This window comes from Halichoerus grypus, chromosome 2 (genome assembly GCF_964656455.1).
Source record: "Halichoerus grypus chromosome 2, mHalGry1.hap1.1, whole genome shotgun sequence".
Taxonomy (NCBI): Eukaryota; Metazoa; Chordata; class Mammalia; order Carnivora; family Phocidae; genus Halichoerus; species Halichoerus grypus.
Window position 1 is genome coordinate 133,755,286 of NC_135713.1, and position 144,179 is coordinate 133,899,464.

General features: G+C 39.8%; 1 protein-coding gene across 6 annotated transcripts; it reads left to right on the top strand.

The window, feature by feature from the left end:
- The first annotated feature begins 19,409 nt into the window (after positions 1–19,409).
- CEP120 (centrosomal protein 120) lies at positions 19,410–83,747 on the top strand. 6 transcript variants are annotated; one of them, XM_036071917.2, is made up of 21 exons: positions 19,410–19,578; positions 19,860–19,937; positions 23,464–23,620; positions 24,967–25,081; positions 27,449–27,590; positions 31,444–31,592; positions 35,897–36,094; positions 38,506–38,733; positions 39,987–40,203; positions 41,527–41,704; positions 44,304–44,453; positions 45,181–45,363; positions 47,582–47,678; positions 47,778–47,930; positions 48,457–48,546; positions 57,161–57,253; positions 58,552–58,713; positions 60,753–60,875; positions 66,899–66,997; positions 79,578–79,723; positions 82,284–83,747. In XM_036071917.2, the coding sequence occupies exons 2-21, from the start codon at positions 19,889–19,891 to the stop codon at positions 82,516–82,518; spliced, it is 2,964 nt and encodes a 987-aa protein (XP_035927810.1). In that variant the 5' UTR covers positions 19,410–19,578; positions 19,860–19,888; the 3' UTR covers positions 82,519–83,747. The 6 variants fall into 6 exon arrangements, with proteins under 6 accessions (XP_035927810.1, XP_035927808.1, XP_035927811.1 ...); XM_036071915.2 differs by having other exon boundaries at positions 19,410–19,937; XM_036071918.2 differs by having other exon boundaries at positions 19,410–19,937; positions 31,447–31,592.
- The last annotated feature ends 60,432 nt before the right edge of the window (positions 83,748–144,179 follow it).

Consider the following 144,179-nt stretch of genomic DNA (forward strand, 5'->3'; position numbering starts at 1 on the left):
ATAGGTGGGGATTTATCTCATAATTTTCTCGTATTCCCGCACAACATATAAAACAAGTATTTGTTAATAGATTGCTTTGCAAGGCTTTGGGCAAATGAGCTAAAAGCATCTACAGTTGTGTGACAGTTTGCTTATAATTATACCTTGAAGAATATATTATAAACTCCATCAAAGAATTCTGCAAGACAGAGTTGATTTCAAAAGAATTGAATAAAGCCACATTTAATAATTTTCAGAGAGTATAGTGAATCTCCTAAAAACAGGCCATTATGTATTTTGTATGTATCGTGTGTGTGTGTGTGTGTGTGTGCGCGCGCACGTCTGTCTGCTTTCCCTACCACGGTGGAAAAGCAATTTTGGTCTGAGACATGATAAATAATCAACAATATAAACACAGCATTTTGTAACACTTTGATTCCCAGGTAAGAACACATGATGAAGAACCTTTTATGTTTTCTGCAAAAACAACAATCAAAATGGCCAGTTGACCGTCAGCGATTTGTTCTTGCATGAAAGGCTGTCATTAGACATATCTCTAAAGCTAAACTGGAACTTCTAGTTTTGTTAGCCTCCCTTTATAAGTACAACCCTTTATATTCAGAGGACCCAAGAGTGTCTTATGTTCCTGAAATATACACCCACACGCCCACACTTGCTTCTAGATAACAGCCGATTACAAGACAGTTACTGCATGCATTTCTTTTTGTTACAGAATGTTTCGTTTAGACACTTATATAAATCAGTTATAATCTGAAGTTATTGTGATGATTTGCTTTAACATCATTATCCTTTATGGACATTTCATAATGGATAAAGATGTGGAATGCTCCATTAAATACAAAATAATCTTTAAAACATTGAAATACATTGTAAGCTATAATAGAATGTTTTCAACAAATACATGCAATAGTCTATATGTTGAATTATGCATTAACTATAAACAAAATATGTTGACTAGATTTGAACAGCAAAATTCTAAAATAAAAAAAATAGATTGATTCTTATAACTACTACAGTATAATATTGTGAGAATTTCCAAACATGTTTTGGTTGTCAGGATTTCAGGATTTTTAAAAAAGATTTTTATGATTTATTTGAGAAAGAGAGAGAGAAAGTGATCATGAGTAGGGAGGAAAGGCAGAGGAAGAGGGAGAAGCAGACTTCCCGCTGAGCAGGGAGCCAGATTTGGAGCTCCATCCCAGGTCCCGGAGGTCGTGACCTGAGACGAAGGCAGATGCTTAACCAACTGAGCCACCCAGGAGCCCCAGGAATTCAGGATTTTTTAAAATAAAAATCTACAGGGCACACATAAAAAAAAAAGTAGTGAAACCAATGAGTAGTATGATCTACTTTTGCCCAAACACTCCATTCTCTGTCAATTAAACAGATTCGGTTTTTATGTTATCTCACAATAATTATAATGATATTAATATTTATTAGGCATTTATGTGCCAGGTGCTGTGCTATACTGATTCCTTAAATTAGCACTGTGAAGTAAGTATTACCCCAGCCATTTTACAGATAAAAAACTGTGGCTTAAGAAGAGTCAGTAACTTGCCCAGAGTCACAGAGCGACTTGAATGACCTGGCTGAGATTTCCATCTTGCTTCGCAGTCTATGCCTTTGGCTCTTATCATTGCTTCAAAAAAGTACTAATTGAGCATAAACTATGTGTCATGCACCCTGCTAGATGCTGAAGATAAAGTAGTCAACTAAAAAATTCTCGATCTCAATGGGGATTAGCAGGAGGGACAAAAACAGAAAGTGAAAAAAACAAATGGCGAAAGTAATCCCCTCTGTATGAAGTGCTGTAGCCCAGGCATGTATACGTCCTGGGGAGGTGGCATTGCTGAGTCCGATGTTTCTCCCTAGTAACACCAGGTCATTGAATTCAGCATCTCATTGATATTCTACTATCCCGCACCCTTGCAGGTTGAAGTAACAGAATACAGAAAAATCTTTGATTTGTATTATTGGCCAGTCTATCATCTGGCTCGTCCCTTCCACCATAAAGGAAGCTAGAGGGAAACATGCCTGGAGGGAGGATCCACACCCCGTATCAGAGGCTCGCTCCCTGCCTCAGGAGTTAAGCTTCCCCTCAAAGTGGCCGGACTGGGTCTCTGATCCACCTGGTGGACACTCAGACTTTCAAAATTTGTACACCGGAACACATGGTTATCAGTTGATAGAGACAGTGCCTATCTCATTTATGGATTATTTTATGATTTTATGGTGGCCATATTTTGGAATAAGTTCCAATGACCTCTTGTGGCAAGGGCCACACCTCTGAGAACACCATTAGTCAGACTCATGGCTCCATTTTAACCTAAGACTGTTTCCTCCCTTCAAGTACACACCTCATGACATCAACAATATTCAGGATTGCTTTTTTTTTTTTTTAAGATTTTATTTATTTGAAAGAGAGTGCGCACATAAGCAGGGGGGAGGGGCAGAGGGAGAGGGAGAAGCAGACTCCCCGCTGAGCAGGGAGCCCCAAGTGGGGCTCGATCCCAGGACCCTGGCATCATGACCTGAGCTTAACCGACCGAGCCACCCAGGCGCCCCTATAGAATTGCTTTTAATCACTTGACTTGAACAGGTACCTTGTACATGCATTCCTGGATGGCCCCCAATACATAATTCGCATTAGTAGCCTTCAAAATACCCATTACCACCCGGAGAACCAAACCCAAATGGTCTCCACATGTGCTCTAGACATCACTACCTTCGTAATATTCCAGGAAACAAGCCACAGCGGTTGTACGAAGTCTCTTTTAAACTTCGTCCCACTTGGAAGACGCCTTAGCGCGCTAGGGCTACTGTAACAAACACAGACTAGGTGGCTTGAACAGCTGAAGTTTATTTTCTCATGATCCTGGAGGCTAGAAGTCCAAGATCAAGGTGTTGACATGGTTGGTTTCTTCTGAAGCCTCTTTCCTGGCTGGTAAGTGCCTATTGTCTCTCTGTGCGTCTGGCTCTGTGTGGGTCCTAATTCTGTCTTCTTGTAAGGACACCACTTACACTGGAGTAGGGCCCACTGTAATGACCTCATTTTAATTTAATTACGTCTTTATAAGCCCTATCTCCAAATACTGAAACACATTCTGAAATACTGAGGGTTAGGGCTTCCAACATATGAGTTTGGGGGTGGCTGGGGTGAGGGCAAATGACAGGGAATAACAGGAACATTTACAAGATATGAGAGCATTCCCTAGCCAATCTATCTTTCAGTTACAGAGTATATAGGATTTTATGGTGAGTCCTCAACTCCTAATACCTCCTAAGGTGGGCCTCCAGGTGGCATGGGGATATTCTCCCCACCCCTTTACAGAGGAGGGCGGCTTCCTCCAGCACAGTGTTTGCTAGAGAGGCGTCTACGCCACTGGACAGGAAGCTAGGTGGTATAAATAACGTTGAATCACGTAGTGAAAGTGACCGAATTCCCTTGCAGTTCTGAGGAAGTCATCTGGCAGTCTGAGTTTGTTGGTAATGTTTTTAACACTTGCTAATTCCTCCCTACCCATTGCTCCTCCCCGCCCTCCCCCCTTTTCCTAAACAAACAGAAATCAGGCCTCAAGCTCAAGAGCCTAACTGAATAGCCATCCCTAACTAAATACTATTTTTGTTACATGTTAGTTTTCATTGAATTCATGAGGTCACCCACCATTCCATTTGTGGCGATTCTGTTTTCCCGTTAAATTCATGATTTTTTTTTTTTTTTACATAACATGAAGTCTTTAAGTTAAAAGAAAAAAGTGACTCAGTTGAAAGAAAAATATTAATGATCGTGCTCGCGATAGGTGCAAATGGAAAGATCAGGAAGGCGGTTTACAAAGGATCGAAAGTCTTAATGCTCTCCCATGTAAGATGAGCCGAAATAGTGGTCTTCCGGTGTTTGAGTTGTCCACGAGGGGACACTCCCTTAGAGCAAAGGCACTTCTGGATCCAACTGAGCGACCACTGTCAGTATCGTGCTCAACGCTGGTTTCCAGGGTCCTGCTCCCCTCCCCAGAGTGATGGAGATAGTAGGGGCACAGCTGTCTTCCCCAGCTGTTCTCCTGAAAACTCCCATACCCAGGATCTAAACGAATAGCTACCTGCAGGGCAGGGGCTCTGCCTCTGGATCCTCTCCCTTTTGCTTCAGTTTCCAGCGTTGACATCAGCGAGGCCCTCGCCTTGGTAAAGGAGCAGCTCGTAACAGAAGCTGAGTGCAGACGCGTGTAGGCAAAGCAACATTTCTGACTTGGATCTGAAAACTTCCAGGAAATCCCAGCCTGTATTCGATTCATCGTTCTTTTCCAAGCTTGTTCTGTCTCTTTGCCACACTTTCGTTTTACAGTTTGTGGTTTTCGTTCCTTGCTTTCCTACCGGATTTCTGATTTAACACTAATTTTAGGACTCAGGTAGCTCAAAAAGGAGCTTGGTATATGTTGTGTTTGAGACCTGGCTTTGTAAACGGTTTTATCTGCAAGAGTAAGATATTTTCTTATTTGGTTAAATAGTCTTGTTTATATGATGGTTTTAGAAGAATTATTAATCCTTGGGGGAAATGTATTTTAAACAAAGAGAACAGTTTACAAAATAGCATTTCCGGTGAAGTACTACTTTTTAAAAAGCACTCTATGTATACACATATTATATATAACAATTAATTCATATGTAATTGGAAAACTATGCGATAATGTTATTAATGGTTCTTTAGGGGAAGAGATTCTAAGGGTTTTTAATCTTATTCTTTATACTTTTCTACATGTTCTCGATTTTCTACGTTTCATTTTTATTTTGTTTAAAATTATCAAAATATTATTAAATTTAAAACAGACCTCATGTGGGGAAATAAACAAACTGGTCTATTCAAATGTTTCCAGGATGAAGCTTCTAAGGGTGACTAGCCACTGCTGTCCAGGCCCTTTGAGAAATTTCTTTTGCCCTCTGCTGAGAAAGGGATGGAAATGCTATAGCTAGTCCTGAACCATTTTCTACCAAGAGACACGGTCTTCGGTGAGATACAGGGTCAACAAAACAAAACAAGTTTGGCTGACTTTCTTAGCACTAGGTTAGGTGAAATCTTTCTTTTTTCCTCAAAGAGATGAAAAAAACAGTCACAGCTTTTGTCACAGGATTTGTGAAAGCAAAAGACAAGTGAAAAGAGGCAGGCAGCAAGAAAGAATATCAATCACCAGATACATTATTTTATTTCTTTAGGGACCATTTCTTTCACACACACACACACACACACACACACACACCTATCATAAAGCTTTTTCCGTGGCAATGGTTCTCAATCTTTTGAACCCCTATCATCCAGCAGATCCAACATGGTTCCAAAGGGTAACTAATTTTCCATGAGGCAAGCAAGAGAGCCTCATACAGATGCAAATCAGAATGGGGAGTGATTTTACTTAGATAAAATTATTTCTAGTTGCTTCTGATACCCCCCCACTTTGAGAATTACTGCTCTATAGTATTTTGTTGACTTTTATTGAATATTTATTAGATCAACATCACCTATAAAAAAAAAAAAAAAGCTTTGCTATCTTCTGCTAAACATTGTTAGCATTCTCCCTTCACCCTTCCTCACTGTGCCCTAATTTTTTGTCATGTCTCCAAACCCATGTGCTTCAGCGAAAGGTGACTTCATCTCCAGCCTGGGAGCTAGGCCTGGTTGATTTAAAGGTAACCTCAGGCTGTGATCATGAAGACAGCATGGTACTGGCACAAAAACAGACACATAGATCAATGGAACAGAATAGAGAGCCCAGAAATGGACCCTCAACTCTATGGTCAACTAATCTTTGACAAAGCAGGAAAGAATGTCTAATGGAAAAAAGACAGTCTCTTCAACAAATGGTGTCGGGAAAATTGGACAGCCACGTGCAGAAGAATGAAACTGGACCATTTCCTTACACCACACACAAAAATAGACTCAAAATGGATGAAAGACCTAAATGTGAGACAGGAATCCATCAACGTCCTAAAGGAGAACACAGGCAGCAACCTCTGTGACCTCAGCCACAGCAACTTCCTCCTAGAAACATTGCCAAGGCAAGGGAAGCAAGGGCAAAAATGAACTATTGGGACTTCATCAAGATAAAAAGCGTTTGCACAGCAAAGGAAACAATCAACAAAACCAAAAGACAACTGACAGAATGGGAGAAGATATTTGCAAATGACATATCAGATAAAGGGCTAGTATCCAAAATCTATAAAGAACATATGAAACTCAACCCCCAAAGAACAAATGATCCAATCAAGAAATGGGCGGAAGACATGAACAGACATTTCTGCAAAGAAGACATCCAAATGGCCAACAGACACATGAAAAAGTGCTCAACATCGCTCGGCATCAGGGAAATCCAAATCCAAACCTCAATGAGATACCACCTCACACCAGTCAGAATGGGTAAAATTAACAAGTCAGGAAACGACAGATGTTGGCGAGGATGCGGAGAAAGGGGAACCCTCCTACACTGTTGGTGGGAATGCAAGCTGGTGCAGCCACTCTGGAAAACAGTATGGAGGCTCCTCAAAAGGTTGAAAATAGAGCTACCATATGATCCAGCAATTGCACTACTGGGTATTTACCCCAAAGATACAAATGTAGGGATCCGAAGGGGCACATGCACCCCAATGTTTATAGCAGCAACGTCCACAATAGCCGAACTGTGGAAAGAGCCAAGATGCCCTTCAACAGATGAATGGATAAAGATGTGGTATCTTCTTTATGAATGGATAAAGAAGATTGTGTGTGTGTGTGTATATATATATATATATATATATATATATATATATATATATATGGAATGGAATATTATGCAGCCATCAAAAAGAATGAAATCTTGCCATTTGCAACAACGTGGATGGAACTAGAGGGTATTATGCTAAGCGAAATAAGTCAATCGGAGAAAGACAAGTATCATATGATCTCACTGATATGAGGATCATAGGGGAAGGGAGGGGAAAACGAAACAAGATGAAACCAGAGAGGGAGACAAACCATAAGAGACTCTTAATCTCAGGAAACAAACTGAGGGTTCCTGGAGTGGAGGGGGGGGTGGGAGGGATGGGGTAGCTGGGTGATGGACATTGGGGAGGGTATGTGCTATGGTGAGCACTGTGAATTGTGTAAGACTGTTGAATCACAGACCTGTACCCCTGAAACAAATAATATGTTATATGTTAATTAAAAAAAATTAAAAAATAAAGGTAACCTCAAATCCTTGCAACAGTGACTGGTTTAGGAATAGGCCCTGGGCAAGTCAGCCGTGGCATTCCCCCAGCCATGAGATTGTTCAGGAATGAGCAATGGCCAAGGTGAGCCAATGGACTTCGGCTGGTTGGAAAGAAATTTCCTTTCTGTTAGGAGAAAGCCCCCAGAAGAGACAAGTTCTTTCCCTGAAAGGCGTTTTGTGGAGCCTTGAAGCACAGGACTGTTTCCCACCACGGGAAAATGAAACCATTCTAATTGCAGAACACAGATGAGAAACTCACAGGGACTACACCCACCCTGATACCCCTCCTGCTGCTAAAGGCCCAGTTGCAACCATTCCCTTAGTCTGTAACCAGTGTGGGTAAACCTTTCCATTCCTTGTCCCTGAAAGCATACTAATACTGATACAATGTACATAATATTGAAGAATTCCTCAAAATGTGGGTTCATGATTCTAGTGTGAACTGAGTTTCACTTTATAGATTGGAATGAATAGGCTGCTTTAGTCTCTAACTATCGATTTAAGTTAATCCCCTCAAATAGCATCTTAAATATTAATACTAAGAGTTTCCATTAAATACAGCATAATAATACGGTTGGTTATGAGATGAGGGCTTTTAGCAATCACAAAATGCCAATGATCGTGAAGCAAATCTCAATAATAGGATTTGTGCTTAAACTATGTTTTACCTATAATGTCCTTGAGATCTAATCTTAAAATATCGGTGCTGATAAGTGATTAAGATACATTTCTTTGTGAATAATTCATGTATCAGATCATCAAGTTGAAGAATTACATTGAAGAGAGATTTCAATAACCATTTATAGTATCACGAAAATAATCCTTGTTTTTTAAAGGGATGTCTTTCAGATAATTCATTCATTCCGTTAAGTTTATTGAAATATTTTGAAATAACAAAGCTATAAAAATAAAAGCAGGTCAACTTAAAAAAACTCACCTTTTTCCCTCTTTAGTGAAATCACTTCATATTTTGTTCCATAAATTGTGCGTCTAAGAAATCAGTACCTTTAAGTATGTGGGAAGGACAGGTGATAAACAAACAAAAAAACCAAAAACCCAAACCCAGATGCCAGGTAATCTACACGAGTCTTTGCTAGAAGAAATGTAACTGCATTGACAGTGTAAGTTTTTGAAGATTACTTAGGTGCCAAAATAGTTGTGGAAATGCTATGCTCCATTTCGATAGGGAATCTTCTGCCCTTCAAAGATGCTTATTTTGAGGTTTCCACTTTTTTTTTTTCCTCCATTAAACTGAGCAGTATCTATGTTGCAGACTACAGATGCATAGGCACTTTGGCATCCATCCTCCATTATTTACTTATATTTAATTTGCTAGATTCTTACATTCCCACACATCATAATAGCATGTGGCCACAGAGGAAATAAAGTATTCAGGCTGGCTGAATATTGACCATCTAGACTTAAATTGATTTCTATTTTGCTGACATGAAAAAGTAGGGAAAAGAAAAAGCAACGCTGAAAGAGAAAGCTCTTAAATTAAGGGGAAATGTATTAAATTAACTCTATTTTTTTTTGTTTGTGGGTGGAGGTTCATGTTGGAGACTTTAAAATGGAAAGCTGTATCTGATAGAGTCCAAACAGCGAACCTGAGCTTATTTGGGGGTTCTATTTCCAAAAATTGAAAACATTTTAATACAAAAAGACTTTCTTTTAGGGGTAGGGCCTGTAAAGAAAATATCCCAATGAGCGAAATTTTAACCAAAGTGAATAACATGTCTGGATAGGTTATTATCTTTGAATGGAGCCAATGTTGATCTGAGAGGACTGGGAGACAAAAATATGTAGAATAATTTTGTCTCACTCCCGGTATCAGATTGAAGTACGTTGCTTGTTTTAAACGGATTTGAAGTTAATGCATCCGAGGAACTGCTATGAAGTTCTACCTTTTCAAAATGATAACATGAGGCACCCATACTCATGAGAACCAGGCTGGGTTGGGAGAAAGCTAATTGATCTAGGCAGAAAAGCTTTAGGGAAAGGACAAGAAGAAAAGAAACCCCAGCATGTGTGTAAGATGAGCACTCCCTAGGCTCTCGTCTCAGAAGTGGTTAACTATTTCGATAGGATGATAATTGGGTCCATTGCAATGCATTTGTTATACCATTTAATGCTTTTTAAATGGAAGGAAAGTGGAATATCCGATCACTTTCCCTAAAACTTAAAAGCTCACTTTAATTAAAAAAAATCACCAGTGAATTTGACGGAACGTAGATGTAGGATAAATTTATTCAAGCCTTCTGATTAAGTTCAGTGGGAAATTTTCCAAGATAGACAGTGATGTGAATTTGGATATTTGAAATGTAAAGACACCCCTGGGACTTCTGATGGTGCCTATGGTTCTGTTGTGGTCCAATTACGAAATAGGAGAAAGTCCTTGAAAACTTTTGATGTCTACATTTAAAAAAATTGAAGCTTAAGAGTTTGACAAAGGTAGAAAGCTGCCCACCAGATCTAAAAAAATAGTACAACATTTTATTTCGAAGAAATGAATATTCCAAGAAAATGTTTAATATTCTTATATTTTTGCTTTGCAATAGAGGATATTAGTCAAATATATCACGTGAAGCCAGGTTTAAAGTCCATCTACTGGCTAAAACCCATCATGGTTTTGGCCACTTGTGCAACAAATATTTATTGAATGCCTATTGTGTTGCCATCGACTATTCTAGACCCTGGGGATAGAGAGTTGAACCAACAACGTCCCTGTCTCGTGGAACTTAATTAACAGATTATACTTTGTTGGCACTTGTGCTACGAACTTAATGAGTTGTTAATTTAAACAAGGATATGGGATGCAATGTACCAAAATAGTGTTACAATTCCCAATAAGAAAAAAATAATGAACAAGTAATACAACGTCTTTTTATCTTTATCCTGCTCAATAGATATCATTTTGGTGTGTTCATATTCCTTGATGGAGATAACAGAAACTGGTTTATTAGTAAACGTTGTCTGGATGGTGGACAAAGTTATAACATCCCATATCTCGGTATGATGCAAATGTTATCTTAGTAAGAATTATTAGAAATGGCTGACAAGGGGCGCCTGGGTGGCTCAGTCATTAAGTGTCTGCCTTCGGCTCAGGTCATGGTCCCAGGGTCCTGGGATCGAGCCCTGCATTGGGCTCCCTGCTCAGTGGGGGGGGGGGGGGGGTTGCGTCTACCTCTCCCCCTCCCCCTGCTTGTGTTCCCTCTCTCGCTATCTCTCTCTTTCTCTGTCAAAATATAAATAAAATATGTTTTAAAAAATGGCTGACGAATACATACTTGTGCAAACATACTTGGAAGATACTTCTCATTGTATTTCTGAGCACTGGCTGAAGTTCTGCAAAAGTCTAGATTTTTAAAATATTTTTCTTTGTCATGTACGTATCCTTCTCACTCCCTCATGAAGTAATCCTCTTTGTTTATCAGATTTCTGTGGCACTGCCAATGAGAATGCTAATGAAATAGACAAGTTTCACATTTTATTTCTCTTTTTTCCTTTTCTTTCCGTCAATTTTTCCCCTTTCTCTTCTTGACACTTGTACAATAATCATATTTTTCAAGGTTAACCTACTCACTCTCGTGCCTGATATCCCTGTAAAATCATCTGCTTATAATACATCTTAACCTTCAAGTTTTTCCCAAAGTATCACCATAAATCTTTCTTTTCTCCTCTAGTCCAATTAGTCACTTCTTCTCATTTTGTTAGCACCTTTCTGAAATCAAATAGACTGCGAAGTGTTTCCTAATGCATCAGAGAATGGCTGGCACAATCTGATCAGACAGTCTCGTAGCTACATTTCTTAATCTGCACCGAATTACATATCCACCTTTGTCCTCTATACACGTAAGTCTTGTATCTCTTACTATCCATCATTGGTGCAGATCCAATTCTAACATTGTTGTAAATTTGGCTTAATTTATTTAATGAGAATTTCTTGAGCCTCTGCTACAAATTTACTCAAGACGCTCTTCTAGGCACTACGAGTATAGTAATGCACAAAATAGACATGTTCTCTAATTTACTGGAATTTGCTATTCCTGATTTTTGGGAGATTACATATTTCTGGCTAATGTTAGGATAATCCAGTCAATGTTGACCTTGCAGATTTTTAGCTAAAAGTTAAAAAAAAAATCACTGCTTCTTACCTTGTAATCAACTCTTGTCTGGAACATTCATCATTTTATGATAAAAATTTGTAACAATTTATAGAGTACACTAACGTTCTGGTATCACAGTAGGGGACCTCACTGCTGAACATCCAACCATTTTCAACTGAAGTAATTAGAATATTCAAGTCAGGTTTCCTGAGAACTTCCTTCACCTTATTGAAATAACAACAACTTCAACGTGTGATTAGGGAAATAAATTTAATCTTCTCCAAACCCCTGGAGCACTATGTGGTATTAGGACATTCCTTCCCCTTAGATATTGTCTTTCTCCCTTTCGTTACCACGAATAGTAAAGCGAATCTGGTTCAAGAATGTCAGTGATGAGCTTTTCAGCAAGTCCACCAAATGACCCCTTAGCTGAAGAAGAGGCTTGACATTGATGGAGTTTGGGTGGGGAAAAGGCTGAAGGTGTAGTCCAAAACAAATTTCTTTGAAGTATTAAGTTTTTTCTTTTTAAGTCACGCAAAAATGTCTATTGTATCCATAAAGCTTCATGTTTTAATTTCTTACCATCGACTAACATTGTTGTTCTCCCGATAGGATATAGGAATTTCTATTCCAGTTTTCTGGCACAGCTCCATGGGCTCAGGTCATATGTTCACCCCAGTTTGAAATCACTGGGGTAGCTTCACACAAGCTGTCAGATGACCTGGCCTCTCATTATTATCCAATTGTTCCAGTTATTCAACTTCACATTTTCTCATGTGTTAAAAAGTAATGAAAGCCCTGCTTTTTTTCCCACAGTGTTACTGGGAAGATCGGAAGACTTGATAGGATATTATTATTATTTTTAATTATTTTTAATTTTTGTAATTTTTAAAAAGATTTTGTTTATTTATTTGAGAGAGAGAGAGAGAGAGAGCACAGGCAGGGGAAGGGATAGAGGGATGAAGCAGGCTTCCCCACTTAGCAAGGACTCCGGGATCATGACCTGAGCCAAAGGCAGACGCTTAACTGACTAAGCCACCCAGGAGCCCTAAAGATTTTTATTTATTTGAGAGAGAGAGAGTGCATGAGCTGGGGGGAGGGGCAGAGGGAGAGGGAGAAGCAGACTCCCTGCTGAGCAGGGAGCCCGATGTGGGACTCGATCCCAGGACTCTGGGATCATGACCTGAGCCGAAGGCAGATGCTTACCCAACTGAGCCACCCAGGCTCCCCTATTATTTTTTTATTTTTTTATTATTAAATAACTGGTTTGTTTAACATTCTACGCTTGGGTCTGGGTCAAGTACAGATGTAAAATGGTTCCATTTTTCTCTAGTTACTGCTTCTAACTGTGCTCCACTCAGTCTTCTCCCATCCCTTAATGACAGCTTGATCATAACTTTCTGATCACTTCCACCTATTAATATATCAGTTCAGTCCAATTTAACCCATTTTAAAAGGTCTCCTTGTATCTGTTGGAAATCTCGTCTCTTCCCATTTTCCCTGTTCAGAAAAGTTTCCACCTACAGGATTTGAATGGGGAAAGAAATGGGATCCACTTTTTCACCCTCTCTCCTCCCTTTCTTTTGAGACCCTTATTCTCCCAAAGAATTCGGATCCAAGATGGAGAACGGCTGTAAATATCCCTAACTTCGCAGATGCAGGTGTGGTCCTGTCTCCTCTGTTGCTCTTTCTCTGTTCAAGATCTGTCCCGTCTCTGATGCCCTGCGAGTAGCTCCCAGATAAATGCTGTTTCTCCTGGGACACACATGGAGTTACAGCTAGAGACAATGTTGGTGGGGTTGGCATGGGGAGCTTCCCAGTGCAATGTGTTGTGTTCTGAAAGACCTGCCCTCACTCAGTCATTTTTGATTCCTCCTCCTCAACTGCTTCTGGAACCAGATCAGTTCCCATCTTGGAGTTTACCCCATAGCTTCTCCAGGCTGCAGCCTCCTCACCTGGTGACCTGGCTTCTTGGACACCAGAATGGCTCAATGGATGTGACCTACCACAATATTCTTTTCATCCGTGGGAATCTCACACATTTTTGACACAACAAAATATGATGTAGGCTGCTAATCTCTCTCTCTCTCTCACACACACACACACATATACACACACAGCCTCTTTTTTTCTCTCTCTCTCCTTCCTATTTAGGTATCTAGAGTGAGCTGCTGATGAGCAAGCCCATCCACCTCTGTGAGAGATTCCTGTTGACTCACTCCTTTTTACTTGGCCTGGGCTGAGGAGGGGGAGCACTTTCCCCCTTTACAATGGAAGACCCTCAGGCTTATCACTAACCACTCCTCAGTCCATCAGATTTGAACACAGTGTTAGGTGGCCGCTCAGCTGATGGTCGTGCTGAACCATGTGGTCACCTCCTCAAAGCCCAGGACAGGCATCTGGGCCTTAATTGTCTTGGGCGCTCTTCAGAATGAAGGAGACAAGATACCTCTTTGTCATCCTTTGAATCACGGGGGAAAACTCCAAGGCAACAAAGTCCCCATCCAACATCCTGTTCCCTGTTACACTAGCTAGACTCTGCCTGGAAGTGGACACGTTTTTGCAAATGAAAAATTCTATGTTGGCAGCAAAAACACAGACAATAATTTAGGAAGGACAGTTTACTGATTTATGCAACTGCCAAGAGATATCGGCTTTGCTATCCCACTTGGGAAATGGGGTGACTAAGCGTGCTAGCTGCTGGCTGTGGGGGCTGCTTGTGTTATTGCTCAGGGATGTGGGTGAGAATTTGAGGGAGCCTTCTGTCTTCTCTGAATCCAGGCCATATGTTTAGAGCCTTTCTCTGAGTTCATTCGGTGGGGGACGGGGGCGGGGGATAATGGGTAATGATGGTCTGTTGTTGTCATTTCTGGGTGTTCATGGTGGCCATAACACAGACAGGCAGGAAATAGTTTTCTACCCTTCGGGTGTACTTGTTATGTCATCATGAACCAAAACCCCTGAGCCAGAGATACCTTACAGTGTGGAAGACTGTGTTCCCGTTTGGTGGGGTCAGACTTCTCTGGGCCAAAACCCCCAGAAGCCTGGGGAATGTCTCCTCCAGACAGCTGATAGGCGGACCCCAGCTCTTCCTCCACTATTGGCTTCCATGTTTCAAAAGGCAGCTTTTTAGAAGGGGAAAGAAATCGACACACATGAGACATTACATAATAGGTGAATCAAAGTCCCATAATGTCACAGAGTGTCTCTCAATGACACCGTGTCCCAGTGGCAGGGCTTTCATCCCAGCATGGCACATCTGTTGCATCCTTGAACCCCTAAAATTAAGTCCTCTCAGGGTGCCTGGGGGGCTCAGTCGGGTAAGGGTCCAAATCTCGACCTCAGCTCAGATCCTGATCTCAGGGTTGCGAGTTCAAGCCCCGTGTTGGGCTCCATGGTGGGCCTGGAGCTTACCTAAAAAAATCAATAAATAAAATGAAGTCCTCTCAAAAATCTGCTGCCTCTAGGAGGCAGTCGCTCTACTAATGACCTCGTCCTTCCAAAGGGAACCTGAGCAGTGCTTTCTGTCGGCCTACAGCCCTTACCCACAGCTGCACAAGTATCTCTAGCTCCGTCTGTTCTCTGTGGAGTAGGAAGTGTTCTCTCACCTCTGCTCTGTGCCTTGCCTCAGAGAGACAGCCACTGGGACATACACCACGATTCGGTGCCTCAAAGCCTGTCCCCGCCTAAAGGAACCCCAGGAAGCTTACTGCACAAAGAAGGGAGAGCAAGAAATGTTGCTTTTCTTCAGACTCTTACATTCGACAGCAAGCTTCTCCTGTCAGGCAGAAGTTCAGTCTCAGTCATCCCCGGGGTTCCCCACTGCACATGCAAAATGTCGTGCAAAGGTGTTTGGGTTCTTACATGAAGCCAATATTCGGGGAGGGCTTGTGAGGTTTTGCCCTTCCTGGTCACTCATAAGTTGTCCATCATCCAAGCCTCCGGGGTCTCTGGACTTCTAGTGAGTTTGCTGATTCTGTGTCAAATTAGGGGCATAAAAACTTGTGCCAAGGGTGATAAATGGGGGCCTATGGGCTCCCTGTCCTGGGGATCCCACAGGGCTAGTCCCTGCTTCTGCCCTTCCTGAAGGTTCTGACAAGGAGTGGAACGGGGTTCCGCAGCGCACTGTCCTTCAGTCCTCTCCTTCCCACTTGGAGATGATCTCTTCTCCTTTCTGGACTCCCGTCCTTTCTCTGCCCTTCAGGAATACCCATTAGAACCACCTTTCTGAATTTAGGCCAGAGGTAAATCCAGTGGGGTTGGAAGAAGCTTTGGTTGGGTCCTGTAGTGTTGTTGCTGTTGTTGTTTGCTTTTTAGCTGAAATTAATAACGAGCATTTATTTTTTTTTTAAGATTTTATTGATTGATTGATTGATTTGAGAGAGAGAGCAAGAGAACAAGCAATGGGAAGGGGCAGAGGGAGAAGCAGACTCCCCACTGAGCGGGAAGTCAGAGGACCCTGGGATCATGACCTGAACCAAAGGCAGCTGCTTCCCCAAAGGAGCCACCCAGGTGCCCCAGTAACCAGCATTTAAAAATCAAATGGGTGAGGCACCTGGGTGGCTCTGTCGGTTAAGTGTCTGACTCTTGATTTAGGCTCAGGTCATGATCTCAGGGTCGTGAGATTGAGGCCCGCGTTGGGATACGTACTGAAGCAACTCCCTCTGCCCTTCCTCTTGCTCTCTTTCTCTCTCTCAAAATAAATAAATAATGAAAATCAAAGGAGTTCACATTAAAACCTATAATTCTAGCTTCTTATGGAAATCTAGAAAGCCTGGCTTTTCCTAGCTGGCCATAAGCAGCCGGGCAGAGAAGGGCTGTCCTTTGGGCAAGAGCCAGGAAGAGACACTGTTTTGGGAGGATATCACCCCTAGAACATAAATATAGGCCAAGGTGAGGGAATATGAAAAAGCTGGTTTTCTTTGCAGAACCAAAAAAGAAACAAATGACAAAATGATACATCTGTCCACATCAACAATCAAAATGGCTCCCGCATTCAGAGATTTCGTCATGGCACGAGCTTCTCACTGAAGTAATGCCAATGAGTCGTCACAAACACCTATTAACCCTGTTTCACAGATGGGAAAACTGAGGTTCAGAGAAAAGCGATGGGGCCAAATCACAAAGTGGAACTTGGAACATGGCTCTTCACTACTGGGCTAGCCTGCCTCTCTTGCCATGGACATTAGTGACCCTTCGGGCGAGTAAGGGCACCCAAATTCAGTGCCAGGTTTAATGATATCAGATTCCGGGTTGAAAGTCCAGTCATGTTGACACTGAGTGAGTAGGACTCCACTCTCCCTCCCTCTGCCAGAAGGAGGGAGGTCAGGGTCTGGAAGGTCAGGGTCTGGACCATGCTCTTAGACATTGCAGCTATTCAGTAAATGTGCTCATGTTGTTACTCCTGATAGCTTATCTGAAATTGTACTAAGTGCATGTGTGTGTGAGTGTATATGCGTGTGTGTGTGTGTTTAGTGAGAAGGGGAAAGAAGAGGGAAAGGACAGAGGCAGGAGAACATAGCTGCTGATCCTTCCTGTCTTGGGCCATAAATGTTGCTGGAAAGATAAGAAACTAGAGACTTACTATAACTAAAGTGTTTTTCAAAATGTAAGATAGCTTCAGAAAAAGAAAGACTTAACATGAGTCAAAATCCTTTTTTTGTTCTGGGTTTTTTGTTTTTCCGTGGTTTTTTTTTGGTAGAAATCCATAGAAACAGAAAGTTACCTGATAGGATAAGCTTTTAGGTGGACAATTTGAATCTGCATGTTTATAATGAATCTCACCTTGTCTATTAGACAAAATTTGTATATCTTATTAGCATTTACATCAGTAAGTTTAGGCTAAAATATGATGATTTATGCTAGAACTGAAGTTACTACTGTTTAATATCACACATGAAAAAATTAGATTATAGAATAACAGATAAAGAGGATATAGATGCTGGTGGACTTATAATTCAATGTCTAGGTGGGATATATGGGAAATTTTATGACATTAACTTTGTACAGTATGTAAAAAAAAGAACCAACTAAGTTGATGACTTCAGAAGCTGTGATATGATTTTGAGAGTAATAGTGTTGTTCAGGGGAGTCCAGATAAAAGGAACTGTATGAAAATTTTACTACGTGAAAAAGTTTCTTAGTTAATTTTAATGGTTTGTCAGATTTTTCTTCTCTGATTTGAAATTATTTTCTGACATTCAGTGATGGTTTACAATCCAGCTTTTCAGCCTGAAATGTCGTAAAACAAAACAATGAGGCGTCTTGATGGCAATTTCTTAATTCTTGTACAGCTACTAACTTAAGGTCTGTTACTGTTCATATAAAAAGATAATAACTAAATGGCATTTACTACGTTTAAGTCCTGAACTAAGAAATTATGTACACTACTACTGTAGAGCTGAAATTGAGGCTCAGAGAGGTAAAGTGATTTGTCGATGGTCACCTACCATGTAAATGGTAGAATTAGGTCCCAAACTCTGACTTCCAGGGTTTTTTTTTTTGCTTTGGAGATCCTTGGTCTCATTGCTTTAGCCTCCTTTTGTCTAGGGTTTAAACTAGTGTTTTACACCATAAGAAGCTTGTATTTGGCTTGCTGTTGTTGATCTGTTTGCTGATCTCAAGTATTGTCAATCTGGACATCTTCATTAGACTGCTCAACAGGTGATATGTTAAATAATGACATTGGTCTTGTATGAATAAAATTTAGACTGTGGTAAACTCCACAGGATACATGACCAATTTCTTTAAGAAAGAGTTTCAAGGGGAAAAAAAAGAAGTGAGTACCTCTACATGAAAAGACACAAAAGGCAGATCAACCAAACACACAGTGTTTTGGAACCTCTTTGGATCCTGATTTGCACGAAACAACGGAAAAATAATTATTAGACAATCAGGGAAATTTGAACAGTGTACAGTTAAAGGTTTTAAAGAATTATTTTTAATTTTTTAGGTAAAATACTGCAATTGAGGTTAAGTAATATATCGAGATATTCTGTTTTAGAGGTACATATTGAAAGAGATGAGTTGATACGATGTTAGGGACTTCCTCCAAATTAACGGAGCAGAGGAAGATTGGTCTTTAATCGGTAATTGTTGAAGCCGTGTTTTGGGTACTTGCTGGTTCACGGTATTATTCTATATCTACTTTTGAGTCTGTTTGACATCTTACACAAAAGAATGCATTGTTCAACGATGAACCCAAAGTAGATCATTACTTTGGTTTTATATTGCATAATGCTCATCTCAGGCAGCTCTGAAGGGGATGGAAAGGGTCTTAGAAGTCGTGTAACCCAATGTGCACATCCTTCTCCTTCCCTTTTGGGCACAAATGGGGGTGGGGTGGGGATTGTTTTTTCCTCCTTACTCACCCCCTCTACCCCGCCCGAGGTCCAGTTTCAAGCTACATAACTTCCAAAGGATTTCTAATCTTCCCTAAAATAAAGCCTGAAGGTTTGGGGGGCGGGGGAATGCCTTGTTTAATTTGGGTCTTGATTGTGCTAATTACTTACCCTGTAGTCGGGGGGCCGTAGAACCTATACTTTTAATTTCCCTGCCCACGTGACAATGTTTTTGTTTCAGGGTAATTTCTAAAGTACAGGAAATTCTCGGAGAGTTTACGTCACCGCCAGCAGTTACAGTAATTACCGTATTGACGCTACTTGTTTTCAAAACGTGAACGATAGCGGGGCGGCGCGAGTCTTAGGGATTTTTCAGTTCAGACTTCAGTCGTTATTAAATCACTCTGTGATTTAGTTTTTAAGCAGTCGTGAGGCTGGGGATCTGAACGGAGCCAACTATGTGTGTGTGTGTGTGCGTGTGTGCGTGTTCTCCATCTCCATTGCTGTATTTCCCAGGTTGTGTCTGGGGGGAGGAGAAGCAGAGAATACACCACATTCACACTCCTGCGGGCCCTGCAGGAAGCGTCTGCGGCAGTAGTGCGCCTGCGCAGTCGGGCCCCGCCAACGCGCCCGCCTTCCCCCGTCCGGCTAGCAGGGGGCGCTGTGAGGCAATGGACTCGTCTTCTCCCTAGGGCTCTGGAACATAGCATAAAAGGGCAGGAGGCGAAGCGGGCGGAGGGGCGTTCTATCCGCGACTGCCCTGGTCTCTATCACCCTTTGTCCTCCAGCTTTCCCCCCGGCACTGGGCCTGCGGGCCTGGTTGCTAGGCGGAAGCGGGGCGCGGCGGCTGCCGCGGCGGCTGCCCGGGCGTTTGAAAAGCGGCAACTCAGGCGGCAAAAGGTCCTCCGGCGGCGGGCTCGCCTCTCCCTGCGGACGGGCCGGGCGGCCGAGCAGGCGCGCGGCCTTTGCCTTTGCCTTGAGTCGGGGCAGGGCTAGGGCTAGGGCTGGGCTGGCGGCCCGGGGCCGGGGAGTGCGGCGCGGTGCAGGCGGCCGCAGGCCCGGGCCGCGCAGCGGGGTCCCGGCGTCGGGAGCCGTGGGCGGGCGGTGGGAGCCCCGCCGGGAGCCCTGCTGGTGGTCGCGGGCCTGCCGCATCTCACCCGGGTCCCTCTTCCCCCAAGCAGACCCCGCCTGCGGGCCGCCCACCGCGACCATGGTCTCCAAGTCCGACCAGCTGCTCATCGTCGTGTCCATCCTAGAAGGTGAGCGGCCCGGGGCTTGCTTTTGCAACTGCTGCTTGCCGAGTTGTACCAGAGTGGCGTGCGACCGAGGCTTGGTTAGTCTTAAGAACCTTTGTCATCTCTGCTTTTGCGCTCCCCCCGGACTTGTTCACAGTTGTAGTTAGTAAGGTCTGTTAGGCGATTGATTTAAAAACCTCTCAAGGGAGCGTGAGAGCTATTAGGGATAGGTGGTATTTAGCGTGCGGAGCCGGAGCCCCAGGGAATGTAGGAGAAACGATTTCCATCAGAAGCAGCATGTCGATGACTTTTATATGTGAGCCGAGTGTGCCTGCAAAGCACGTTCTGTTCAGCGGCCTCCCGGTGATCCCATTTGTGAGAACTTTGCTTCGAGTCGAATACAGATTTTCTGCAGTCTGAAGTATTGCGGAGGCCATTCCCTTTACAAGCTTTGATAGGGGCCTTAAAGGGCTAGAGTCGTCAAGACGGTCTCTTGTACGTGCCTTGAGGTTCCGTTGGTTGAATAAGTGACATTTGTTTATTGGAGGCTCTTTGAGTGTCAGGCACTGTGCTGGGAATGGAAGGAGACAAGAGCCCTAGTCCTGAAAGCTCAGGGTATAGCATGAAGAATGTGTATAATTCATCAGGGTGTGGAGGAAGGAAAGACAGGCTCTGGGGACGATTTCCCAGCGGAGGGGACATTGATTTGGGTCCTAAGGGATGATGAGGTCTGTGTCAGGGAAAAAAGGAAGGGAGGGCTTTCCATGCAAAGGGAAGAGCAAAGAGCACTTAAGGTATGGAAAAGCAAGGTAGTCTGCAATTGCTTAAATTCACTGGGGTTGGAGAGTAGGTGGCAGAAAGTGGGGGCGTAGGAATTGGTAGGTAGAGTGGGGATAGGTTATGAGTAAGGTGACAACAGTCATCTCGAGTGGGCCAGAGGAATGGCTGGCTTTTTTTTTTTTTTTTTTAAACCACCTAGTGGAGGTATTTTGTGGAGGCCTGGAACTATTTGGGGGATGAGAGGGAATGAGCTGTAATGAGTTTTGGAACAGAAAACTGACCAGAAGCTGTAAAATGTTGGGGTATTTTTAACTGTTATTTTACTGATGGTTTAAAGACAGAGGATTGAAATCCCCTTGTAATTTGGTTAATAAAAGCTTTTGGGCTTGGTACTTGCTCCCTGTAGAATAGCAGCAAACCGAAATACAAGGCACTCCTTTTCCCCTCAGGCATGTTATTAGGGCTTCTGTCTTCTTGGGGAGACCAGATTCATCTGCAGGACACACGATGTTGGAATGCTTTCTAATATTAAAAATACTGGATGTGGGCCGTAAATATAGGTTTTGGAGGTGAGTGGGGATTATGGCTTAAGGGCTGTGAGTGGTAAGTAAGGATGGAAGAAAGTCCTTGCTGGCAGTTAGATAACCCAGGCCAGTGAGGGAGGATTAAGCATGGTGGATAGAATGGTGAAGAGGCCTGCAAGATGCCCAGGGTCAAGGGAGGTAACATTGAGGAATAATCTGGTAAGATAAACTTGTGTAGCTGGACTGAATAGACCTTGGAGGATTTTGAAAGCCAAGGAGTTTAGATTTAATATTCTAAAAAAGAGGGAGGCAGCCAGTATCCCTAAGCAGGAGAGCATCATTTGCAAGTTCCGTAGAGGTGTGCAGGGAAGGGAATCTGGATTCAGGGATGTCAGTTAGGTGTTGCCACAACGTGACTAACCCTGGAGTGTGGACCTCCCTGCAAACCATCTCCTTTTGTTTGTGTTTCCATTCATCGTAACCATGTTGTTGCCTCAAGCCCAGAACCTGAGAGTCCTCATCTTCCTGGGTTCCTTCTCCATCCCAACCTTCCAGATGGTCACCGAGTATTGTTGGTTTTATTTTTAAAATAATACTAGGGGCTTCATGTAAACTTATGAATGAAAAGTTTTCCACTGTGAGCGTGCTGCTTTGAGGCCCTCTAATCTATTGTTATCTTTTCAGTAGTCTGTTTGGTGAATGGTTTATTTTTTTCCTTTTCAGAGAATATCTACTGCTCACATTATTCTCTAGGGTAATCTTTTGAAATGCAAATCTAATTGTCTTAAAATCCTTCGGTGTCCTAAAGGATAATGTCTATACTTTTTAGAACAGGATTCATGGCCCTTTATGACAGACTGCTTGCCTACCTTTTCAGCTTGGTCTCCTCTCCTGCCCTATGTTCCTATGTTATCAGCTCTTTGGTTATATTGAGCTGTTTGCAGTTTCTTGCCTGCACCTCTAGAAATGCCCTTTATTCAAAAGAAAATGAGATTTCTACCATGAGCAAAATTGGGGCTATGTGCCGGATTCTAAGGATGAAAAAGACAAGGTTTCTTTTTTCTAAGTATTGTCTTTGGAATGAGGCAGGCACCTGTTTGTTCCAGTACATATTCTCTCTTCTCAGGCCAATTGGAGCTTATAGTTTAGGGTAGTGGGACTGAATATAAAGGGTTTTTTTTGACATCGATGAAATTCATTTGGGGAAGCCGGTGATCTTTCAGAGCAGCTCAAAATGATGTCCAGAGAGAGGCCTTTGTGATTGCTAGTTGGGAGAGCCGTGCGCTATGTAGTAGGACTACTAAGTGGGGAGTTTCAAATGAGTGCTTCAGGTTGAAAGTCGCAGGATGGCAATCGAGATCTGTCTGAGCCCTTCCTTACGAAGTGGCTTGTGCCAGGGTGAGTAGCAGCTGGGATGTATTTATTTAACAGGGGTGAACCCTCGTCTCACCAAAATGCCCGGCACCTGACCTGTAAACAGGTGGATGATAAGATTCTTGTTCTTTAGTTCTTAAGCTTCCTGTACCCTGTGTCTTCAGTTTGTCTTTCCACTAGACCCTCAGTTCTTTCAGGGCAAGTACTCTGTTTTACTCTTTTTGCATCCCATTGTTTGACATGATTAATACCTGACTGCTGTACCCTCAGGAACCAGTGAAGGAATGGAGTCAGGCAGTACCAAATTTGATAACTTACAAAATTGTCCTTGAGATTTGAATGAATGAATGAATACATATGTCTGCTTTTCTCTGGCTAATTTGCTGAGTATTCTTGACTGTGTTAACAGGAAAATTAAGATGCAGGTTGATGGGTTTTTGCTAATTTGATTATTTCCCGACTCTCTGGATGACTTCCCTGTTCTATATTAATAGCCGCTATAGTAAGATCTAAAATTGGTGGAATCACGCTTTTAATTGTTTAATTCTAAATGTCACTGAGATCATTGCTGCTCAAAGGGTGACTCAAGGACAACAGCATTGACATCACGTGGGCAATGCAGCCTCTCAGGCCCACCCTAGACCTAGTGAACTAGAATCTACATTTTAACAGGATCCCCAGATGATTCTTGCACGTTAACCTTTGAGCAGCACTAATTTACAACTTGTATTTGTATGTGTGAGTACGTGTTAGTAGGTAGGTAGTGGAATATATGAGTCAACCAGATGCAGATCAGTTTTTAAACCACGTGCTAAAAGATCATGTTTGATTTTTATATACTTCTGATTAACCTGTATAGTCTTTTATCCCAGGTCGCCATTTTCCCAAGCGTCCAAAGCATATGCTTGTAGTAGAAGCAAAGTTTGATGGAGAGCAGTTGGCTACTGACCCTGTGGACCACACCGACCAGCCAGAATTTGCTACCGAGTTAGCCTGGGAGATCGACAGGAAAGCCCTCCATCAGCACAGGTAATTGTTATTTTCAGTTCCTTCTGCTCTATTTTTTAGGTTCCTAGAGACGAATAAATTTATGTCTTACTACATTAGAGTAACAGTGATAATATTTGTTGAGCGGTTTTGTAATGTGTCAGGAGATTTTCAAAATACTTGGCAGTAATAATTCACTTGAGCATCAGAACAACCCTGTGAAGTGGGTGTTAGGATGTCCCCCCAGGTACAGGTGAGGAAACTGAGGCCTAAGAAGGGAAGTAACTTGTCATAAGACAGTCAGCTGGATACGGTCGAGCCCAGCCACTTGAGCTCTAGAGCCTCAGTTTCTAACCACTGCACCTACCTTTTTTTTTTTCCCCCCGTGATGTCTGAGAGACTAGATAGTCTAGAAGGGAATAGATATTCTAGAAGGGCTGTAATGATGCTTACCCAATATTAAGTAAGGGTTGGAATTCATTGTAATTTCTATTACTTCGTTTATTATATACTTAACCTGGCTTGCCAAGGATATATAGAGACATGTATATAGTAATTACATAAGAGACTCTTTCTAATTAATTTTATACTTGATTTTGGACATAAAAACACTTGGTGTCAGTACATAAAACAGGCTTAAAGTTAGAACGTCTTATTTCATGAACTCAGATGATTAGAAACAGGCAAGAGCACGGATACTTGTATTTTAAAAAGCATTGAAAATACTCTTTTTCTGGGAAACACAAAATCACTTCATTCATTGCTGTGACTTAAGACTAGAGCAAATAAAATTACAAAGTTAAAAAATGAATGTCAGGAGAAAATTATTTTTTTCTATGGCTAAATCAGTCCATGGATTTGTCTGGGGATTTGAAAGGGTAATAAATTCTTAGAGTAGATCAGAATTTTGTTTTCAGTGACTTCTGGAATAGTTTGTGATTTTTATGGTAATTCTTAAGTTTATTTCATTATGTTAGTGACAAAAAGAGCTTTAAGCATATATGTGTATTTGTGGTTTTATGTGTGTGTGACAGTATAAGGAAAGCATTTTGAAATCAATCTTGAGGATTCATGGTAGTTTTTTACTTTAAAAGAGTTCTGTATATTATAGAAGCTTGAAAAACACTGCCCTGGAGCATCGCTTCTCAGATGGGAGAGACCAAGATTTTTGACGTGGTTTGAATATTACTTGGTATAAAGATAAATAGGCATAATTAATAGTTGATGTCAACTGAAGAATTTTTCAGAAAATATAGAATAGTTTTCGGTTATCCAACAAGATTATAATTGTCCTGATAGTAGTGCACAGCTTTTTCAAAGCGAACAGAACATCCATTCAATATTAAGCAGGAGCTACTTTATCTCTAATGTAAATTGTTACCTTGCAGGTTGCAACGTACTCCAATCAAACTGCAGTGTTTTGCCTTGGATCCTGTGTCTTCAGCCAAGGAAACTATAGGTTACATTGTTCTAGACTTAAGAACTGCTCAAGAAACAAAGCAGGTACTAGCCTTTTGAGTTTTAGTACTGATTCTGTTAGTTGACGATTTTTAGCAGATACCAGATTGCTGGAAAGGAGGTGGAATACTGGACCTGAAAGGTCGGGGGAGGGGGGGTTGGTTTGAGCCAGTATGGCAGTTCTTATGTTTCAGTCCCTTCTTTGACCTGGAACTGTCTTTCTCAAAGAAAATTCTCTCTGAGCTCAAACATCCGGTCACGTTGCTGTTACCTGGAGCTTGGCATGTTTACCTGCCGAGCTTTGTTTTAGCGATAAGCGGTAAGCTTCCTGCAGTGTTGCTCACTTCAGTGCATGGTCCCCATTCCTCTTCCAGGCGTGCAGGCTAGAAGTCCAGGAGTCCTTCTCCACCCCTCCCTCTTCAGCCTCCACAGCCACCCTTTTCTAGGTGGTTTCGGGCCTCCAGCCGCCCCTTCCTGATCCAGCTACTCTTCTACATTCTCACCGTCCTTTCTTAACTTGGCTGTGGTAGTAGTCTTCTGATCACTTTCTCTGCGTCCTGCTCCTTGTGCTCCTCGTGTAGCCGTCAGAGCAAGTGAACTTACTGCAACGTGCTCAGATGACTGAAGCAGTAGGCACCCCCCTCCGCCCCCCACGGACACACACGCACACAAAGAAGGAAAAAGAATTCAGGGTCTTGATTCCTAGGTTAGTGCTGTCACTGAAAATGTCTCTTCCATCTTTTTAAAATCTCTTCTAACCTTTTTTTATGTTACTGGCTTTGGAAATGCTTCAGTTCAATTTTTGTTAATAACTTTCTTTTGTCACCACTCTCTTAAGAGAAGAAAGTAAACACACACACACACACACGCACACGTCTTTTGAAGTCCTTTATTCTTGATTGGAATCCTAAATTAGGTTTCTGTGAAGAAAATGGATCTGTTACCAACATTTTCGCTGCTGGTAGCCATGATATTTACAAATGAGCCAGTTAGCTTAGCCTGAATTTGGAATCCTTCAAAAGAAACTGAAATTTTAAAATGTTTTAAAAGAGGATCTGTTTCTCCTCCCTCCTTGGGTGTGCCTCAGCTCTCTGCACTCAGGTTCTGAAAAAGGTTTTCTTTCTTGAGCCTTAGCTCTGCAACCATGATTGTGCCCCTGATGTTTCACGTAACTAGCTTTACTACAACTTGAGCAAGACACTTCTGCAGTGGCTTTAGTTACAGAGAAGGTAAATTCTCTTAGGGGGAGGATACCTGAGAGGAGGTCATGCCTGTAAATGTTCTTGACATTCCCTCCCCCGCCCCCACCCTGGTCCCATCCCCGGTCCTATATGACGCTTTGTCATCATAGTTGTTTTTTATTTATCTCTATCGGAGTTAAGAAGAAATATTTCAGAATCAAGAGTTTTAGGAAAGCCAGATGTTGTCTTGCTTATTCTCTCCTGTTTATTAGCAGAAATATTTGAATTGGTGAGTAGAATACATGAAGTTCAAAATAAATTGATTCTCGGTAAATGACCATAAACACAGAAAAACCCAGATTTGTTTTTCTAAGTTATGTAACGGAAAAATAGATAATAAATTTTCTGAGTCGCTGAAACTCATTCTCAGGCTCATACTTAAAGTGACAAAATATCTATGATAAAAAATACAGCAAGAGACTCTTGAGTTTTTGCTTTTTAAAAAAAACCTTGGGTGTGGATTTTTTTAAAGGCTGTGGCCTAGTTCGTCCTGTTTTACTTATCACACGTAACTTGATACAAAACGGCAGCTTTTGGTTTTGATCTGTATAAGCACCGGTTTCTATGGCTTTAGGTAATAGTGGGCCGAGTAAGAATGCTCTATCCATGAATTACAGTGGTGCCCCTGCAGGAATGAAACCCGTGGCCCTGGGCCATCAGAGTGCAGGCTGGCTTGAGTAGTAGAATTTCTCAGAATTACTGTGGTGAGGATGTTGAGGTCATTTAGGATGCTTGATGCTGTGAGAAAGTCTTTATATTTCAGTCAGGTGTGTGGTTCATAACCCAGAACTCTACCTCAGGTCTCTGCTTTAGTATTTTGTTAGTGTTTTTTTTTTTTTTGTTAACACTAGCTTTCCTTTACCCTCATTTGATACATGCAGAACAAAGCAGAAATGGGGGCAGGCAGCAAAGGTATGCCAGAAAAAGTGAAAAATGAAGGGTAGGGAAAAGGAAGATTGGTAGTCTAAACTTCTTGTTTTTTTCAAGAGGAAGTTCAGTTAGCTTCCTAAGCAGGATTAAATTCTTTGGAGGAAAACGTGAAAAATATTTTAAAAGAGGAGAAAGTACTGAGGAACTACAGGAGATCTATTTGGAACCTTATAGGACATTGCCCACTCTCGTTGGTTTCCTATTAATTATTAAGGTGGTTTTGTTTTGTTTTACTCTTCAGGCTCCAAAATGGTACCAGCTGTTGAGTAATAAATACACCAAGTTCAAGGCTGAAATACTGATAAGCATTGCTTTGGAAACAGATACAAAGGCCCCAGTGGATAGTTTTAAAGCCAAAGGAGCCCCCCCTCGAGATGGAAAAGGTTTGTGCATCGTCTCAAAGGACATTCTCTGAAAAGTTGTAACTCTGGACTGGGACTTGAGGAACGGTGAGCGGTATGATAGGGAAACACACACAGAAGTGTGAACTGATTTTACGCGAGTGCATCAGACACACATTGTGAGATTGTTACACATGAAACACCTGCTGCTCTAAGCTCTTGTTTACAAAACCGAGAAATAGAACAAGATACTCTTTCCTTTGGTGTATAACAGAAGAAAGCAGAAGTTTGTTTTCTTAAAAATGGATATTTAGGAAAATTTTCTTCCTAGGATGAGTGCAGTGTTCTCTCTTCCCTCACCTCTGAACAGCACCTTCATATTTTTTATGCTCTGCTCACAAGCGTAGATAGATACCCTCTGTCGCCATACAAGGCTATTCTAATACCATCGCTCTATTCCCTGCGCTGCACCTTTCATCCCTGTGACTGACTCGTTCCGTAACTGGAAGCCTCTACCTCCCACTCTCCTTCATTCAGTTTGCCCTCCCTCCCCGGCAACCATCAGTTTGTTCTCTCTGTATTTATAGTTATGATTCTGCTAGGAATATATTTGGCATCATCTGCCAACAAAGACAGTTTTATGTCTTTATTCCTGCTCGGCATGCCTTTGTTTCCTTTGTTTATCTTACCTCATTAGCCAGGACTTGCAGTATGATACTGAAGAACACTGATGAACGGGGATATCCTTGCCTTGTTCCTGTAGGTTTTTTGTGGATGTTCTTCGTCAAGTTGAGGAAGTTATTCTCTGTTTGTAGTTTGCTTAGGGTGTTTTATCATTACTGAGTGTTGGATTTTATCACATGCTTTTTCTGCATCTTTTGATGCCATCGTGTGGTTTTTCTTTAGCCTGTTGTGATGTGATGGATCATAGTAACAGATTTTCCAATGTTGAACTAGCCTTGCATACCTGAACAAAATTGCATTTGGTTGTGGTATATAGTTCTTTTTATACATAGTTGGATTCAGTCCACTAATATTTTGTTGAGAATCTGTGCATGTATGTTAATAAGAGGTAGTGGTCTGTTGTTTTCTTTTCGTGTAATGTCTTGGTCTGGTTTTGACATTGGGGTAATGCTGGCCTCATAGAGTGAGTTAGGGATTATTACCTCTGCTTCTATTGTCTGAGAAAGGTGACAGAGAATTGGTATATCTTCCTTGAATGTTTGCTAGAATTCACCAGTGAAGTCATCAGGGTCTGGTGCTTTCTGTTTTGTAAAGTTATTGATTCAATTTCATTAAAAGATACAGGCCTATTCAGATTGTGAGAGTTTTGGCAGACTTTTTCTTTCAAGGGAATTGGTCCATTTCATAGAGGTTATCAAATTTGTGTGTATAAAGTTGTTCTCATAGTATTCCTTCAGTATCCTTTTAATGTTGGTGGAATCTGTAGTGATGTCCCTTCTTTTATTTCTGAAAATAATTTGCGTTTTCTCTCCTTTTCTCTTAGTAACATTGGCTAAATGCTTAATGGTTTGATTGATGTTTTTGGAGAGCCAGCTTTTCGTTTCTTTGATTTTTTTCATTGATTTCCTGTTTCAGTTTCATTGATTTAAGCTCCAGTTTTTATTGTTTCTCTCCCTCTGCTGGCTTTGAACTTAATTTGCAAAAATTTGCTGCTCTTTTTCTATTTTCCTGAGATAGAAGCTTTGATTTTTGTGTTGTTTGTTTTGCTTTTTAGTATGCCTTGTAATTTTTTGTTGAAAGGTGGAGACGATACACTGGGTAAAAAGAAAATAGGCCTTTAGTAACCTAGAGGTAAAGTGTCGGGGGAGGGGAACCTTCTTGCAGTCCTATGACCGAGTCTGTCTTTGGGTGATCCTGTACGCCGGCACCGTTCCGGTTTGTCCGATTGTAGATGTCGGGTGTACATCTTCGGTGTGAATATCACAGACGCGGTGCTCTGTTCTCATTTCATCTTTGCAGGTGGCATACAATTTGTACTTGTCCCATTACTGATGATACGATGATACTCATTTTGGTTACTTGATTAAGGTATAGTGTGTATCTGTTCTCAACTGTAAATTCTTTTTTCCTTATTCGAATATTTTGTGACTCATTATTAAAAAATTGTGAAAATACTCATTCCTTATCAAATCTTCAATTTACTTATATTGTATAAGTTTGGACTTAAGAGTGTTCTCTTTTTGTACAATGGGTTAAAATATTTATCATTGTTTGTCCCAGATTTGTGCGAGGAGAGCCCCTTCAAGCTGCTTCTGTTTCCTTTAGCCTGTCTCTATAATTCTTGGAGCTTTTTCTTGGTTTCTGGCATAGGAAGATGGTACAGGCTGGTGGTGTTCTTTCCTATCTCAGCCCTGGATTCAGCTGTTTGTTTAGGGAGCCCTGCTTCCTTTTAGCCAAGAAAGATGCTTAGGAGTCAAGGTCCAGGTGCAAGGTATGCCAGTTGCTATTGGGGTGTTCTGCTCCCGGCGCCTTCCAGTGAAAATAGTGAGGGAATTGGTGCATGTGTATACACACACACACACACACACACATGAACATGGATATATATACACACACACACACCGGCCACCATTACATATAAACCTTTATATCTGTGTCTATCTGTACATTTAGTGGACAGTGCACATTTACACTGACACCTTCAGTCTTTCCGGTCTTACACAAGGTTTATCCTGGTTGTTGTCCGTTTCCAAGCCTGTAACTCCCTGACACCAGGAGACCTGTCAGAGTCACTCTTTTCCCTTCTAAGCTCTGCTGACCTTACTATTTTGTGGCTGTCTTTATTAAGGTGATTGTCAGATGTTGTGTAAGGGCTTTACTTTCATTGTTTAATTTGATCTTCTAAACAACGTTATAAAAGCTTTGCAGAACAAAAAATGGAAACAGAAAGAAATCATATTTCAAAAACCAGTTTCTGCCCTAAAACTGGTAAATGGTCCCCACCCCCCCAAAAAACAGAACAAAACAAAACTGGTAAATGGCAGAATTGGGATTGGAATCTTGGTCTGTGTTACTGGAGCATCTGTGCGCTTAACTGTTATGCTATATTTAGCCAGGGCTGCAGGAAGTTCATTTCTTCAGGGTTAACCCTGCGTGCTGCCCCTCTCCCCCTGCCCCCCTTCAGAGTCCGAGCTGTCCTTTCAGCAGCCTGACTGCTTAGGGAAACGTTTGGTTTTAAACTCCTTTTCAAGCCAAAGGTACAATTTCTCAGGCTGCAAAATAGGAATCTGGAGAGGATTGCTTATTGATGGGGGATGCATGTATCTGAGGTGTGCGTTATATCCCTTCTCTTCTCTAAATTGTTTCATGCTTTCCTCTTAATCTTGGACAACTACCCCAGCGTTTGATCGTGGCATGCAGGAAGGCTGTGTGATCGGGCCGCTGCCCCACGTCTTCGTGCGTGTCAGTTCTCACCCGGTGATCCAGCACACCACGCCCCCCTCACCTCTCCCACCATGTACTTTCTCTTCCCAGGCTTTGTAGTTCAGGTCCTTCTGCCTGGAACACTGTTTTCTACTCCCTTATTCTCTGTTCATTCACCTTTCTCTTCTTAGCCACACTGGGCTGATGTTTCAGTTCCCAGTTTAGATTCACTTCCTTCGGGAAACCTATGGTGCCTCTTCTCTGCGGTTTATTCAATTTTAAAATGTTACCGTTTAAAATGTTACCGTATTTCAAAATAGAAAGAAAATGGTGGTTAAATAAGGTTTCTTGGCAGAGTGTGTTAATAAAAAAAAAGGAAACCTTACTGAGGTACTAACTATATCCGTGAAAACTGCCAAGCAAAATACAAAGCATAACCAGCTTTCAAAGTCTTACAGTGGTTTATGGCAAACTGTAATGTAGTTTAATTGTGGTTTTCCCCGTAAAGTAGCTGCCAGCCTATCTGCACTTGAGCCCAAGGACATCGTGGCGGTCCTGAATGAGGAAGGAGGCTACCATCAGATCGGACCAGCAGAGCACTGCACTGACCCCTTCGTTATGTCGGTGACCATAGCGTTTGCCACCCAGCTGGAGCAGGTGAGACTTTCCCTCTGATTAGTGATGCACAGAGAACTGCAAGCATTGATTTTTATATTAAAATTCGCCTTTTAGGTATTAAAAAGATTTGTAGGTGGACTTTTTTTACTTTAAAAAAATGGAGAAAAATGTTTTCCCTGCAGAAAGTATTTCTGCTTTAAGAAAAAATAGTAAATTGGTATTATTTTAGTAGTAAGAGGAATAAAAATTAAAATCTCTTAGGATTTAGAAAAAGACTGTCCGTAAACACTATTTCCCACTGTGTGGCATTGTTAAGGACTGGTCTGAAAGGATTTTTTTCAAAGTATTGAAAAAGTGACTTTTTGGAGAATTGTCCAATGTTGGGAACACTTGGTGTCAGTCATACTTCAATAGGTATCATCTGAGATTAGATTTTACCTTATTTATAAACTAACACATTTGCCAATTACTGCTTCTTGGATGGTGCCAGGAGACAGAAGCTTCTTGGGTCAGAGACATAGGACTGTACTACTCTCAGCACAGCACACAGCATCCACATCTGCATACCGCCTGCCGTCTGCCTTACCCCATGTCCCAAGGGTGGCACAGAGGGGCCAGTGGCCGCCCCACACGGAGTGGGTTTGTATCGCAGCTGAGGGACTAGACCACTTGCACTGTAAACAGTCCTGGTCTCTCTCCAGGAAGACACTTAATCCTTAAGTTACCAGCTGCACAAGCAACCCTGGGAGGTAGCCTGGTGGAGAGTGGTCTGGGCCTTGCGATCTCGGTGCCCTCAGCAAGAGGTGCAGGGACACTCCGGGCCCGTGCCAGCATTGCCTCGTCGCAGAATGAGCTGTTACTCCATCGTCTTTCTCAGGATCGAGCCCAGTTTTCTTGACATTATGGTGGTCTATAGCAGCTGAAATAAATTAATAATTTCAAAAATAGAGAATATGGCTTATGACTTAAATTTTATCATACTATTACCTTTCTTAGAGCTACAAAGCTCCCACACAGTCTACATTTATAAGTGAAGTACCTGTTAGTGACCATGTAGTGGTCACTTCCAAGTGACTTGAAAGAGTATCAGGTAATGATTTTTCTCAGGAAATATCTATAATTTTGTCATACTAAATTCATGCTTTTGCCTTTCCCCATCAGTTTCTCTCTTTTTCTTCAGAAAGCCCTGCTTAGGGATTGCCCTACCCTAGTATGCCATTCTGGCTGGGGGAAGGTCAGATGTCCACTGTCGTCATTAACCACATCAGGGTACTTGTTAGATAATGAGGCTACTATATTTTTACTGTGTTATTAAGTCGATGCGAGGCATTTTACATTACCACTTTATTTGTAATTTTTTTTTTAACTCTCTAGGGAGGTATAATTGTTCCTCATCATTTACTGTGTGTCCTGTTCTGTGAAATAGGCATTATGCTAACTAATGTGTTTAGTCCTCTCACAACTTTAGGGGATTATTATTTTCATTTTCAAGATCAGGAAACCATTTCTTAGGAAGGTTTTACAGCTAAGTAAATGGCCTATGTATTTCTGGACATAGAGTCACTTCCCTTACTCTCTTGTTCCAGTTTTATGTTCTCTTCCCTCTTACGCAGTTTTGGAGTAATGGATGTGCGTGGGGCTCACTTTCTCACTGCTTACTCACTGCTTACTAGCTGACTCCTTCAACTTAGGCAGCGTAACCTTTCTGAGGCTTGAGTTTTCTCAGTAGTAGAGTGGTGATAATACCACCTTTCCATATAAGGATGAGGGATGAGATAATATAACCAAGATGTCTACCATGTAGTTTGTGTGAGTGAAGCTACATTTGTACATTAAAAGCTTGTTGGGAGTAATTGACCTATTGAATCCACAACTAAAACTAAAACAGTTCTTAGTAATACGAGGTGACTTACTGGGACCAGTCACTCAGTTTAGTTTTTAAAAACTCAAAAACCAGATTGATAACTGGCTGTTGGCTCTCTCTGCTAAAAAGGAAGCCAGTAGGTCTCTCTAAAGAGTAAACCGAATTACCATGGAACCCAGCAATGTCAATGCTAGGTGTGAATCAAAAGAACTGAAAACAGGTGTTCAAGTAAAAACGTGTACAGGAATGTACACAGCAGCAGTATTCAGTCTCCAAACGGTGGAAACAACCCAGATGTCCATCAGTGGATGAATGGAGAAACCAAACGCATAGCCATACAATGGAATATTATGCGACTGTAACGGAAAGGGGTACTGACAGGTGTGTAGTGTGGGCAGACATTGAATGCATGCCAAGTGAAAGAAGCCAGACACGTAAGGTCACATGATGTGTGATTGCATTTATATGAAATATACTAGCATAGGTGAATCCATAGAGAGCCAGAGCAGATTTGTGGTTTCCTGGGGCTGGAGGAGGGGGGAATGGAGACGGCTTCATGGTTGCGGTGCTATTCCTGGGCATGAGCAGAGTGTCCTGAAGCCAGATGTGGTGACCAGCGCACGTGCAGCCCTGTGAATGTAGTCAGTGTTACTGAGGCGCTCACACTTTTAAATGGTTAAAATGGTACATTTTCTGTTAGGTATATTTTACAGTAACTAAAAAACACAAAAAATTGAGCCAATAGTCTATTCATCTTTTGATACTGTTTAATATTTATTGTTTGCTTTTTTCATTATTTATAGACAAGCCAAGGGTTTTGTAAATTAGCCATTTAGTTTTTTCCTCAAGCTAGTGAAAGGTAGTGTGAGAAAGCATCAAGCAACAAATAAAGCTAAGAAAAAATACCTTTTCAGATGCACATCAGTGACTTAGGACATGATGCTATCATGTTGTAGAATGGAGGAAGGAGTTAGGAGAAGGAAGACTGGATGGTGATAATCTTGCATTACTCCTTTTCTTAAATACTGAATGTTGAGGGTTAAAAAAAAAAAAAATACCTTCTAAATACAAAGGTGTTAAAGGATTTTGAAAAGAATCTTTTCTTTTGGTGGGAATTAAAATTAAATATACTATGAGATATTTAAGGGCCATCTTAATTCTTAAAATTTTTATTGCTTTCTGATTATGGAAGGAACCAAAGGAAAAAGGTCTTGTCTAATTAAACTCAGAAATAATCCCTGGTAAGGATACTATATTTTTGCCTCAGGCAGAAATTTTCCCATGCATGTAACAGCTGACCGTGCTGGGTGGTGGAGTTGTACAATTGAACATGTATTCTCTCTTTCAATCCTTCCAAGAACACTGAAAGAAATGGAGGTACAGAGTGATAGAATAATTTGTCCAAAGCTTCACAGTAAGCCATTGATGGAACCAGGATTGGGGGCTTAATCCAGAGTCTGCTCTTAACAACTGTAGGTGTATATGCTGGCTCTCTCTAGATAAATTACTTGATTAAGACCTACTGAAACACAGCTTAATGTATGGGGTTAAAGTAAACATTTACTTCACATACAAAAATATACTTTATATGAAACACTAGCTATTGAGTATCTACTGTATTACTTTACACAAAATAAATGACTATTGGATATTTACTGTATACTGAATATGGGGCTGTTTTATTCTAAGTGGTTAATTCTTTTATTTTCATGAACTCTATAAGCTGTACTGTAATTCTGCTTGGCCTAACACTACGTCTTAGATAACTGTCATGTCAGGATATCGTTATTGAGCAGCCCTGTTGTATGATAACTAGAATATATTTAGCCCATCTTATATTGATGAATACAACAACTGTTTTTTTAACAACGTGCTGGTGAACGCTTAGAGTCTATTAGATATTTTATGGGCCATATGTGGCCATGAAACTATGAGCTTTGAGAAATAACACTCCTATTAAAGGAAATATCCTTTTGCAACTGTTAATTTATAGGTATCCCGGTTTTGACAGAGTGGCTAGAAAGCGCTTTTCTCAAAGGCCTGGACTAAGGTGTTACATTTAATAGCTTGGATTACAGTTGTTTAAAACCCTCCTCTTATGAAGAGGGTGGCAGAGTAAGAATAAGATGAAATAAGGTATATGGAAATAAAGCTCAGTTTAAAATACTTGACCAGTTTCTTCTAAAAGAACTTTCATGTACTTGTTCATGGATCAGTTGAATGAAAAGTAAACTTGAAAACAACAGAAATCTCTAAAAATAATGGTAGTCTCTGGGCTTTTCTAAGGTAAACCTTGAAAAATTAAACCAGTCATTTGGTTGTAATTTTTCAGAGATTTAGAAATTTTGAGTGAATAATTTTAAGACTTAGAAATAAAAAAATCAGCATTTTAGCAAATATCTTGCAATTCGTCCGACATGCATAAGTATGTATAGTAGTTCACACATTAATACTCTTTTCTTTTTCCTTAAATGTTTAGTTAATTCCGTGTACCATGAAACTTCCAGAAAGACAGGCTGAGTTTTTCTTTTACTATTCTTTGCTGGGAAACGATGTTACAAATGAACCCTTCAATGATTTAATCAACCCAAACTTTGAGCCAGAGAGAGCGTCTGTTCGAATACGTAGCAGCATAGAAATTCTTCGTGTTTACCTGGCTCTTCAGTCTAAACTACAGGTAAGTATTGCAGAAAAAAAAAAGTTTTTTTTATTAGAGGTGATTTTTTTTTTTAAGCTTCAGAGAGGTACCTAAACTTTTATTTCAGTAGTGAAGATCATCTTTCTGTCACATCTTTTAATTTTTTAGGAATTATCCTGACTTGTAAAGGCCTAGCATAACTGTTACTTCAGACTTTTAGGAGATCTTGTTTACCTAGTTATTATGAAAAGAGGTGTATCACTTGTCAGGCTTTATAATAAAAAAATTGACCTGGAATCTAAAGCTGTGGGCTCAGGGAAAATTTTGTCATTAATTAGTGGGCATAGTAGCTGTACACACACAGATCACATGATGGATTTCAGAATTTATACCTGTTACTGCTATTAAAAGCAAAGAAATAACACAACTTCCTAAAGCCTGCCCTTGAATTGAGTACTTTTGTAAAGTAATTTTTTATTGGACTCTCCTTCAAAGTACCTTACCTGGTGAGAATGACTGTTTTATTTTTTATTACAATTGCTTTTAATCAGACTGAGATGGGATAGTGAAATAAAGGATTAGGTCGTCATTTGTTTAACGTGATCAGTCATGAGATTTTGCTTGCAGAGTTGGGTGGGAGGTGGGAAGGGGCATCAAGAAATTATAGTAGAAGTAGGGGGTACCTGGGTGGCTCAGTTGGTTAAGCATTTGCCTCTTGATTTCAGCTCAGGGCATGATCACGGGGTCGTGGATCGAGCCCTGCATGGGACTCCACACTCAGCAGGGAGTCTGCTTGATGTTCTCTCTCTTCTCCTTCTGCTCCTCTTCCCCTACCCGTGCCCTGTACACTCTCTCTCTCTCAAATAAATAAATTTTAAAAAAGAAATTATAGTAGAACTAAATTTTGGAGGTGGTTTTGTTAAACCCAAGAGACTAAATAGCGAAATACTGTATAAAATGATGAACTGCTTTTTTTTTTTTTTTGCTGCATTTCATCTTTTCACATAGTTTTTAGCTTTCTAAACCTCTTGAATTTTTTTCTATTTCTAACATACCAGTCTTTACTGAAGTAATGATTTCTTTCTTAGTTTAATTCTCGTGGACATTTAAGTCCTAAAAATCCTTTCTCTTCAGCACACCAACAACATCATACCTAATAACATTAAAACTAAGTGATAGGTCATTGCCGACATTAGAACTAAAATAGTTTCATGTTGTGATTGCGTATCATGAATGTGAATGCCATGTTTGCCCGTACAGTAAGGTAAAATCCTACAGTAAGGTAAAAAAAAAAAAAGTTTATAGCACATACCTGAACAGCCATTTTTTTCCTGTGGTTTTCTTTCTTTTTTTTTTCTTGATTTTATTTATTTGACAGAGAGAGAGCACAAGCAGGGGGAGTGGCAAGCAGAGGGAGAAGGAGAGGGAGCCCTACAACGGGGCTTGATCCCCGGATCCTGGGATGATGAACTGAACCGAGGGCAGATACTTAACTGTGACTGAGCCACCCAGGTGCCCCCCCGCTTTTTTTGTAGTTTCAAAAGGGGGTAATGTTAAAGTTTTGGTTAGATATCAGTGATAAACAGTACAGTCCACCCGAGAGGTATTCTATTTTACCTTGTACTGGTAAACACTGTTTCATATATAAAATCTGAAAAGCAAGAAAAGAGAAAGAAACACTAAAGATGTTTTATGGGTGAATAAAAATTATTTCAGGGTCTTTAGAGGCTGGATCCACTAACTTTTTTTTTTTGTTTTAGAATTGTGTTTAAATTGGGGCGCCTGGGTGGCTCAGTCAGTTGAGCGTCTGCCTTTGGCTCAGGTCATGATCCAGGGTCCTGGGATCGAGCCCCGCATCCGGCTCCCTGCTCAGCGGGAAGCCTGCTTCTCTCTCTCCCATTCCCCCTGCCTGTGTTCCCTCTCTTGCTGTGTCTCTCTCTATCAAATAAATAAATAAAATCTTAAAAAAAAAAAAAAAAAGAACTGTTTAAATTAATGTTGAAATGGAAATAGAAAAAAATGCTTGAAGTATTAGTTTTCTGTTTACATTCATGTATTCATGATACAATTGGTGAAATAGCATAGTAAAATATTAAAGTAACCATAGCTCCTGAAAGAGAGAAGGGTGATAATGTATGAGTATACAGTATTGAGAGAAAAAATGAAAGAGAATGGCTTTATTATTGAGTTCTTAGTAAATTTTGTGCCTTATCAACAATTTTAACCATCAAGTATAAGAACCTGTTACTCACAGACTCCGTGCTGAGCGTGAGTGTGGAGCCCGATGTGGGGCTTGATCCCACAGCCCTGAGATCCTGACCTGAGCCAAAACCAAGAGTCGGATGCTCAACTACTGAGCCATCCAGGCGCCCCTACCTTTCTGTTAAGTTCATGTGTTTAGGAGACAGGAGAGAATATTAAGCCTATTCGGATTTTCTCTTTCACGTTAGATCCATCTTTGCTGTGGAGACCAGTCACTTGGAAGTACAGAAGTACCCTTAACTGGACTACTGAAAAAGGGGAGTACAGAAATCAACCAGCGCCCCGTCACAGTCGAGGGTGCTTTTATTCTCGACCCTCCAAACCGAGCCAAACAAAAGCTTGCACCTCTTCCTGTGGAGCTGGCGCCCACGGTCGGTGTGTCTGTGGCTCTGCAGAGAGAAGGCATAGACGCCCAGGCAAGTAGTGACCCTCCGTCCCCTCCCCCAGCTTCCGCGGCGTCGCTCGGGCCTCCTCGTAAAAGTTGGACTTCACAAGCGTTACCTTGCGTAAGAAATATTAATTACTGGCCTGCATCACATGATACTTCCTTTCTGAAAAGTACTGTGGCTCCCCAGCTATACTTTATTAAGTCTTTGTATAGGGCCTTTGCATACAGTCTTGTCTTTTTTTTTTTTTTTTAAGCTTTTATTTATTTGAGAGGGAGAGAAGAGAGAGAGCACGAGCAGGGGGAGGGGCAGAGGGAGAGCGAAATGCAGACTCCCCACTGAGCAGGGAGATCATGACCTGAGCTGAAGGTAGACACTTAACCAACCGAGCCACCCTGGCACCCCCTACCCTTTTATTAAAGATGCATTTATTTTTAGAGAGGAGGGGGCAGAAGGAGAGCATCTCAAGCAGACTCCCAGGTGCCCCCATCCAGTCTTCTCCTGTAGTAGGACCTCTTCCCTCCCCCCCTCCCCCCCCCCCCCCCCCCCCCCCCGCCCCACTCATGGCCAGTCACTGCCAGACAAGGAACTCCTGGGAATGAGAATGTTGTTGGACCTAGTTCCTGGGAATCTGCAGTAATGGTAATCGTTTCGGTTGACCCTGCTTGAGCTAAGACGAAAGTTCTTGGTTCACTGGTGCTTTGTGGTCCTTATACTCTCTTTAGGCAACAGAGATGGGTATTTGTTTGGATGTATATACGTTTTTTGATTGTACATAGCCCCAGAATCAACTTTAATGTACTGTTCTTTTGAAGAACTGATCTTTATGTAGGTTATGGATTAAAGCTGGAAAAATCAAAGTGAGAGTTTAAGTATATGCATATACATATATATTTTTAGAAGAAAGTTGAACAAAGGAGAGGAAGAAAATCATATTAGATATGTTTTTGTTTTAGTAACAGGCCTCCATTGTGTTTATTGCCTTGGTAATAACCATTCCCAGGGACACCTGGCCTGACGTGTTATATCAAATATCCCTTCTTACAAGTTAGGATGCATTTTGGTACTCAGCTCTGGATATCATATTTCCTTCCTGTTCATCTTCCTTTTTCTGGTCCTAGATGCTATAAGAAAATTTGCAAATTATGAAGAAAAATAGACTAGGAATATCCAAACTGGGAAAGGAAGCTTTTATTTTTTTAAAAAAAACAACGTCACGTTTTTTGCTTAATTATGAAGGAAAGTGCTTTGCAAATTATACTTTATTTAAAAATTGTTTTTAGTCTTTAATTGAATTAAAGACCCAGAATGAACATGAACTACAGCATTCAAAGAAGCGAGTTTTAACTCCTATAGAAGAGAAGACACTCACTGGGCCAAAGTCACCAAGCGTGTCCCCTGTTCCACCTCAAAACCCATCACCTCCCACAAAAGATGATGTAACAGGAAGTGAAGTGGAAAGCTTGCAATATGATAAGGACCCAAAACCGAATCCAAAGGGTAAGATGTTCTTTTTACAGATTTTTTAGGTGTACATTTTGTAGCCATCTAATTAATGATTAAGAGAGTTTTAACAGTTTATAAGTAAATTGTGAGCCTTTTTTTTAAGAGCCAAAATGTATAGTGATATAAAAAAATTCAGTTTAAATTGAATTAAATTTAAATTGAGTCTATAACTTCATCAGAGAACTCACTAAAAGGTGAGAGAATTTTTCAATTACTTTTACTTTAGAAACAGTAGCTTATTGAGAAGAAATTACAGCAAATCGGTCTTTCGAGCATATTTTTAGCTAGTAAACACTTAAATATTGTGAATTCATTGGAATTTTAGAAGAGCTGCTGCCTATTGTAATAATCATTAGACTCATTTTTGATCTTACAGTTAAGGGAGAGACTGAGAATGGTTTTATCTGGTTTTACAAACTTTTTTCATCTGCTGCATGAGGATCTGCAGTTACATTTCCTAGTGTAAGTAATTAGAGTAGTGGTGGATTAGGAGTCAGAAGTTAAGGTGCAAGTGATCACTCGGTCACTGAGTAGCTGGAGGACTTGGACTACTTGCTAAACATCTCTGGTCTGTAATAGGATTGGACTAGATACTCTTTTTTTTTTTTTTTTTTTTTAACATTTATTTATTTGAGAGAGCGAGAATGAGAGAGAGAGAGAGAGTACATGAGCGGGGGGAGGGTTAGAGGGAGAAGCAGGCTTCTCGCCGAGCAGGGAGCCCAATGTGGGACTCGATCCAGGGACTCAATCCAGGGACTCCAGGATCATGACCTGAGCCGAAGGCAGACGCTTAACGACTGAGCCACCCAGGCGCCCCTAGATAGCTCTTTTTGTTAGCCTTTGTCATATGTGCCTAAAATAGCCAAAACTACTTCTTAAAAAGTGATGTAATTCTTATCTGCCGTAAGTCTCAAGTATAACCCTTCAAATACTCAGTTCCGTGTAGCTGCCTCTTGGGAAGAAGTCGGTGCCGGCCAGGCTGATGGCACACATCACAGCGACACTAGTGTATGCTGTTATGTTTTGCCGTCTGTGTGACAAGTAAGCTCTTTTTCACACAGCTCTAAAGTGGGAATGAAAGCCTACATCATTTTGGGTAAGTCACTTGAAGAGGTTGATGGCTCAGTTCATATGTTTATGAAAGCGAGTGATCACTCACTGTTCCTTGCTTGAAGGTAAATGAGAGATTTTTTCTTTTTTTTTTTAAGGAAAGTGCCATGCTTAATGTAAATGAGATGTCTGTAAGTGATGCAAATAACTTAAGAGAAACTGTTACCAAGTGGCATTTTTCCTTTGGAATTTTTATGTTCATTCTAGCCGTCAGTTCTCCTGCACCTGCCTCGGTGGTCCAGCCAGTGCCCGCATCGCACGCTTCAGAAGCTGCCTCCGGACAGAAGATTGCTGTACCAGCCACATCACACCATTTTTGCTTCTCAGTAGACTTAAGGAGTATCCATGATTTGGAAGTTGGTTTTCCAATCAACTGTATATTAAGGTGTGGTCCGATTTTGTCTCCCAAGTACTATTTTCTGAAGAGCACATGCCTTTCCTCTCCTTGGAAATTGCAGAGGGAGAACTATCACCAAAGAGGTTCAAACAGTTGTTAAACCCCTGAATGGAAAAGGGGGCCAGACTCTATCCTAATGACTTTGAATTTAAACCAGGGCGGCGTTGGTGGTAGGAGAGCTAATACTAACTGTAGGTATTGATGACAATTTATTCATGCTCCTTTGTAAAAAAAACAAAACAAAACAAAACAGTGACTCTTGAACTGAAAAGGTGTTGTTTCTAGAAAAGGTATCATAGGTCAAAATAAGGGAGGTGTAGTATCTGACTTTTCTCTAAAACTTCATTACAATGGGGGGGGTTACCCTCGGTAACTGAGACCATAAGAACCATACTTAATGAACTGCAAGGGGAATGTGTTCACCCTGTTCCATATAAAAAATTGAAATATATATTTCAGCCAGTTAAATGGCTTTACTCACTAGCTTGTTTTTAACAGTAATACATTTTCATCAACTTTTGGCTGAAATGTATATTAAATGTAATAAAATAATGTGTTTTAGTTTGGAGTATTTAGTTTTTCCTAATAAATTTCTTTGGAGCAAGCATCAGCATTTCTAATAAAGTTGTTGCTCCTTATGTGGTTAAAATACAAAAACCTTTCTGTCGTTTGGGATTGCCATTGGCAGGAACGTCAGCCGCTGCACGGTGCTCCTTGCTGGTATTTAAGGCATACCTGCTTTAGATGCATAAATTAACTCTTCCTTGTATCTCATTTTTCAGTTAGATTCTTATCAAGATATTGCCAAATCCTCTGGGCTTTGATGTGAATAATGGACAGAATCAAAGGGACCCAACCCTGAGTCTGATTGTGAATTCGCAGAACAGGAGTCTTTCTGTCACAGCTTAAGTTTTGCTTTTTACCTCTTGTTAGAGGCTGAGAATCATTATGAAAATGTTAGTTGAAAATTGAGGGCCAAAAAAGGCTTTTTTCTCACAAAGCTTTTCTCAAAGAGTTTCTAGAACATCTCTTAAAATGGTTTTTAGAAATAGAATTATTACTTACTTTCTACTTTACCTTTTTGTCTTTCTCCCTCTAGTTTTTTAACTGAGATCTCTTTACCGCTGCTAGTAGAGAATGTGATCTTGGGGTACTTAGAGATGCTGTTAGCCAGAGCGTAGAAATACTGGGATGATCTAAAATTAGAAGCTGTGAGGGGGAAGCCTTGTACCAGCCCACTTAGCAGGCACTCCTCATAGTTTTTGTGGTTCATTCTTGTCCTATGGGCCATTGGTTGACTCATGAAGCGCCTACATTATCCAGCAGTGTGCCTGGTATTAGGGGTTTATGGGCCACGTAAACAAAGAGCTCAACCTTGTGAAGAAGACAGATTGAGGAAGAAGTCAACATGTGAGGGAGGCCAGAAGTCCAGCTGGCAAAGAAAAGGGGGAGAGTGTTGTAAACCGAGGGTACAGTTATGATTCACTTACACACTCTGCATAGAATTCACTTGATGATAAGAGCCATTGTTTCTGTCTTGGAGTCATTTTATGGCATTTTTAAAAACACTGTTTAACGTTGAGTTTGATCAGTTTTATGGTGTCAGGCTCCCATGAACTGTCATGAAACTGTAGTTGGCAACTGCATAATGGGATTTGTGAGATGACCCTGATTTCAGTGGATGTGTAATTATATAGGAATTGAGTGAATGCACAGGATTCTTGTTGTAGGAAAAGCAGTTTTCACTAGTAGGCTTTAAGCTCCAGTTTTCCTAATGAATAACAGGATACAAAATGAAATTTAAGTGAGCATTACGTTGTCTTTATATTTGGCTTTAAATACAAAGTGAAGTTCTGCAGTAGTCAGGCATCCTCCCATTGAATCCGGTGTGGTTTCTGTGATGACGGGAAGAGCGCTGTTACTCATTGATTCATCTGCTTTCATCCTTGATTCTCAAAGACAGAATACCATGAGTACACCCTTTTGGCGCTGACTAGGAGTTTTTTTAGCCCATTAACATCAAGACATTATTGAATAAAGAAAATAAGTTTTGAAATTAAACTCAGCAGGTATTTCTTGAAAGTTTACTATGTACCCCAAACTGCTTATTTGTTGCTGGGAGGGCACGGATGCAAAAGATGGGACCGGTGCCCTCGAGGAAATCCTAAACCAATGGCAGCTTGATCTTTGTTTAGCGGCCTCATTGTCATTCCTAAGTCTTATTCTTACTTAGAACGTATCAAAATGATGATCTCTTCCTTATTTGGTGTCTTTGCCTTCAAAATACCAGAATTCTTCTTCCCCAGAAGGTCATTCTAGGATCACTTGTAAAGCAGCTTTGGGAACCAGTGCTATACCCATCATGCATTTTCTCTAGAATTGCTATCATTTTTATATCAACACTGACCGTGTTTGCAGTATTTTAAAGTTGGTGTTAGGACTAAAGCCATCATGTATTTGTACCATTTACCAATTTTAAAAATTGTATTTGTTCATTATATTCATATTATATTTAAAAAAAAACAACACAGACTAGAAGTCTTATCTGTCAGCTGTATCATAGGACTTTGTTTTCCTTAAATTCTAGGTACTCCTATCCATTCTTTGGTAGTGCGGCTCCTATTATGACTAATCCTCCTGTAGAAGTTCGCAAAAACATGGAAGTTTTTCTTCCGCAGTCTTACTGTGCATTTGATTTTGCAACTCTGCCTCATCAGCTGCAGGATACCTTCTTAAGGTAATACATGTACGGTGTGTGTGATATTAAGTCACTCTTGAAAATTTGTGTCTTGTTAACGAAGGGAATTCCTGGAGTTGTAGATTCATAACAGTCAGTGCATTTGAAGACCTAGAAACAAATGTAGTAAGAATGTCTGTGATGTTTGTCCTTCTGCTATCAAGTTTTATATAGTAATGGAGGCTCTTTGTAGATTTTCTTATCTTATTTGTCTTGCTTTGGTTGTTAGACCTGTGTTAGTACAATCTATGAGTAAAGAAGAAACTTTGAAAAGTAGTCTTGTTTTTTCATAATATGTGAAGGTAAATACGAGCAAGCTGTTTAGTTTTTATTCCTGATTCACCAGTTGACTGTAGCATATTACTTGCTTTTTCTGATTTGTCATCTATATAAAATGGAGGTGTTAATCCAGCTGTCTGAATTGGATTTGTGAAGAAAACTGAAATCTGAAATGTCTTTTTACTTTCTCAGGGTATCACAATTCAAATTTGCATATTAATTTAAAGGGAAGGAAGAAAGAATAAAAAAGAATAGTATTTGAAGGGTTTTCTTTATTGCACAGAAAGAGGTGTAGAAAATGTAATAGTATTTTCTGTTTGTTACCTGTGGAATTGAGCCTTTCTGATCCAGGTAACAAATCATCTTTGAATACATTTAGGGACCTCAAAGATGTTAGTGACTTAGTTCAGAAGTGATAGATATGAACACTGGTTTCTCTCTTCCTCAGGATTCCATTGCTGGTTGAATTATGGCACAAGGATAAAATGAGTAAAGATTTACTTCTGGGAATCGCCAGAATCCAGCTTTCTAACGTCTTGTCTTCGGAAAAAACTCGCTTTTTAGGTTCCAATGGTGAACAGTGTTGGCGTCAAACTTACAGTGAATGTGTGCCTTTCATAACAGCACAGGGGTAATGCATTGCCCAGAACTGGTCTTCACTTGCTTTTTATTCTCATTAGCTGCTTACAGCCTTATCCTCTCCTGTCGTCTTTGTTCTCATCTTTCTTCTTTGACCGATGGGGGCTATATTCTCACTTGCTCTTTAGCCTTCTTTAGCTTTCAGGTACCACTGTACCCCATGATACTGTTAACACTTAGGCTCTTAAGTATTTCCCGCCCCCTCTTAAGCCTGACAATTGTAAATTCTGGCTTTTTTTTTTTTTTTTTTTTTTTTTTTTTTAGTAAGTCAAGGTCAAATTTCTAATGTATCGTTACATTGTCTTGCATTGGGAATGACTGTTGTTCTACTTGACAGATATTTTAACTTTTGCTTCAAATCTGATTTCTGAGAATGTTACAAATGTTTGGCACTTTAAAAAGAGTATTGTTTTTCTGCCCTGGGATTTATCAATGCCACAGTGAAAAACTGAAGTTCATATCTCTTACACAAAAGACCTCTTTTGAGTGATCTTTTTAAATTAAACAACAGAAGTTTAAATAAACTTTAACATTATAAATCACATGCCTTGATTTTTGAAGCATAATTAAAATGTAGAGAGAAATCCGGCTCAGTAAAAAGCTGAGATCTAAAAGTCGTACTGAAATCCCTTCCCTTGCTCTTGCCCACCTCTAGCCACTTGCAGACAGTGAGGAGTTGAGTAAAACTTTGACTCACTTGGAGGATCTGGGAACAGGTGTTTTACAGTATCAGATATCCTGCTGAGCTGAAAATTCTTTTAAAATACCATTCTTGGGGCCCCTGGGTGGCTCTGTCGGTTAAGCGTCTGCCTTCGGCTCAGGTCATGACCTCGGGGTCCTGGGATGGTGCCCCGCATCGGGCTCCCTGCTCAGCGGGGAGCCTGCTTCTCCCTCTGCCTGTGCCCTTCCCCCCTGCTTGTGCTCTCTCTCTCTCTTTCTCTCTCGTTCTGTCAAATAAATAAAATCTTAAAAAAAAATACCATTGTTTGCTCACATAAGTAGAATATCATGAAAATAATCAGATCATTACTAGTTATTTTAAATCTATGGGTTATGAATATTAACTTTTATTGCCCTGCTCTGTAGACAGAAAAGTTTTAGGAGACTTAGGTAAGAGAGTGTTTCATTTTGCTTCATTCATGTCTTCTAAAGCTGTGAGATTAGAAGAAAAATGTGAAAATTGATTATTAAGGGTTTGCTTGTGTGGGTTCCATTCACTGAAGTTGTGTTTGACCAAGGATTTATGGAATAGATTTGATTTAGACAAAGCTACGTTTCTTGTAGCCAAGATTGTATTTTCCTCTAACAGTTTAGTAAATGCTCCTTGTAGTTCTCTGATAGAGAAATCCTCGTTATAATAAAAATTATATATAATTAACCAATTTTCAGGAATTATCCTGAAGCATCACTCACATCCTGTGAAAGATTTTTTTTTTTTTTTTTAAAGATTTTATTTATTTATTTGAGAGAGAGAATGAGATAGAGAGAGAGCATGAGAAGGGGGAGGGTCAGAGGGAGAAGCAGACTCCCCGCCGAGCAGGGAGTCCGATGCGGGACTCGATCCCGGGACTCCAGGATCATGACCTGAGCCGAAGGCAGTGGCTTAACCAACTGAGCCACCCAGGCGCCCCTGTGAAAGATTTATATACAAGTGCTTCGCCCAGGAAAAAAGTGGAATAAGAATTCAGAATAATCTATATATAATCAAGAGTAGGGAAATTGTTTTTTTCTTAATTTTACTATATAAATTCATTAGGATATTTTACAGGCATTAAAACACACATTCTGAGTTAAAGCTGACTACATCAGAAAAATGCTCCAGATGGAAATGGAGAAAAAGGGACAAAATGGTTTGATCTTAACATGCATGAGTGCATGTCCCTCTGCACGTACATAAAACAGAGGAGAGGAAGGAAATGAAAGTTCAGCAGTAATTACCTATGGGCATTAAGATTTTACATTTCTCCACCAGTGTTAGAGGTCATTTTTTTAGTAAATGTGGGTATGGACTAATTAGAGTGTTTATGGTCAAGTAAGATCCTGTATGTGGAAGGTCTTGAAGCCTATAGAATTTAACTGCAGTTGGAGTAGCAAGAGTGTCAGGTACAAGAAATGTGACCTAGTCACTGCTAGACCTTTGGGGAAATAAAAGGAAAAATAATAGAAAAGGGTTTCCATGAATTTTAAGATATTTCTGATTTCACCTGCAGGTCAAACAACAGGATAATGGATCTTTCTTATACAGTAACTCTAGAAGATTATGGACTAGTAAAAATGCGTGAGATTCTTGTCTCTGATTCATCTCAGGTCAGTATCACTGAGAGTGAAACCTGACTCTTCACAGTGGATCTCATGCGCTACATGTGTGAGCGTACTGGTTTCACTTCGTTTTCGTTCATGTCTCAGGGTTTATCTGCTGTGCAACAGAAGCCATCTTCCGTTCCTCCAGCACCTTGTCCTTCAGAAGTCCAGACAGAGCCTCGAGAAACCTTAGAATACAAAGCAGCCCTGGAGCTAGAAATGTGGAAAGAGATGCAAGAAGACATTTTTGAAAATCAGGTTACTTTGTCTACTGACTACATTTCTTTCTTCTCCGTAAGGCTTTTCTCTCTCTGTTCCATGGGTGCCCTACCCAGTCCCTCTGAATATCAAGAATGCTTTACTCTTATATAAAAACAGAATAAAAAAATACTCGTTAAATGACAGCTGGGCAGAAGCCACGCAAGAAGGATTCCCCTAAACTTTCTCCATGACTCTGGGGCAGAATTAGGACTTGCAGGTTAGAAATCAGAGACTGAAAACTTGAACATTTCTTTTAATTTCAGGCCCTCATGTAGCATACCCTCCTGGAGCCTGAAATCATCTGTCTGGAAACGAGAGAGTTAGAGAACAGGTCTTACGTTAGCTTTATTCTCATATGGGCATTCCTTGCCTCAGGCCTTCTCTTTGTTTGGTTTAGGAATAAAAGGGAATTCCTGAAAGAAACCTATCGGTGAACAGTATTAATTCTTTACTACCGAACAACTGATTGGTGTGTTGGAAATACTGATGTGTTTTCTGTGACTGTTTTGTCTTCCTCTTGTAGCTAAAGCAGAAGGAATTGGCTCATATGCAAGCTCTTGCCGAGGAATGGAAGAAAAGAGACAGAGAGAGAGAATCACTTGTAAAGAAAAAGGTAATAACTTCTATAGAAATCAAAGGTGGAAAGGAAAAATATTAATGATAGTATCTTGTACATGCATTAAAGAAAATCTGTGGAATATCAAAGTATAGTGGTTGTATATTGGCTTGGATAAAGTGGATGAATGGGTCAGGAGTAGGAGGAAGGCCTTTCTCTTAAGGTGTTTGGTGCTATTTCGATTTTGAACCCTGCAATAGTATTATTCTTTCGAAAACTGAATATTCTAGAAAAAAAGCCTACTTCTGTATGAAAAAAGAAAATAAGACATCTAAGTATATATAAATGTTACAATTTGTTAGTTAATAAAAAAGCATCAAAAACTTATAAGCTCTTTTTAAGAATTTAATTCTGGAATAAATGACATCTTTAAAAACAAAATGAGACCATCTGATCTTACTCCAGAAAGCAAAAGTTCAATACTTACCTATTTACATTCAAGTTATTGAGTAAAACAAAAACCCTGAAAATTAGACTTGTTTCAAATATTGAAATTTAACTTTCATTTTAGTGGTTAATGATGTATTTATAAATGGGAGGAGACAACCAATGGCAATGTGGTTTGCTACACTCGACCAAGCCAGGAGCAGGGTGCGGACTAGAATATTCTTGAAAGTTACTTTATTTTCTTCTCTGATTTCTTTTTTTCTTTTTTAAATTTTTTTATTGTTATGTTAATCCCCATACATTACATCATTAGTTTTAGATATAGTGTTCCATGATTCATTGTTTGTGCATAACACCCAGTGCTCCATGCAGAACGCGCCCTCCTCAATACCCATCACCAGGCTAACCCATCCTCCCAACCCCCTCCCCTCTAGAACCCTCAGTCTGTTTTTCAGAGTCCATTGTCTCTCATGGTTCCTCCTCTTCTCTGATTTCAACCATTTACATTTAATGGGTAATTATTGACATGGTCGGGGTTTTTTTGTTCTTGTTTTTTGTTTGTTTTGTTTGTTTTATATATTTGGGTTTAAATCTACTCTGGTTTTCCATTTGTTCCATCTTAGTTTTTTCTTTTTTTTTTGTCTGCTGCTTTTTCCATTTTTTGGATTTATTGACTTTTTTTATGATCCCATTTTTTTTTTTTTTACTATTACCTTATTAGCTGTATCTCTGTTTTACTGCCTTTTTTTTTTTTTTGATGGTTGCTTTAAGGTTTAAAATATGTAGCTTTAATTTATCACAATATGCTTCCAAGTGCTATTCTACCACTTCATTTGTAGTGTAAGAAGTTTACAGCAGTACGTGTCCAGCATATGTCTTTTGTGTTGTTACCATCATAGATTTTGCTTTTACATGTATTACCCTAAATATATTTTTGCTTTACAGAGTTAGTTTTTAAAGAAGTAAAACTCTGAGGCAGTAGTCCTTTTTTATTACCCAAATACATAACATTTCTTTTAGTATGGGTCCGATGGCAATAAATGCTGTCAGCTTTTATGTGAAGAAGTGTTTATCTCTCCCTCATTTTGAAATAAATATATTTTCACTGGGTATAGAATTCTCAGTTGACAATTTTTTGTTTCAGTCTTGAAAGTTGTTTCATTTGCATTTCGATTGTGTTTTTCTGATAGAAAATTTGCTGGCCCTTTTACCTTGGCCCTCTATCTGTAATGTCTCTTTCTCTGAACTGCTTTTAAGACTTTTTTCTTTACCACTAGTTTTCAGCATTATGATTTTGATGGGCCTTGTGCTTCTGTGTGTGTGTCTTTGTTTGTCTGTGTGCGTGTGTTCACCCTGCTTGGAGACTTTGAGCTTCTTGATTATAGGGTTTTATCAAGTTTGAAACAGTTTGGGTTTTTATTGCTTAAAATTTTTTCCTGTGTCTCTTTCTCCTCTTGTGCTTGGATTGCAATGTACATGTATCTTAGACTGCTTGATATTGTCCCAGTGAGAAGTGAATTATTTTTTTGTTTTTTTTTTTCCTTCTCAGTGCTTCGTTTTGGGTATTTTTTATTGCTGTGACTTCAGGTTCACCTGTCTTGTCTTCTGAAGGGTCTAATTTGCCATGAATCCATTTGAACATAATTTTTCATATACTGCACTTTTCATCTTTGAAAGGTCCATTTGGGCCTTTTCCCTTTTTTTAAACATACTCCACTTTTTCTCATGTTCATGTTTTCCTTTTCAGTATCTGCAATATATTTATAATATGTTATCTACTAGTTCCAACATCTGTATCATTTTGAGGTCTCTTTCTGTTGTTTTTTCACCTGGTTATAGGTTACATTTTTCTCCTTCTTAGCATGACGGGTAATTTTTTGTTAGATACCAGAAATTGTGAAGCTTACATTGTCAGTTGCTGGATCTCATTATGATGTGAAGTTACTTGGGATGAGTTTGATCCTTTAAAGTTTGGCTAGGATGAGGTGAGAACATGCCGTAGCCTTGGGCTCCGTAACAGTATGTAGACGCCTGGTGTGTCACAGGGTCTCTTCCCTCGGATGGGTAGGAATGCACACTCCTCTCAGACCTGTATGAGCTCTGGGAATGCTTCATCTTAGAGCTTTCCAGTGGTAAAGTCCCCAGCCTTCGGGGTTTCACCTCAGACTGGAGCAGACTACTCTGCAGGTCTCAGGTGCTCACTCTCTCCACGTCTCCCTCCTCTCCTCACCAGCTTGACTTGCCTCATCCTCTTTGGTCTGTCTATTGCCTCAACTCGGCCAGATGGCGAGGGTCTGCTGGGTCCCCCTTCTGTGAGCTAGAGTCTGGAAAGTGCCTCCAGGAAGTCCACTAGAGTTCCTGTTAGGGCCTCATTTGTTTCTGCTCTGTCAGGGATGATGGTCCTGGGCTGCCCATTCTCCAGTGTGTGAATGCACTTGTTTCGTGTGGGTTGTTCCATTTGTGTTTGGGGGGGGTGGGCAGTTAGTCTTCTATGGGTAGACCGAACAGAAGGCCCCCAAGCCTTTGACTTTAAAGTAACTGTTTCAACTTTATCTCCCCTAATTCTCAACCATTAAAAATTTGAAAAACCAGTGAATTAAAAGAAAAAGATAATAGGACCACTCTAAAGCATCTGTTCTTAAATACTCAAATAACTGAAATTTAAAAATTTAGAGCCCCTCACACATACTTAAACTTTATAGTAGTTGTACTAAGTGTGACTTTTATATTAAGTAGCATTTATAGTTCTCCAGTATCCTTTATGAATTGAATCTGAGCCATCAAATATTGAAAGTTTTTTAATTTTTCATTTACCTTTTAAGGCAAGACGAGTTTATTGTTGAACGATTTTTTAAAGTGCTGTTGAAGAGTTTTTCAGGGTTGAGGTTTGCAAAAGTCAAATCTTGAAACATTTTTTAGTTAATAATTTTGACAAATCCACCTTGTGCCCTAATTGAACTTTCTATTGCAAAAAAAAAAAAAGAGAGAAAGAGAGAGAAAACAGTTTTTGTGCAATGAGTTGGAAAAAAAAAAAGTCAGTGATTTCTGGTTGGTTGTCATTTTGCTATTATCTTTTCAATTGGCTTCCAGTATATACAGTTTCTCCTACCATTTCAGCTTGAATTGACAAGCTCCTGATTAGTTAATAAGAACTCTGCTCAGAAAATGGAATATGATATCTGTCTAGTAAGTGGCTCAGGTATTTATTTGAATTAGTCATGTCAAAAAGTAGATTGGATATTGCCATTTTATTTCAATCTAAATACATTTGGGAGTTACAACTCATCCAGTGTAACGTGTGCTCTGTCTTGTAAGAGTATGGTCAACTAGGATGAGATCTGTTTTTCTAAAACTTGGTAAGTTACTGTAAAATTGAGTCCGTGGGAAGAAAAAAGCAATTTTTTCTTCAATAGGATGAGACCTTTTCAAGCTAAATTCTCTGAGAATCTCACCATACTATTTTTAGGTCTAAAATGTATGAGCCTTTTCTGTTCATTTATTTTCACTTTATTTACCTGTTTTCTTCAAAACAATATGTAACTTCTTCAATAGTTAGACAGTTTACCTGAAGGAGTCCGGATAATACTGATGGAACATTATGCAGTCATTTAAATTTCATTTTATTTCTGCTATTCGGCACAAAATAATTAGTTAATAGTAAAATGGAACTCATCTGCTTATTATGAGGAACTTCTATCTTGCCTTACCAAAAAGATGTTAACTAGCTAATAGCCCACCAATTCAGGATGTAGTGGTGAAGGAGTATATGTAGTAAAATAAAACTATATATAATCAGATCTCAAAGATACTAGTATTTCATAATAATAAATTACTATTTTAAGCTTATGATAGGCACCTAATGATATATATCCTTATGGGTGACTGGGTTTATTAATCTATCAATTAATGTTTTTTGGTCATCTTTTGGGACCATTTGGAGGCATTATTTTGTCACCTGAAAAGGAGCAGATTGTTTTTGTGGAAATTTCTCTGTTTGAAAAAATAATTTATTCTCTGGAGTTATACATAAACTTTTCCTCCAAACAAATGAAGTCTTAGTTAACCTTGAAACAGATAATATAATGATTTGTCTACCACCCCCTTGGGGCCTTTGGGGTGAAGTGAAATATACTAAACCTTTATTTCCGGAAACCAGTGTATTGCTAATGACCTGGTTGTACAGACGGATATGCTAAATCCGGTGATTGTTAACTAATGAATGTGTCTTAAAGTAATTTATGAGTAGGATACTCTGGTCCTGTTCTGCCTTCTTCATAGCTGAGATCATGTTTATTCTGTCTTCTACGTGACTTCCCATCAGATAGCTAAAGATCGCTATCATGTACCCACAAAGAAGGGAGAACTCAGTTCTACATAAGGGAATAGTATGAGGAAGTGTTTCATGGATAAGATTATGCTTTTACTTTGATAAAGATTAGTAGATACTACCAGGTGGACTCAAGGGACATTCCAAAGAAGTTTGAAATAGGCTTGGCATTAAGAAAATTGTATGTAGGTTGATGTGGGAAGAAGGGAGGAGAGGGTATGCCTCAAGAAATAAGGCATAGAGAGGTTTATGGAATGTAAATGCTCTTCTGTTCCATTTTGAGGAGGTTAGACTTGATCCTGCAGACTTTCTCAGCCGGGGTTTCTTGAGAGAGTTAAGCCCTAATGCTTGCCAGCATCTACTGTCACTAATGGATTAACTTGATCCTATGCTTCTACATTAGTAGAGAAGACAGAGAAAAAAATTACTTGAATCATTTTTTTATGGTCTGTGGTTCAGCTGATAGCCCACCTTGGGAAAGGTAGAAATTTGAGAAACTTATTTTTTTAATGAAGACTTTTATGTAAGAGAACAAGGAAATGAGATTTTTGTTTTCGAACAGTCATTCTGGTGGAAGTATAATGGACAGAATGGAAGAGGGTGAAGCTAAAGTCAGGAAGACCAGGGAGGCAATAATATATATAAAAGAAGATGAAGGCTCAAAAGTCAGAGCAGTGATAAGGTGGTAGAGAAAAGGGGAACGGGAGTTAAAGGGAGTGAAGGAGGTTTAAGATCTGAAGCCTAAGGGATACTCATTGCTACCCAGTGCTCCTCCTCCTTTCCCTAAGCAGTTCATTCCCTCTCCAGAACAGTTCTCAACCAAGCCTCCCTCATCCTTACCCAGTTTGATCTTTCCCTTTCTAAAACACTTCCTTTGCTTGACCTCTCCTCCTATAACCTTCCTACTGTTCTACTGAATTCACTGGTCTCCCCTTCCCAGTTTTCATGCTGGATCATTTTTTTCCCCTCAGCCTCTGCTGGGTTTATTGGCTTGCCCCAAGGTCCAGTCCTTGAATCTCTTTTCTGTTTTTACGTTTCTTCTGGTGTTGTCCTCCACTTTCTTACTGTCCTGTACACGTTAAATACAAGTATGCATATTATACATAACATATGTGTATTATATATAACACGTACCCACTCGCATCCCCTGCCTCTTCCCTGGACTCTGCACCTCGCTGTTGGCACTGCCACTGACTGTCTCATAAGCAGCTCAGATGTGATCTAAGAACAAGTCTGTATCTCCCTCCTGTATACATTTGTTCGTGTTGATTCCCCATCTTAATAAATGGCGATGCCTTTTACTCAGTTTCTCAGGTTACAAGGCAAGTTATCCTTGACTCTGATTCCACATCTAGTTTATTAGCAAATCCTCGTGGCTCCACACTGCATATGTATCCTGGAAACGAACCACTTTGAGCCACCTCCTTCACAACTTTATGTCTCGCCTAGGTGACTTCTCTCCTAGTTACTACTTAGCTCAGCATCCCTTCCTCTTTCCTGACCCCGGCAGCTGGTTATATCCATATCATCCAAGAGGGAGGCTTTTAAACCAAAAGTCAGACAGTGCACGCCTCTGCTAAAACCTGTCATGCTCTTCATGGCACGTAGAATAAAACTCACATTTTGTACCAGGTCCCACGAGGCCTTAGGTGACCTGTCTCCTAGCTTCCTCTGTGACCTCACTGCTGTCAGCCTCCTGCTACTGTCTGTTCTTACCAACCTGGCCTCCTTGCAGTTCACCAGATGTGCTAAGCCACGTCCCCCACCTCAGGATCTATGGAATGTCCTTTTGTTAGAAGGTCTTTCTGGTCTTTTTTTTTTTTTTTTTTTTTTTATTTATTTGTGAGAGAGAGAATGAGAGGCAGAGAGCATGAGAGGGAGGAGGGTCAGAGGGAGAAGCAGACTCCCTGCTGAGCAGGGAGCCCGATGTGGGACTCGATCCCGGGACTCCAGGATCATGACCTGAGCCGAAGGCAGTTGCTTAACCAACTGAGCCACCCAGGCGCCCCTCTTTCTGGTCTTTGTTCCGGATAATCCGAGTGGGGCCTTCTCTGATCATTATATCCAAAATACGCCTTCTTCCTTTGCTCCCAGCCACTAGCTAGACACTCATTCTGCTTATTTTCATCCTGGCATTTACTTAGGATTACATTAAATATCCACTTCCTTGTTCATAGTTGGTCCTCCCTCAGAATATAGGTATCACAGGACTTTCTTTTACCCACACCTGCTAGGTTTTCAATAGATATTTGTTATTTAAATGATGATGATTTCCCGTTTTTATACATTTTTGAGTTTGAGATACCTAGGGAGTATTGGCATATGCAGCAGATCCTTGGGCTTAGAGGTCCAAACCTCTGGAGGGGGTTTTGACTTGGCAGGCTGGATTTGGGAGTGCTCCGTATACGTGATGGTAGGTGGTTTGGGTCATCCGCGGAGGTCATGTAGCAGGAAAGGAGACCTCCTGAGACAGGGCTCTGGGAACACGCACATTTGCCTTGCGAGAGGCAGAACATTGGAATTCTGACTCACCATCCTGTTTCCCTATCCCTGTAAGACTTTATAAGGAGGTGTAGGGCACACTTAGTTGTTTTTTGTTTTGTTTTTTAGGTAAACCAAAAGTAGGTGGTAGAGTTAACAGAATTCTTACGTAAGTGATCATGATTGGTTGGTATGTCGGGCCTAAATCACTGAAATAAAGTTTAACAAGGACAAATGTCAAATTCCGTAGTCACAACAGTCTTTTGGACAATAGTTATGTGGGTATAGTTATCCCAGGTTTAAAAACAAAAGTCTTGGGGGAATTTCTTTGACACAACAGATGGCGTGATCAGGATCCTGAAATAGCACATGCGATTTTAGATGAAGTTAATGGACTTGCTGTTCTTGTCTCAGGCAGGGGACATTCTTTGGCTTCGGAAGTAGTGAGATCACATCGGGCTACCACATTTTTTAAAAGACTTAGTCTAGAATCTAATCTTTAGATTAAATCTAAGATATTAGATGATGTGAAAATCAAAATATGTGAATAATAGCTAAAACTTGTGTTTATCTTGGAGAAGAAAAAAGACTAAGAGGATATATGATGGCTATCACCAGATTCAGATATGTGAAGATATTTTTTTTTTCTTCTAAGGGGTACAGGTAAGGTTCAGGAGGATCAAACCAAGGTCCCATTGACTACGGGAAAAAGAAGATTAAGATGTGGCCTGGGATCTGGAGACTAGTTGGTGAGGATAGAAAAACTGGTTCAGAAAGTCCTAGTAGAAATGATCAGTTACAAATGAAAGATAGGAAACTGTCAGATTCCTACATGCTGTGTAGGCTGAGCTAGCAGACCTCTTATTCTGAATGGGACTCACAGGGTCAAAGAGCAGAGCAGGACTGCAAGCCCATAGCAACCGGGGTACTAGGCTTGGGGCCCAAGCAGGGAGTGTGGCTTCAGAAGCGATCATGGAACTGCAGGAAAGGATGAGATCTGAACCAGGAGGAGGACAGACTTGAAACTGACTAGCTGATCTAGCAACAGAATTCGTTCTAGGGAAGGAGTGTAAGTGATGAAAGGGGGGCATCAGAGAAATACCGGAGTGTTGACCAAGGCAGATTTTAAGGAGCTAGATGTTGCCTGAACATAGGATTTTACTAGCAGTCTGATTGTCCAGTGGGAGAAAGAGCTTCCTCGGGAAACTGAATGTCACTAGAGAGAGCCAAGCAGAAGCGAGATGGGCTTCCTTCCTTAGGGTACTGGAAAGAATTTCTGCTTTGAATTGGTGGATGTAATTCATGATTTTCCTATTCCCACGTCTTGTGTTTCAGTAAGTTATAATGTATGCATCGTTGAATTTGTTCATGTTTTGAATTTGGGGAAAAGGTAATTTTTCTTTTATCGTACTTTAGGTGGCTGAATATACTGTTCTAGAAGGAAAACTTCAAAAAACCCTAATTGACCTAGAGAAGCGAGAGCAGCAGCTTGTCCTTGCAGAGTCAGAGGTAACTGTATTCCTCTATCGTATGTCTTCATTTCCCAGAATCTGTGTTCTAGGTCCATACTATTATTTTTCCTTTATGCTCATATAAACTCCATTTCATGGAAGCTGTCTTGTAGGCATGATGGAGAAAACTGCTGTTCAATAATAGGTCAGAACGTGAGGAATAGATAGCCAAATATTTGTTACTAGAAATGTTAATTGTTAGCCAGCTTTGGCTGATATCTGCAGTTGTAGAGACTTCTGGTTAAGTTTCCCAGTATGGGGAAGGAAGGGAGAGTGGCACTACGTAGAGAATAGAGAAAATGTAGCACGGGCTCAGTGGCCTAGCCTTCTGACCTTGTTCTCGCTAAGAAAGGAACACCCTTCTTTGTTGCCCATTAAAGGTTAAATCCGAAGGATGGATGAAAACTTCTGTTAGTGCTACGCCTAGTTAGCAATTTTGTTAGGTTGTACTAAATTTTACCCTAAATATTTATTTAAATTACTACAAAAGTCACTTCAAAATAATTAGAATTTACCCCACGTTAAATTTATATGCCCCTTCCCTAACCACACGTGTTTCTCAGAATTTTTCTCAGCATATCTCTCTTAAATTTGTCCTCACATTTTCTGGAATTTCTAAGTTGATTTGGAAACAAATATATTTAAGGTCAAACATCTAATACAAAGGCTCAGTCACCTTCTGTGATACTAGGCAGAATGTAAGAAATTTTGTGGTTTATTTTTAGTAGGCTCCATGTTTTAGTAGGCTACACCCTGAAATCAAGACCAGAGTTGAGATCAAGAGTTGGCTGTTTAACCAACTGAGCCACCCAGGCGCCCCCATTTTTTTTTGAAGATTTATCTATTTGAGAAAGAGAGTGTGCATGAGCAGGGGGAGGGGTAGAGGAAGAGGAAGAAAGAATCTTAGATGGTGTCAGACGCTTAACCGACTGAGCCACCCAGGCACCCTCAAAATATAAGAAATGTCTAAAGAAGAAAAGAAACTTGGGCATATTTGCTTAGATAATACAATGGGTTTTATTCAAATAGGAATTTTAAGTTATTAGGGCCTTTTCAATTGAATTTATGTGAGTCATATATGGAGTTTTGGATATACTTTTTATATTAGAATTAAGTGATGATGGATTAAAATGTAGAATTTCAGTATGTTTAAACATTAACTCTAATAACGGAAAAGGATATGGAGATAAATTTGTAAATATTCCAAACATTGACTGTATATAAGGATAATAGACTACTGAACAGTGTCACATGGCCAAGAGCAAGCCCACCTCTTACAGACGCACCTGTTGTCAGGTTCAAAGAGAGAGAAAGGAACTGAAATTAGAACGTGAACGGAACCTGCAAGAACTTCAGGACTCTATCCGGAGGGCCAAAGAGGATTGTGTTCATCAGGTGGAACTAGAAAGGTTGAAGATGAGACAGCTGGAAGAGGACAAACTCCGACTGCAGCAGCAGGTGGGAGCTCGAGCTTCTCTGTATTCACTGAAAAGTGAGAAAAATACACAGTAAATCGAACTATTGATCATATTGATTGCACCGAGATTCAGATCGACTTTAAGTCAAATCTTGTTTTCCTAAATCAAAGCTAAAGACGATGTTGGGATAATGTTCCTTCCCTTATCATTATTCACATGACAAAGAACTAAATTTGACTCCACAAATTTTTTTTCTGACAAATTTCGTTGTGGCCAATACATTGTTCATGGACTGTTATATAGAAGTCTCATGTAAAAGATGAAAGATCGAGTGGTAAAAGTGGGCAGTTGGGATGGGCTTCACCGGTAGTGCTTCCCTTCTTCCACTTCTTAGGGAGATCGAGCCTTCTAGAATAGAGGCTTCTAACATGCATTAGATTCACCAGGGGATCTTTTTGAAAAACCCATTTCTACCTTGTCCCAGACTGATGTATTGCATGTATTGCATATGCTTGCATCTTTGTGGGAAGCACCTTTGTGGCACAAACTGGTATTTTGGAAAAATTAAGCCCAGGCACTCCTCTAGAACATAGTCTGAGACCTGGGGGAAACCTGGCAGGGGAGTGGGGAGGGAGCTGTGGGGCAGCCCACGTGTCTGGGAGCTGAAATTGCTCAGCCCTTCACTGGGAACATTTCACAGCTTATATAAAAGAAAACATTCTAGGCCCCGAGTCAGAACTAGGTTCCATATACTCAGCATACAGTTCTAACTAGACAGGGAGAAAGGACAAAAAGACCCTGTCAGTGAAAGGTGATCAAGTATCTGTATTCCGGTATATAAAAGCCGGTCACACAACTCAATCCATGTTGTTTATGGACCACTTAGCCAAAGAAAAAGAGCCCCTCATGCCTCATAGCTTACTTCTGTACAACCTGATTGGGGCCACAGTAATTATGATGATGTCTCTGAATGGTGGAAAAAATAACAAATATGAAGTCTGGTAGCTTTTGTTTAAAACAAATGTGACAGAGATGCTTTAGAAAGGTTCTGATTCAAATTTAAGAATAAAAGTTCAGATATTCAGAGAGGTAAACTTCAGTCATATGAAGAATTTTCAGGTAATGGAATACCTCATTACCTTAAGATGCTAGATAAATCCTAATTAGAATTATTTGTATTTACTGGCATGAAATAAGAATTTATTATTGATAATTTAAGTTCCATTTCTGTCACAGATTTTCTCAGTATTTCAAATTCAGTTAAGTCTTATGTCTTACAAGATAAATGGGTTTATCTATGATTGGTAGTTATAGTGTTACATGTTTTTGGAAGGCATCTTTAACAGTGCTTGTTTTCATTTGATTAAAAAAAATCCCAGATCAAATAAAAAATTTTTATATCCTGTTTTTTGGGTTGGGGGGTTTGGTAGTTCTGAAACTGTTAGAAGGGGAGTTATATATAGACTTGAGTCAAGGCGGTCTCTCTCTTTTTTTAATTTAACGAAGTATTTGCCTACTCTCATCAGAGCATTATTCTGGGGGATGAAGAGATCTGGATGCTACTTATGTCTCTGCTACATCCTGGCTCTTAGGCACTGCCCCCATTATTGAGCTTCTGCAACCTTTAAATTTCTTAGCCACAAAAATGAAGGGATTGGGCCAAATCATCTTGAAATGACTTTAACTTGTAATAGTATTTGAATTATGGAGTTCTTACAGCTTCAAATAATAAGAAAAAGAAATACAGCACTAAAAGTTTTTGTTTTCCTCCATAATGAGCTGGTATATCTATAATGCACAATATTTTCTTACATGTGACATTCTAAGTATGTAGTATCTGTATTTTTATAAGGTGAATTTAAAATTTACCAAAAAGGTTCTGGTGATACTGGTTTTATAACAAATTTCATACTCTTAAAAAGTTTTTGTATGTTGTTAATTTTCCTCATTATACCTCGGGGAGTTTCTAAATTTTCTACTATAAACATGTTTTAGCATAAGGAAAATATGACACTGTTGAATCAAATTCTATAGTATTGAACTTAGCATACCGGTGTTTTTTTTCTTTTTTAAATACAGCTTACTGATGCTGAAAATAAGTATAAGATTTTGGAAAAAGAGTTTGTTCAGTTCAAGGATCAGCAAAGCAACAAACCAGAAATCCGTCTACAGTCTGAAATAAATCTCCTCACCTTAGAAAAGGTACCCATGTCAGATTATGGCAATTTAACTAATTCTAATAATTTATAAAGTCAGTAAGTATTACGTGAATATAAAATGCAATAACATTTCACTCTAGTGTTCTGATGTCAACTAAGAACAGAATTCTAGACACATGACATCGTCAGTACTTGAATTTCTTGGCTTTTATCCATTTTCTCAGTTCTGGCTTATACTGATCAGAGTCATTGGTTGCAAACCACATCAGTAACTAACTGTAGGAATAAAGGAATCCCCAAAACTTTCAGGAAGGCTACAGAACAAGTTTCAAAGTAGGAGCAAGAACCAGGGGCAGCACAGCATGGCCTGTCCCCAAAGCATCTTCTCTCGCTGCTGTTGGTGCTGTCGTGGCCATGTCCTTGGATTTCTGTAACCCCCACTTCTGGTGCCAGGCTTGCCGTCGGGAATGCTCTCTGTGTATTACTCTCCTTATCAGATTCAGCATCCCGGACAGGAGCATTCATTACAAGCCTGCACTCTCCTCTTAGCCTGGAAGAGGGGATGGCCATCCTCTTCTGTTTCCTGTCGTTGGAAGCCAGGTCCTCCCTCTATTTATCTGGGGATTCACCACCAACAGGAAGTATGTTCTGGTTCCTACTACATAGGAAAATGACACAGGTTATAAATAAGAAAATAATCTGTGGAAGTTAAAGGCCACTAGGGGGCACCCTCAGAAGATTGGCGGACGGAAGTTGGGAAGACGCCAGGGTAGTTCTTCCTTCTCTGTCTTTGTCTCTGTGCTTCTCTTACTTCCTCGGGTAGTAGGTGTACTTCATGGTCCCCTGTCCTACCAGACAGCCCTTCTCTCAGCTTGCCTTGGGCCATCCCCACTGGGGCTCTAGCTCACTGGACAACCCCTGGCTCTGGGTTCTGGGGATGTAAGAACTGCTCCTCCCGCTACTTCCTTCTGGAGCCCCTCCTACCCCGGAGAGGTAGAGACTGGCTGATCCTGCTCACCCCGGGGGGCCCCTCACCCGATCCCCTCCGGCGTTTCTGCTTTTCCGTTACCTGCATCACCAGTTACCTGCATTAAGTTAATCTCTTTTGAAGACCTAGAGTGATGTCTGGTTTCCAGGCAGGATGCTGATGGATGGAACTGATCTTTTATTATCCAGCAAAGATGTATGTTCTCTGACACTGTGCTAAATGCTATTCCGAATGATTAAAAAACGTTCAGGATAGAGTCAACTAAATGACAAGTCATACAGAGAGGCAGGGAACTTACCTAGATAATCAAAGTGAAAGGAAGATGATGGCTGGTACCATCTAACTAACTTTGTGTTACTAAGAGCCATGAATGTAAAGAGGAGACAAAGCTCCTTCTAGTGAAATCGTGAGACTGGATATGGAACCTAAAGGACACATGACCTCTTAATGGGTGAATGTGTAGGGGAGGATATTCCAGAAAGAGGCATTCAGGCAAAGTAGAAAGGTTAGGAAGTCTATTACATATTTCGGTAATAGCTTGACTAGAACCTAATCATTATTGTCATAGTTTCAAAATAAAAATTGGACTGCCAAGAGAATGCTGGGGATGCAATTTTTGGTCCTATAAGGGGGAAGACCTTAGATGGTAAGTTAAAGAATTTGTATTTCATCTGGTAAGAAAAGTCAGAGATTGCTGTCAAGTTAATCACATTGGCTTCATGGATGTTAATGGAAGTGAAGAACTTCCAGGAAGAACTTTCTGAGGAGGTGGAAGTTGTAGAGAATTCTGGTTCTAGACGTATTACACTTGAGATGCTAGCCGAACAGCAGAAGTGGAGCAGCTGACTGAGTGGTTAAAAATGGGAAGTACAGTAGGAAGAGAGAAAAGGGAGTCAGCCTTAGATGTAGATGCAATGGCTTGAGGTGCGCCGAGGAAGGACCCCCGACCACTTCGGGGGAGGCACAGCCTCAGGGATGAGAGAAAGAGGCTAGAGAGATTCAGAGGAGTAATAAAAACAGTCTAGTGCCCAGAAGAGGAGGATTTTTGAGAATAAGTAGTAGAGGTCATGTCTCACGAAGGGCAGGTCAAGAACGATGGACGAAGGGCCACGGGTTTGGCAGGTAAGAAATCACTAACTTTGAAAAAGCCAAATTGCAGGGGCTTATTGAAAAGTTTGGCACTGGAAAAAACCGAAACAAAATATAACCCAAGGGCTTCACACTGTTGAAAAAAATCTTACATAGTGGTAGAAAAATGTACAAATATTTTCTTGTAAAAACAAGAAGAAATTCAGCTTTAAGAGAGGAGGGGATGAGTGGACCATGAAAGAGTTTTTCTTGGGAAGTAGAGACACTATTTAAGAGGCGGAAAGGGTGAGTACATAGAAAAGTTGGAGACAAGAATTAGACTGTGGTTAAAAAAAGAAAATTTTTTTTTTTTAGTTGAAGCAGCTATTAATTAACTAGTTTGTTTCTACGGCCTGTCCATGGTTGTGCTATCTTTGGTTCCTTTTCTTCCCCAACGTGGGTTTGACTGCCCAGCGTGGTTGTTGCTGCTTCTTACATATCGGGACAGTCTTTGCATTTTTCCATTTGATTTGGTGGGCTGTTCATTTGTCTACCAGTGAACTTGAATTCAGCTGGACATTCTCAGCCCCTCTTTGGATAAAAACAAGTGTTCCGCTATTCCCGTGTTGCCAACTACAAGTTCTGTGGTACCTGCCGAAGACAGCTGAAGCACACAAACAGAGCCTCAGCCCATCTCACAGGTCCTGTTACGCAGGTGTCAGGATTTTCGTTTTACCATTTTACCTTCAGAGACTACCTGTCTCAAAATCAGAACAGAAGCACTATCTTTTCTGAATATATACTTGACACTTTCCAGCTTAGACATACATTTTAAGTGATTTTCAGAATCCCTTTTTCCAACTATACTTCTAGCAACAGATGAAAATCACTCAACATATTACAAGTGAAAACAGGGCCATGAAGTTAAGAGCAAGAGGGAAAAATGACTAGGTCAATTGCCCCTGCACCAGCCCTAAAGAATTCATCCAGCATGTGTGAGTGTTCAATAAAACAAGCCTTCTGTGCTCGGACAGAAAATTCTTGGTAAGTTTTTTTTGGAGCCAGAAGAGGGCAGAATCTTATTTCTTATTTCTACATAATAACAAAGACCTAAAAGCCCAAAAAGAAAGACATAAGTGAGAAAGTAGCTGATTCCATATGTAATCTTCTCATTATGTCTGCCTGAGAGCTTTTCCTTTCTGATTACCCATTCTCTTCAGTGTAAAAGAAGTATTTCCATTTTCACGAAATGGTGTATAAATAAGATACAGTTTTACCAAATATAATTCCTGATTCCTTTTGTTATGTAAGAAGTCAGTAATAGTTTATGATTTGCTTTTCGGTAGGAGTCTCTTAGATAGCTTAAAAATAATTCGGTTTTTAAATAAATGACATATGGAAAATAATTTAGTAGGACAGACTGAAGATGAAGATAAACGCTGAAATTTTCGTACTTAAGATCATTTGGTAGCTACTGCTCATCCACCCCTGTCTTAAGGCAAAGGGAAAGATGAGAGGAAAAAGAGAAGAGAAAAAGCACATTATCCTTTGGGACCTCACTTTTAAAGAGTTTGTAATGAAATTAGGGAGATGACTCACCCTTAAGTGATTGTGTGTGAATCAAATACCAAGGAATGTGATAGAAACTCTTTGCAATCTAGAAAATTTAAGACAGCTTCATGGAGGGGTAGCTGAGCCTGAAGCTTCAAGTTTTAAGTTAGAGTAGAAAAAGAAGTAACTGGCTCAGGAAGTTAATGGGCCAGAGGAGGTGGTGTACAGGACACGGACCTGGGGGCTGGAGGAGAGGGTCTTCTGTTGAGGAAAACGCAGGAAATAGGTTCAGCAAGTTGGACAGAAGTGAGATTTTGGAACACCGTGAAACCTAGACAGAGGAGTATAGGCTCAGGACTGTAGGTAAGTAGCAGCGATGGTAGATTTTTTTTAGCAGAGAGGAAAGTGGGATGTGTAGATAGAAAAAATTTGAGGCTGAAGAGACCAGAGAAGAGGAAAAGAACTTGGGCTAAGGAAATGGCCGTAGGAAAGGAAAAGAAGAAAACCATCAAGTTTTTCCAGGGAGAAATCAATACAGTTGCTTGTGACAGACTCAAACTAGGGAGTAGGGCATCAGAGGCAAAGCCAGTGCCCTCCGTCTCGTAGCGAATGACAGCTGTGGGCATAGAAATAGGGAGATGGGAGCAGCAGTGAGCACGGGTCTCTCAACTGACTCTAGGTCCTGATGTGAGTTTTCACACCAGAAGTCTGTAACTGGGCTTATGATCTAAGGGTACAGGCTAGCTCAAGCCTTAGATCTGCTCACAGTGAGATGTCTTAACGCGAGGTCTGTGAATGCCCTGGAATTGTATCAAATCTTCAGTCATGTGCATGTTTCTGGGAATTGGGTCCATGTGTTTCTTTAGAATCACAGAGGCACCTATATTCTTAAAAAAATAAAGGTAGGAATCATCGATTGGGCCAAAGGAATGAATTAGAAAAGTGAGGTTTGTATCTGAAATTTTCTAACTACAGTTTATTTAAGCGTGAATAACTATGCAAATGGGAATTATTTTGATAATCATGGCAAAACTGATAAAACCTTATCCCACTTTTTCTGTGGAGTCAGTCCCCTGGGTAGATGTGATCCCTCTGGTTTCATCCCTGTCCTAACCCTCATCCTTGGGCCCATCCAGACTACTACACCTTCTCCAAGACCCATGGACATGATCGCTTTTATAATTAAATAGCACCCTTTTATCTCAGAGCTATAAAAAGATTTTTGCTATTCCTCTGACTGATGCCCTATTGTTAAGTAATATGGATAAATTTGGGGGGCATAAGCAGAAGAGTTCATCTTTGATAATCTCACAGTTATTCAACTTAAGGCGTGTAAGTCTCGTTGTGAAATGTCAACACCTTTAAATCCAAGCACCAGGGATTTGTAAAGCAGAAAAGAACTTGACTCCATGAAGTCATATATTACTGCAGAGAATGTTCTGGTCTTTTGTGAAGGGAATTTGGCAGTCAGCTTTTCCTTACATGAAAATAAGATGAAAGTTTTCTGGCGTTTGAATTTTGGGAGAGTGCCTTTGGTTTTGTTTTCCTGCAAAACACGAGGAGTTGTGTATATGGGAAAAACTAGACTTGATATAAAAAAACTTAGACCCGTTTAGAGTCACAGTATTTTACTGTAATTCAGGCATATTATTACATTATCACTTAAATAGTAAAACTGTCTGTTGGCTTCATGAATTTGTTTGGTACTTGGTTTGAAACACTGAGAGAGTACATTCCAGAACATAGCCAAGTTGGCTTCAGTTCATGCACAACAGATTGCCTGCTGCAAGTATAAATAACCATTTTTTTATGGAATCACTTTCATGTTTTTCTTTATATATTTGAGGAAAAATAGAAAATAAGAGTTAGATGAATGTTATTAGGAGCATTATTTTTCCTACTCTCGGGTTTATTTTAACATTCTTAAAATATTTTTCACTTTGTACTCTTTCTTAGTAAACTGCTTTCTGATAAAACGTTTCACTGTTTTCAGCATTTTATGATTTTTGCCAAAATATGAAAGTATCTCTACTAGGTCTTTTTGTTGTAAGACCAAGTTCCATGTCATGATAGGCCTCCAAAAGGAATAACTTGGTTTCTCAGATTTAGAGTGCCTGCTGAATTGGAATGCTAACAGTAAGAACTGCTTTTTGTAAAAAATTAATGTGTTTTGCACTCTCTACACGTTTTAATACATTTATAGTAACTGTCTGGAGGTTAAGACTGATTCAGTTCCTTTTAGTATAGGCTGTTAGGCAGTAAAAATACGACTATATTTTAAACAAGAAAATGTTCATGTGCCATAATATTTATAGTAAATTATATAACAGTTTTAGATGATGTCGTATGTTACACTATATAAACTCTTTTCTTAAGCCAGACTCTTTGTATATATTATCTTTCAGTGATTGTACACAGTGGTATAGTGTTTCACTTGATACGATTTTAATCACTGTTAGGTTGAACTTGAAAGGAAGTTGGAATCTGCAACTAAGTCTAAACTGCATTACAAGCAGCAGTGGGGACGAGCTTTGAAAGAACTTGCCAGACTTAAACAGGTATGTAGTTTATAGCTGATGATGGATTGTTCGTTTTATGTCTTTTTGTCCCTTGATTCTTTACAAGTATGTGTATTTGGCAATATGTCTTATGTTCAGATGTGTCCATTTCAATTTCCAGGGCTATTTCTGACATTAGGAGGTTAGGGGCTTTTTTAAAGATCTTTTAATCTTAATTAAAAAAAAAAAAAAGAGCTTTTAGGTCTCTTTTTTTTTTTTTTAAATAGCCAACTATCCTCCCCAGAAGAAAGTGGGAATAATTTATTTTACTTTCACTTATAAAATGCCCATTTTTTTTCCTCTTAGTATAAATTCCTTCCATTGAAAGTACTGTTCAGGAGAGAACTTTAAGAATAACTTAAAAAATTTAACATGTCCTCCAACTGAAGAGCTTATTTTAAATGTTATTCCTAGAAGACATAGGCATTTATTCAACGAAGAAAAGGAGAGACAATTTTTGCATAATTTTACAAGAATTTAAAAAGTGATAGTGGTTTCCTGAGTTCTTCTTAGGTTACTTTTCTTCCCCCTCCTTCTTCCTACTTGATAACAAATGCCGTAAGCCTCAGGAGAAATTAATCTTATTTTGGGGTGCAATTTCCTCAGATGATTAAGATCAAGTAAAATGTGAGCAAGGTTTTCTAGACTCCAACCTACTTGACCTCACACTTTTAAGGACCAGTAATGGTTAGCTTTATTCTAACTTCTGCCTTTTTTTTAACAGTTTTATTCTGAATGAAATTTGGCACATAGGGCCTTTCAAATTTGTATTCTTTATATCTGTCTCCATGACCATTAAATGCTATTAAACATCTTTGTGGTATCGTATTAATCGCTTCCTGCCCTCATAGAGAATTATGTCCAAGACTACAGGAGAATTAATAGTACAATTTGCCTTAACATAGCTCCTAGAAGAGTTGAGATGACACAGAATGACCATGAAAGTTCACAGGACTAAGGATAGATGAGTGTAACTGGGGGCCTCCTGTATTGAAGCTACTGTCCTAGATTTATTGATGTAGGTAAAACTTAAGTCTTTCCCTCAGGGAGCTTGCAATTTAGTAGTAGGGAAGAAAAGTACAAGTATAACATTTATATTTAAAAGAGCCCGAGAAGAACCATCCAGAGTAGTCAGGAGAGGAAAGTACATCTATTTTATAGCACTTAAGAAAGGTGTTGTGGAAGAGGAGGTATTTGAGATAGACCTCTGGTGAGTGGGTTGTGATTGAGGAAAGTAGTGAGGGAAATGCTGGAAATAAAATCACTGAAATGATTATGGCAAACAGGCACGGAGTTGGAAAGCACAGACTGTACTTGGACCCCAGAGAAGGACCCCTTGTAGTGGTCATTTTGGGCGATAAGGACTGGAACTTCAGTGGGAACGGGACACACAGATTCTTGTAAAAAAAAGAAAAAAAAAGTAGTTTTGGTAGATGGTGTGTAGCACCATCTACCTGATTTTAATGCGGAGTAGAAAGTCAAAGTTGATGGCCAAGGCTAAAGCCTTACCATCTGGAAATAGTTTTCCAGTACGGAAATGCAGTATTAAGATGAGAAGGAGATAGGACTTGCAAAGTTGGACATTTTAACTTCTGCAGAGAGAAATTCAGCAAGCAGTCAGAAATATGGATCCGGTGTAGGGAGGCTGATGGGGCTTAAGAACAGAGCAAGGACTCCCTTGCAGAGGCGAGAATTAAAGCCGTGGCAGACAGAACTGAGTATCCTTAGGTTTGCAGAGGACAGAGGAGAGCTGATGCTGGAGGCAGCAGCTAGAAAGAGGGTGATCATGACAGTGATTTCCAGCCGCTCACTTCTTGTCATTTCACCCTAACCAAGATCCCTCTGCGGCAGGTAATTTTATTTCCATCTTCCAGACGAAAGACACTGAGACTTAGAGAAGTTAAGTCAGGTGCACCTGCTCACACAGATCATGAGCGAGCAGCCGAGGACTGGAGTCCGGGCTCTTTCCCCTTTTTTCATGTTATCTTTTTATTCCCTAGAAGCCAAATAATGCAAGAATTTCAAGAAAAACAAAGGGAGCCAGGGAAGGCTTTAGGGATTTCTGACAAAGTACTGAGGCACAAGTCACGGTTTGGCACATCCCAGCCAGGAAAGTGGCATCCCTGACTTAGATAGGCAAGCTCTGACGGTGAGAACTGAGTGACTTCGAGCAGGAAGAAGCTGAAGCCACGATGCCAAGGGCCTTAGGTTACATACGGTACAAGGTGGAGAAGCCCGAGGAATTGGGAACGAGGAAATAATGCGTTGGGAGTAGCTGTTAAAAGTGACGGGATTCAAATTCTCTCAGAGGTGGTTTAGAACCTGCCCTGAGAGGTGAGGTGAATCTTGGCTCTACCTCTTGATTTTTCACCGTACAAATGAGGAGACTAATTTCTCCTCACAGGTGGTTCTGAGAATTGAATGAGTGGTTTATACAGCGTTTAATACAGGTTTGGTACTAGGATGTGCTCAATACATGGTTAACCGTTAAAAGGAACGGAGCCCTAAAACTGTTGTGGCAGCGGGGACCTAATGGGTTGGTAGCTTTGGATATTTTTGGGGACAGAAAAATATTGGAGGGATTTGGTACTACGGTGTTCTAGTCAACAATTTCAGATTTTTAAGTCTACAGAAGCGGCGGATGTGGTTATATAGTAATAGCAACAGGGAAGTGGGTAGGATATAGTTTGAGTAATAACAGTACTTTGTATTTACATGGTAGTTTTATAGATGTTCTTTAGAAAACTGTATAGAAGGAAAAAAAAAATCCTAAACGTGCAGATACACCAGAGAATCTGTAGAACGTCCTAAAGAGATGAGAGAGCATGGAGTCTGTAGTTCTCCCTTTCCCTCTTTCTGTCAGCCTGTCCTTACTGGGAGCCTATGGTGCCCCTTGCACACGAGTGGATGCTCCCCACAGAGCGGCGCTGTCTCATGGGGAACCCCGCGTCCAGCTGGGAGGACTGATAGTTCTCCAGGGTCTAGCAGGGTGGTGAGATATCCAAATGAAGTTAGCCCCAAAATAGAAAAATAAGAGGACAGTGGGCTTACCATTGTATACCCAGCTCCCTCAAAGCTAAGGGGACAGTGTTTGAAAGAGTGTTTGAAATACCACGATCAGATTTGCTATCATTTCCAGTCTTACAACCAAGAGTAGATGGGGAAGACGTGGAAGATGGTGCCTGCAGCTGAAGAAAAGTTACGTAGTGAAGGCTCAGAGACTCAGAGAATGGTAATTCATTAGAAGCCATTACCAGAATCAGTACTGAAAAGGTAGAAAAGTATTAGCTGTTGATTAGTGATGACTCTTTTCTCCAAAGGAAATGCCCTAATTACTGAAACAGAATTTCATTAGAATTGTCTCAAAAAGGCTGCCACCCACCTGCCCTTCCTTCCTATCACAGGCGGTCCTTGTACACTTTTGCTATTTCTTGCTCTTCTCATTTAATCCCTTCTTTTCTGTTTACCCTTTCTTCCTATGTCTTTTCTACCCTCTTGCCTAAAAACCATGGGCAAAGTAATTTTGGTGTTTGTTCCTCCGAACAGAGAGGTTATCTTCACAAAAGTCAGATGCTTCCCTTGGAGTTAGTGTCTGTATTAAGAAGAAAACAGCCCTACATTATTGGCTCACCTCTGAACTATTTGCTCAAGAAAAGAGTCTTATTCTTTGAGTGCAGTGATCTTCCCTGCAGAGTAATTCTGTTCCTTATCCCACAAACTTTCTGCTTTGGAAACAACACTGTAAACAAACTTTGAGGTCACTAGGCATCACTGATGGTCTACAGACGACTTTTGAGGTTCGGCACTTAGGAAGAAATGCAAGAGCCACTAACTATTTTTTGCAGGTTTAAAATGAATAACTTCATCAAATAGGCACAATTCATATGTGTGAAAATCCAATTTTTTTAGAACTTTTTATTAAAAACACATTTATTGTGTTTGAATATAAAATTGGAATCCTCTATCTGCTTTTGTGCAGAGGACTGTTTGTGCAACTTCTTGTTTAAATTGGATTAGTACCATGTTAATTTTACATTGCCTCTGGTGAATAGCCACGGGGCTATAATCTCTGCCAGTAATTTGTCACAGCAAAATCCTCTGGAGGGCCATACAAAACATTTGTGTAGTACGGATTAGACGGGGAAAGCCATATCTTAGATTGTTAATAAATGTTAATGACAAAACCCAGCTGGTAAAGCTTGGAAATAAGATCTAATGCTTGGTGCCTATTGCCAAAAGAATGTTTAAACAGATTTCCATTACTCAAAGGTGACCCAGTATAGTCAATTTGTGAATTAAAAAATCATACTCTTCTAATGATTTAGAAAAAAAAAAATCTTTTCTTCTGCCTCACGACCATAAAAATCTGTGTTTCCAAGCTGTAATTTTGTGTTGTTATTGTTGGTCTTTGCAAACGGGGAAGACGGCTGTAAAATAGAACATTAAATGGGTCCGAACTTAGAAAACAAGGAAATGAGCCCCAGACATTCTGGATTTGATATCTTTGTTACAGTGTGTAGCATAGATCTTTAAAGAATTCTGATTGTTAGACAGTTACGGGGAAATTTAGTTTCTTTTCCCCCCAGTCCATGAAGATACACTGTAGAAATATTTTTAAACCCAAACACTTGAGTTTCCTTGTTCTACAGTTACTCAAGGTTGTCGCTTTAACTTTTGTTTTCTAAATAATATGTTTAAAAACATTTCTTGTCACCCTAGAAAATAATTAGGTAGAATAAAAGCCACTACTTCTAAAAAAAAATAATAATCAGTCATTAAGAGTTATGAATTTGTTGGTGGAGAAAATTTAACATTTTCATTATGTCAGATCCATTAAAACTAGGTACATTTGTTCCCAGGACAGGAAACAGAAGGAAGATTTGGGGTAGGATGTGGGTCCCTTACCATATTTGTGCACAGTAGATCTGTTTAAAACTAAGCTCTGATGTATTTAGTTAAAACAACACAGACTTCATTGGCTGACATCAGCACTATCTTGTCCAGCCTCCTGCTTATCCACTCGGGGTAATTAATTTGATTAATTTATAAGTAATTTAGCCAAGGAGGGGATGTAAATCTTTGTTTAAGAAAACAGTTGGAGGTCCAAGTCTTGGTTAAAAACTGTGTCTTGAAACCGTCCAGGCCCTCCTACTGACTTGTCAGCTCTGGGTTATTTTCAGAAAACTTGACTTGAGTTCCTTAGTTTCGTTGTAAGTTTTTCCCACAGACTTACATGGTATGTGTGAGTGGGAGAGTCAGTAGTGGTCACTTTTTAGCCGCTGTTTAGTCTAGTGTATGCATGTTTACATCTCCTCTCTGGATTTATAGGCAGCTAAGGCAAAGTAAAGATTATACTCACTTGATGGAGGAGCCCTTAACCCAGAGCACCTGGCAACAGAGAGGATTTCTTTCTCTAACCTCTAATTTTTGTGCATGCATGTGTGATGATTATTAATGCCATATACTTGAAGAAAAATGCGAGGCATTTAAAGGCTTTTCTTCAATATTTTAGAACTAGAATGTTTCCAGTTTCATAAAGTGACAATTTTACAGAGTAAGCTAACATCATATAATTGGCTTTTAGTATTTTTTTTCCTGCTTGTAATTATGCTTGCTTAATTGTAAACAAATGCAAATTTTGCAACACTGCATAACACAGAAAATAGTAATCACCAGTAATCTTATCCCCTCCTCAGCTAGAGGTAACAATTTGATATATTTTTGTTGAGCTTTCTTGTCCTTTCTTTTTTAATAATTAACTTTTTAAAAGAAATCTATCCTAACAGTCCAAAAAGGAGGGGAAAAAAAAAGATTCTTATACATCCCAACCACCACCTTCTATTTTAAGAAACAGAGCATTATCAGTGCTTTAGAAGCCCTCCGTGTGCCTTTTCTCAACTGCAGCCCCTCCAGAGGTGACGGACTACTTGCCTAAATTTGGTATTTATTCTTCCTTTGCTTTTCTTTTGTGTGTTTTTGAACTTTATATATAGATGGAATCATTCTGTTGTCTACATTGTATGAGTTAAAATTGCTTTTAAGATTTAGCTATAGTTCATTTTTATTGCTTTATAAAACAAATATATGAACATAGCACAATTTATCCAGTCCTTTTTCAGTGATTTTTTTTTTTTAACTTAGAATAAGACAACACTGAAAATTTTTGCATGTGTCCCAAGTTTCTCTAGAGTTTATATCAAAAAGTAGAGTTTCTGGTAAAAGAGTTCACTGGTTTCTTCTGCTTTGCTAAATATGGCCAAATTACTTTCCAAAGTGGTTGTACAACTTTTCAGTTCCCAAGAGTGCTGTGTAATTGTTATTCTTCATACCATGTCCAACACTTGGCTATTATAACATGTATTAATTTTTTCCAGTTTGGTGGGTCTGAAATAGTATCACTTTGTGGCTTCAGTTTTCATATCCTTGATTACTTCTTTGGAGCATCTTTTCATTTCTTTATTAACCACTGGTGTGGTTTCACTGGGGAATGCCTTTTTATGTCTTGGGCTCAGTAGAAGTAAGTCAAAGGTAATCCAGATTTCCAAATCACCAGAAGCCAAATTTGAAATAACTACTATCACTCTGTTCTAGAAAATAGGTGATACGATGGAGAACTGTAGTAAAGATTGGAATCTTTTGGATGATATAGAAATTCTAGAACTGAGAAGTATTTTAAATGCAGTGTAAGAATTCACTAGATGAATTAACAGCATATTCGATATAGCAGACCCAAGGATGTCTCAGGCGAAGTCAATAAAAAGCATCCAAACTGAAAGGGAGTGGGGCGGGGAGAGATGGAAAATTTAGCCAAGAACTTGAGCGTCACGTGGGATAGACTATACAAGACTGACTCCCTTTTGTGTGTAACTGAGACCCTGTCTTAGTCTGTTTGGGCGGCCATAACAAAAGACCACAGACTTAACGAACAACAGATTGGTTTCTCAAAGTTGTGGGGGCTGGAAGGCCAAGATCATAGTGCTGGTGTGGTCAGGTTCTATGTTTAGTGAGGGCCTGCTTCCCAGTTCATAAATGGCCACCTTTTTTCTGCGTCCTCATGTGGTGGAGGCACCAGGGAGCTCTGTTGGACCTCTTTTTTTTTTTTTTTTTTTAAAGATTTATTTATTTATTTATTTGAGAGAGAGAATGAGATAGAGAGAGCATGAGAGGGGGAGGGTCAGAGGGAGAAGCAGGCTCCCCGCTGAGCAGGGAGCCCGATGCGGGACTCGATCCCGGGACTCCAGGATCATGACCTGAGCCGAAGGCAGACGCTTAACCAACTGAGCTACCCAGGCGCCCCTGGACCTCTTTGATAGGAGCAGTAATCCCATTTATGAGGGCTCACCTTCATGACCTAATCACCTCCCAAAGGCCCCATCCCCTAACAGCTCAAAATGGGGATTAGGTTTCATTACACACATTTCCCCAGCTATCCGAAAGTAGAGGGTTCCTGTAAAACTTCTTGGAAGTCAAAATGGTGCAAAGCAGAGAGTATCCCCAACTTTCCCCCAGTTGGTGTTTTGCCACTTTGCTTTTACAAAAGACCTACATTAGTATGATGATGGCTTTTTTGTAGTAGGGGAACTCCTCTTTAGATTTGTTTAGCAAAAACCATACTAATGTAGGTTTTTCATAACAACGAAGCAGTGTAATACCAACTTTCAAAAAGGTGGGAAACCTGTATGCATTTGGGGGAGACACAAATATTAAGCTTCTAGCAAGCCCTCAGAAGACAACAGAATGGAAGAGAAAGCCGTATTTGAACTAGGTGAGAATTCTCTGAAAGTGCAAAAGGTATCAGTTTACAGATTGAAGACTATTTATGAACTCTAAACAGAATAAATACAAAGTAAAACATTCCTAGATTCATAATAGTAAAATTGACAAAAAAGCAATGAAAACCGTAAGGGATGGAGGTACAGGAAGACATGGCCTTCATGGGAGCAACAATCCAGACAGATGACTTTACAACAGCAGCGAAGGAATTCACAAGATAATAGAGTAAGATCCGTGAAGTACTGAAAGAAAATAACTGCCAACCTCAAGTTCTGTATGCAGTGAAAATGTTCTTCGTAAGTAACAGTGACATAAGACTTTTCAGACTAACAAAAATTGGGAGACTTTGTCATGGCAAACCTAGAGTAAAAATATAAGGTGTTCTTCAGGCAGAAGGAAAATAATTCCAGACAAAAACAGGAGAATAAACAGCAATGGAAATAAATATCTGACTACATATTGATTGTAGAAAACAACGCTCACAGCATTTGTTGAGTTTGATATACGTAGAATTAAAATTCATGACAAAAACCTAGAAGGACAAAGTAGAAGAGAGATGGAGGAACAAATAGAGTTAAAATGTTTAAAGTATGTTCCATTATTTGTGAAGTTGTCAAAGTCCTGATCTGTATTAGTCATTTTTACTCTTTTTTAAGAAATAATAAGAAGCTGAAAAGGGGGGGCGGCGGGGGCACGGGTGAAAAGACAAAGGATTAATCTAAAAAAGACCAGAGGAGAGAATAACATCAAAAAGATGGAACAAGTACAGCGTCCTAACATGTAAAGATTTAAACCAGTTATATGACCAATTGCTTTAAATAAAATGGACCAAATACTGTCATTAGAGACAAATATTACATGAAAAACTAAAAACAACAGCAGTATGCTACTTAGAAAGGACACAGCTTAAAGGTAAGGATACAGAATGGATAAATTTGAAAGAGGGAAAAGTATGTACCACATTAATACCAATCACAAGAAAGCCAATCTAGCACTACTTTTGTCAGGCAAAGTAGACTTCAGGGCGACACCCGTGGATAGTGTTCATCATCATAAAAGGGTCAGTTCACCTGGAAGATGACAACAGTTCTACCTGTGTGTGCACTTGGCAACAGCCACAAATTTATATGAAGCAAACAAATCAAGAGAACTAAAAGGAGGCAACCCTCTCGGGTCCCCCCTCTCTCTTCTGAAGCTTTCTATCGCTCAATAAACTTTAGTATTAAAGGAAAGATAGACAAATTAATAACGGTACATTTTACTGTAACTCTCCAAGGAAGTGATAGAGCAAACAAGAAAAGCAGTAACGATTTAGAAGATTTAAACAACACAACCATTGGTATATATAGAATATTTTATAAGAAATCTAAAATACACATATTCTAGTACACATGGAACATTTAGCCACATTGCTCACATGCAAGATCACACTATTCTCAACAAATTTCATAAGGTTGTAATTGAGAGTATCTTCTGTCCACAGTGAGATTAATCTAAAAATTAATAACGAAAAGCTCATATCCCCAAATGATTGAAAATTAAGTACTTCACTTCTAATTACCCATAGCTGAACTGAAAACCACAAGTGAAATTAGAAAATGTTTTGAACCAAAAAATAATACAGCATATCAAGACAGGAGATTTAATGCAAACTGTGCTTAGCGGGAAATTTTATAACCTTGAGTGCACTTAAAAAATAAGAAAAGCAAAAAAAATATTCTTTAAATATTCCTTTCAGGTGGTAAGAATAAGAAATTAAGGCAGTTAGAAGAAAGGGATGAATAAAAATTAAGGAAATGGGAAAATATACAACAGAATCAACAAAGCAAAACGTTCTTTCTTGAAAAGACGTCCTTCATGGCAGTGTTCAAGGACAAAAAGAATATGCCCTAACTTCCAACATCAAGAATAAAACGGGGACACAGGGCTATTGATCTCATAGTCATTGAAAGAGATAAGAGAATGGTAATAAAAATTTTCTGTAAACTTGAGAGACAGAACTTACAAAACTGACACAAGAAGAAATAGAAAATATTCATTGGATAGCTGTTAAGGAAATTCAATCTGTAATGAAAAACTTTCATATAAAGGCTCTAGGCCTAGATGGCTACACATTTGAATTTTAGTAAAAATTTTAGAAATACCACTAATTGTAGACAAACTGTTTCAGGAAGTAGGAAGACTGAACACTCCTCTTTTCTAAATGAGACTAGCATAATCTTGATTCCCAAATCTGACAAGGACATTACAAGAACAAAATAAATTGGACAGTCCCAGGAACATTGATAAACCACTTATAACAATCACAACAGGGTTTATTAAACAAAAGCAAACATGGTGGTTTACCACCTTAAGAAAACAAAGGAGAAAAAAATCAAAAGGGTTTATTAGTTGGAAAGGAGAAAATAAAACTGCTATTATTTGTAGATGACACACTTAGAAAACCAAAAAGTATCTACAGAAGATCTAGAATTAGTGAGTTTAGCAAGTTTGCTGGAAACCAAATGTCAATGTTAATTCTCTATACTAGAGCCAAATAGAAAACGAGAATTTAAAAACTCTGCCGTTTACAATAACATCTCAAAAGAAGAAATACCTCGGAGCATATTCTAAGAAAATTGTTACCCTTAGTATATAGAAAAGTATAAAACATTCAGTGAAATTAAATAAGACCTACATAATTGAAGAAGTAAACAGTGTTCACTGATGACAAAATCAGTATTGTAAAGATAATGGTTTTGGCCAAGGTGATCTGAAGATTAGGCATAATCATAAATCCCAGGGGCCTTTTTTTTCCCTAGCCATAGAAACAGATTTATATGAAAATAGACTATCACTTATCAAGATCGATTATTTTAAAAGTTACAGTATTAAGGCAGTATGATTTAATGCAAAGGTAGAGAAATAGATCAGGTTAGAGAGTCGTGAGTGGTGTTACTGCCAAGCAGTAGGAGAGGATATTTTTTTAGTAAGTGTTGCCATGTCAGTTGAAGCTCTATGGGGGGAAGAAAGAAACGATCTCACACATACTCAAAACCCATTGCATATGAATTATTGATCTAAATGAAGCTTCAAGATGGTATAAAAGAGCATCTTCATACAAGAGTCTCTTCAAGACTGAGGCAGGCAAAAAATTGCTTAAATTGGACATAGAAGGCACTAGCTAGAAAAGAATAAATTTGGACTATGTTAAAATTAAGTAAAAAACACCATTACAGAAATGAAAAGGCAAGACAAAACTAGTGGAAAATATTTGCAATTTAAATAACCAACAAAAGACTTATCCCTGTCTATATAAGGTACATAAATATATCAGTAAGGAAAAATGCATAACCAAGTAGAGCAAAGTGCCACATGGTTGAACAGGAACTTTACAAAAGAAGAATGCCGTTTAAATACTAAACCGTGTTCAACCTCATTAGTCTTGGAAAAAAATGCAAAATAAATTTACAGCGAGATACCGCCACATAAACCTATCAAAATGGTTTAAATGCAGAAAGAATTATATTACCAAGTACTGGTAAGAATATAGAGCACTGGAATGCTCATAGGGAAGTATAAATTAGTACTACTACTTTGAAAACAGTGCTTATTAATACTGAATTTCTCCTACCCTATGGCCCTTCTGTTTGAATCCTAGGTATATACCCAATAGAAAGGCATACAAACATGAGCCCGTAGACATGTACAGTAATATTTACATCAGCGTTAGAGAACACAACTTCAAACTAACCCCGAGTGCCCTCCACAGCGGAATGAAAAGATTGTATGTTCATCCAGTGTAATACTATGTAGTAACGGCAATCATCAGCTCTACCGAATACAAATCAATCTGCAAAACAGTGTTAACTTAAAGAAGCCACACGTGAAGTAATACCTAGAATTCCATTTCTGTGAAGTTCAAGCAGTCACGTCTTATTTGTGGCGTAAAAAATTAGGGCAGCAGTTATCTTGAGGAAAGGAGGGGTGGTTAGTGGGTCGGAGGAAGCACAGGGGGCTTCTGTTTCATGATCTGCATGGAGTAGTTTGCTCTGTAAAATCTTATCACCCTGTACACTTAGCATGTGTAAGAACTCTGTTTACCAATAACGGTAAAAAAAGTTTATGTTGAAAAACAGAGGATGACATATACCTACTGATAGAGCTCTCCCCTTTGGGGTTTCGGTCCTAACGAAAGCAGAGCACCCATCCCTACAGAAATCTGTGCAAAGAACCACGAGCTGACTCTGTGTGATGATGGGGTGTTCGCAGCCCCACCTGTGGTACCAGACGCGTCCCATTACTGAGAGAGGGGTTGACTCAACCGTGGATATCCACTCTGGGGACGGTTGCACATTTATTTTAAAGACAGTTTGTCCTATGTGCAGGTTCTTGTGTGAACGTAAAGAGTAGAAAGGTGTATGATGACCTGAGGTGGACGAGGAATTAGTGACCAGTGCAGAGACCGTTCATTTGGTTTTTCGCGGTGTATCTTTTTGTATAATTAACCGTTTCTTAGATGCTTTTGCCACTGGTCCTTGTGGCAACTCATTGTGTTGCCAGCAGACTCTTCCTGCCTGCACCTCGGGTTCTCTTACGGCCTTTCGCTAACCTCAGTCACGGACTGCGCCCTGGACGGCTGTGGCTGGCCGCAAGACGACGGCGCTGTTCGACAGAACCTGGCCCTTTCCAGACAGTGTGCGTCTCGGAATGAGAGCGCATGGCTGTGTCATGGGTCCTGTCCAGCGGGATTATGATCACAAGTCAAGGTCGTACAAAATATATTTACTCCTCACATTCGAGTTCTGGCTTATTTCTTTCTTTCCAGCGGGAGCAAGAAAGTCAAATGGCTCGACTTAAAAAACAGCAAGAAGAACTGGAACAGATGAGGCTCCGTTACCTGGCTGCTGAGGAAAAAGATACGGTGAAGACCGAGAGACAAGAATTGTTGGATATCAGAAATGAATTAAACAGGTATAATAACCAAAAAATTCCCTTTTTCTCCCCCATACAGAAATGGGAGTTCCAGTAGGAGAACCTACCACTGTGTTATAGACATGGAAGATGTTATAAATAACGTGACCCTTGCCTTCTAAAATTTTGCTGTCATATACATACAGTATTTTTTTCTTTTTTGTGGTTTTAGTTTAGTTTAGTATATAGGTATTAAGCTTCTGCTGTTTGCTAAGCACGGTTTTGGTGGCTTAAATGCAGATAGCTATTTGGCTATCAAATTTGCAGATTGTGCAAAATTGAGTCTTATCGTTAATATCTTAATAAATTAGGATTTAGCAAGGACTTAAACCACTGAGTACATTAGAACCAAGAGCCCCCTGTATGAATTATAAGGCAGACCTCATAAGTGATGGGAAAGACAGGAGCAGACCGTTGATGTGAGGAAGGCTGGGAGGACGCACGGGACCGCTAGCAACAGTGTGACGTGGCTCTCACAGGGCCATTGGTAGAAGTGTTCACAACTCCGCATTGGTTCCACCACTCCTGGGTGTTCGTACCGATGTGCAACACGTTTTCAGATCAGCCAGCTTCCTAGAGAGCTTCCAGGGGAATGTGACCAAAAAGGTGGTCAGGAGAGAGGTAAGTTGAACGTGAGAACTCTAGGACAAAGCATTAGATAGCTTCCAGGTATCTGGAGGGCTCCCAAGTTAAAGAGAAGTAGGTGCCCCTCTTGAACAGAATCATAGCCAGCGGATGGAAAGGATAAGGCGACATACCAAGTTCAGTATAAGAAGGAACGTTCTGCAGAACACTTCCACAAAGTCGTAGGTTCCTAGTGACAAGAGTGTGCAGGTGAAGTCCAGACATAGTGTCAGTCAGGGCCGTCAAGTTTCCCTTGTTAACTTTGTGGGTTTCTTCAGCTACAAGGTTCTAAAATTCTACTGTGAGCCTGATTGGTGATTTGCATTTTAGTAAAGATGCAGTAGGGACCGTCTATCACTGGTGTAAAAATTCTGTGTATCCTTCATGCATCAACAGATGAACAAGAAAATGGCTGGGCTTTCTCATACATAGTTTGAGGTTGTATCTTACTAGTTTGCATACAGGACCTCTTTGTCCAAGAAAGCTCTAAGAATTAAAGTAGAGGGAACATCCACAGGGATTGCTCTAATTTGTACCCCTGTCCCATTAACCACTTGATTGCCACCCGAGTCCCAAAGCACAGTGCTTTGACTACTTAGGTTTTTTTCTCTTAGAACAGATGGAGATGTTTGATGTCCATCTTGGACTGGATAGTTCAGTTTCATGTTCTTTTGTGGGGAATCTTAAGGGATCATATGAAGAAACCAAAGTATATACTATCAACAGTCCTACACCCTTTCTGGGGCCAAGTCCTCCCTGTCTGTGAGTGCAGGACTCTCCTCACTGGCTCTTCTGCCTCTTCCCCACTCTGCATAAATTCAGAAGTGGATTTGGTCCTCATGGGCGTACTTATCCTGAAGACCATTCAGAAGCAGGGGCTTAGACTCAACTGCTTCACCCTTCCCATTTATAAAGATAAAATTTAGGAGTAGTTGCAAATTAAAACATTTTTGTAGCCACTTGCATAAAGGAGTATGAAGTTATCTCTTAATTGTACATACTCAATTAAAACATACTCGGCTGTCCAAAGTTGGTGTTAACAATCACTGGGGGAAAGTATAGTAAGTATACTTAACATTCGCAAGGCCACGTGATTAACAGTATTCCACTGGAAACACCCAGGTCCCAGTCTGGTACCTGCTGTCCCTTCTCTGACTCCTAGATGAGGCGTCACAAACATACAAAATCTTAAAAGGTACATGCCGTCTGAACCAGGCATTCACATGGAAACAATGTCACTTTCTACAAACACTTGGTGATAAAAGCTCTGTAATAGTAAAGAGTTTTCCTCTTGAGTCCACTGCAGTATCCCCAACACCTAGCACTGTTGGGTACATACAGATATTTGTTGAGTGACTTCAGGAAATTTTGTTCAAAACAACAAAAACAAAGATTTACCAACAACCTAAAGACCAGCAATAAAGGGTGATTAAAGAAGGGTACCTCCAAGTGAAGGAATGTGGTGAAGCCCTTTAGAAGACACTGAAAGATGTAGGAAAACATTTTATAAGTGGGGAAAAAAGTAGTATACAGCCTTGCCTCTATACTAAAAAATTGATGAATTTTTTAGAAAACTATTTAAGGTACATACACATTTTTAATTGAAAAGAAATACAGAAAATTATTACTTAGATTGGTTATCTCTGGATAAGATCATCACGATTTTGTGTGTGTGTATTTCTAGAACTGCTACAGTTTGTGTCTATTTTATAATTAGAAAAACAAGTATTGTTTTCAAAACTGTCTTTTATGAGCATGAGGACTCTGGCTAGCCAAGCGGAATACTGGTTTTTGTTATCTTCCTGAAAATAATGCTACAGACATAATTTCCCATTAAATCATTTTTTGAAACAGTGTTTTGTTAACTAAAAAAAAATCAAAAACCAAAACAGCACTTGTTGCCTGCTTAGAGTGGCATTTGTTCTTGACTTCTCAGGTTAAGGCAACAAGAACAGAAACAGTACCAGGATTCCAGAGAGATTGCGAGTGGAAAAATGGACAGCCCACGTGGCAATACCCTGGAAGAAGGTTTGGATGATTATTTGACTCGACTCATAGAAGAAAGGGATACTTTGATGAGGACGGGTGTGTATAATCACGAGGATCGAATAATAAGTGAACTAGACCGACAGATCAGAGAGGTTTTGGCAAAAAGCAATGCCAGTAATTAATAACATTTGGAAAATCTTTACAGAGACTCCAGGCCTAAATTTTAATTTCATTGTAAACCCCTCAAAAGAAGGGAAAATGGATGTTTTAAAACCAGATTTCAATTTTTTATAAGCAAAATTTTGTATGTTACTGTACAGTATTTATTTGATTTTATTTACTTTATGCTACCTCTCCCACTCTGGTTTTATTTGTAATTGCATTTTTATACTCATTTTAAATGACTTTTCAGTGTTTCTCATAATTTATAATTTCATAGCTAACTTTCACAACAGCTTTTCACGAGATGTGTCCTTAGAGAAATGACTGCAGTAATTTCCAGTTGTATAATTTTTCATGTTGAGCCAAAAGAGTATGTGTTGCACTTTAAAAATGCTGCGTCCTATTCATTTGAATACAGCTATCTCGAAAGTTGAGGCCAATTGTAAACAGTTTTATTTAACTTACTTTAGACAGCCTGTGCTTTTAACTTGTAACATTTGCAAGTGACAAGTTTGAAAACAGAAAGCAAGATCAATGCAGAGAAGCGCTAGGCTCTCCTGAATGACAAACTAGGCATTTATTTAAATAAAGTTAACACAGAATAAACTTGTTTCAACACCCACTGAACTTCCAAATTTTCACTGTGCTCCTAACTTTCAGGAAGATGAAAGTCGCGAGTTTAAAAAGGTGTTCGTCTGCCCACTCGTGCCCAAGATTGTATTGTTTTGTTTTCTTGAGAAAGAAGGATTTTTTATTTTCCCCTTAACAGTAATGCTTGTTCTTAACCCCAAACCTCTGTAATGTAACAGGCAGAAAGGCACAAAGGCTTCTGCTGAGAAAGAAGAGTGAAAAACGACTATTTTTTAACTCCCCCTACTTTTAATCAATTGGTTTTTAAAGTATTCGAGATGACGTCATTGGATTTATGTAGTGCCCTTCTCTGCGAACTTCTGAGAATTCCTGTACATCGTCTTCTTCGTAGCCAGTGTTTGCCCTCAGGGCAACACTTCCCACCTCCTTCTCCAGAGTTTGTTAGCAAATTCACAGATTAGGTGAGTCTTAAAGTATAAGTAGTTTAAAATTTCTGATTCCCAAATATAATAAATTTAAGTATATTTTAGGAAATACATAGTGTTTACCGAGAACTTCCCTAAAAGCAGAATAGGCAGTTTGGAAACATGAAAATAATTTTCTGTTGTTTTCAAGGAGGTGTATTGTTTTGGGAAAGTAAATAAAGCCCCTACACGCATTCTGTGTTTTATTTTGTTTCCTTAATAGCGAAGTATTAATCTTCTAAAAACAACCCAGCAGTAAATGACAGAGAAGGGAAGTACTGCACGAGAGGCTAACAACTCTGTGAATCACAGCAGGAATGTGAAATATTAATTATGGTTAGACACTTCTCTCATTGATTCTCCTTCCACACGCATGGACCGGAGGTATTTTCGTTTTGGGAGGCCCCTGGGGAAATAGGGTGCAGTGTGTCTTCGCTTGCCTTGCGTGCTGCGCGTGACTCTCTTCCAACACTAGAGGGGGCCTCAGATTCAGAGAAACAGAAAGGACCTTTCCCGTCGGGTGTGTGGTTCACTTCGCCTTCTGTAAGGCCGTCTTCTGGCTCTGGAACTTCCCCAGGAAAAATGAGAATCCTGTGCCACAGTGAGCTCCTGAGCGGTCGGTTACGTCTGCTTCTCCGTGGGCCAGGCCGTGACCGGCGCCCCCCGTCGCTTTGTGGTTTGGGTTGTGAGGGGCATACGTTGCCCGTTACCTTCATAGGTCTGAAAATTGGGAACATGTGAAATTTTACCACCTTTTTGTGGTCCTCCAGTAACGGCCATCTCGTGCAAATGAGAAGTTCCTGTCGGGGTCGGAAAGTTGAGCATCCGCACAGTAGGTGAATGAAGGGGGGCGCCGCTCAGTGAGGTGGCTTCCTCATTCCTACACCTAATGGCAGACCTTTCGCCGGATATTTTCAGGTGAAACAAAGTTTACCTCTAAGGTGTCTATGCTTCCTTGACACGGAGGAAGCCGAGTCTGCACGTCTGAGGCTGGTGCATGCTGCGTGCGAAGCGTGGAGCAGGTCGACCAGGTCAAGGTGGTGCCCCGTCAGGACACCTGGCGAGTTCCTTCACCGCTGCAGCCCGGGAATTTCGAGCAGACCCGGGTTCCTGTCTGCCGATGGGGGAGTCTGAGTCTGATTTAAGGACGTACTGGGGCACCGCACAAACATCCGGGGAAGAGAACAGTCTGGTCTGACCACATGACTTTCTTGCCCACTCGCTGCTCTGTCCAGATGCTGCCCAGCCTGAATGCCAGCTCTCAGTTCCCAGAACATCCTGCCTGTTCTTCCAGTCTGAAGAATGGACCTCTGCTAGCCACGTGTAGAATTTTAAAATCTGGCCTCTCGCTACCACTGTGTCCACCTTCACGGAATAGCTGACTTGATTCTTTTTATTGATATAATTCACAACCGTAAAATTCACCTTTTTAAAGGATACAATTCAGGGGTTTTTAGTATATTCTCACGGTCGTACAGCCGTCACCACTATTGATTCTAGAACATTTTCATCATCCCCAGAGGAAATCCCATAGGGATTAGCAAGTCACTCCCCATTCTCCCCTCTGCCCAGCCCCTGGCGACCACTAACCTACTTCTCTGTGGCTTTGGCGATTCTGGACATTTCATATAAATGAAATCCCAGAGTCTCTATTTAAAACCAGAAATAAGAGAAAATCTGAAGTAATTTTCTATAAGCAGTTCCTATGGTAGACAACGTTTTATCACATGTTGAATGAAGGGATAGAGAGATGCAGAAGGCCAAAATAACGGTGTAACGTGTGTCGGTCTAGTAAGAAGATAGCTCCGCTCTTCCTATCAATTACCTACCAAAGGAGGGATGAGCACTAATAGTGAAAGGTGAAAAATGTTCCGCTGTAACATCTCTGAGCATTCCCGTGGTGCTGGCGATGCTTACTGGTACAAGGCCCCTGGCATCTTACCAGAATTGCACACCGTCCCCGTGTTCTGCCAAGGTTGGCAATAATGAGAAGCGTGGTTAACCACAGAGTAAGGTCAGGGAGGACAGAGAACAGGTCCAACTAACTTTCTGCCACATGCCAGGACTAAAATAGCACCTGCCACATGCAGGCACTCAATAGTTGTTGTATCCATAAAGAAATAAGAAAAGATTGTGTATGGTCTCCCAGTCAAAAGCCATAAAAAATTAGCTACGATGGAGATGCTAAAGAAAACAGGCTCTCCCGACCTTAACACCTAGGTCCCGCTGCAGTCAACTTCTTTGTTGCACTGTCATGCTTTTCAAAAATTGTGCCCTGGGACGCCTGGGTGGCTCAGTCGGTTAAGCGTCTGCCTTCGGCTCAGATCACGATCCCGGGTTTCTAGGATCGAGCCCCACATCAGGCTCCTTGCTCAGCAGGAAGCCTGCTTCTCTCTCTACCCCTACCCTCCATGCTCTCTCCTCTTTCTCTCTCTGACAGATAAGTAAATAAAAAATAAAATAAAAATTGTGCTTCAAATGCTTGGAGACAGAATGAGTACAAATTACCAGGGGTTGGGGCGGGGAGTGAGAATGAGTGCTGAGTGGGGACAGAATTTGTTCAGGATGATGAAAAAGTTCTGGATCAGGGATAGTGGAAATGGTTGCACAGCCCTGTGAATATATTTAATGCCAGTGAATTATGCACTTAAAAATGGTGACAATTTCATGTACATGTATTTTACCACAATTTAAAAAAAAGCTTGCTTCCTACATGAGTGGCCTGTCAGGCCATTCTGGAAGATCCTATCTTCTCATTCCCTGACAGTGGGAATGGATCAGACGCTTCATTAAATGTTGTACCTTTGTTAACAAAATCCAGTGTTACTGAAAATTAATGGCTACTTTTTCACTCTGACTTCTAACGGTGAATTGCCGGATCCTTGAAACTTGCTGTAACACACCCATGTTTTATAAAATTAAGGTCTTGTTGTCGAACAACAAAAACCAAGACCAGAAAAACCCCACAACAAACGATGTTCCATTGAGCAGACAGTCCAGACCGTGGACATAAACTGGATAGAGAATTTTTCACAATGGATTTCAAGTTGCCGAAAGTAGGCTTTGTAGTCTTATTGTTGGTTGGTGGTCTTACCAAGCAATGAAGTGATTTGTGCGGGAGCGCTGGATAAAGTCTGCTTGAATAATTATTCATAGGGTACGACGTGAAAATGTAAACCCATCTTTGATACTTGGGTTTGGGCAACTATAACACAGGCTCTGGAGCCCAGACTTTCCAGCATTCCCTTTTCTGCTACCTGCTCTGGAGCAATTCTTATGCTTGCTTCTTCCTCCCCTCTTCCCTTGGCTTCCGTGACTCAGGGAAACCAAGATGTAACTCATCTATCTTCGTGTACGTGGGAAATTCAGACAGAATTGTATAAGCACCTGCATTTTTCACGAAAACCGAAAGAACTAGAGTGTTCACTGATTGTATTCTGTAACCTTAATTTGGCATCAAGTTCGAATCCACTCTTGTTAGGAATGTAACTATAGAAAGGCTATATGCTTAAATCTCATTTTATTTGCTTCTCTGGGGGTTGTCTTCATGTTTTCATTAGAAATGTTTTTACAGATGGAGGCTCTTCAGATATGAAGTTGCTGAAGTGGAGACTCAGAAGTTTAGTTTTCAAATTAAAGGGCAGTGGAAATCTGTTTAGAAAGATTAATTTTATAGATAAATAATTTACTGACTGATACATTTATGTACAAGGATCCCTAGAGGCTTTTAAAGATGTAGTCATTATAGTCTTAAGGTTTCTAAGAATGTTAAACCTGTCACTCAGAACTGGAGAGAACTAAAATAAAGGCCCATTTATAATTTCTTCTTGGAAACATTTCATCCACAAATTCATAGACAAATATTTTTTCTTTTCCAAATAACCTGTCTAATAGTTGGACAGCACAATCCTTTTCTTGATTAACATGTTAACTAGTCAAAAGCACGCAGATGCATTGGATGAATGCTGAGTTTTCCTCAATATTTTCTATTAAAACTTGGCTAGAGAAAAAGAAATATTACTGCAAAATCTTACTTTGACATTATTGTAAATTTTAGTGAATGCCAACCCAATACTGAGAAAGTCTGTGCTTGGTAGGTTTGCAATATTTTAAGCTCTTCTTCAGCAAATTCTCCTCTTAGTAAATAGACTGAACAGGATTAAAGCATCAAAGAACTAGTTCCCTTGCTATGACTTCTTCCTGTAACCTGAAAAGGCAACATTTGGTTGCTAACATTTCCATCTGTTTGCTTGAGAGAAATTCTGGATTGTCAGGCAAGACTGGTACTGTATTCCTTGAGTTCAGTTCAGATTTTGTGCAAGATCTGATGCCCTGAACAAAGTATGGCCAATCAAGAACTTGAGGCATCAATATTGAGCACCTATCTTTAGTCACACTGTTTAGATTGGGTGAGCTAGTGTAGCCGACTGGTGTATTCACCTGATCGTGGCCTCGAGGAACGAGATTTCAATTCCTGACTTAGCTTCATTGTTGGCAGATGAGATTAATAGTCTTGTCTTGGTTTCTGACAGATGTTTATTTAGGTAACTAACTGAAATTCGTAAAATTTCCACGCAGAAAACAAAGGTACCAAATAGGAAATAGTTTTATAAATAGTCTTAAGAAATAATTTAGCCCACAGACTCTTTTTGCCAGTAAAAATTGTATTGGCCAGCCCACGTGTGGCCTTCCATCAGTCAGTCGCTCTGTTGTCAACCCACACTTCTCTTCTCTCTCTGTGCGTGTGTGTTTACCAGGAACAAATGACACGCAGAATGTATCTTTTAAAAGATTCTTTTAAAAACCCACAAAAAATTAAAGAAAAGGAGAAAGAGAAAAAGCAGAAAGAAGAGCTCACACCCCAGTTTTGTCCTTTGGTCCACCTTCTCCCTTTCTAAAGGCTGTAAGGTACCAGCTGGCTCTGCTCTTCTTTGCCTCTTACATTATGGTTTGGACCGCATTGTCACTGTCCAGATCCACAAGATACCTGTGAATCCAGCAGCGCACATACGCAGGAGTAGCAGACCTCAGCCTCGTCTGCTTGCTGCCTGAAGCCCCCGTTGAAACTTGGCTGCATTCACGCAGCCGCATACCTCCGGTACGTGCACTTCCTGGGCATGTCCCTCGGGCGTGTCCTCCTAACAAATGAGAGAGAATAATCTGCCCATTCTACTGAGATCAGATGAACTGAGGTATTCATCATGACTATATTTTTTATATTTATATATTATGTTTACATATATATATAAACTGTGGAACGCCTTTGTTTAGTATGAAATTCTATTTAGTTACATATTAATGACTCATGCTGTTCTCCCTCTTATGGTATCTTAGAGATTATACCCATTGCCGTTATTAGTAAACAGCAGTAGGTGACAGTGGGCCTCTTCCCTTTACAAATCAACAGCAAAGAATGGACAAAAGACCATTTCTGCATTTTTTCTTCTCCTCATCTCTTGTCTCTACTCACTATTGTACCTTTGCTGTGATGACCGCATCCTAGCCATCTAAGGTAACAAAAAAGTTTCCTATCACAGCATTATTAATAAAAGCTCTAATAATGCTTGTTTAGATCAAAAGAGACTTCTCAGATTGAGTCAGAGTATTTTGATACTAAGAGTAATATCAAACCTGTTGGAAACACATGCTCAGCTTCGTCATAAACTCCATCCACTTAGCTACTAGTCACGTGGAAAGTGCAGAGTTAACTATGGGAGAAGAATGGAAAAAACACAACCTGTTTGTAAGCCTGTGCTCCGAAAAGCTGGTGGTGGGGGAGGGGAACGTGGCAAACTCAGAATCTAAGGTGGCCTTCAAATCCATGGGGTCCAAAGCTTTGTACAGAACATGGCGATAGGCAGTTTGGGGTACAAGTGAAAATAGTCATCAAGTGAGAAAAAACATTTATCAGAATCCAACATTCATTCCTGTTAAAGAAGCCCAGGAAACTAAGAAGGGAACTTCTTTTTTTTTTTTTTTTTTTTAATTTTTTTTTAATTTTTTTTTTTATTTATTTCGAGAGAGAGAATGAGAGAGAGCACGAGAGGGAGGAGGGTCAGAGAGAGAAGCAGACTCCCTGCTGAGCAGGGAGCCCGATGTGGGACTCGATCCCAGGACTCCAGGATCATGACCTGAGCCGAAGGCAGTCGCTTAACCAACTGAGCCACCCAGGCGCCCCTAAGAAGGGAACTTCTTGATAAAGAACATCTATAAAAACCCTATGGATAACATACTTCATGGTAAAAGGTGAGGAATTTCCCTAAGATCAAGAACATAACAGTATCTGTTCTCAGTATCTCCATTCAATATTGTATGGAAGGTTCATAACCAGTTAGATAAGGCAGAAAAGAAGATGGCAGAGTAGGAGATAATAGTCTTCATCCCCCAACAAAAAAAACAGGTAAACAACTGTCCATGAATGAAAATAGCCCTGGCAGGACTCAGGAGTCCAATTACAAACCTCCTTTGGTAATAGCAACACCGTAGAGCCAACAAGGAGAATAACCACGCACAAAGAATCTCTAGGAAGATTGGCATAGCTGAGGTGTCTAGAGACAGCCAGGAACAAAATATTTTGATATTGTAGCAGTGGTGTGTAAAGAATTTAGTATAAAGGTTAAAAGACAAAAGTATTAAAAATAATTACAGGTACAATAATTGATGAATGGATGCACAGTGCAAAAAAATGTAAATGGTGACTTCAGAAACAACATATGGGGGGAGAAAAAGGATAGGGTTTTTGTATGATCAAAGTTGTTACCAGTTTAAAACAGACTGTTATATTCTGTGTAAGCTTTGTGTCAAAGCAAAAATCTACAGTACTTACACGGAAAAAGAAATTAAGGCATATCACTACAGAAAATCATCAAATCACAAAGGAACAAGGAAACTATAAAAAAAAAACAACTAACAAGACAGTTAATTGTCAGACCTTACGTCTATAATTACTTCAAATGTAAATGGATTAAATTCTATCAAAAGACATAAAATGGCTGAATGGATTAAAAAAAAAAAAAAGACCCAACTATACGATGCCTTCAAGAGCCTCACTTCAGTTTTAAGGATACAAATAGGTTGAAAATGGAGGGATGGAAAAAGATAATTCATGCAAATGTAAACCAAAAGAGATCAGGGGGTAGTAATAGTGCTATCAGACAAAATAGGCTTTAAGTTAAATACTGTAATTAGAGAAAGAAGGTCATTATTTAATGAAAAAAGAGGTCAATTCATCAAGATGATATAGGAATAATAAGTATATATTTACCCAATATTGGAGCACCTAAATACGCTAAGCAAATATTAATAGAGCTGAAGGCATAAATAGACAGCAAAGCAATAATAGTAAGGGACCTCAATACTGTCAACAATGGGTCTATCACCTGGACAGAGGATCAATACGGAAACATTGTACTTGAACTACACCACAGACCAAATGGAGCTAACAGACTTACCAACAACCTACCATTCAACAGGAGCAGGACACACATTCTTCTCAAGCACACACAGAACACTCTCCAAGATAGATCATATGTTAGGTCAAAACAAGTCTTAAGAAGACTAAAATCATATCAAGTATCTTTTCCAACCACAACAGTATAAACTAGAAATCACTATCAGGAAGAAAGCTGGACAATTTGCCAATATGTAGAAATTAAACAACACAGTCCTGAACACCTAATGGATCAAAGAAGAAGTCAAAAGGGAAATAAAGAAAAATGAGACAGACAAATATGGAAACACAACACACCAAAATGTATGGGATGGAGCTAAAAAAGTTTTAAGAGGGCAATTTATAGCAGTAGAAACCTGAATTAAATAAGGATCTCAAATAAATGAGCTAACTTTATACCTCAAGGAACCAGAAAAAAACTACCCCAAGGTTAGCAAAAGGCAGGAAATAACAGAGATCAGAACAGAAATAGAGATTAAAAAGACAAGAAAGAAGATCAATGAAATTAAGAGCTGTTTTTTTAAAAAAAGATAAAATCGACAAATGCTTAAACTATGAAAAATGAGAAAAGACCCAAATAAAATCAGAAAGCAAAGAGTCAACATTACAACTGATACTGCACAAATACAAAGGATCACAACAGACTACTCAACAATTATATGCCAACAAATTGGATAACCTAGAAGTGGATAAATTTCTAAAAAAATAAAACCTATCAAGAGTGAACCATGAACAAATAGAAAATATGAACAGACCAATTACTTACTTGTAAGGATACTGAATCAGTAATCAGAAACCTCCCAACAAACTAAAGTCTGGGACCAGATGGTTTCACTGGTGAATTCTACAGAACATTTAAAGAAGAATTAATACCAGTCTTTCTCAGACTTCCAAAAAATAGAACACTTCCAAATTCATTTTATAAAAGGCCAGCATGAACCTTGATAGCAAAAACAAAGATACCACAAGAAAACTGCAAGCGAGTATCTCTGATGACCCTAGATGCAAAAAAAGTCAACAAAAGACTAGTGAACCAAATTCAACACCACGTTAAAAGGACCATACACCCCAATCAAGTGGGATTTATTCCTGGGATGCTAGGAGGGTTCAACAAATATAAATAAATGTGATATACCACATTAACAAAATGAAGGACACAAATTCTCTTGATTGTCACAAGAGATACTAAAAATGTATCTACCCTATGATCTAGCAATCCCACTTCTGGGTGTTGATCAAAAGGAAAAAAAATAGTGTCTTACAGAGATCTCTGCACTCCCATGTTCACTGCATCACAATTCACAATATCCAACATGAAAACAACCTCAGTGCCTGTCAACGAATGAATGAATAAGGTAAATGGGATATATATGTATATGTGTATATACATACACACAATGAAGTATTATTCAGCCATAAAAAGTACAAACACTATGGTATCACTTATATGTGAAATCAGAAAAAAATTTGAACTCATAGAAACAATAGAATGTCAGTCAGCAGGGACTGAGGGTTAGGAGAAATGGAGAGATGTTCAAAGGGACAAATTTTTAATTTTAAGATGAATGATTTCCTAGGATATAATGCACCGCATGGCAACTATAGTTAATAATACTGTACTGTATACTTGAAATTTGCTCAAATACTGTATCTTCAGCATTCTTACCACCCCCCCCCCAACACACACACACGGTAACTGTGAGGTGATGGATATGGTAACTGGATTATGGTAATCACTTCACAATGTATCTATCAAATCATTGCACTGTACTCTTTATATACAATTTTGTCAATTGTAACTCAAACTGGGAAGAAAAAGTCATCCAAATTATAAAGATATGAGTATCTGTTTACAGATGACATAATTAATCACCTAAAAATATCCAGTGGAATCTACAACAATACTATTAGGACTCAAGTTCATTTAAGAAGGTTGAAAAACCCAACAAGATTAATATGTAAAATATACAAATATCAGTTGTATTTCTGTGTACTACCAATAATCAATCCCCAAAGCATAAAAACACGCAACATTTAGGAATAAATGGGACAAAAATGTCAAAAGACCTACACACATGAAACTCTGAAACACTGCTGAGACTACCTAAATAAGTAAAGAAACATGATATTCATAGGTTGAAGAGTCAATATTGTTAAGGTGTTACTTTTCCCCAAATTGACCTATAGGTTTAGTGTAATTCCTATCAAAATCCCATCATGTTTTTTGTTGTTGAAACTGAAAAACTGAATCTAAAATGTATATTGAAATGCAAAGGAAGACCCTGAACTTACCTCCTTCACCAATGCACCAAATGTACACCATTTAGTATAGAAGAATTCCTCCCGAAGAAGAACAGAAGCCTCACTGAACAGCTTCAGAACAACAAAAGAGAGACCCCACAGAAAACAGCGAGAGAGATGGAGACACAGTAACAGGGAGAACACTCACCCCTGAGGCTGCCAAATGCAGTGGGGAGGGATAGTACAGCGAGATACTGAGCAGATTTCGCTGCACTGGGGCATAGCAAAAAACCCCATGGTCTAAAAGGGTAAGAGGAATATCAAAGAACCAGCATAAGACCCTGCCAAATGGCAGAGGAACTGTTGGAAATCTCTCTGGATCAGAGGAGCTGGTAAGCACCACAGCTTGCTTGCCCCCTCCACCTTCATGGTGTGGATAGAAGTAGGGGCTGGGTGCCCAGGCTGGCCTGCCACCTAGGTGAGTCCCGAGTCCCTAGCCCACACCAGCCCAAGCCATCCCACCAACGTCACCTCAGCACAGTACACATTGGAACACCCCTGGTCGGGACTCACTATAGCTCTAGCTATCTTGCCAAGGTGACACAAGCACCAAGTACCCCAGAACACTCAGATAACTTACTGGGGCACCCCCAGCACACAGCACTCCAGGGTACCCCAGCCTGTCCCCACCTTGGCTCCAGTCCTGCTGCCAGGGTGCTCCCCAAACTGAGCATCCTGGGACACCCCAATTTGCACCCACTTCAGCTTCAGCTGTCCTGCCAGAGTGTCCTTTATGCAGAGAGCCCCAGGAAGGCCCTGGCCCATGCCCATCACAGCTCCAGTCATCCCACCAGAACAGCCCCAGCATGGACTGGACCCCCAGCTCACACCAGCCACAGCTCCAACCAGCCAGCCAAAGTCACCAGGCATACACAGTCAACACAGGGGACCACCATACACAGGATCACTCCTCCAAGTTTAGGAAAGTACCTGTTTTTCCTAATTTATAGAAACAAGCACAGAAAGTCAAGCAAAATGAGATAACAAGAAGGTGGGCCAAATAAATAAGCAAGACAAAAGCTCAGAAAAACAAAAGGAACAGAGACAACCAATCTACCTAGTACAGAGTTCAAAGTAATGGTTATAAAGATGCTCACCAGGCTGGAGAGAAGACTGGATGAACTGGAGAGAATGACTTCAAAAAAGAGATTTAAAAAATATTAAAAAGAACCAATAAAAGTTGAAGAATACAAGAACCAAAATGAAAAATACACTAGAGGGACTCCACAGATTAGAGGATACACAAGAATGGATCAGCAATCTGGAAGATAGGGTAATGGAAAGCACCTAAGCTTATAGCAAAGAGGGAAAAAAAAAAATTAACAAGGATGGGTTAAGAATCTCTTGGACAATATCAAGTGAACATTCACATTATAGAAATTCCAGAAGGAAAAGAGAGAAAAAGGGGCATAAAACTTATTTTAAGAAATAGTACCTTATCTAACTTGGGGAAGGAAATAGACATCCATGTTAAGGAAGCATGATAGTACCAAATAAGATGAACCCAAGGAGGTCCACATCATGATTCAGATTTAAAATGTCTAAGATTAAAGGGGCACCTGGGTGGCTCAGATGGTTAAGTGTCTGCCATCGGCTCAAGTCCTGATCTCCAGGTCCTGGGATCAAGCCCCAAGTTGGGCTCTCTGCTCAGCAGGGACCCTGCTTCTCCCTCTCCCTTTGCCTCTCCCCCTGCTTGTGCTCTCTCCGTCTCTTTCTCTCTCTCTTTCAAATGAATAAATAAAATCTTAAAAAAAAATAAAATGTCAAGATAAAGAGAGAATTTAAAAAGCAACAAGAGAGAAGCTACTAGTAAAGTACAAGGGATGGGCGCTTGGGTGGCTCAGTCAGTTAAGTGTCCGACTCTTGATTTCAGCTCAGGTCATGATCTCAGTGTGGAAACTGCTTGATATTCTCTCTCTCTCCCTCTCCCTCTGCCCCTACCACCCCTGTCTGTGTCTCTCTCTCTCTATTAAAAAAAAAAAAAGTACAAGGGAAACCGCCAAAAGACAATCAGCTGATTTTTCAGCAGGAACTTTGCAGGTCAGAATGGAGTGGCATGATATATTCAAAGGGCTGAAAGGGAAAAATCAACACCAAGAATGGTTTTTCACCATTAAACTAGTCTTAAAAGAAATGTTAAAAGGACTTCTTTAACTGGAATAGAAAAAGCCCTAATTACAAGAAAATTACAAAAGGAAAAAATATGCAATATACAATAAAAGTAGTGGAGCCATCTCTTATAAAGCAAGTATAAAGGTTAAAATACAAAAGTAGTAAAATCAATTATATCTAAAAAATTGGTTAAGGGGACTCACAAAATACAAAGTTGTAAAAAAAAAAAGAAGACAACATATACATAAAACATGGAGGGGGAATAAAAATGAAGTTCTTTTAGAACACGTTCAAACTTAAGTGACAATCAACTTAATATAGACTGCTATATACTTAGGATGTTCTTGTGAACTTTGTGGTTACCACAAATCAAAAACCTGCAACAGATACATAAAAATTAGAAAGTCAAGCCTAACACTAAAGAAAGCTGATAATCAATCAAAGAAGAACAAGAAAAGGAACAGAGAAGAACTACAAAAACAACCAGAAAACTACTAGCAAAATGGCAATGATTACTTTAAATGTAAATGGTCTAAATGTTCCAATCCAAAGACATATATGGGGTGACTAAATGGATTTAAAAAACAAGACCCATCTATATGCACATAAAAGAGACTCACTTCAGACCAAGGGCGCATACACACTGAAAATGAAAGGATGGAAAAAGATAATCCATGCAAATGGATGCAAAAAAACAAGCCCTGGTAACAATACTTGGCACAAAATAGACTCAAACCCAAAGAAGTACATTACATAATAATAATGAGATCAATTAAACCAAAGGGTGTAACAATTGTAATTATCTATGGACTCCAACAATGGAGTACCTAAATACATAAAGCAAATATTAACAGACATGAGAGGGAAAATTGACAGTAATACACTCACAGGAGAGGATGTGAACACCCCACTTATATCAATGGACAGGTTATCCAGACAGAAAATCGATAAACAGTATCCTTGAATAACACATTAGACCAGATGTACTTAAGAGATATCTACAAAACATTCCATCCAAAAACAACAGAATACACATTCTTTTCAAGTACACAAAGAACATTCTGCAGTATAGATCACATGTTAGACCACAAAGAGTCTTAATAAATTTAAGAAGAACAAAATATATCATGCATCTTTTCCAACCAAAACATTATGAAATTAGAAAGCAATTACAAGAAAAAAAGCTGGAAAAAATACAAACACATGGAGGCTAACCAACATTCTACTAAACCACCAATGGATCAACAAAAAAAGCCAAGAGGCAATTAAAAAATACATGGTGATAAATGAAAATAAAAGCACAAGGGTCCAAAATCTTTGGGATGCAGCAAAAGCTGTTCTAAGTGGGAAATTTATAGACACAGGCTTACCTCAAGAAACAAGAAAAGTCACAAGTAAACAATCTAACTTTACACCTGAAGAAACTAGAAAAGAACAAACAAAATCCAAAGTTGGAAGGAAATAATAAAGATCAGAGCACAAATAAATTAGAAACTTAAAAAACAGTAGAAAAGATGAATGAAAACAAGAACTGGTTCTTTGTAAAGATAAACATAATTGATAAACCTTTAGCCAGACTCATCAAGAAAAAAAAGGAGAGAGGATCCAAATAATAAGCAATTAAAGAGAATAACCAACACCACAAAACAAAACAAAAAACCCACAAAGGATTATGAGAGACTACTACTACAGAAAACTATATGCAAACAAACTGGACAACCTAGAAAAAGTGGATAAATTCCTAGAAACATACAATCTTCCAAAACTGAATCAGGAACAAATAGAAAATATGAACAGAGCAAATATAAGTAGTGAAACTGAGTCAGTAACCAAAAAAAGACCCAAGGAAAAAAAATCCCGGGCCAGACAGATTCACAGGAAAGTCCTACCAAACATTTAAAGGAAAGTGAGGGGCGCCTGGGTGGCTCAGTCGTTAAGCGTCTGCCTCCGGCTCAGGTCATGATCCCAGGGTCCTGGGATCGAGCCCCGCATCGGGCTCCCTGCTCCGCGGGAAGCCTGTTTCTCCCTCTCCCACTCCCCCTGCTTGCGTGCACTCTCTGGCTGTCTCTCTGTCAAATAAATAAAATCTTTAAAAAATAAATAAATAAATAAATAAATAAAGGAAAGTGAATACCCATTCTACTCAAACTATTCCAAAAAAACAGAAGAATAAAGAAAGTTTATAAATACATTCTATCAAGCCAGCATTACCATTATACCAAAACCAGACAAAGACCCTACAAAAAAAGAAAACTACAGGCCGATATCCCTGATAAACACAGATACAAAACTCTTCAACAAAATATTAGCAATCCACATTCAACAATACATTAAAGGGATCATTCACCCTGATCAAGTGGGATTTATTTCTGGGATGCAAGGATGGTTCAATATTCATAAATCAATCAATGTGATACACAACATTAACAAAGTGAAGCACAAAAATCACATGATCATGACAAATGATGTAAGAAATGCACTGAACTAAATTCAACAGTTTTTCAGACTAAAAACTCTCAACTGAGTTCAGAGAGAACATATGTCAATATAATAAAGGTCATATATGAAAAACCCAGAGCTAACATCACCTTCAATGATGAAAAACAGAGAGCTTTTTCTCTGAGATGAGGAATAAGGCAAGGAGGTTTACTCTTGCCACTAGTATTAAACATTGTACTGGAAGTCCTAGCCACAGCAATCACACAAGAAATAAAAGGCACCCAAATTGGTAAGGAAGAAGTAAAACTGTCAGTATTTGTAGATGACACATACATAGAAAACCCTAAAGATTCCACCAAAAAACTATTGGAATAAATGAATTCAATAAAGGTGCAAGGTACAAAATTAATATACACAAATCTGTTCTGATTTTGTACCCAATAACAAAGTAGCAGAAAGAGAAATTAAGACAACAATCTCATTTGTAACTGCGCCAGAAATAATAAAACACCTAGGAACAAACTTAACTAAGGAGGTATAAGACCTGTGCTCTGAAAATGATAAAACATTGATGAAAGAAACTGAACATGACTCAAGCAAATGGAAAAGACCTACTATGCTCATAGATCGGAAAACTTAATGTTGTTAAAATATCCATACTATCCAGAACAATTTACAGATTCAATGCAATCTTTACCAAAATAGCATTTTTCACAGAACTGGAACAAATAATAGTAAAATATGTATGGAGTCACACCAGATTCTGAAGAGCCAAACCAAACTTGAGAAAGAAGAAAACTGATCAAAATCCTGTATTTCTAGATGCATCATAAAGCTACAATAATTAAGACAGTATGGTACTGACACCAAAATAGACACATAGATCAACAGAACAAAATAGAGAGCCCACAAATAAACCAATGATTTTATGTTCAATTATTCTTAAAAAAAAAAAAGGCAATAATATGCAAACGGAAAAAGATAGTATCTTCAATAAATGATGTTGTGAAAACTGGACAGCTACATGCACAAGAGTGAAACTGGATCACTTTCTTACACCATACACAAAATAAACTCAAAATGGACTTAAATACCTAAATGTAAGACCTGAAACAAAATTCCTAGGGAAAAAAAACAACGCAGTAATCTGTTTGACATTTATCTTAGCAAATTTTTTCTAGGTATGTCTCCTTGGGCAAGGGAAACAAAAGCAAAAATAAACCATTGGGACTACATCAAACTAAAAAGCTTCTGCACAGCAAAGGAAACCATCAACAAAATGAAAAGGCAACCTACTAAATGGGAGAAGATATACACAAGATAAAGGGGTAACATCCAAAATATATAAAGTACTTATATAGCTCAACAGGAAACAAATAAAAATAATCCAATTTAAAAGAAGTAGAAGACCTGAATAGACATTTTCAAAAAAAAGTCATACAGGTGAAAAGATGCTTAACATCCCTAATCATTAGAGAAATGGAAATCAAAACCATAATGAGATACCACCTTACACCTTTGAGAATGGCTAGAATGAGAAAGACAAGAAATAATAAGTGTTGGTAAGGATGTGAAGAAAAAAGAACCCTCTTCAGTTGTTGGTGGGAATGTATATCAGTGTAGCCGCTGTGGAAAAAACAGTATGAAGGTTTCTCAAAAAATTAAAATTAGAAATACCATAAGATCCAGTAATGCCACTACGGAGTATTTACCCACTGAAAACACTAAATTGAAAAGATATATGTACTCTTACTGCAGCATTATTCACAATGGCCATGAAAAGGAAGCAATCCAAGTGTCCATCCACAGATGAATGGATAAAGATGTGGTGTATAAAACGTAGTGATCCGAAGGGGTACGTGCACCCCGATGTTTATAGCAGCAATGTCCTCAATAGCCAAACTGTGGAAAGAGCCCAGGTGTCCATTGACAGATGAATGGATAAAGAAGATGTGGGGTGTATACACACACACACACACACATATGTATATATATATTCCATTGCTCATATATATGAACAATGGAATATTAGTCATCGAAAAAATGAAATCTTAACTTTGCAACATGGATGGAACTAGAGGGTATTATGCTAAGAGAAATAAGTCAATCAGAGAGAGACAACTATCATATGATTTCACCCCTATGCAGAATTTAAGAGACAAAACAGAAGATCATAGGAGAAGGGAGGGAAAAATAAACTAAGACAAAATCAGAGAGGGAGACAAACCATAAGAGACTCTTAACTATAGGAAACAAACTGAGGGTTGCTGGAGGGGATGTGGGTGGGGAGATGGGGTAACTGGGTGATGGGCATTAACGAGGGCACGTGATGTAATGAGCACAGGGTGTTATATGCAACTGAGGAATAACTGAACTCCACCTCTGAAACTAATGATACACTATATGTTAATTAACTGAATTTAAGTAAAATAAAAGATGTGGCGTATATACCTACTCTGGACTATTACTCAGCCATAAAGAAGAATGAGATTTTGCCATCTGCAACAACATGGATGGAAATAAATCCAACAAAGACCATGTGATTTTGCTTATATGTCAAATCTAAAAAATAAATAAAAAACAGAAATAGACCCACAAATACAGGAACTGATTGTTGCCAGACAGGTGGGGGCAGTGGGATGGGCAAAATGTGTAGTAGGGAGTGGGTGGTACAGGCCTCCAGGTATGGAAGGACTAAGTCACAGGGATGAAAGGTAAAGCACTGGGAATACAGTCAAAGGTACTGGAATAGCGTTGTATGGTGAGAGATGGTGGCAATACGTATGGTGAGCACAGCAGAAGGTCTGGAGTTGTTGAATCACTATGTTGTACACCTGAAATTAATGTAATATTGTGTGTCAACAACACTTTAATAAAATATATCCAAAATATGTAAGGAACACACACAACTCAACAGCAAAAATAACCCCAAATAATCCAATTTAAAACAAGCAAAGACCTGAATAGATACAGGTACGTGAAACAGGTGGCCAGCAGGTACATGGAAAGATGCTCGACGTCACTCATCATCAGGGCAATGGAAACCAAAACCACAATGACCTATCACACCTGTCAGAATGGCTATTATAAAAAAGACGAGAGATAACAAGTGTCAACAAGGTAGTAGAGAAAAGGGAGCCCTTGTGCTCTGTGGGTGGGAATGGAAGTTGGTGCAGCCACTGTGGAAAACAGTATGGTGGTTTCTCAAAGAATGAAAAACACAACTAACCATATGAGCCAGAAATTCCATTTCCAAAAGAAATGAACTCACCATCTTGAAGAAGTATCTGCACCCCCATGTTCGCTGCAGCATCACAATACCCAACACATGGAAACAACCTAAGGGGCCATCAATAGATGAATAGGTAAAGGTATTATATACACAATGGGATATTATTTTGCCACGAAAGCAAGGGAATTCTGCCATATGCAACAACATGGGATGAAACTTGAGGTTATTATGCTAAGTAAAATAAGTCAGACAGGGAAGGACAAATATTATATCATCTCACTTATATGTGGAATCTAAAAAAGTTGATGTCATATAAACAGAGAAGAGACTGGTTGTTGCCAGGGCTGGGGGAAATGGAGGAAGGTGGTCAGAGTACAAACTTTCTGTTACAAGATAAATAAGTCCTGGGCATGTAAGGTACAGCATGGTGACTAGAGTTAATGACAATGTATATTTGAAAGTTTCAAAGAATGGATTTTAAATGTTTTCACCACCCACAAAAAGTCATGATGTGAGGTGATAGATATTAGCTGACCCTAGTGCAGTAATCATTTTGCAATATGTAGACATACATCAAATCATTACGTTACCTTAAACTTACAATGTCATATGTCAATTACATATCAATGAAGCGAAGGAGTTCAAAAATTTAACTCAAAACAGTTCATAGATCTAAAGGTAAAATCTAAGACTATAAAACTTCTAAGAGAAAACATAGGAGAAAACTTGAGTGGTTTTTAGTTAGACAAAGATTTCTTACATGTAAAAACATCAAAAGCCAAATCCACAAAAGAATTAATTATTAGAACTTCATCAACATTTAAAACACTGTTCTATAAAGACACTGATTAGAGAATGAATAATATATAATAAATAATAGTAATAATATAATTTATATATTATTTATAATAAATAATAAATAAATAATTAATAATAATTTAAAAAACAAACCACAACTTGGGGGAAAATACTTGCAAATCACGTATCCGATAGAGGATCTGTATTTAGAATATATAAACAACTCCTGCAAGTCGATAGTAAGAAACTCCATTTTTAGAAAGATAAAACATTTGAACAAACGCATCACTAAAAAAGATACATGGATAGCCAGAAAGTGCATTAAAAGATGCTCATTATTATTAAGTAGGAAAATGGAAAACCACAGTGAGATACTACGACACAACTGGAAAGGCTAACATTAGACTAAATAAACTGGCAATCCTTCCGGGTGTTTACCTAGGTTTCTTCTCCCAGATGAAATAAAACATAGGTCCCTACAAAAACTTGTACCTGAATGTTCATAGGACCTTTTTTCGTAGCCACATGGGAAATAGAATGTTCATGAATAGAATGGGCAAACTGACATAGCTGTACAATGGAATACTGCTCCACAATAATGAGTTTCCTGATACATGGAACAAGGATAAATCTCAAAATAATTATAAAAAGTGTATTCACAGGGGCACCTGGGTGGCTCAGTTGGTTAAGCATCTGCCTTCAGCTCAGGTCATGATCCCAGGGTCCTGGGATCCAGCCCCGTGTTGGCTCCCTGCTCAGCAGGGAGTCTGCTTCTCCCTCTCCCTTTCCTTCTGCCTTTCTCCCTGGCTTGCGCTCTTTCTCTCTCTCTCTCTCTCTCACCCACTCTCACTTTCTCCAATAAATAAATAAAATCTTGTAAAAAAATAAGTGTATTCACAGAGTAAAAGAAGTGCAACAAAAAAAGGAGCCCACAGTTCACACCTGTGTATATACAGAGTCTGGAAAGCAAAAATTAATCTAAAGTCATAGAAAGCTGATCAATGGTCAGTTGGTACTGGGGTAGAAGGGAAAGGAAGGGACAGAACGGAGGATTACAAAGTGGTACAAGGAGGGGCACCTGGCTGGCTCAGTCAGAACACGTGACTCTTGATGTCAGGGGTTGTGAGTTCGAGCCCCACGTTGGGTATGGAGATTACTTACAAAACAACAACAAAACAAAGTGGTACAAAGAAACTTTAGGAGTATTGGATATGATCGTTACTTCGATTGATGTGACAGCTTCACCGATTTACGTATTTCAAAACTTTTCAGTTTGTATGCTTTAAATATGCACTATTTATTTTATATCAATTATGTCTTGATAAAGTTGTTACACTTTTTTTTAAGATTTTATTTATTTGACAGAGAGAGATAGCGAGAGCAGGAACACAAGCAGGGGGAGTGGGAGAGGGAGAAGCAGGCTTCCCGCCGAGCAGGGAGCCCGATGTGGGACTCGATCCCAGGACCCTGGGATCATGACCTGAGCTGAAGGCAGACGCTTAATGACTGAGCCACCCAGGTGCCCCAAAGTTGTTACACTCTTTAAAATTCTGATATTAAAATAAGAGCTGCCAAAGTATTCTTGGTTGTCTGTTCATTTGGAATTAATTTTCAATCTATTATTTAATATAATGATAATGTGTTTGTTTGGCCATCTTAGGGCATATCCTTTCCCCTTTAAGTGGACTAAGTAACTGAGGGTTAGAATTTCCATATTGGAAAATGCTTATTTGAACCCCTTTAAAGATAAATCTGTATTTCATGTATCACAGCCCCCTTTGCTTTTTGAAACACAAAATACAGAAACCGAGAAATCTTTTCCTCTATGTCACAGATGACAGGGGCAGCCCGGATGGTGAAGTACTGTATGTGTAGTTAGCTGACACTGTGTACAGGTTTCTATTTGCTTTTCTGCACAAGGAATTTCAGACTGTTGGCAAAATTACCTTCAATTCAAAAAGGAAATATGTAATTGAAGTGATCAAAATGGGAGAAAAATCTAGACTGGCGAATGCTAATCCCAGAGAAAATATTAGTGAGGATATTATCATAATCAGGTATATTGTAAAGTGGCAAAAAATCTAGTTTATTACCTCCAACTACTGTGGTGGTCATGTTACAATATATGTAAATCAAACCAGCATGCTGTAGGACTTACACTTACAAAGGGATGTATGTCAGCTTCTTCTCAATGAAACTGTGGGGAAAAAAATCTAATGCAATGGCAACACATGCATACATATTTAGTAACTTTAAACTTGAGTGGTAGCACAGGTATAATGCTGATTAAAGGAATCGGATAATATTTATGTTTCCCCCCTAATTTTAATACACTGTTACAACTCAAAATAGGTGTCATGTCAAAATTATGTCTTTAGAACTGAGAATAAATTCCCTTCTGGAAAATCGTATCATTCTATGACATTTTAGAACCTACAAATACCTTTCAGATCATATAATTTAAACCCCTTTTTTAATTACATTATTAATAAGTAACTCTGAAAGGAAATAATCAGTTATTACTAAAGATTATACAGTAGATTTAAGGTTCTTTCCTATCCCAGGGGCAATGACTAGAAACAATTTCTTGGATATTCTTCTCAAATTTTAACACACAAGCACACATTTAACCTACTTAACAGCATTACAAGGAATCTAGAGAATTGTGATGACTTGCAGTAAATCTCAGAGATAGTTCTCCATTAGTACTTAAAACCTATCTTCTTTTTTAATATGAAGCATTTTAAATAATGGTTATAGATACAAATTTAATAAACTCTTTTTTCTAAAGATTTTATTTATTTATTTGTCAGAGAGAGAGAGAGAGTACGAGCACAAGCAGGGGGAGTGGGAGAGGGAGAAGTAGGCTTCCCGCTGAGCAAGGAGCCCAATGTGGGACTTGATCCCAGGACCCCGGGTTTATGACCTGAGCTGAAGGCAGATGCTTAACCAACCGAGTCCCCCAGCCATCCCAAATTTAATAAACACTCTTAAAGGCACCACCTATTTTTTTCATTTTCACCTATTAAGAAAAAATCAATTTGAAGAGCCTTTGGTATACCTTTTCTTAATCCTATCGACCCCCATCCATTCCCCTCTGACCATTCTCCTGAATGTTTACTTTGCTGTTCACATGCCTATCTTTTTAAAAAAAACTCATTACATACATGCATTCCATAAGCAACCTGTAACATCCTTTTATGTGTAACAGAATGTTCCATAATGGAATTGTAGCTAGTTGATTGAGCAGGATCTATTCAATAAAATATAAGCATGAATCCACTTCATTTTTCTACACTCACTTCTTTTACTCTGCTAAATCTCTCCTGTACTTACCTACATCGTGGACAGATGCCAGAACTTTCTAGTCATTTGAGGCTGTTAAAATTACGTTTAAAATTCTAATTTCATTCTATTTAAATATAGCTCTTATATTTTTATGGTACTTCATTACTATATAGTTCATATATAGTAAGATCCACAAACATTAAGGATAATATTAAGGATGCCACTGTGCAATCAAATACACAATATAGGGACACCTGGGTGGCTCAGTCAGTTAAGCATCTGCCTTCGGCTCAGGTCATGATCCCGGGGTCCTGGGATCGAGTCCCACATCGGGCTCCTTGCACCGCAGGGAGCCTGCTTCTCCTTCTGCCTGCCATTCCCCCTGCTTGTGCTCTCTCTCTCTGAGAAAAATAAATAAATAAAATCTTTAAAAAAAAATACACAATATAGTGTGTAAATTATATAAATGCCTTGTTACGTATGTATCCACCCATGCAAACACCACTCAGATCAGGACATAAAACATTCCGATCACTCCCAGAAAGTTCCCTCGTGTACCTTTTAAGGCAGCATCCCCCGCCCACCCCCCAACAAAATGGAAATACTATTCTGACTTCTATCATCACAGCTTCATTTTGCGTATTCTGGTATCTCATATAAATGGAATCCTACCATGCAGTGTAATGTCTGACTTCTTTCACTCACACCATGCTTTTGAAATACATCCATGTTGTTACATATACCAGCAGCTCATTCTTTTTCTTTTTAGTATGTTGAGTGGTACTTTGGTGTGTAAATATTCACAGTTTGTCCACTCTGCTCTTGATGGGTTTGTGTTATTTCTAATTTTTGGCTATTATGAAGAAAGCTGACATGAACAACGTTTATAGTCTTTTTGTGGACATCTGCCTTTAATTTTCTTGAATAGATGCCAACAAATAAGACTGCTGACTCAGAGTACTATACATTTAACTTCGCTATAAGCTGCCAAACACTTTGAAAGTAGTTGTCACATTTTACACTCTTAACCACTGATATATGAGGATTCCAGTTACCACATTAATGTCAACACTTCATAGGGTCAATCTTTATTTTATCCATTCTGGTAGGTGGGTACAAAGTATCTTATTGCAGTCATTTCCTATACTTTTAAGTGGAAAACCCAACACGGTTAACAATGACTGTTGCTTGTGCATGCACAGAGTGTATCTCTAGAAGGACGCCCAAGAATCTGAACATGCTGATTTTCCTTTAGTGAGGACTGATGAGCCCCTAATTCATTGGGACACTGGTGTGGCAAGTAGACTTTTCATCCTGCAACCTTTAATTCCTTTTCAAAGGAATTATACATTATAAATGTATTACGTATTGACAAAATAATTTTTCAAATCACTCCATTACTCCATCATGAACCTCCACCCCACTTCTATCCCAGACTAGGCTTGTGAGTCGGGGGATTCTTAGGGTATGGTCAGGTGAGTTTCTAGCAACCTCCACCTCCTTCCTCTTCTTGGCTCTACCTCTTCTCATAGACCCGAGGACATGAGAGAGGGAAGGTAAAGGGACACACTTATCTGTCTGGCTGCGAGTGTATCTTCCTCTTTGGGGCTGTTGCAGCTTCTCTAACAGGCTGGCATTTGACGCACTCTTCGTGGCCGGTCGAAAGGCAGCTCTGTCCTGGGTCCCACATGGAAGATTTCCTTGTGGGCTGGAGAGTGAGGAATTGGCGGACCCTCTGCTGTACTGTTCTCAGATACGGAGCATCCAGGTCCAGCCTGACCTCTTTCACGCTCCTCAACTCTGATCCCTGGGGTGGGGGCAGGGCCACAACCTGTAGCCTCTCATTCGTGGCTTTTCTGTGGGTTCCAGCAAGTTGGCTCAGACCAAGCTCCCTTCGGCAGCATCCCCTGACCTGTGGGATGCTCACACATCTGGAAGGGATACAGGCTGCCCATTTCTGTCCCCACCCTACTCTCTCTCACCAAGGCTCCCCCCACCCCTGCTCAGCAAGTTACGATTGGCGAGTCCCAATTTTAGCAGACATTCAATACGAGAATGAGCTGACAGTCTCTCCCTCTCGCAGGCACTATGGATATGACTAAGTGCCTGAGAAGCCTCCACACTTGGATCCCCAAAGAGGGGAGGAATGGGGTGAGAAAAGAAAAGGAAGGGAAGAGAAAAGCCCCAGCGCCCTCCTCTAGGTAGATGGCTCAGAGTTCCAACAATTTCTTCCTTTTCTGTTGAGTATGTCCTTCCCGCAGATGTGTTTAATTTTGATGTCCTCCAATTTTATTTTTTCTTTCATTGCCTTTGCTTTTGGTGTCATATCCTAGAAATCAGTGCCAAATCCAATGTTGTGATCATTTCCCTACATCTTTTTTAAGATTTTATTTACTTATTTATTTTAGGAGGAGAGCATGTGCGTGAGCTGGGATAGGAGCAGAGGGGCAGGGGAAGGGAGAGGGAGAAAAGAATCTTGAGCAGACTCTGCGCTGAGCATGGAGCCCCACGGGGGCTCGATCCCACAACCTTGAGATCATGACCTAGTCCAAAACCAAGAGTTGGAGGCTCAACCCAATGAGCCACCCAGGGGCCCCATGCTATGTCTTCTTCTAAGAGTTTTATGATTTTACCTCTTAAGTCTGATTCCAATTTGACTTAATTGTTGTATATGGTTTAAGATACAGGTCCACCTTCATTCTTTTGCATGGGAATATCTAGTTTTCTCAGCTGTTTTTGTTGAAAAGATTGTTATTTCTCCACTAATGATCTTGATACCATTGGTGGGAATCAATGAACTATTTATGTGAGGGTTTACTTCTAAGCTCTCTATTCTATTCCATCGGTCTATTGGTCTGTCATGGTGCTAGTACTACATTGTTTTGATTACTGTAGATTTATAATAGGGTTTGAAATCAGGAAGTATGAGAACTCCAACTTTGTTCTTCATTTTCAAGATTGTTTTGGCTAGGGGCACCTGGGTGGTTCAGTCGGTTAAGTGTCTGCCTTCGGCTCAGGTCACGCCCCCAGGGTCCTAGGATCTAGTCCTGTGTCAAGATCCCTGCTCAGCGGAGAGTCTGCTCCTCCCTCTACCCCTCCCCCCTGCTGGTGATCTCTCTCTCCAAAAAAAAATAAAATTTTAAAAAAGATTGTTTTGGCTATTTTATAGGTCCTTTGAGATTTCTTATGAATTTTGGGATGTGTTTTTCTATTCCTAGAAAAAAAGGTCATTGGGATTTTGATAGGGATTGTATTATAGAACACTTTTTTTTTTTTTTTTTAAAGATTTTTATTTATTTATTTGTCAGAGAGAGAGAGCACAAGCAGGGGGAGCAGCAGAGGGAGAGGGAGAAGCAGGCTCCTCACTGAGCAAGGAGCCCGATGTGGGACTCAATCCCAGGACCCTGGGATCATGACCTGAGCCGAAGGCAGATGCTTAATGACTGAGCCACCCAGGCGTCCCTATAGAACACTCTTAGTAGTATTGATCTCTTAGGAATATTCTAATTCATAAATATAAGAGGTCTTTGCCTTTATTGATGTCCTCTCTTCTTGGAGCAATATTTTGTAGTTTTGTAGTACAACTCTTTTGCCTCCTTGGTTAAATTTTTTCCTAAATATTGTTTTTGTTGTTATTGTAAATGGAAATGTCCTCTTCATTTCCTTTTTCATCATTAATTGTTGGTGTATAGCAACACAACTTATTTTGCCTGTATATTTTGTATACTTTAATTTGACTGAATTCATTCATTAGTTCTAATAGTTTTCAGGGAATTTTTTGAGTTTTCTATGTATAAGATCAGGTCAAGTATGAATAGCAATACTTTTACTTCTGGCAAGAACTTCCAGTACTATGTTGAACTGAAGTGGTGAAAGTGGGCATCCTTTTCTTGCTCCTGATCTTAGAAGAAACTTTTCATCTTTCACCATTCAATATGACATTAGCTCTGGGTTTTCCATATAAAGGCTTAAAAAAAACCTTATTTATTTATTTATATTAGAGAAGGAGCATGAGTGGGAAGGGGGGTTGGGAAGGGGCAGAGGGAGAGGGAGAAGAGGGCTCCCCACTGAACAGGGAGCCTAATGAGGGGCTCGATCCCAGGACCCCATGGGATCATGACCTGAGCCTAAGGCAGACGTTTAAATGACTGAGCCTCCCAGGCCGCCCCCGCTTAAGGGCTTTTTTATGTTGAGGAAGTTTCCTTCAGTTTCTAGTATGTTGGTTGTTTTTATCATGAAAGCGTGTTGAATTTTGTTAACAACTTTTTCTGCATTGAGACGATTTTTTTTTCCTTTGTTCTTTTTAAGTGGTGTATTACATAGATTAGTTTTTATATGCTGAATCATCATTTCAGGAATAAATCCCATTTGGTCATAGTTTATAATCCCTTTAATGTATTGTTCAATTCTGTTCGCTAGTAATTTATTGAGGTTTTTTGTGTCAATGCTTTTTGGAGATACTGGTTTACAGTTTTCTTGGAGTGTCTTTGTCTGGTGTTATCAGGTTAATGCTGTCTCACTGCATGAGTTTACCACCCTCTTCAATTCTTTTGGAAGAGTCTGCAAGTGATTGCTCTTAATTCTTTAAATATTTGATAAATTCACCAATGAAGTCATTTGGTCCTTAACCTTTCTTTAGATTCAATATCATTACTAATTATAGGTTTACTCATATTTCCTTGTGGTTCATGATTCTGTCTAAATAGGTTGTGTATTTCTAGGCATTTCTTTCTTTTAGGTTATCCAGCTTATTTGTGTAGATTTATACCACTATCTTATAGTACCTTTTATTTATATAAAAATATTAATGTCCCTTCTTTCATTTCTGGTTTTATGTGAGTCTTCTTTTCCTCTTCATCTTGCTAAAGGTTTCTCAGTTTTAGTAATTTTTTAAAGACACATGGTTTGCAAATATTTTCCCCCACTCTGCAGGTTGTCTTTTCACTTTGTTTCTGGTTTCTTTTGCTTTAAAGAAACTTTCTAGTTTATCTTTTATTTTGTTCCTTATGCTTTAGGTGTCATATCCAAATAATCATTACCAAGACCCATAGCAAGGAAATTTTATTCCTAGGTTTTCTTCTAGGAGTTTCATTTCTCATCTTACATTTAGGTCTTTAATTCTGGGGAGTGGCATGAGCTATAGCTCCATTTTTATTCTTTTACATGTGAATATCTAATTTTCCCAGCATCACTTATTGAAGAGACTATTTTTTCTCCACTGAGTTTTTTCTTGACTCCTCTGTCAAATATTAGTTAACTCTATATACCTGGGTTAATTTCTGGACTCTCAATTCTCTTCCATTGGTCTATTTGTTTTTATGCCAATACCATACTGTTTTGGTGAGCATAGCCTTATTGTATATAGCTGGAAATCAGGTAGTATGATGTCTCCTACTTTGTTTTTCTTTTTCAGGATATCTTTGGCTATTCCTGGTCTTTTGTGTTTCCATATAAATTTTAGGAATCTTTTCTCAACTTCTGTTAAAAAAAAATGCCATTGGAATCTTGACAGACATTGCATTGAATCTATAGATAGCTTTTAACAGCATTGACATTTAAAAAAAAAAAAAGGTTTTATTTGAGAGAGAGAGAGAGTGCACAAGCTGGGGACAGAGGCAGAGGGAAGGGGAGAAGCAGACTCCCCGCTGAGCAGGGAGTCAGACGCGGGGCTCGATCCCAGGACCCTGGGATCATGATCTGAGCCAAAAGCAGACGCTTAACCAACTGAGCCACCCAGGCGCCCCAGACATTTTGAGAATATTAATTTTTCCAATCCATAAACACGTATACCTTTCTGTTTGTGTCTTCTCCAATTTCTTTCATCATTGTTTTGTTTCTGATCTTGAAGGAAACCTTTCAATCCTTTACCATTGAGTCTGATGTTAGCTGTGGGCTTATCATATACAGCCTTTGCTATGTTGTGTTCCTGGTGGCCTAATTTGACAATACTTTTTTTCCATAAATTAACATTCGATTTCGTCAAATACTTTCTTACACCTACGGAGATATTCATGTGATTCTTTTCTCTCATTCTATTAACAGGATGTAGCACACTGATTAATTTGTTAATGTTGAACCATCTTTACATCCCCATGATAAATCCCACTTGATCATGGTGAATGATTCTTTCAATAAATTGCTGAATTTGCTTTGCTAGTATTTTACTGAGAATTTTTGCATTTATATTCATCAGAGATATTGGCCTGTAGTTTTCTTTTCCAGTAGTGTCCTTTTTTGATTTTGGTATCAGGATAATGCTGGCCTTATTAAATGAGTTTGAGGGAATCCTCCTCTCCAACTTTTTGAAGAGTTTGAGAAGGATTGAGTTAATTCTTTACATGTTTGCTGAAATTCACTAGTGAAGGTAACTAATCCTGGGTTTTTCTTTGTTAGGCAATTTTTTTTTTATTACTGATTCAGTCCCCTTACTCGTAATTGGTCTATTCAGATTTTCTATTTCTTCCTGCTTCAGTCTGGGTAAATTATATATTTCTAACAATTTTTATATTTCTTCTAGGTTGTCCAGTTTGTTGGCCTAGAGCTGTTCATAGCAACCTCTTATGATCCTTTGTATTTCTGTGCTGTTAACTTATGTTTTCTCTCTTTTTCATGGTTATTCTACCTAAGAACTTATCAACTTCACCTTTTCAAAGAGACAATTCTTAGTTTGTTTAATCTTGTCTAGGGTTTGTTTCATGTATTTGTGCTTTAAATCTTTACTATTTCTTTCCTTGGGCTAACTTCCAGTTTGATTTATTCTAGCTTTTATAGTACCTGAAGGGGTAGAGTTAGGTTTTTTATTTGAGATCTTCCTGCTTTCATAATGCTGGTATTATTGCTACAAACTTTCCTCCTAGGACTGCTTTTGCTGCATCTTAAAAATTCTGGTATGTCATATTTCCTTCTCAATGTCTCAAGGAGCTTTATTTCCCCTTTAATTTCTTCTTTGATTCATTGAATGTTCAGTTAACTGTTGTTTAATTTCCGTGGGTTCATGAATTTTCTAGGTTTCCTTTTGTTATTGATTTCTAGTTTCATGCCATTGTGGTCAGAGAAGATACTTGGTATGATTTCCATCTTTCTGAATTTCCTAAGACTTGTTTTGTGGCTTAACATAGTATTTATTCTAGAAAATGTTCCATGTATGCTTGACAATACAATGTATATTTCATTGTTGGATAGAATGTTCTGTATATGCCTGTTACATCCATTGGGTCTTTAGTTTTATTCAAAATGACTGTTTCCTTTTCATTGTCTGGATGATCTATCCATTTTTGAGTAGGTATTAAAGATCCCAACTATAATTGCATTACTGTTTATTGCTCTTATTGGCTCTTAGTTTTTGCTTTATCTATGTATGTCTCTGACGTCTGGCGCATAAATATTTACAATTGTTTTATCATCTTGATGGATTGGCCCCTTTAATATTATCTAATGACCTTCCTTGCCTCTTTTTACCATTTGTATTTTGTGTGATCTAAGTATAGCTACCCCTGCTTATTTTTGTTACCATTTTCTTGAAATGACTTTTTCTAATCCTTCACTCTCAATCTATGTGTATCTTTTAAGGCTGAAGTGATTCTCTTGTAGGGAGAATATCACTGCTTTTTTTTTTTTTTTTTTAAATCCAACCAGCCATTCTATGTGTGTTGACTGGAGAATTTCATGTTTAGGTTTGAGGTAATTATTCATATGTAGGGATTTAGTATGGCCATTCAGTCAATTGTTTTGTGGTTGTTTTCTAGATGCATTATTCCTTGGTTCTTGTCCTGTTGTCCTTTTTCACATTTTGATGTCTTTTGGTATTAGTATGCTTTAACTTCTTTATCATATTTTTTAGGTAATATTTTCCCCTGTGCTTACCATGAGACTTACATAAAACCTTAAAATTATAACACTCTTTTTTAATATGACAACTTATCTTCAATGTATTTCCTAAACTTTACACTTTTACTTCTCCTCCCCCTGCATTAGATTTTTGTAGATCAAGTTTTGACCTTGGTATCAGAGTCTTAAACTAATGGTGGAAAATATACATTAATTTGTTCACAGAAATTTTATATAATCTTAAGTTATAATTCATATCCTATTTCTACCATAACAGATTTAATTTTCTGTTCTATTTAAAAATATTTAAATTGCCCTTTTTATTTTAGAGCTAGCTTTAATTAAGGTATACTTGCATTCTGGTTTAGTATGCTCCATATGTTAACTGTTTATCCACCGAAGCCCTTCAATTAGGATTATCCATTTGTTTACTATTTAAACCTTGATCACCTCTTATTTAATTTCACTTTTTGTACCAAGCAATAGGCTATAGTGAGAAAAAGACAAGGACATGGATCCCACCCCAAAAGAGGTTGTAATCTAAACAGACATGTTTACAGCTCACCACTCTACAAGGTGTACCATGGTTTTAGTGCTACCACGCATTGTTAAAAATTTTTTTTCATTTTCCATTTTTGATTATTTAATGATTATCTTATTTTTAATTTAAATTCAGTTAGCCAACATACAGTACAACATTAGTTTCAGATGGAGAGTTCAATAATTCATCAGTTGTGTATAACACCCAGTGATCATCACAACATATGCCTTCCTTAATGCCCATCATCCAGTTACCCCATCTCCCATCCCCCTCCCCTCCAGCAACCCTCAGTTTGTTTCCTAGAGTTAAGAGTCTCTCATGGTTTTTCTCCCTCTCTGATGTTACGAACTCTGTTGTAATGGTCCTCAGAGGAGAGGAATATTTCAGAGCAGGAAGGTCACAGAGGAGGTAGCATTTGAACAGGCCATGAAAGATTCAAACAAACCTTAAGAATGCCCTTTTGTTAATTATTCCCTGTAACATTACTGTTCTTTCTTGCAAAGTGCTCATAAGTTGCTGTTGTCAATGCACTTATTGTAATTTTTCTATATTTCTACATAGAGCAAAGTCGTTTTTTTGTATAAATATATATGCAGTACCAAATAAATGAAGGTAGTGATAATGAAGTATTAAGGATTCACATCTGTAATATGTTTATTAACATTACATAAATTTTGTTTTCGGTCCTCAAAAGACACATCAAATGGACAAGTCCAAACAACATAATTCATTCACTAGAGGATAAACTAGATGAAAGAGCATACATAGTATTTCATATTCAATATGTAAAACAAAGTATCAGATAGCCTAGGTCATAACAGTAGTGAGAACTTAAAAATACAGCATGTTAGTTGTGGAAAAATTCATAGTCAGAGAATATCAAGGACAAAAACCAGTCCTAATACTTTGAGGTTTGGATCAAGTAAATTCCCTAAGAGAAATCCCCCAAACTTGCATTGTGTAAATCAGGGGAATCATTGATGGCAGAGTTGTAAGTCATGGTTTTAAGTTAAAACTCTGCCACTTAACCTTTTAGCACTTCTGCTTTCTCAGCTGTCCAAATGGTAATGACCCCAACCATATGCTCTTCAAAGGAGTTATGCTGTAACCATCACTTCTGTGGGTGAACATACTTTATAAAATATGATTCACTTATCAAATATAGTTGTTACTGGTCAGGTATACCTTAAGCCACCTCGAATTTTTCAGGCATATCCTAGAGAACAAAAGCTGGCAACATCATATCACATATCCAATGAGGACACTCCCGGTTTTTATTTTTACTATTGCACTGAGTAAATTTTGTGTAGAAAAAGTTGAGGGGGGCTTCTGGGTGGCTCAGGTGGTTGAGCGGCCGACTCTTGATTTTGGCTCAGGTCATGATCTCAGGGGCATGAGATCAAGCCCTGTGTCAGGCTCCACGCTCAGTGGGGAGTTTGCTTGAGATTCTCTCCCTCTGGTCCTCAACCTGGGTGTCTCTCTCTCTCAAATAATTAAATCTTAAAAAAAAAAAAAAAAGCAAAGGAAAAGTTGAGGAGTCCTCTCCATATAGATGACTAGCTGTGGGATCTCAGAAACTTTCTACTCTGCTAAGGCTCCGTTTCCTCATCTGGGAAGGAGGGATCCTAATAACATCTCCCTTCTAGAACACTGTGTGGATTAAATAAGTACCACATGTGAAGTGCTTGGCACAATGCCTTGCATGTGGTAAGAGTACACTAAATGGCAGCTCTCATTATTATATTCCTGATATTCTGGAAGCAATGAGAGAGTACTCGTTGATACATTTACGGAAGTCCTAATGGCGACACCAACTTTCCATAGGTTGTGAATCTAGTTTGTACAACTCCTAAAAAGCTATAACATGGTGTTTTGAAATTCATGGTTCTATTAAAATTTTTTCACCCGGAAGTATGCATTTAGAGCTTTTCCTAACAAGTCTCATTAAAAATTTTTAATTCTACATACTGATTTCTTCTCCTTGAAACAATTTTTTTCCTTTTATAATCCGTCAGCTTCCTGTGCCCAAGATGTCAATACTTGGAATGTCAATAGAAGCACCACTTTTGCTCCTACATATGGTTTGAAAGAGTATTCAGGTCAGTCCTGACTGACAGAATAACAAAATAAAGAAAAGAAAGTCTTATTGAAGGTTAACCAAACTATAACTATTCCAAAAAAAATAAAGTCAGTTCAGTAAATGTCATACCATAGGCCAAAATAAATCCCACCAGGGAAAAAAGAGTTTAAAAAAAAAACCAAAAACCCAAAAACCTCAGGGTGCTAAAGGTCTTTGAAAACATAAAAGAAGAATCCCTTAAGGAAAGAACTGATAGATTTAATTTCTTCAAGTCAAAAAACAACATAAATAAAACTAAAAGGAAAGCAACAAACTAGGGAAAATATTTGCAACACAGATGAAAGATTTAGGTCTTTATTATAGAAGGAAATAATAAGAGTTGTGTGTAAGGACGTATGTGAAAGGATTTTATAATAGTGATAAATTAGACATTTCAGTTTATAAATGGGGATAGTTTATGCAATGGCCAAACTATGAAGTGTCTACACTTATTACAAAATTATGTTGTAAAAGAGTACTTTAAAAATGGTAACTTAAAATATATTTCTAAGTAAAGCACTTAAAAACTTAAAAAATGTTCAGTTATTGAAATGAAAATTGTAACAGTATGTTTAATATGATACAAACTAACAAACTACAAACAAAATACAAACTAAGTATGTATTTTGACAAAATATGATTGAGGGTGGGGGCACCTGGGTGGCTCAGTCGTTAAGCGTCTGCCTTCGGCTCGGGTCGTGATCCCAGGGTCCTGGGATTGAGCCCCACATCGGGCTCCCTGCTCCGCGGGAAGCCTGTGTCTCCCTCTCCCACTCCCCCTGCTTGTGTTCCCTCTCTCGCTGTCTCTCTCTGTCAAATAAATAAAATCTTTAAAAAAAAAAAATATGATTGAGGGTAGAAGATGGGTATTTCAACTTTTCTTTTGCTTTTTTTTGTTTTCTAAAATTTCAACAATGAATATATAGATTTTTAACCAAAATCTTGATAAATATTTTAAAAACACATTATCAACAGATTGAAAGTAAATGACAGCTGGGAAAACCTTGCAACATTTAACAAAAATTTAACATTTTTACCTTACTGCTGCCTCATCTTTTCTGAGATAAAGCTCACCTTTATATTGTTAATTGCAACACATGAATAAAGATGTCACAGATGCTATATTTATTGATAGACAGTACTGAAAAAAAATAAACAGTATTCATATAAGGGATCAACCATAAGGTTAAATAAAATTATGCTTATTCCAAATATAGAATAATGTTCATCTATGAAATAAGCATGTTTGAAAGAGTAACATTATCATCAAAGAAACTTGTATGGTTGTCTGAAATGATTCAAAGTACATCTTTCTTCAAATACCACCTTTTCCATAAGGCCTTCCCTGATCAAACCACTTAGAATCACAATCCTAACTCATCTATGTGTTGCCTGTGGATGCTCACTTCACTGGTAAGGATACACACACATGAATGGATGGAAAAATATGTTCCATGAAATGGACACCAAAATAAAGCTGTAACAGCTATACTTGGACAAAATAGAATTTAAATGAAAGGCTGTAATAAGAGACAAAGAAGGGAATTACACAATGATAAAGGGGTCAATCCAGGAAGAGAATATAACATTTGTAAATATTTATTCACTCAACTTAGGAGCACCCAAAAGTCTAATGAAAATAGCAACAGACCTAAAGGCAGAAATAGATAGCTTTAGAGTATTAGTGGGGGATTTTAATGCCCCCTTACATCAATGAATAGATCATCCAGACCAAAAAAAAAACAACCCACAGTAAAGAAACATTGGCTTTAAATGACACGTTAGACCAGATGGACTTCTCAGACATACACACCATTCCATCCAAAAGCATCAGAATACACATTCTTCTCAAGCACACATGGAATATTCTCCAGGGTAGATCTTGGGTGGGAAAACACACACACACACACACACACACACACACACACACACAATCTTAATAAACCTAGTAACATTGAAATCCTATGAGACCCTATCAGCATCTTTTCTAACCACAATGGTAAGAAACCAGAAATTAATTTAAAGAACAAAACTGGAAAATTACAAGTATGTGAAGATTAAACAGCACCTACTGAACAACAAAGGTCAAAGAAGAAATCAAAAAGAAGATTAAAAAATAACTTGAGAAAAATGAAAATGGAAACATGAAAGGCCAAAGCTTTTGAATGGACTAAAAGCAGTTGCGAGAGAGAAGGTGGTAGCAGTAAGTCACTTACATCAATAAAGAAGAAAAATCTCAAATAAACAACCGAACTTTACACCTTCAGCAACTAGAAAAAGAACAAGTGAAGTTCAGAGTTAGTAGAAAAAAGTAGTAACAAAGATCAGAGTGGAAAAATTTAAATAGAGACTTAAAAAAAAAATAAAGAAAAACAGTAGGAAAGATCAATCAAAGAGCTGGTTCTTTGAAAAGATAAAATTGACAAACCTTTAGCTAGACTCATCAAGAAAAAAGAGAAGTGACTTAAATAAAATCAGAAATCAAAGAGGAGATATTACAACTGATACAGAAACAGAAAAAAATCGTAAGAGGCTGCTATGAGCCAATATATACCAACAATTTGGACAACCTAACAGAAACTGACAACCTACCGAGACTGAATCATAAAAAACAAAAGCAAAACAAAATAAAAAAACCCAAAACCCAGAGCAGAACAACTATTAGGAAAGAGATTGAATCAGTAATCCAATCCAGGAGCAGACAGCTTCATTGGTGAATTCTACCACACATTCAAAGAATACCAATACTTCTCACACTGTCCCCAAAAAAAATGAAAAAAGAAGGAACACATCCAAACTAACTTTATGAGGCCAGCGTTAGCCTGATGCCAACACCAGACAAGGATACCACAAGAAGAGAAAATTACAAGGAATCCCTGATGAACACAGATGTAAAAACACTAAAACAATTAGCAAACCAAATTCAATAATACATTAAGTATATAATACACCATGATCAAGTAGGATTTATTGCAGGAATATAAGGATGGTTCAACATCCACTAATTAAGCAATGTGACACAACACATTAACAAAATAAAGGATAAAAGTCCTATGATCATCCCAATAGATGCAGAAAAACCATTTGATAAAATTCAACATCTTTCATGATAAAAAATGTCAACACAGTGGGTATAGAGGGAATGTACCTCAACATAAGAAAAGCCAAGTATGACAAGTTCAGAGCTAACATCATATTTAATGATGAAAAGCTGTAACCTTATTCTCAAAGATCAGAAACAAGATAAGGATGCCCCCTGCGTTCACTTTTTTTTAACACAGTATTAGAAGTCCTGGCCAGAACAATTAGGCAAGAAAAAGAAAGACATCCCAATAGAAAAGGAAAAAGTAAAATTATCCCTCCATGAAGATCATACTATATAGGGAGAACCCTAAAGATTCCACACAAAACAAATGTTACAAATCATCAACAAATTCAGTAAAGCTGCAGGATACAAAAATCGATATACAAAACACTGCTGTGTTGCTGTATACTATTAATGAACTATCAGAGAGAGAAATGAAGAAAATAATCTCATTCATAATTAAATAATAAAAAAAACCTAGGAGCAAATTTAATCAAGAAATTAAAGGACCTGTATGCTGAAAACTACAAGATGTTCATGAAAAAAAAAAAGAAAGAAAGAAAGATAACATTAAGTGGCAAGATATTCCATGCTTATGGATTCACAGAGTATGGTTAAAATGTCTATACTACCCAAAGCAATCCACAAATTCCAAGCAATCCCTATCAAGATTCCAATGACAAAAAAGAAGAAAAGGCAGTGGGGAGGGGGAGCGGGGGGGAGGAGGGCAATGGACGCCTAGCTGGCTCAATCAGTACAGCATGTGATTCTTGATGTCAGGGTTGTAAGTTCAACCCCATATTGGGCATAAAGCTTACTTAAAAAAAAAAAAAAAGAAGATTCCAAGGGCATTTTTCACAGAAACAGAATAAACAATCCTACAATTTGTATGGATCCTCAAATGACCCCAAATAGCCAAAGCAATTTTGAGAAAGAACAGCAAAGCTGGAAGCATCATTCTCCCTGATTTCAAACTGTAAAGCAAAGCTCTGGTAGACACATAGATCAATGGAAAGGAACAGAGAGCCTAGGAATAAACCCATGCATATATGGTCATTTAATTTATGACAAAGGAGTCAATAATATACAAGAAGAAAAGGATGACCTTTTGAATAAACAGTGCTGGGAAAATTGGACAGCCACAAGCAAAAGAATCAAACTGGACCACTTTCATACAACATACAGAAAAATAACTCAAAATGGATTAAAGACTTGAATGTAAGCCTGAAACCATAAAACTCCTAGAAGACAACAGGATAAATTCCTTGACATTAGTCCCGGCAATGAACTTTTAAATTTGATACCAAAGTAAAGGCAACAAAAGTCAAAATAAGTAAGTGGGACTATAAAGTGTCTACACAGCAAAGGAAACCATCAACAAAATGAAAAGGCAACTTCCTGAATGGGAGAAGATTTGCAAGTCAAGTATCTGGTGAGAGTCTAGTATCTAAAAGATATAAAGACTTAAACAACTCAACAGCAAAAAAAAAAAAAAAAGAAAAGAAAAGAAAAAAAAAATCCCCAATAGTCCAATTAAAAATTGACTGAAAATCTGAATAGCCATTTTTCCCAGGAAGACAGACAACTGGCCAACAAGTAAATGAAAATGTGCTCGACATCACTCATCATCAGGGAAATGCAAATTAAAACCACAATGAGATATCACCTTACACCTGTGAGAAGGTCTAATGTGAAAAAGACAAGAAATAACAAGAAATAATAATAATTAGTGGGGATGGAGAATCAAGAGAAACCTATGCACTTGGGTGGGAATGTCAACTGGTGCAACCAGTAGGAAAAATGGTACAGAGTTTCCTCAAAAAATTTATAATAGAACTGCCATATAATGCAGCTGTCTTCCAGGTATTTATTCAAATAAAATGAAAACATTAACTCGAAATGGTATATGCCCCCTATGTTTATTGCAGTATTATTTACAATGACCAAGACATGAAAACAGCCTGTGTGTCCCCTGACAAATGAATGGATAAAGAAGACGTGGTATAGATGCACAATGGAATATTATTCAGTAATGAAAAGAATGAAATCTTGCCATTTCCAACAACATGGATGGTCCTTGAGATCATTATGCAAAGTCAAGCAGGCAAATACTGTATTATTTCACATGTGGAATTTAAAAAAAAGGGAAACAAAAAACTCCATTTTTTTTGTGTTCATAGATACAAAGAACAGATCAGTGGTTGCCAGGGGTGGAAATGTAGGTGAAATGGTTGAAGGGGGTCAGAAGGTACAAATTTCATGGGGATGAAAGGTATGGCATGGTGAATATAGTTAATACTGTATTGCATATTTAAAAGCTACTGAGTTAATCTTAAAAGTTCTTATTGTGCACACAAAAATTTTTAACTATGTAGGGTGACAAATGTTAATGAGACTTACTGTGGTCACTTTTCAGTACAAATATTAAATCATTGCTGTACACTGGAAGTTAATGTTATACGTTGATTATATCTCAATAAATTTTAAAAATCAAGGATCCCACAAATAAAACTATATCTCTTCTCTATTAAAAAAAAAAGCAATGCCCTCCTTTCTGTCCCAGCCTCCCTGACCACCTTACTCAACGTGCACTATTTTTTTCTATGCCCTTAATACATTTTACTATACAACACTACTTTCCTTTTATGATTATTGTCTATTTCTGCATAGAATATTGATAGGCATCTATTGAGAATTTGTTGAATGAATGATTATATGAATAGATACATTTTTAAAAAAGACCAAAGAATACACTAAAAAAACTAACTGTAGCTCTTTTTACATGGGGTGAGTATGGTGATTATTTTCTCCTTTATAAACCCCAAGATTGTACAAATTTTCTGCAATCAACACGGGTAACTTTTCTAACAAGAAAAACAAGTCTGTACATAAGTATGGTTAAAGAATGTTAAGCTCAATCTCTAGGTAGAGCTTTATCCCTCAATCCTTCTAAATATTCTCTATTTTCCAAAGATCTCTGGGACAAACCCTACAGTCTTTCTCATCAACCTTGTCTCAGGGTTTAAGATCCTCCAGAGTCAAGACATCTTTCTTCCTAACCGACTTTGTCCTGCTTGCCACTGGCAAGCTTACATGGTGTCTCTTCTTCCACTGTCAGGCAGGAAGGCATGTGTTGAAGAAAAAGGAGAGGGATACACTTTTTATAGTGATGGAGTGAAGACAAGGAAAAGAAAGATAGGGGCGCTTGGATGGCTCAGTCAGTTAAGCGTCTGCCTTTAGCTCAGGGCATGATCCTGGAGTCCTGGGATGGAGCCCCACATGGTGCTCCCCACTGAGCGGAGAGCCTGCTTCTCCCTCTGCCCCTCACCCAGCTTGTGCTCTCTCTCTCTCCCCCAAATAAATAAAATCTTTAAGAAAAAAGAAAGAAAGGAGAGAGAGAGAGAGAAAGAGAGAAAGAGAAAGAGAAAAAGAGAAAGAAAGAAAGTAGCAGAGAGAGAAAAAAGGAGGAAAGACAACATCACTACCAACTGCAAACAATGACTGACATTCTTCGATGTGCTAGTATCCAGCATCAGCGATTTGCGTAAGGGTGACTGTGACAGAGTCCCTGCCCTCAAGGGTTTTATCATCTAGTGGGGGTGCTCCACATCCCACCTTTATGCCTCAGCTCCTCCCCGAACCTCGGCAGCCATTTTTGACTATAGGTATCCTGCTTCTTAGTAGCTGCATGAAGTGGGGGAGCTGCTGGGGATATGCTGGACAGTTTTATCTTATTGGATTGTGTCTTTTCTTAAGAAAAAAAAAAAAAAGAGGGTTCAAACCAAACATTTAGGACAATAACTTCTCCTTACATTGTAGCTGGGTCACTGGTAACTGTATACCCCGGGAACTTGCATTCATTCCGGCTCTGCCTAGTTTTTTTGTGGTGTCTAAAATAATCGATATACATTTACCAGAAAACCAAGAACCATGCTAGGCATTTTGGACAATACAATAATGAACAATACCAATCTCTTTATTGGAGATCGTGGTGGGGAATTACACAGTATCAAACCAAGGCTCCTTGAGCTAAATACAAAGAGAGGAGTAGACAAGTTCTATCTCCTGGTGACAGACGGTGGAGAACTTTCAGTCACAGATAAAGGGAAATGGAAAACCTCAAATTATTTGTGTTTCATTCTCCTGCCCGCACCAAGTCCACTTTGTTAACATGTAAAATGGCTGTTTATTTTTCTTAGCATGTTCTGTCCTAGATTTGCTATTTTTCCTCTAATCATATGTTCTAAAGTTTGATACACAAGTTAATCCAATTACTTCCACAGACTCACTTTTCTTAGTCTTAATATCCTAATGATTTGATTACATCTAAAAATAGCTTGCATTGAGAAAGTAAAAATTGCATATTAATTAGTTCATATAAGTTACCTCCTTTTTTCAAGAAAGTAGTTGTGTCTCTGTTTCAGGGAAATACAAAAATACAAATTCTGGAAAAGGCCAAGCTCTGGCAACAGTAAAACTATCAGTAGCTGCCAAGGTTGGGGATGAAAGGAATAAATAGGCAAAGCGCGGAGGATTCTTAGAGCGGAGAAGATACTTGGCATGATATTCTAATGGATATACGTCATGATACATTTATCCAAACATATAGACTATTCAACACTAAGAGTGAACCCTAAGGAAAACTACGCACTTGGGGAGATTATGATCTGTCAGTGTAGGTTCATCTCTGGGTTGAAAAAAAAAAAAATGCACCGCTCTAGCGAGTGAGGTTGATAATGAGGGAAGCTATGCATGTGCGGGGGCAGGACGTATATGGGAAATAGTCTCATCCCCTTCCTCCCTCTTCACTTTGTTGTAAGCCTAAAACTGCTGTAAAAGAAGGAGGGGAGAGGAGGGGAAGGGAGGGGGAGAGGGGAAGAGGGAGGCGAAGAGGGAGGCGAGGAAACTCATGTTTCAAGTTTGTGCTTCAATTATAGGCCACTTCATCTGGCCAGTGAAGTCCCCTGGGTGAGGAGCTATCAATTACAAATGCTAATTAAATGATATTACATCCAATCAACAGCTTTCCTTGGTTGAGCAGATACTGTGACGTGATGATAATTAGGCCCACTTCAGTGTGTCACTTGAGGAGGCCACCCCAGGAAGAGTGTGCTACTTTGGGTCAAGTGTCTCCCTCTCCAACCCATCTAAGGGCTGGTGGCAGAGGATTTGGTGGGCAGCACCCCCAGCAGCTGGAGAATACGCTTTCATTCCTGAAGGGAGTCTGAGGGGTGCATCATGGCATCAAGCATGAATGGGACCAAAGGTGACTTGTGTTAACTATGTAAGGCCATTATCTTTTGTCCATTTTAACCAGTGAATGAAAAAGAAAAAAATCAGTGTGGAAAATTTCAAACCTTCTTCAAAGTCGAGAGAACTGTGTAACAAACTCTCCTCTCTCCATCCCCCACAGCCTCCATCCTCCTCCTCATTCTTTCACTCTTTTTTTATGTATTCCCTCCGTCTTTCTGGTCTCCCCTCTGCTGGAGTCTTTTAAGCAAACTCAAGATACGGTAATAACCTACGGTTAATTAAACTCAACCTAATATAGGGCATCCATATGTGTCTCTCATCTTTGAGGCTTTTACTAGAATATTTTAAATCACAGTATCAGTAACATACAGCCTTTCTCCCCCTGCTCTAGGAGTTCATTTCAAGGGCTTCTCATGGAACCCTGGAGAGATACCTTCACTCCTAGCGGCTTTCATCTGCCCACTCCCCCGCCCCCCACCCCTTTCATCCTGTAGTAGGAAACCAAGGCGTGTGGAACAGGGTTTTCGACCGGGAGCAGTGGGCCCCATTACCAGACAAGCCAATCAGGGGTCCCTAGTGAGGGCTACGTTCTGCCACCAGCCTTCACACGAACAATGGCAAGCCGCGCAGCATTCGTCGGTAAATGATGATTTTGTGGTTCCCAAGGTCAATAGATCCAGGTTTAAAAATAGTGTTCGTTTTAGCTATGCACTCACTTTTCAAAAATTCTTCCACATAATAGCCCTGTTCAATCATTCTCATTTCCAAACAACCATGTCCACCGACACTTCTAATAAAAGGAAGGGCCTCAGTCCTACTGCCATAAAAGGGATCTCAGCGCAAAAGGGATCGCTAACAAAACGAAAGGTTTGATTCCTCTTAAAAGTCAGCTGGACCACGTAGCAAGAGAGACACTGGGGGCAAGTTCAGATTGAACCTATCTCCTGCCCTACATGGTATCTCAGGAATTCACATGAGGGCTCTGCTACTTACTTCATTTTCCAGAGCATGCGTCTTTAGCTCAGTGTTGTTTACGCCCCTGTGGGAAGCCTCACTGCAAAGCTAGACAAATGTTTTTGAATTCTTAAGTGATTGTTGAGAAGCATGAAGGCCTGAGACACTGGCTTTTACCACTGACCCTCACAGCATGTTTATTCAAGACCTCGACAATTGGTCCCTATTTATGGAGTGCATCGTGCGCTGCGGACTGAACACAGAGCATGTGCACTAGGGCAGACCCAACTAGGACAAGAGCCTGCATAGCCCGTCCTAAAAAAGCTGATGATTCAATTTTGAGGAAAAGCCAGGCAAGCGTGGCAATCTAATAAGCACAATTACTTGGAAGCACAAAAATAAAGTGGCTGTATCATTTTTGTAGATACAAAATCCAGATGCTTCCTTACGGCCAAAGGTCCTTAGGAACCAGGTGAAAACTGGGAGTCTCCAACTCTTACCTTGAAGCATCACCTTCAAATTTAGTTTCCTTTCATGCTGGTTGAAAAGTTGCTCAGATAATGAATTGAAGATTTAAAAGTCAAAGGGTACAGAATAAATTTGGGGAGTGAAACACCAAGCGTATACAGTGATTCTAGGATACTCATGAAAGACTTACTTGACGCCTACCTTGCCAGGTCACAATGGGGCAAATAGTTTTTTTAAGTTAGTCTCCTCAGGTTCAGTATCATTGAGGCTGGGTAAACACTGGTGAAATTATTTTGCTTCTGTGAAATAAAGACTTGGAACATTAGGCAGAAAAATCCTAAGAAACTATTAGCAGACTAAATCCAATGAAGTAAATAAGTTATATATCATGATCAAGTCGAGGTTTTTTTTCTACATTGCAATGTTATTTTAACATTAGAAAATCAACTACAGAAATTCATCACAGTAACAGGCAAAAGCCATGTGATTATCTCAGTAATGAAAAAATGTTGAACAAAATTGAATATATAGTCATAATAAAAACATCTTATCCAAGAAGGAATAGAGCTATACTTACTAACCACTGATAAAGAGGTTCTACAGACAACATTACATATAATGGTGAAATGTTGAGAGCATTCCTTTTAAAGTCAGAAGACAAAGTTGCCTGCTATTATTAATTCTATTCAACCTTTCTCCAGTTAAGGCAAGAAATATAAATAAGTATAAGAATTGGAAAGTAAGAAAACTATTTTCCCACATAAAATGACTGTGTAAAGTAAAATAATCTGCAGATAAAGAATTCCAAGTTTCTAGATACAAAAGTCAAAGGACAAAAAAACAATTCCTTTTCTCTACTCCACCAATGAATAGTTAGCTTTTTTAATATCATTAATATATTATCAAAAGTATTAATATTCTAGGAATACATTTAAGAAAAGAGATGTACAATTTATATGAAGAAAATTATAAAGATCTTTTGAAATACATTAGAGAAAACTTAAATCCTATACCATGTTCATGGATTGAAAGGTTCAACATCATTAAGGTGTCAGTCAGTGTTGCCCCAAATGATATTTAGATTCAGTAAGATTCCAATAAAAATCCCTGAAGTTTTTTTCATGAAACTGACAAGCCGATTTTAGTATTTATGTGAAATATCAAGGGGTCAAGAGGGAATTTAATAGATATCACTATTTACAATGAAAGTGTAATAGTTGATTCAGTATGTTATCAAATTAGGGATAGAGAAATTGATCAAAGCAACAAAATAGAGAGCCCAGAAAACACACACACACACACACACACACACACACACACACACACACAGAGTTTTTGACAGTAGCTATTGCATTTCAGGGACTTTAATAAAAGTTACTGAGACAACTGGATATCCACATGGTAAAGAATGAAACTGGGTGTGTACCTCATGCCACCTATGAAAATCAATTCCAGGTGGGTGGGAGACTTAAATGTACAAAGTTATAAAACTGTTGGAAAATATGGGAGACTATCTTTATAACCTAGGATTAAAAGAGGGTTTCCTTATATAAGACCCCCCCAAAAAGAACCAACTGTAAAAAAGACTGGTAAAGGAAACTACCTGAAACTAAGAACCTCAGTTCATCAAAATTTACCATGAAGACAGTGAAACGACATGCCACAAATCAAGAGAAAATAGTTGCAAAATACACAATGAACAAGCGGAAATGGGCAATGGAAAACAGACCTTTCACAGAAGAGGAAATCCAGATGGCCAACGAAAAGATATGCAACCCCTGGAGAAATGCAAGTTAAAATCACCGTAAGGATCCATTTTCTTACCACTCAACTGGCAAAGACGAATACCTGACAAGAGGAACTATCAGCTGAGGTAGGCACCATTTCCACATACATTGCTACTGAGAGTGAATCTGTGCAGCCCATATGGAAAACAATCAGGCATTACAATAAAGATGCACATCGCTGTGACCCAGTAATTCCACTCCCAGCTATAGATCCCTAGGCCTAGAAAACTCTAGACGACCTATCAGGAAAAATGTATACAAACATTCACAACAGCACTATTGTAAAAGAAGCAACTGAGAGTAACCTAGATGCCCATCAGCAACAGAATGGAAGAGTGAATTAGATCATGCTACATGCAGCAGAATGAAGGACTCTTAGCTACGGAATGTTACTTGAAAACAAGCCACAAAGAATATGTTTCATAAGATTTTATGTATATAAAGCTCAAAAACATGAACAATTCCGGAAACCACATTTTTACAGGTGGAAGCACATGGTAAATTCGCTTAATAGTAAGAAGTTGCTAATTGGGAATTCTGGGTAGGAGAGGATGGGGATCAGGGAGGGACACTGGGTGGGTGGGTAGGTTGGCGGGGAGGGGGGGGAGAGTTGAAAGATCTTACAAGGAACTAGTTAGGATACACTGGTTCTTTACTTACACTCTCTATTCACTGTATATTGTCCTTTGGACCTTAGGTATAGTCTGAATATTAGTCTGAATATTATCAATTTAATAAATGCTAAGTTTTTAAAAAGAGAAATACTGATCTGTAGCAATCTTTGTATTGATTAAATCTAATTTGTGGTGTTTAAAAGAATCCATAACTATAGTAATCATGTCCTGACAATAATACTGGCATAGAAATCAAGAATAAATCCTCGTTATCCCAATAAACATGACAGAAAATCTTCAAAGAGGAAAGAAAGGAACCACTAGCCTACATGAAACCAGAAGTCTCCTTTGGAAAAACAGCTAGGGAGACACACATCAACCCACCCACCCCCCACCCTGCCAAGCCAAGAGCGGCTGAAATTCCATGATAAGGTTGTAAATTCTCTTCCCTGGCCTGGAGTTTCATGTAAACACTCCAAGAGCCTGAGGGACCACAGACAGAGAGAAATAGCTGGGCTCTAGCTGCTTCTCCTCTAGGGGAATGCTCATTGTCAACTGTTCAACCACAAAACCCAAACTCTATCCAGGGCCACGCGCCCCTGCGGTGGGGAGAGTGTGGGCACAGGGGGCGCGTCCTGCGGGGGGTGGGGGGGGTAAGCACCTGGTGCCTGGCCAGGGCAGGAAGGAGGCAAGTGGGAGGGCCTGACCGGACAGGGGGAAGCCCAACCAGTGTGGCCTTCGGACCTGGGACCCAGGGCCCGGCCACCACGGCAGTTGCGCAGACCGGCGTACCTGGCTCACCGTAGCATCTCCTGCAACTTACAGACGCCACTTCCTTTTCGGAGCTGGGGCTGACCTGGAGCGCCTTTCTGGTCCCACATCTAACTGGCCTCCGTGAACAAAAACACAGACAACCTTCCAGAATTGCTCCCCAACTGCCATGTGGAGAATAAAAAAAGACCAAGCAGGGCTGGGCACGAAGTTGACGGATACTTATTTCCACGTTCATGTGGGAGATTAAAGCCCATCTTGCAATTAATTTGCGTGCCTGGCAATCTATGATGGAGAGCGAATCACACCACTGTGCTCAGTAAGGAAAACTGTGTGCAGCCTGGGGGAGAGCCAGCCCGAAACTTCTCAGATAGCAGTTGGCAAGCTCAGCCCAGCCTGTCAGCTACAGCACTTAGAGCTGATGGATACATATTATTTTTGTTTGGGGGGAAAAAAAAAATCCATTCTACCAGTAATGACTCTTTGAGTAGGAGTTCAACCATTTTCTATTAAAAATAAAAGAGGATTCAGAAAGGTTTTCCATGGCTTCTTAGTAATTCCTTTATATACAAGAAAATGAACTAATTTTAAGTGTGTGGTATTAGGAGTTTAATTTGTACAACTACTACAATTAAGATGAAGAACTTTTCTAACACCCCCAGAAGCTTTCCTGCTCCTTTTCAGTCCATCACTGCCCTCCCCCGCTCCCCTGGTGTCAGGCCAACTCTGATCTGCTTTCTGTCACTATGAATTAGTTTTGCCAATTTCAAATAAATTAAATCAGCCCGTGTATTTTTAATTCAAGGTTTCCCTCATTCTGACAAACTCCTATTTTCTGGGGTGTTTATGTTAATTCTCATTGCTCAAAATGGCAAGACCTCATTGTGTGCGCCCCCCACCCTGCCAGTTTTTCCAATTTTAATATATGTGCCCTGGAAGAGAGCACTGCCGGTCTGGTTTTCAATTTAAAATCCAGAAAAGTTAAAGATTTCCAAATTGAAGTGAAAAATCTATCAGACGCGTAGGGATATTAAAAAGAAAACAAAAACACACAAACAACAACAACAAAACAGTCCATCAGATCTGCTCCCTAGGAGCTAACTGGACAAGTTACCCAGCTCATGGCCATGGCTGGCTCCAAGCGTCGGCTTCTGGGGGAATGTCAGGAGGTCTATTTACGATATCCACATATAGAAAGAAGAAAATGCTGGCAGACCTGCCAATTGTGAAATTGTGAAAAAATGAAAGGCTGCTAATTGAAATTACCTATGAAAATTTCCTCTCTCTCCAGTCACTGATGGGGGCCACAGAAGATGGTGGTTTCTCTCTCTGTATTTCTAAAATGCATTCTGAGAGGCAGGACAGTTTTGGGTAACTTAATTCCTCCATTGATCGCCAACTGTGCCTAGACCAGGTAGAGCAGAATTCTCTCCCCAGTGGGCAACACAGAGGTCCCCTCACATCAGAGTAGTTGTCTTCCCCACCACAAAGCATCTAGGGATTGAGGACCAACTGGTCTCCCCATACAATTGCTCTCTTTTCCCTGAAACTTCCAGGCCATTAGCTTTGCTGGCTTTGACAGGCTCCAAGTCACAGGATCCAAGGACCTGATCCACCGTGGCAGAGAAGGGAGAATACGGGCTGTTTTCCTGCCTTCTATTTTTGTTACCCTCCATATCCATTTTAATGGCAATTAAACTCTGGTACCCTTGCTTATCTCTGTTGGCTAATGTATTTAATTCCACCGTTCCCAAAGGGAATAATCCCCAATCTCAAGCCTGTGCTGTATTAAAGACCCATGAATGCTTAATCAGAGCAAACAGAGGATTTGGTTTGTATAAACAGCAAAAGCTCATGTCTTTTATGTCGGGAGAGCAGGACTAGAAGAACGAAATGACGATAAATCATTTCAAGAAACAGCGTAACGTAAATGTTGTATGTTTATTTAAAACTTCATACAATCATTTGTCTAGAGCTAGAGCCTGGCTTCGAAAAGTGACTTGCCACAATGAGGTTCGGAGGCCAGCAGCGTTCCAGAGCCAAAGACATATTGCCTCCTCCCCCAAACTGGCTTATGGGGAAGATGGTAAGCTCTTAAGTACAACGCATGCATCCAAGAGGATAATGCAACTTTAGCACAGAGCTTTGCTTTTTTTTTTTTCTTAAGTAGTTCTTTGTTCAAGTATCAAGTTACACAAAATCTAAGATGGTTTTAAAGAGTAAAAGGATGGGATTCTATTTATCCAAGTTGAAGTGAAAAACCCAAGTTGATAGCACCCTTAAGTTTGCTTCCAACAAAGGAGGAGGAAGACAAGGAGGAGGAGAATAAAAGTATGATAGGAGTGGGAGGGTTTGGTTGTTTGGGAGTACATGTCCACTCTGTGGGGTATTTATGAGGTAAAAGGAGGTGCTCAGGGATTAAGAGAGATTTAGGCTCTGGCTTCAGGTTGCCTGGGTTTGAATTTTGATTCTGTCATTTTTCAGCTGATTAGCTGGGGCAAGACCTCCCTTTCCCTCAGTCTCCCCATCTGTAAAATGGGATGATAAAGGCACCAGTCTCAGAGAAGTGTTGCCAAGATTCAACACCTACTTAAGTAGTGTCTGGTGCCTACTGAGTTAGAGCTGACTTTTTGGAGGGAGAGACCTTCCACGTGTCTCTGAACGCAGCATGAAGGGAACCTCGGTCATGATCTTACTAGAAGGGGGCGATGGGTAATAAATGACAAGAGAGTTACCCTACTCTGTAACCCTGAAAACCAGGTTTCCTGGAGAGACACAGCAAAATTGCCATAACCTATGAAGCCAGAGTGAACCCTTACTTCCTAAGTTTGCACAGTCTTTAAAGGCATGCATTCCATTCTCTTTTGTGTAGCACCCAGAGAAGCAGCTGGGCCAAGTGAGCTTAGTATGCCATGGCTATCAAGATGGCGGCACACATGATCACACCTGAGGCCAGATTTCTTAAACAAAACAAAACAAAACAAAAAACAAAACCCAGAACACTGCCAGGGCTCATGAGCTCAAAGCCTGACCTGCAGCAGCAGAACCTTCAAGTCAGCCTTCATCTGCTCCCAATATCCTGCTGACCGTTTATGTGGTGGATTTTCTTTTCTTCCTCATTGATTTATTTGATTGTGAAGTAGGGGGTGGGGGGGAGTTTAGAGGGGACCCTGATGAACTTTCAACACTGTGATAACCCAACAGAGAACGTAGTGAGTGGTGGGGACTGTTTCATTATGTACACACTGATGTGGAGTCCTGGTCTTTGTGCTCACACCCTTCCAAGAGATATAAACAAATTGAAAGGACTTGTCCTCAGAAAGACAACAAGGTTGATCAGTAGTGGTGAGAATGGCTTCTTGGGAATGAAACAGATCTGAAGAATATATAGTGAGACCTCAAAAAAACAAAAAACAAAACTCAAATTCTGCAGTTGGGAAGAATATTAATAAAAATTTCAGTGTAACCCAAAGGCAAAATATGGTTTCAGGAGTCTCACGGCCATCAAATGCAGCTCTTCTCAATCAGAAAGGAAAGCCTATTCTAATGCTATAGTATGGCACTTGCCGTTAACAAACTTTTCATTTTCTCAGGTAAAGTCCTACATAGATGTGTAGGATGGCACATTTCTTGTCCAAATAGGACTTTTTAAAAAAAAAAATCAATTACTCAGTTGAGATCAGTATGTTATTAATGATCAATGTGCTTATTTCATCCAGCACTATCAAATCCTGTTTCTGAGATATGGAATTATTAAGAGAATATGCCTGGTGTCTTGGTTTTCCCACTTCCCTTTAGTTTACTTCAGTTGAAAGATGACATTTCCCTGAGGTGCCTGGGTGCCTCTGTCGGTTAAGCATCCAACTCTTGGTTTCAGCTCAGGTCATGATCTTGGGGTTGCAACATTGAGCCCCGTGTCAACCTCCATGGGCATGGAGTCTGCTTGGGATTCTCTCTCTCCCTCTGCTCCTCCCCCTGCTTGCGCACTCTCACTGTCTAAAAATAAATAAAATCTTTTAAAAAAAGGCATTTCCTTATAAAACCCAATCACCAGCTTTATTTATGTTCAAATCATTAAGGAAGCAAAGTTGTGAAACCCCTATCTTTCTGAGGCTTATCGTTCAAATGCACAAAGATAAACTTATGACAGAAGATGACAAGTTAATCTTCCAATTTTTGAACAGATGTCTATAGATGATGAATTCTTTCTGAAATTCACCATGGAAATATTTGCTGGACAGTCAGAGGAGAGATTCACTTCCCAGGCAGAGGGTGGTGGGAGAGAGTGGGTAAAATTTTGCGTGAAGGATGGGAAGGAGGGAGGGGAGGGAAGAGCCTGAGGCATATTTTAAGAACCACTACCCAACCATTATTTACTGAGATTCTACTACATGCCAGGCGCTGGGCTCATTTATGAGGTGCTGGGGGTACAGGCTGAATGAATAGGTCCAGTCCTTGTCCTTTTATAGATAAACAGCCCAAAATGGAGTCGCTTCTGCTAAGTGCCACGTCACCAAACAGACTTAGTTTTGGCTTTCCCAGAAATGGCATTTTAAACCAGTCAATCCAGAATCCCTTGATCAACACTAGTTAATCTGCCTGATAGACCCTGGCTGTTCCCATAAAGGAAAGTGACCTTGCAACAACCAACATGTTTTTTGTTTTTTTTTTCTTTTTAACTTCATTTCTTTGTTCCCATTCCCTTGTGCCTATGGAAGCCCTTCATTTTGTACAATTCCTCAGAGCTCATTTCTATTTGCTATAGCGGATGCCACCTGATTCCCATCAATTTATGCTCAAATAAACCCTTAAAATTTTTAGCACATCTCCGTTTACCTTCTAACAGCTGACCAAGAGGAACTTTTTAATGAAAGTAATTATTTTTATTTTTGTTATCAGACTCATTTAAATTCCCATTTTAGATGTACCAAGTAGGGGGACACCTGCTGATTCATGTTCTCTCTTCTCCCCACTTTTGGCTCCCTGTCCTCACTCGGGAATGCAAGTCCTCATGTGCGTTCTACCCTTCTACAGTTTTTTGTTTTGTTTTGTTTTGTTTTTTAAAGATTTTATTTATTTATTTGAGAGAGAGAATGAGAGACAGAGAGCATGAGAGGGAGGAGGGTCAGAGGGAGAAGCAGACTCCCTGCCAAGCAGGGAGCCCGATGCGGGACTCGACCCTGGGACTCCAGGATCATGACCTGAGCCGAAGGCAGTCACTTAACCAACTGAGCCACCCAGGCGCCCTACCCTTCTACATTTTAAAAAATTCTTTTCGTGAACAACTGGACACACTAACATAAAAGAGAACACTCAAGGACTGTCTCCCTCAGGAGAAATATTTTAACAGGAGATGGGAGTCACCACTAATGGTTTCATTCCAGCTACTGGCGAGATTGCCCAAAAGGCAATTCTGATGTGACAAGATCTTGATGGGTGACTCAGAAAGACTTCCTCTCCCCTTACCCTGGCATTCACATGCCCAGGAAAATAAAACTACAAGTTCTAATTTACTCAGGACCTAACATTTCTTAAAAATTGCTTGAGCTTTTTCAATGTGCCAACTAACTTATCATCTCAAAGTATTTCTCTGAAGTCATTTAAGTGAATCCAAAAATAATGACAATCTTTGAGAAGGTTTCCTCTGTTCATATCCCTTGTAGATCCTGTAATGGACTTTCTTCCTACTCTTTCCTTCTCAGAATATTTTAGTAGGTTATCCTTTTATTTTGGCACATTTTTTTTCCATTAAAAATGATCAGTAAAAAGCAGATTTTAACTATTTTCCAAAAGTAAGGACTTGTGCTTGAGTGATCTTTGCTGGAGATTCTGAGAACGAGGGTCAGGAAGGTAAAAATCTCAAAGGGCAGCAAAGTGTGGAGAACAAGGGACCTGTGGTTACCTTGCCCTTGAGTTTAGGTAAGTTTCACCTTAATAAACGGCAGGGCTTTGGACAAGTTCTTCAACTTCTCGGTGGCAGCTTTCTCATTTATAAAATGTGGATAATTCTATCATCTGTCTTATTAGACTGGTGTAAGAATCTGATGAAGGCATGCATATCAAAAGCCTCGCACTGACAAAAGCCTTACTGTTAGCTGGCAGTCATTCTTCTATCTGGCAAGTGGTCATGGCCTCCTATGTGCCAGGGCTTGTTCTAGATGGATGTTGGGACACAGCAGTGAAAAAAAGTCCCTGCTCTCACAAACATTATGGTTTTTTGTTTTAAGATTTTTAAAGCAGGGGGAAGGGCGGGGCAGAGGGAGGCAGAGAAATGCTGCTGGGCTCCATCCCAGGATCATGACCTCTGCGGAAGGCAGATGCTTAACCGACTGAGCCACCCAGGAGACCCAAAAACACTGTGTTCTAGTTGGAGCTCACAAGCAATCAGTACATCAGTATCTAACATATCAGGTGGTGAGAAGAGCTAGGAAGAAAACCGAAGTGGGCCAAGTAGAAAGAGAGGACACTTTCTAGGAAGAGGAGTCACCACAGAAGGAGATCAGGGCAGGATTCTCTGCTATTTAAGCACAGACCTGCCTGTGGGGAGGGGGTGAGCCCTGTGCGTATCTGGAAGGACACGCCGCAGGAGAGGCTGGGGTCAGTATCGCAGGACATGAGTCCAAGAGCCCTAGAATCTGCTGCTTCTTTGCCAGGGCCACTTTGGGGTGTTCTGGGTCTTTTGGCATGTCTGTTCTCTTCAGTGCTCTTTAGCTTCCTCAGTTATGAAAGGCAGACATGTTTATGTTTTTCCCTAGAGCTGGTGGGAAGGCTGGAGAGAGAGAATCTGGGATAAGCTCAGACGAATGAAGAATGAGTCCCCAGTCTCCCCCCACTCCCACGCGCACACACACAGAGCTGCAACCTATGCAAGGAGGAAGAAGCTGCCATAGGAATGGAGAGGCTCCCCCATGGAGGCCAGCTCCAGAACCAATGCACATCTGCAGAAATCTGCAGCGGCAACCTGATCCTTCTGCTGCAGGTGCCTTGGGACCCACCTCTTGTTGGCCGTATACTTCCCCAGACCCTTATGTAGAAACCTCTAGGTCATGTTGCATCCCAGTGGGCATGCATGAAAGCAGGTGTTCGGAGTTCCAAAGTGCCTCAGAACAGCCTCAGAGGAGCTCTTCACACATGGGCAGACTGCTGCTGGAGAGAATTCATTGGTGTAGGTCAATTGCGTCAACCCATTTCACAGATCGCCAATGTGGCTATAATCCAAATTTGATGGCAGTAATGGCTCTAAGAAAACTCCTCTGACTCCTAAGTAGGTCACAGCCACTGTGAGCATTTAGTATTAATCTAAGTAGAAACACGTTTGAGCAAGAGGAAGGAGTTTCTCTTCGCCAGAGCATTCTTCAATCTCGTCATCCTTGATTGAGTTTCTCCTATGTGCCACAGCTTCTGTAATAGAAACCGGGGCCTCCGAGGGCACTCGAAGAGGAGGGACCTTACAATCAGTGGGGTCAACAGAAAGCTCTCACTGCTCTGGGACACCTGGGGTTGGGACAGGAATCAGGGAGAGTCAGCAAAGAAGGATGCAATTATTTTATACATGGTGGTCCTGCCCACAGTATTATGGCCTCATCGATACCGTGCCATCTGTCTAGATGCATAGTCCCTCCCCTTGGGGAGAGATGAAGCAGGAGATGGGCAGAGAGGAAAAGAGCAAAAGGTGTTCTAGGATATATGAAGAGGCCTGAGAACTCTGCCCTGCTGCAACCCCGGTTAAAAGAAACTCCGAATATACCACAGCCCCCCTGGACTTATTAAGACCCTCAGAAGGAGCAACCTAATCAAACACGAGAGAGGAGTCATGGTCACATTGTGAGCTAGGGCTACACGCATTCCTTAACTCCCCACATCCTGTTTTAGCTTTGCCTGCAATGCTCAGAGCAGGTCCTCGTCCTGAAGCCGTGCCCCACCCCCACCCCACCCCCGTGGTGAGCCACCTGCTTCCCCACTTGGTCTTCATTTCTCCTGTGTTTTGATCATTCGTATTATTATGACTCTACCTGCCAATTGTCGCAACTGGATTCAGGAGCCCAGGAGAGGTGGGCCTGTTCCGGAGGGAGGAATCTTTGGAGTCAAGAGATGGAATTATAGTTTTCAACCTTCGCTTCAGCCTCTGTGGTGGGTTTTACAACTAACAGACCAGGGTGGTGGGGTGGTTAAGATTTATATCCATATCCTTCTAGCTCTACACTACTAGCCTTTAACCACCACGCTCTATTTGTGATGTCTTAACATTTTTGTATGGCCACTGTCAATTCCTTAACCCGAAAGAATCCAAGAGGAAATTGATCAGCTCGTTGGGAAAAGAATTACGGGGAAGGCTCAGAGGTCCCATCAGCTGGATGCTCTCATACCTGGGATGGATATAGGATGGTCTTGGCTGTTAAAATGAAGGGCTCTACCAGGTGGAGGACAGTCCCTCCAGGGAACTCCTGGGCTGTGGTATTTCAATCAAGAGATTCCAGAAGCCTGGAACGAGGTAGCATCTCCTTCCGTATGTACATACCTTTGTCACACTGACAGACAGCCCTTGGGACACTCATCAATTAAGTCTAGGATAATTCTTTTGAAATGGATCTCTTTTTTTCTCCAGCTCTATAGGATTTGTACTTACTGACAATCCTTTCCATATGAATTACCTCCATAGTCAGGCTTTCCCACAGCACAGGAGCTTGAGGGTTAACCCAAGCACTCAGTAACTGTTTTCAAATTTGTAAGCACGCTTTTTCTGGACTATACTATCAAGCTTCATAGCCGTGACTGAGTTTTCTTCAGTGGTTTTTGCACTTAGTTTGAAAATGTCTTTCCACACACAATGTAATGGGGAAAAAAAATCCTCACAAATAAGAGGTCTTGCCGGCAGGTATTTTAACAGCTCTAAAATTATAAAGCCAAGAGCTCATTCTCCTATCTTTAAAAATGACCAGGCCCTATGGGCCCCCATTATTGTTTCACCAGGTCTATTAATAGACTTCCTTAGCTGGTACCCTGCAATGTATAGTACATGGTATGCTTTATGGAAACACTAACACAGACTCTATTTTGGAAGTTTCTTTTTCTTCCTTCCAGACTTGACATTCCATGTTTGATCAGAAGTAATCATAATTTATACCTTTTTTTTGGGTACAAGCTACTTGATTTAGTTTCTCAAAGTGGGCAATGTCAGCGCAGAGAAAGGTCTGTTTGTGAGTTAAAGCCCTTTCAAACACAGAACACGTTTGATATGTGAAAACTGTTCCAAAAGTCTGTTTGGTTTCCCTCTTCAAAGTGATCAAATGAACCTGAAAAGTGTTTCAAACAAAAGCCTCACCGCTGTCTGTCATCTCCCGGACTCAATAAACACACCCAAGAACTGAAAACGACCGGCTCAGCTCTGGAGCGTCACTGACAAGCACTCAGCCCGTTCCCATTTCCAAGGGATGGATTATTTTTCAAAAAAGTCATTTCTACACACATATAAAAATGCAACCAGCACAAAGGGTCTACAATAAAAAGCAAGCCTGGCATTTCCACTAGCCCCTTGGTCCTCCCATTCCCTCGTTTCTTAAGTAGTCTTGTGATAATATTCCACATGGCTAATAAACCTTATGTTACACATATGGTAGCCCGCCCCCCCCCCCCCCGCCATGTGCACTTTTCAACCTCGATTTCCTCACTGCACATTTTGGAGACGGTGGTATCTCATGAACACACGCAGCCCTAGAGAACTAGTTTTAAAGGCTGCTTAGTATTCCGTCATGCTTTTAACCAGTCCCCTTCTGAAGGATGGGGAAGTCATTTCCAGTCTTGTGCTATTGTAAACAGGGCTTTAGGGAAGCCCGATTCCCATGGACGGGCAGCCCCCTGAAATCATGGGGTAAAGCACAAATACAGCAAGCGAGCAGGGCTGCTTCCAGTGGCTCACGGGAAAGGAAGCCCCAACAAGGTCAAGAACAGGGAGCCCACTCTTGTTTGGCGGCTTCGTATTTATAGCTACGCAGTTGCCACACCAGCATGGTTTAAAAGAAAGGAGAAAAAGAAAGTAATTTGAGTCCTTGTGACCTCAAACATATATGGTGATCATTCTTCAAGTCAGCAACTTCCCGTTCCAGGACAGATTATTTTTTTTTATTTTTTAAAAATTTTTAAAGGTTTTATTTATTTGTCAGAGAGAGAAAGAGAAAGAGCAAGCGCACACAAGCAGGGGGAGTGGGAGAAGGAGAACCTGACGCAGGACTCAGTCCCAGGACCCTGGGATCATGACCCGAGCCGAAGGCAGACGCTTAACCGACTGAGCAACCCAGGCGTCCCCAGGACAGATTTTTAGTGAACATGAGGACCCGGACTTAGTCTTCATTTCTTTCTTTCATTTTGTCTTCACTTGGTGCTTAATACGCAAAATCACTCTCTATACTTGTTATCTAAGATGATTTTTATGTATTATTCACAGGCTTTCCAATACAAAATAAATCACTGATTATTTGAACAGTTTAAATGCAAAATTTACCCCCCAGTGAAATAACACAGCCTAAAATGTTGAACCTGAACCTAATGAAGCCTCTAAATCTAAATACCCAACGATGGAAAACACGGAGAGGATCCAGCTCAACACCACCATCAAGAAGCGGTCAACCACACCACCACCACATCACAGGACAAATAATCCAGCATTCCCCATCAAGTTCTACCACGGAAAGGGTAGAGACTGTGGTTTGTTCTACAATACAAGAGACTTCCCAAAAGTAACAACCAAATACATGAACTGGATTTGGATCCAAATGATCTGTAAACAAAATAAAGCCTCCTATGAGACAAATGGGAAAACTTAACTATGGCCTGGATAAAAGGTATTAAGAAATTATTGTTGGTTTCATGAGGTGAAATCATGGCCTGGTGAGTTTGTTTTTGAAAAGTCCTTAAACAGAGATGCATACTGAACTATTTATCCAGGAAACTCATAGGACGTCTAAGATTTATTTTCGAATACTCCAGAAAAACCATCTGAGGAGATAAAGCACGATTAGCAAAACTTGGTAACTGTCAAAGCGTAGTGGTGAGTACATAAGATTGCTTTATACTATTCTGCTCATTTTGGGGTCCTGTATTAATTTATGAGGGCTGCCATAACAAAGGACCACAGGTGGCTCAAATAACTCAGTGGCTTAAACAAAAGAAAATTATTTTCTGGGGCACCTGGATGGCTCAGTCGGTTAAGCATCTGCCTTCGGCTCAGGTCATGATCCCAGGGTCCTGGGATCGAGCCCCGCATCGGGCTCCCAGCTCTGCGGGAGGCCTGCTTCTCCCTCTCCCACTCCCCCTACTTGTGTTCCCTCTCTCACTGTGTCTCTCTCTGTCAAATAAATAAATAAAATCTTTTAAAAAAAAAAATTATTTTCTTACCGTTCTGGAGGTGGAAATCCAAGGTCAAGTTTCCATTCTGAGGCCTCTCTCCACAGCTCATAGATGACCGCCTCCTCTCTTGCTCTCCCCCTGGTCTTTCCCCTGGGTGTGTCGTCTCCTTTCTTATAAGCACACCAATCAGTTGGATTAGAGCCCACCTGGAAGATCTGCTCTACCTTTAATTACCTCCTTAAAGGCCCTGTCTCTGAATACAGTCACATTCTGAGATACTGGGGGTTAAGATTTCAACATATGAATTGGGCAGGGACACAATTCAGTCCATAATAGGTACCTATGAACATTTCCATAAGAAAAAAAGGTGTATACGTAAAATAACTGTTAGCTTGTGCAAAACAGGGTCAAGTGAGCCTGCCCTCTCTCTCCCCCAGCCCCTCCAACAGAATCCCCAGGCCACTGACCACAACCCGAAGCAGCTGAGTTGTTTCTGTTGTCTGAGAAACACTATATGGGCCTCAAACTCTAAGGTCTAATCCACTTTCAGAGGATTATGTGGTTTTTGGAGGGGCAAAGATGACTCCAAGGTCATTGGGAAGCATTTACATGCTGAGCGGGCAAGCCATTCCCACAGAGCCTGGGGTGTGGGGCCCTCTGATGTATGAAAGGCTTGGTTGTAGCAGGTTGACCCCAACTCCCATTTCTCGTCAATAAACCTTAATAGACCTCTTCAGCCCTACCACCCCCTTTCTGCCCACCCACCCCCTTACAAAGGAAACCCAAGGACCATTTGTATAAATGTTATACTACAAATGAATGTCAGGTGTAAGTCTCTTAGAAAGACTGTTTTCTTAGTGTTCTCACAAATTACTGATGGGTTTTCTTTTTGGAAACTTATCTTGCCAATGTATTATCAGGAGTCATAATCTAATACTCCCACCTCGAAAATATATTTTGCCCCCAAAATGGAAAGAAATGCAAGCCGCAGAAACATGTTTAATGGTAAAATTGTTTAATAATAACACATTGAATTGCTAGAAAATTCTACAACCATTAAGAGAATACCATAACTGAAAACCTTGAAACATTTCTGTACATGAATATTTTAAATTCTGGTACAGGGGGGGAAAACATAAAGTCAAAAGATAGGCAAATCTGGGCAAAATTTTTGTTAACACACACACAACGAACTAACAAATCAACAACACCCCAATAATTCAATAAAAGAAAGAACAACACGGGGGGCGGGGGGCACCTGGGCGGCTCAGTCGATTAAGCATCCCTTGGACTGTTGGGTTTGGCTCAGGTCACGATCTTCTCCCTCTCTCTCTCTCAAATAAATAAATAAATAAATAAAATCTTAAAAAAGAAAGAAAGAACAGGGACAAGAAAACCACAGAAGATGAAATATAAATGGATAAACATGTAACAATATCAAGTGCACTCAAAATTGAAGAAATGCCTATTATAATCACAGCAAGACACTCGATCTCCCTCATCTGGTGGCAAAGGTCCAAAGACTCAGTAGAGGATTTGGAGAGAGAGGAACAGTTGGTGAAAATGTAGGAGTATAACATTTATAGAGCATGGTTTGACAACTATCCTTCAAATTTTAAAATGCACATTCCCTTCCACTCAGGGGAGCTACTGCTAACAATTCTCAAGACTACCACTCTGGGCGCACAAGGATGTGTCAGCACGGGTTATTACTGCAGGCTTCCTATGTGAATAAGCACCATTGGTGTCTAGTTGGATAAATTACGGCATGTGTAATTATGGCATGTCTATATGCAGCTATAAATGAAAGAGATAGGTCTGTGTTTGCTGGCATGAAATAATGTCTGTGATGTAGTAAGGGGAAAAGGTTTTAGAATAGTACTTTTTGTGCAGCAATATATATATATAGGTAGGTGTATATATATATATATATATATATATATATGTAGGATGTGTATGTATATATGTTCATTTGTGCCTGCAAATGCCCAGAAGATGTGTGGAAAGATGCACTGACTACAGGCACGGGCCCTCTGGGGACGAGGTGCAGTGAGTGGGGAGAGAGTGAGTTGGAGGTCACCTGTGCTTTCTATAATTTTATACGCTGAGAACTTCAGACAAGCGTGGATCTGGGTTTATAATACAGTGCCTCAAAGTAACAGGTATGAAAATCTTGGAGGATCACGGGAGATGTTCGAAATGCTGAGCAATAAACAGGGGGCAAAACTGAATTTGCAAAACTGTAAAAAATACCTACAGCAAATAAAAGGCACAGAATGCCGTCAGACTCACGGTTTGTGAGCTGGTGATGGCGTCACGTGGGAATTTTTTCGGCCTGTTACGTAAGTATTCTGCAAACCGTTTGTGTGGCATTCCCCATTTTAAAGTGATAGAAACCAACTGGAACGAGCACACAAGTTTTCTCGGTTGACTTCAACTAGAAACCAAAAGTCCACAGGGGCACCTTGCAGTGGGTCAGTGAAGAGCCGAGCAGAGTTCGAGGAAGCCCGTGGCTAACCCAGAAGCCCAAAATGAGGAGGGAAAGGTTATCAGAGGTTCCACCCTGGCCACCAGAGCCATGGAGAGGTCCTGTCTGAACAGGCAGAGAACCAGCTTTATATCTTGACAATCCTGAGAACTACGTCATTTCTCCTTGCCTCCAATCCATGCTGTCCTCTGTGATTTCTCAGGGCAGCCCCATAAACCATGGCCCACCCTTCTCTCCCACAGTCCCATTCCCTAATTCTCTCCCGTCCTTAACTTGGTGCCCCACTCTACCCCCACACCCTTTCACATCCTTGCATGTGTTCCACTCTGACCTAAAGCTCTCTTGCATCCTCGTGAATCCCATATGCTTTCCTGCCATCATCAAACCTGGCTGTGTTGCCAGACTTCTCCATCAGGAATCTCAAAGGGAGGCTGTTTATTCCCTCCAATGCTCCTCATCAAGCCTACCTCTGCCTCTCAGGACACTCTCTTCGGAGCTCCAGATCCATGTATCCCACAGCCCCTGTAACAGATCTCCTGCCGGGATGTCTCACTGGCACCTGGGCCTTCCTCTTGTCCCCACAAGCTTCTCCTCTGCTGCTTTCCCTCCTGGCAAAAGGGTCTATTCATGCCGAAAGCCTGAGCCTCCTTGTCCTTCCTTCTCCCCCACTCCCGTAACCGAAACATCACCAAGTCTTATAGACCTTCATCTTCTAAACACCCCTGGAGTCCAGCCCCCTTGCTCACTCTTACCATCCCAGTGCAAGCCCCTCTCCCCTCTTAAACACACTATGGCAACTGGCTCACCTGGTCTCCCTCGACCTTCTGGTGCCTCGTTCCCATCTCGTCTGCACAAAGTACTCCTACACATGCAGCACAGAGATAGGATCACATCCTCCGCGAGACCCGCGAATACATGCCTTTGCTCACAGGCTGAAGCCCAAGCTCCTCACTCAGCTCGGTAAGGCTTTTTCTGATCTGTCTGCACTCCAGCCTCCTTCATACCCCAAACATGTAATGAGAAGACAAAGGCGGATATGGTTCCTGCCCTTGGGGAATGAATGAGTCAACACAATAACCTTGACCACAAGGGCTAGGACCGAAGTGAATAGGTTCAGAGACAGACACTGATGGAGTGGGAGGAGGGGACCTCCTTGAGATGGGGTGATGAGGATGGGTCTCTGGGAAGAGGTCACAGTTAGGCTGCTTGCAGAAGGATGAGGGGGTCCTAGGCATAGTGAGAGCCCAAGGAAGGGTGTCTTAGTGCCCGCAAGGCCTTGAGGCTCGCGTCGGTGATGTGGGAAAGGAAAAGAGGATCCATGTGGCTGAAGAAGTCACAGGTGAAGTCCCACGAGCTGAGGCTGGGGAGGTAGGCAGAGCCTCACAGCCACAATCAGGCAAGGAGTTGGGACGTTAGTCGCAGGACATGCCCTTCACTGATTACAGTCCAGGCTCACTGGGGCTCTTTCATTTCCTTGAATGCTTCTATATCCTGCCTGGGGCAGGGCGATCCAAACCTGACCTGCTCTCTGCCACAGAGCTCCTTTCTTCCTTCGTCAGCTGGCTGATGCCCTTACATCCTTCAGGTCTCAGCTAAAATCCACTTCCTCCCAATGGCCATGCCTGGCCTCTCGCCTGAGGCCGGGCCCCATCACATACTCTATCTCCCTGTATTTTTCATTGGTGGCGCGTAGCACACCCGAGATGGATTGATTGCGTGTCTGTTGGTCAACCGCTTTATCCCAAGCACTGAGCAC

What these genes read in the sequence shown, in the direction of transcription:
- CEP120 (XM_036071915.2), top strand. Translation starts at nt 19,889, where the DNA reads ATGGTCTCCAAGTCCGACCAGCTGCTCATCGTCGTGTCCATCCTAGAA. An exon ending in AAAGCCCTCCATCAGCACAG is followed by an intron (nt 23,621 to 24,966) that starts GTAATTGTTATT and finishes GTTACCTTGCAG; the next exon opens with GTTGCAACGTACTCCAATCA. An exon ending in CTGCAGGATACCTTCTTAAG is followed by an intron (nt 44,454 to 45,180) that starts GTAATACATGTA and finishes TCTCTTCCTCAG; the next exon opens with GATTCCATTGCTGGTTGAAT.